The sequence below is a fragment of the Toxorhynchites rutilus genome, chromosome 3, assembly GCF_029784135.1.
Source record: "Toxorhynchites rutilus septentrionalis strain SRP chromosome 3, ASM2978413v1, whole genome shotgun sequence".
In the NCBI taxonomy this organism is placed as follows: domain Eukaryota; kingdom Metazoa; phylum Arthropoda; class Insecta; order Diptera; family Culicidae; genus Toxorhynchites; species Toxorhynchites rutilus.
Genome location: NC_073746.1, coordinates 121,325,544 through 121,469,722, shown reverse-complemented (window position 1 = coordinate 121,469,722; position 144,179 = coordinate 121,325,544). Strand labels below are relative to the sequence as shown.

Here is a 144,179-nt window from a genome sequence, read left to right as displayed (position 1 = left end):
CACGTCGCATCAAATGTAATTTACTGAACAACATGTCACAAGCTGGATGGGAAGAAATTTTCCAACTGTGAAAGCTGTGGCGAGTGGCAAACGCAATAGCTAAACAGGAAGGTTTAACCGAACAAGATGGGAATATCGAGTGATAACAAAAACACAACACCAAAGGTTCTTTTCAGAACCATCAACATATTCATGAAGAGTAAACAGTAAACTAATCCATTTTTAAGGTAGATAGGTAGGTATTCACGTAGGAGAAGAAAATAAAACAATATATTTAAAATATATATTTAACAAAAGCTGTCCTCTTTGTATAGTCCTACGTCACTCCGGTTATGTCCCCGACATTACCCACCCGTCTTTTTAAGAGGCTTTAAACTTTGAAGTTCATTCGCCTCTAGCATATCATTCTATCAATGGAAAATATAAAGAATATGAAAACGAAGACACCATATGAATATTGGGTTCGCTCTAGTTCCCAGCCTCATTTCCGCAACAGCTAGCGAGTAGACTTTGCTAATGCTAATTGTGCGGATTTCCGGTATAGCTTTTTGCGGTAGTTTTGTTGGCAACAACTGAAAACTATAACTAGTTCACGATTGGTGATTTGAGGCGATCTTCATCGAGTTCAGAGGGGCGTGTCATCGATGTCAAAGTGGCCATTTTCAAACTTTGCAAACCATTTCCATGCTGTAGACCTTCTCCATTCACGTCGCGAATGCCCAGGTTGCTTCGATAGCTTTTTGGCATCGAGGAAAAAAACAATGAAGAGTAAGTGTCGAAAATGTTGATTTTTGCCTCCTGAGTATTCCATTTCTAAGCCATAAAATTATTTAAAAATTGAATAGCTTGAAAATACAATTATCATAGTTTTATAGAGCTTATCCTTTGCCAAACAGCAAACAAATCGTTGTAATACGACGGAAATATAAAAATGTTATGAGCCCAATATATTAGGTTGGGAAAAAAGTAATCCAGTATTTTTGAGTGAAACTCAAACTTTTTTTAATATGTTTCGGATTGTCCGATTTGGGACCATTTTGTTGCAAAATTTGTTGCTATTCTAAAGGTAGCTTCATAATGTCTCTATCATAGAGGTCTTAATCCTTATTGGCGATAAACTATAGCAATAGATTTTTAGAATTCTTACTTCACCCCTATTTTTTATCACTCAAACACAAAACCTCTTCTGTTAGCCGGTTTTGAACGTTTCTGGTCAATCGCTAGCTTCAAACGGTCCGTTTGTTGACAGTAGAGATCTCAATTTACTATATTGCACTAAAATAAAAAAATTTAAAAAAGAAAGAAAAAAAAATTAAAAATAATTTAAGTTGATCGTATTTTACTGTTGCAGTATCGACACCATACACACCAATCGCAATTTCAGTGACCTGGCTTGCAATTTCGCATTTATAAAAGCAAAAGTGTAAAATTTACCGAATTTTTCCTTTGTTGACCTTCATTGTTAACATCCTGTAACTCACAACTGAATGGAACAAACAAAAAAATATCTCAATTTTTTTTTTAGTGTGAAATGTCACCTTTACAACTTTATACCTTAAATTGTACGATCGATATTACGCGAGATATTGATCACTAAAGCCAACTATCGAGAAAATAATGAATAACTTTTTCCCCAACCTAATATTAATTTAAATTTATTCAAAGTTGGATCCACCGTCGCAGTTTGGCATTGAAAACACAACAACCAATCATCGAAAACAAAATAACCTGTTTCCGCCCGGGATCGAACCGGGGGCCTTCCGCGTGTTAGGCGGATGTGATAACCACTACACCACGGAAACCGATGTATAGCGATGGTTAGTCCGTCGTGAGCATGCTCATAATAATATGGACCAAAATCTAACCAGTTCATGTTCACAACACCAAGGGATTGCTAAGATGGCCGCCTTTCAGTAGCCAGCATAGAAAATCATGAGCATAGAAATCATAACCTAAAATTCAAAATGAAGTGCTCCGCGCGATTCTTCGGCTGTGATTTGAATTGCAAATCGTCAAGAAAGCTTCCGGATGGGTATCCAAACATCGCTTGCCAAAAAAAAACTATCCAACGTAATCAAATATTAACATATATGACTCCAAACATTAAACAATACGTGAGCCCCCTAAGCGCGAGCCCTGTTTTATGCTGCCTACGCTCAATTTGCATTGGATGGGATAGGGTTGCCAGAGCCCCGCACAACACCGCCAACAACACTGAACCAGTTCTCTGAAACTGAAACGAAAAGCAAAAGGCGAAAAGTGCTTTCAAACTTTCACTACTGGCAGGTCTCAGTAGCAATTGAAATGTGGTCTGTTTTCAAACTGTCTCGCGGTACTGCTTTCATCATCACCCAATAGCCGTGATCGTCTAGTGGTTAGGACCCTACGTTGTGGCCGTAGTAACCCAGGTTCGAATCCTGGTCACGGCAATGTTTCCGACCGAGGAACATTGTCACGGAGGGTGAGATTTTTTATTGCTGTTTTTAACCAATAATGACGAAAAGTAAATTTGTATTGACAACAAATTATTGAAAAAACTGTGGATATTTGCCCTAAGTTTTATCATTCTAACAATTCTTAATCAAGTCTAAAAAATTACGTAAAACTAATGGATCCCTTTTCCCTCAACCTAATATTATCGCAACTCAATATTGCCTCAATCTTCTTATATCCCCTGTCCTTCTTGAATCCTTCCTTAATCGGTTTTCAATTCTGTCAATCTAATTGTTCATTTTCTATTGATTTCATCCAAATTACGATACTAGGAAAGTTTAACTACTGACTAGTTAAACGGATCGAGACGATCGCGCTAGGTACAATTGCAAGCGGATCGTGACGACCGCGCTAAGTTGAATTGGAATTTATTTGTAAATGTGACGTAATAAACGAAAATGATAAAGATACTAGATTACCATATCTTCCATGGGAAATAAGTGCGCTCTCGAATTTCAAAGTGACTCAAACAAAAAATCAATGAGGTTTTATCGATCGGATTGTACGACGAAGGAACAGAAAAGAGACGGTGCGATTTGGGATGCAGTGAGAATGACAGCTGCGGTATCCAGCGTGATGAAAAAGAGGAAACCACCTCTGAAAATGGCGGTAACGAAGGATTAAGCACATATAAGAGTGTGAAGATATCGGCGATGCGAAACGATTATCGCGAATAATACGAGTGAGTGAAGCAAATGGAAACCATCATAAACCGGGTCGTTGAAGCTTTGAATTGAAACCAGCCATTAAAAGGACCCAAAAAAGGACCCAGCGGAGTTGATCTGGCTGTAGCATCGGTAATGTAATTCCAGGACTATCATCTAGCACGGGTAATGTCCGCTGGAAGAAATTTCAACCGTTCCTTGATACTATTACTGCCAATAGTATATGGGAACATTGGCATCGATTCGTAGATACAAATTATTGACGAAGACAGCGGAGAAGACTGAAGAATGTTTGAAGATGTGGAAGGTAGCAATATTTGTATTTGGCGTATATAACGGTGGCTGGGTGGACGGGTGCACTGGTACTAACGCGCCTAGCTACCCTTGCGGAGCAATTGTCGAATACAACTACGGCGAACTGCGAACAACACGGTTCGAGCGAGATTTTGCCTTTCCCTTCACTTTTCCTCCTTTGCCATGTCCAGACATGGCTGCTTGTATTTGTTTGTTGATCTGATGTGATGCGAAACGATGTGGTGTACGGTTTGGATGAGAATGATCGTTACGGCAGCGGAGCGGGGGTTTTTAAGCTGACTGGCTGGCTCGAGAATTACGCATGTGTGAGACTGCGACCAATGTTTCGTTCATTTTTTTCTTTTTCCTTTCCAATCGTGCTTCATTGTATTTCGCTGCTGGTCTGGTTGCCCGTTTTGGTCGGTACGATTTGAGGAGCACAAAATGGACCAATCAAAAATGGGCACATAGTACATTTGGACAATGCTTGATATTTCACAATTATTCAATTGTTTTTCTCAAGAAAAATGAAATGTTATTTATTGTGATAGATGCGTAGATATATTTCCTATCAATTGATGCAAACACCTTTGCGATCTATTGAGAAATGCTCGAGTTAGAAGCGTTCCAAATCTTGCATTTTTTCCTACTTGTTTAGTGCATAGATTCTCATTTCACCCCCTATATCTTCCGGTTAGACGTAGTCCTACGTCAAAACAACAAACCGAAAGAAAATTAAATAGAACGTTGCACTTAAGACAGGAGCAATCCTGAAGGATATTAGGATATCAAACACTGAAACAATAACTCAAGATAAAACAACGAAGAAAAAAAAAGAAATCAGGACTCAGAGATTTTTGTGGGAACATTGGCATTGACTCGTGGATCACTTCAAAATCATTATGTCTCTTGGCAAAATAAAAAAAACCAGTAGAGTTCACCCAGAATTTTTCATATCGATGGGATAGAAGCCACAAGGAATCTAAATTACGGACAAAAAAGGCGAGAAGATTGCAGACCATGGGCTCGTTTGAATCGTGTTGGACCTAGAGATCCGGTGACTCTTGTACGTCAGGTTCGGGTGAAAGCAGAATCATGGTTCGACCCTCGTAAGTATACGGTGATGAAACAGCGAAGTGGTATTTTGAAACCAGCTAATTTAGAAATATTACGTCCATGTTATGCGTAAAGCTTCGGCAGCTTTTTGACCTCGAGGAAAAACAATGAAGAGCAAGTGTCGAAAATGTTGATTTTTGCCTCCTGGGTATCCATTTCCAAGCCACAAAACTAATATAAAATTAAATAGCTTAAAAATACAATTGAGGGGCTTAGAATGAAAGGGGTGTAAGTGGTTTGATCGATTTCTCTACATCGACTCTCTTTTCTGGTCATAACTTAGCTGCAAATACATTCCCAGTTGTATTTGACAATGTGGAAGATAGGTCAGAACCTCATCTATCGGATTCTATAGCGAACTTAAACTGGAACTTTTTTGCAGTTGAGTTATTAACTAAAGAAAAAGTTGATGAAGAGAAATCGATCAAGCCACTTACACCCATTGCATTCCATGGCCCTCAATTGTCATTGTTTTGTAGAGCTTATCCTTTGCTAAACAGCAAACAAATCGTTATAAAATGACGGAAATATAAAAACGCTTTGAATCCAATATATTAGGTTGGGGAAAAAGTAATTCATTATTTTTGGGTGAAATCCAAAACTATTTTTAATATACTTCGGATTGTCCTATTTGGGTCAAATAAAGGGTGTGTCACATCAAATTGCATCACGGAAAAAACGCTGTAGAAATTTAATTTTTAGGAATTATATCTTCTGCTTTCGCTTATAATCACATAAGAGTGTATAGATCACGTTGGCCATGCTTCACTGTCAATTTTTCGTAAATTTGGAAAAATGTCGTCGAACGAAAAAGAGCGTCGTGAATTAATCCTGTGCACTCATTTCGAGAATCCGGAGTTGTCACATCGGGACATCGGTAAGATGCTGGAAATCGTCCAATCCACGGTCAGCAGAGTACTAAAACGATACTTCGAGAATCTAACCATCGACCGGAAGGTGAAGAACGGCAAAAATGGATGCTCCGTCAGTGAAAAAGATCACAAGCGCGTAGTTAAGCAGTTTAGACGTAATCCGAGAAGTTCGGGCCGGGATGTCGCCAATGAGCTGAATTTGTCAAGTTCATTCGTCCAGCGGACCAAGCAGCGGGAGGGCCTGCGTACATACAAGGTTCAGAAGGCTCCTAACCGCGACAAAAGGCAAAACATGGTGGGGAAGACGCGAACCCGGAAGCTGTAACCGAAATGCTGACGAAGCCGCATTGCCTGGTAATGGACCTACGTCAAAGCGGACTTTCGTCAGCTGCCAGGCCTGTTGTTCTTCTCCGCAGAGGACAAATTCAGCGTTCCGGAGGAGATTCGCAAGCAGAAACTATCCAAGTTTGCCAAAAAGTACATGGTGTGGCAAGCGATCTGCTCTTGCGGAAAGCGGAGCGCCCCCTTCGTGATGACCGGCACGGTAAACGGGCAGGTTTACCTTAAGGAGTGCCTACAGAAGCGCTTACTACCACTATTGAAGCAGCACGAGGGCCCGACCATCTTCTGGCCGGATCTCGCTTCGTGCCACTATTCAAAGGACGTGTTGGAGTGGTACGAAGCCAACGGGGTCACCTTCGTGCCAAAGGAAATGAACCCGCCCAACGCGCCGGAGCTTCGCCCAATAGAGAAATATTGGGCGATTATGAAGCAGGCTCTCCGGAAGAACCCAAAAGTTGTCAAATCGGAGGTGGACTTCAAGAGAAAATGGATTTCTGTTCAAAAAAAACTACAACCTGACGTTGTACAGAACCTTATGGACGGGGTAAAGAGGAAGGTGCGAGCATACGGGCTTGGGCTCGAAGTATGAATAAAAAGAAAATGCCAAAAGTTGTTTAATAGTTTTTATTTTATTGTCTAAAATTTTCAAAAGGATCGGTCTACTGGGCGAATTTCTACAGCGTTTTTTCCGTGATGTAATTTGATGTGACACATCCTTTATGCACCGTTTTGTTGAATTTTTTTTGCTATTCTAAAGGTAGCTTCATAATGTCTATCATGCTGGTCTTGATCCTTATTGGTGATAAACTATATCAATGAACCACCCTTGATTCATTTATTGCTACCGCGTACGTCGAACTGACCTAATTTAATTTTAATTATTTGCCAAATTCCCGAGGGGCAGTTCAATAACTCGCGGTTTACTGTTTATGCCTAGGACAACCTTTTTTTTCCTCACTTTGTTCGGCAATTAACCAAGCGCGTGCAGTGCCAGCAGCGAGGAGCGTGCGCGTGTAATTTGAGCCCAAGATTTGAAGGGCATAAGTTAGCAAGTAAGCAAAAACCATTATGTTAATGTAACCAATGAAGTTAATAAAAAGTACCGAGCCAGTCGGGCTCGGGAGCAGTATGTTCCGAGAAAGGAAAACGTTCGCGTCGTCTCATGATTTCAGGAGAAAGTCGAACCTGCCCAGTAATAGATTTTTACAATCCTTACTTCATCCCAATTTCTTATCACTCTGGAAATTTTGCAATGCGTTGAAAAGGTGGTAATCGCTTGGTGCCGGGTTCGGACTATATGGTGGATCTGTGGCCTTGCGTTATCTTGATGGAACACAAAATCTCTTCTGTTAGCCGGTCTTGAACGTTTCTGGTCAATCGCTAGCTTCAATTGGTCCATTTGTTGACAGTAGAGATCTCAATTTAGTATATTGCACTAAAATAAAAATTAACAAAAAAGTTTAAAATTTTTTTGGACGTAGAACTACGTCTTTTATTAGGGGTGCCAAATCAGAAAACACATTTTCATGAAATAAAGTTAACGTTTATAACTATTTTTGCCGCGAACGGATTTTGGCAAATCGTAAATTCCCTAAGATTTGTCTGATATGCTATACATTATAGTCTGTATATGGTTTGAATGAATGAAAATTGGAAGCATTCCCATTTCCTCATACATTTGTTCTGTCCATTTGTGTGCTTTCCCGAACAGAGCTGTCAAACAAAGCAAACAAAGGAAAAGAAGAAGAACGAAGGGGAATATTTGCCTAGAGTATAAATCTCGCTGCATCTGGTGCATCTCGCTGAGGTAAATTTTCATTCTTCGTGAGGAAATCGACTGAACAACATCGTTGCTGGGCGAGCTGGACGGCGAGGGATCGAATGCCTTTCTCAAGGCAATGGGGGTGGAGGAGTAATATTATGGATAAAGTGAAGTTTTCTAAGGGCCTTTTTGAAGGTAAGGAAGGAAGACAAACTTTCAGTAATGTTCTGTATTCGAAGCAATGAATATCGCTTGTTCTTCCTTGTTTTGCGTCATCACATGTCTTCGTTTCGGATTGAGCTGTGGACGCGACCGAATTACTCACTCGCTGATGTCTCTGGCATTACAATCATTGCATCAAACTGACACCATTGCATTATAGTTCCGAGCTACACAATTGTGTGGGTAATCATCAAGCTAGGCTATCGTCAGCTCACCAAGAAAATAAATGTTTTAGAATTTTGTCAGTGATTTGACATGACAGCTAAGCTAATCTAGACAGACAATATTAACGGGAAGGGCTTCTGTTAAGAAGAGCGCAAAACGGAGATAAGTGTGTGTATATTTAGTTACGTCAAGCCTAGATATATAGATATTTGTGTGCGTACGTGCGTGCTTCATAACCCGTACGTAAAAATAATGCATCTTCGCTACGCTAAGCCCTCATTTGTATCTGCTCCCGTGTGCATTGGCCCTGTAACGATGCAACAATCGACTGTTTTTTTATGCTATGATTGATGATTGTTTGGTGTTGCAAATTATGCAGTCGTAATAATAAATATAATCAAGAAGGGGAGATAGCGGTAAGGAAATATTTACTCTAGGGTATTGGTAATAAATCTCTGCTGAGGCAAATATTCAGCCTTTTTCCAAGCAGTTACCATTGTTTCTTTTTTATCATCAATGCATTGAACTGACGCTATGGCAAAGCAGGTGTTAAAGTTGTGCACCAAAAATTTATTATTTTATTTGGGTTCGCGTGCCAGTCGCAAAACTGCTTTCAACTAGGATTGTATTTGCGCTAATCTTGATCATAATGAAGCAGTGCTACTCTTTTCGAGGTTGTTGAGATTAACAGATAGAGTTTATTTCGTTTATTTAGTCACCAAGAGAGTAAATTTCGTTCTGAAATGTTGTATGTGATTTAGTTTCGCTTGCCAGTAACAAAACTTTCTCCACTAAGGATGACAGTCGCGCCTATCTCGAGCATGTATTGTTCTGCGAGCACAATAATGAATCATCAAACAATTTTCGTCAAATGATTCTACAATTACAAAAAAAAACATTTCAGGGCGACCAAACTGGTAGAATGGTTATTTCAAAATTTTGGTAGCATTAAACAAAAATATCCGCAGTTATACACAAGCGACTTGAATTAAACTACAGCGTAGATCTACGTCAACAATGCGGTCGTGTCTTGAACACATCCTCCTATATTTTTTTAAATAAAAAAAAATTGAAAAATAAATTAAGTTGCACGTATTTTACTGTTGCAGTATCGACACCATACACCCATACAATTTTCCCTTTGTTGACCTTCATTGTTCACATCCTGTAACTCACAACTGAATGGAACAAACAAAAAAATATCAAAGAATTTTTTTTAGTGTGAAATGTCACCTTTACAACGAGAGCCTATAGCTTAAATTGTACGATCGATATTTCGCGAGATATTGATCATTAAAGCCAGCTATCGAGAAAATAATGGATAACTTTTTCCCCAACCTAATATTAATTTAAATTTATTCAAAGTTGGATCCACCGTCGCAGTTTGGTATTGAAAACACAACAACCAATTATCGAAAACAAAATAACCCTGTTTCCGCCCGGGATCGAACCGGGGGCCTTCCGCGTGTTAGGCGGATGTGATAACCACTACACCACGGAAACCGATGTGTATCGTTGGTTATTCCGTTGTGAGCATGCTTCATAATAATATGGACCAAAATCTAACCAGTTCATGTTCACAACACCGCCAACACCACAATGACCACGGAAACCGATGTGTATCGTTGGTTATTCCGTTGTGAGCATGCTTCATAATAATATGGACCAAAATCTAACCAGTTCATGTTCACAACACCGCCAACACCACAATGACCACGGAAACCGATGTGTATCGTTGGTTATTCCGTTGTGAGCATGCTTCATAATAATATGGACCAAAATCTAACCAGTTCATGTTCACAACACCGCCAACACCACAATGACGATACATATGATCAAGTTAGTCGAGAAATTAGCCTCGCTGCTTAATGCTGCTGAACCAGTTCTCTGAAACTGAAACGAAAAGCAAAAGGCGAAAAGTGTTGAAGAATTGCTTTCAAACTTTCACTACTGGCAGGTCTCAGTAGCAATTGAAATGTGGTCTGTTTTCAAACTGTCTCGCGGTACTGCTTTCATCATCACCCAATAGCCGTGATCGTCTAGTGGTTAGGACCCTACGTTGTGGCCGTAGTAACCCAGGTTCGAATCCTGGTCACGGCAATGTTTCCGACCGAGGAACATTGTCACGGAGGGTGAGATTTTTTATTGCTATTTTTAACCAATAATGACGAAAGGTAAATTTGTATTGGTAACAAATTATTGAAAAAACTGTGGATATTTGCCCTAAGTCTGATCATTCTTACAATTCTTAATGAAGTCTAAAAATTTACATAAAACTAATGGATCATTTTTCCGTCAACCTAATATTATCGCAACTCAATATTGTCTCAATCTTCTTACATCCCCTGTCCTTCCTGAATCCTTCCTAAATCGGTTTTCAATTCTGTCAATCTAATTGTTCATTTTCTATTGATTTCATCCAAATTACGATACTTTGACTAGGAAAGTTTAACTACTGACTACTTTAAGACTAAAGAAATTTGTTGTTTTTGATAACCGCTAAATTAGAAAAAAACAGTTGAACAGGCCACAGAACACTGGAAATCAAAATGAAACATAACGCAGCAATAACGTTATAAATAATAATAAAAATTTGGCATCGAGAAGTGTTATACCATACCCGTCCTGGGATCTGAGTGCGTCAGTTATCAATGGGAACCGCTGCTACGTGGGTGGCAACCAATAAAAATGTTATTGTCACGTGCGATGAAACTCGATACTAAATCCTAATTGATGTTTCAGCAGCTAAATTGATGACGTTGTGTAAACTGTTTTTGTTTCGTATTTTTTTTCGGTCATATGAGTTTGCGTATTTTGCGGTAATGTATATCTAATATTGATAATGGCAGAAGAAAGAGGAATAGGAAATCCGTCGTTTCGCTTTTCAGTTCGATGTTTTGGTCGACATAGAAAAATGAATCATTATTCTTAGGATGCTTCAACTGCGAATTTATTGAGTGCCTTCTTTTACATTTCACATCCGCTTCGCGCTCGTCTATCGTGAAGTTTCACCGAATCGAACGTTCATTAATATCAGCCGGTTTAATTAAGAGTTATATTCGTTTCTTCGGCAGATACCGGATAACACAATAAGCCAGTTGGGGAGCGATATGAGCTACAACGAGCGGGAATCAAGCTACCCTTTTACCCCGATGCGAGCGCCGATATTTATCACGCTCGAACGCTCCTGCCTACAGCTCAAAAACATGATTTTTACTCAAGCAAGAGTACCAACAGTTCTCGTCGTCATGGTATTTTCCACCGGATTCCGGGTAGATAGGAAAAATCGGAGATAATTCAACTGGGAAAGCTACAGTATTTCTCTTCTCGCCTCTTTCGCTTTCGTTCGCAGCTCAGCTCTCGCATTTGAATGATCCCAATTCTTGGTGCAGGGTTGAATCAGGAGCGCTAGGATCGTGGGGCTGGGATGACAAGTAGTTTAACCAGCAGCTACTAATTTTCTCGAATTCTATCAGTTCAATACATTAAATCAAACGATATTTTAATGCAATGGCTGAAATGCTCTCGAGGTCCCTGTAATACTTTTTCGAGTTTAGTGGAGTAATTTAAGGCTATTCAGAGAGGTCCGCTACTGACAAAAAAGAACTGAGTTCGTTTGTCCACATGAAGAACGTGATTCAACCACGATGTTTTTTAATGTTATTCAATGAAAACTGTTTACTGTTAAAACATTAGCATCGGGGGCTAGAATTAACGCACAATCGCCATTATGATTCTTGTCAGTGCCTCTCGAGAACAAATTGACACCAAAGATTTTCTGTATAAAATATGTTCAATCACCAGTAAATCGCCATGAAAAAAACCAGTTTTTCTTTCATATTAACTCAACTTTCGATAAACTTTCAACGTAGGATTATGTCTTTCGGGACCATATTGGGGGTGTGAATAGGAAAACGGAAAATTGGTTGCATCGCTTGTTCAATGTCGAACGCTTATTGCTCAGTCATTCCCTGATGGATTTGCAAAATTTTTTGCATAACATTAGATTGTTTGGGCACTCCCCAACGATCTAATCAATCTACAATCTTATGAAGAAAACTATATGTTTCATGAAAGTAACTCTCGAACAATCGAACAAGCTCTCTCAGTTGATGTAACGTTTTCTTTGCGTCTACATTCTGAACTAAGGAAATGGGACAGTGCATAGCAATATGTCAAAATATTTGGTCGCGCGATCCCGTAAGCTTGCATCGTAGCTGAAACGAGTACACTGAAGTCGCTTTTTACGCGGTTTTTTTGTACACGGTTTTATTTTACGCGGCTTTTTTTACGCGGTTTATTTTTTCGCGGATTTCCGAATTTATGCGGTTTTTTAACGCAGCACGTATCAACCGCGTACAAATTCAATGTGCTTATTGGTGTGGCTTTTCACGAAATAACTTTGTATTGTATCATTGATCAGTAGCTGAAAAATAAAAGAATATACAGATATCATGATTGCAGTATAAAAAAAAAAGTAAATCAATTGTTAGAATATGGGTCGCATTTTCAATTTATAATTTACTTTTTGTTAGATTTTTATACGGATTTTGCAATTTACCCGGTTTATTTTGACGCGGATTTTGGAATTTACGTGGTTTTCTTTTACTCAGTTTTTGTTTACGCGGCACATATCTCCGCGTAAAAAGCGACTCCAGTGTATACATAATATGATTCGACATATTGGTTGCTTCGCGTTATTCCGTTACAATAACCGATCATGCATTCTCAGTGGCGTAGCGTGCGACACCCGGGATGGGTGTCTTGCATGTCACCCCTTCCATTCAAACTTTGTTTACAAATATTTTGGCGTAGAAATTCGCATGTTAGAGTATCGACTTTTTAGTTCGCTGTCAAATACTTCAAAAATTTCTTCTTCTTCCTTAGACGAAATCGACCGCCTTTGTAATTTCCGATGTGAAAATCTTATTTTTCTCCTCCATTGTTATCCTGGGTCCGGGAGGTCTTTAGTAAAGTCTTTTTAATGGCTTTCGTTTTTTGTTCCTTTCAACAGCAAGAAAAATTACCAGTGAATTCAGTCTGGTCACGACCTCACCCAGAGATAATCCCTTAGTTTGCACATATTTGTGCACCAGACTTTCTTCACGTAGTACCAGAAGTATTGGTTTTGAACCATACTGACAGTTGCGTCAGCTGAGATGATCCGAGGATTTTTTTTTGATGTTGGCATCATACGAGCACATAGGAAGAAATAAGCAGTAGCTGGGCCCTGGAGTCAGCCTTTTGTGGGTGACACCCGCCCCCCATACACTACGCCACTGTGCATTATCTAACGTTTGGTATAAATAAAAGTTTAATGTAGCAGTTTTGCTGGAAATAGCTTCAAAGCCGCACCGACGTGGCATGCACCAGTGGCCGAGTGGTTAGCGTCTCACATTATTATGCAGGGTGTTCGGGTTCGATTCCCGTTCTGGCCGGGGGATTTTTCGTCAAAGAAATCTCCTTCGACTTGCACTGTGGTCACGCGCATTCTAGAGCTTGCCTCTCGGAATACATTCAAGGCGTGTTATTTGGCTTAAGAAATCTCAACTAAGTATTAATAAATGACGCTAGGTAATGCATACGCTGAGACGGCAAAAGTTCCATAGGGAACGCTAACGCCATTTAAGAAGCTTTAAAGCTGAGAGAAATAATTTGAGTCTCCGAATTATAAAATCAATCGCCACAAATGTTTATTCGCGCATCATTTGAGAACGGAACGTTCGATTTGAGCTATCTGTTTTGTTGTTATTCGTCCAATTCAGATTCACGTTGACGCATTCAGCTTCGTGTTCCGTTGGTTGGAAACAAAAATGGCAATGGAGAAACTAATCACTCTTCATTATTTTATCCATACAAAACGCAGAAGCTATCTCGTCTAAGCGTTTTCCCCATAACGGCTTAAAAGTAGCAATTAAGCAAAAGCATAAGATCTTAATTTTTCTGAAAAATTCAGTCAATTCAGTCAAATTATACAAAAGTCCCCCAGAGAACACATTTTCGTAGGAATTAACATTTTTGAGTAGTATCTTTTTATAAAAAAGTGAAAAAAGTAAAAAAATTGAGAAACTATTTTCCTCAATTTTCTAATGTTTTGGACGATTTGTAGACGGTTTTATGATTTCATGAACCACTTCATACACTTCATATTGAATGCAAAAAAAACTGACATCATATTTTGTTTTCCAATTAAAATATATTTCGCTATTTAATCCTTGTATGTATCACACTGGTGTTCTTGGGTAAATGATTCCTTCATTCTGATTTTGAAGTTTGTTCTTCAGTTCTAAAAATGGTGATGCAAGTGGGCCCACGCTTCAAAAAATCCAACCTTATCGTATGGGAACAAGTCGAAATCGGACTTCAAGAGGTTTCCAGAAAATGGCAACAGGAAAAGAAGGAAAGGTGGTAGAGATCTCCGAGACCATGAAACTTCTGTACAATGCAGCGAATATGACAGACCTGTTCTGTTTCGATTGGATTTGGTATTCAGCCATTATGGAAAAAAAGAGATGAAATGCTATGTCGAGAAAAATGTGATGGTGGTGCCCAAAGATTACAATCCTCCTGACACCCCAGACCTCCGAACCATAGAGAGATATAAAAAAAAATATTGATTCTGATTTTCCCTGATTTTTATATTTACATTCTCGTAAACGGCCACTGTCAAAATTTCAGCCCAATCGGTCTCGTAGTTTTGTTTTGACCGTGTGTGGAAACGGGCGTGTCCGCGGATTTTAGGAAAACGCCACGGCCAAATTGGTCAAACTGCACTACGAACTGCTGCCCCATCCATCGTATTTTTCACATTTGATCTCGTGCTACTTTTTTTGTTCCCAATCTTGAAAAAGTCACTCGCCGGATAGAAATCGAATGAGGAGGTCATCGCCGCCACGAAGGCCTACTTTGTAGACCTCGAGAAAACGTATTATTTAGATGGATTAAAGAAGTTGGAGCATCGCTGGTCAAGTGTAACATTATAGAAATGTAAGAATCAACGCTTTAGTATAACAAATTTGCACATTCCGTTTCCTAACGAAGGACACAGCTCTCACCGTTGGAAAATATCTTCTACACGGCCGGCTTGAAGTGTGCTACATTTTGAAGACCCTTGAAACCCGGCAACAATGCAACATGCAAAACTTCGGAAATTGAAAGAAGGATCGAAAAAAGTTACTAATAAGTCCGACCACTCTCCTAAATTCACAAGCTGTCTCCCGGCCAAAAATTATAGGAATCAATTCGTTTTTTATTGCTTTGGATATTAGTTTACAGGAAAAATGCGTCCTCATTTTTAGTAGATGCCTCGTGTTTATGTTTTAAAGACAAAACGGTAAAGCCGGACTGATATTTAGATGGAAACACCCAGCACCAACGTTGAGTAGGGTATTAAAGAAGCTCCAACTTCTTTAATACCCAACAAAAAAGGCTGCTAGAGCACATGGTATCCCTTGATCAACGTTCATCGAGCACATTTCCGGTGGATGCCCACCCAAGCTGGTATCAAAACTACCGCAAGAGTTTGTCCTTCACCTGCTTGATCTCAAGAATCGTTTTGATGAGCCCCATATTACCGATATCCGTCGTCAGGATTTTGGATTGGCAAAAAACAACTTGAAACACTCTTTCAAAACGAAAAAGATAATTGCTGGCAGAGATTTTGAGACCGGAATCCGAATTTGTTTGTTTTGAAACATTTAAATTGCGTATCATTTGCAAATATACATCTCCTCCCACTCACCGCCCAATTTTCAAGTGTCCATATATTATGTAGATAGCTTCTACTACTTTGAAATAAATGTGAAAAGTTTGCATACGTCTAACCGGAATATATATATATACTTGTCGAAGCTTTCGGTAAACATGTTCTTGAAAAATCACAGTGCTTTGAGAGGTTCGAAAAATTTAAAAATTGAAATTTTAATTCGTGTTACCGATCAATGATTTATTATCAGTTAAGATGAGATATCTATGTTTAATGTTTCCTGCTACTGGCAGAGAAAAGTTGACTGAAGTAGAGTGAAGTAGAAAATCGCTTGAGAGCAGCCGAGTGGAACAAGAAGAGATTTGTTCCAGCTTTACTTACGTCCTTTTTATTAATAGTACTTAGTTGAGATTTCTTATGTCATAAAATTCCCATAATGGGCCTTGGAATCTAGTCTAAGTGGCAAGCTCTAGAATACGCGTGACAACAATACCAGTCGGAAGATGTTTCCTTGACGAAAAATCCTAGAACTTCTATGGTCCCCAATGGCACGATACCTTCACTAACCCCAATAAAAACTTGTGGAAGTATACAAAACTATTTGGAAACTAACTTCTCACTCGATTTCACACTATCCCCAAAGCCAGTCCTTCATTCCATAGACAATTATTCGTGTGCGCTTCACGCTGTCCGCTATACAGTGATTGAAAGTTTGCAGAAGTTAGGGCCGACCCTGAGAGATTCAATAAAACGAGAAATGTGGAAAACTTTTGAAAAAGCTAGTGAATTGTAAGCACTTTTGGTGGAAATGACACTCAAATGCAACAACCACTTGCGGATCGATTCAATGTGATTCAAGAAGCCATCTCCATACGTTTGAAGGCTATGGGAAAGATTCAAAGGTCGGAAATTAGGCAAGAGCTGAACGAAAGACAGCAGGAAAACTGAAAGATCATATGTGAGAAGCTGTTCGCTTGTTGTAAATGAAAGTCATTTCTTTTCCGGATTGTGACTGGGAATGTATAGTAGATTTATTCCGATAATCCTAAGTGTCAATGATCTTGGGTAAGTATAGGGGAACCATCAACATCGGTTGCACGGCTAAATTGCTATAGACGGAAGACAATGCTCTGTGTTTTGTGGGATCAGAACGGTTTGATCTACTATGAGCTGCTCAAACTTGGCGAAATATGAATATTGAACGCTACCGATAACAAATGATCAATTTGAATCAACCGTTGGGTGGAAAACACCCAGTTTACCAAAACGAAAGGAAACAGAAAGATTTTGCAGGATACTGCTCCATCGCACGCTGCGAAACCGGTCACGGAAAATATTGAGTCATTTGGTTGGGAAGTTCCTTCACATGCGGCTTACACAGCCGACAGGCTATGCAAAGTTTAGTAACAAAATTTGAGTCTATATTTTTTACTTTATTGGGCAATAAATTTGATTTGAAGCAAGTATGTCTGGAAGGCGTTTTTAATTTTATTTGAAAAACCCAATACAATAGTAAAATATAACTTTTTAACAGCATTACTACAATAAAGGAACACACTTTTTGATTGAGGGCAAAAATCATTCGATCCTACAGGAAAATAACAGTCGGGGAAATTGAATGTTCGAAAAATATAACGTTGGCCATAACGAACTATTTTTTTGCTGAATCAATACCAACACATCTAACCTCTGCAGCGTATTCTGGTTTGTTCACTATGGAATATGGAAGGTTGAATTTTTAATTTTTGCATTCTCAATTGTGAATGTTTGTAATTATCGATTAATTGAACAAATATTGTCGGAAAGTTACATTTTTGTCCTTAATAACCTTAGGTGATGGCGATCTGTGGATTATTTAAAGTTTATACTTAGAGACTTTCATCCACCTATGCATGTTCGTCCCGAAATATAAAATTAATGTATTTTTCAACGCCGTATATTTGCTAATTAATGTGACATTTAGTTCGCAGTGTGTTTGTACTTACAATAAAAGTGCGGGTTTCGGCCAATGTTCGATTTTTCCCAGACACCTTGGTTTTGAAGTCTGTTTTAGGCAAACACATTTCAGTCGGAAAAAAAATACCCTCGACTTGCATGAATTTGCAATGCCAATTCCTCCAGACACCTTGGTTCTGAAATCTGTGTTGGGGAAACATATTTCAGTCGAAACAAAAATGCTTCTGACTTGCATGAATTTTCAATGCAAATTTCCCCACGCTCCATGGATTTGAAGTCTGTGTTGGGGAAACATATTTCTGTCGGAACAAATATATCCCCGACTTACATGTATTTGCAATGCCAATTTCCCCACGCTCCATGGATTTGAAGTCTGTGTTGAGGAAACACATTTCAATCGGAACAAAAATACCTACGACTTGCATGAATTTGCAATGCCAATTTCCCCGAAGCTGCTTGGTTATGATGGCTGTGTTGGGGAAACTGTAAATCGGACCAATCAAAACAAAGTAGTTAGGGCGTTTAGATAACGCTTAACATTTCACAGTTATTCAATTGTTTATCTAATGATAAATAATATTTTAATAATTATGATGGATGCGTAGAAATATTCCAGATCAATTGATGCAAACATCTTTCCGATACAGTGAGAAATGTTCGAGTTATAAGCATTTGGAATCTTTCATTTTTTCCTGCATGTTCTGCGTTTAGGTTTTCATTTTACCCCCCATATACTCCGGTTAGACGTAGTCCCACGTCAAAACATTTTTTACGGTTTGATCGTCAATGGGTTGATTGAAAATAAAATAAGAAATGACGAATGATGTCAAAAATAGCTAATAAATAATGGATCAAGTCAAGAAACGTAATTAACTGCTGTAATAGATTCAACTTTGGCTCCAAATATGTGTTGTTGAATAATCATGACAAAATTAAAAATTAAAACATTTTTTTAACACGTAGAAAAAATATATATACGGCAACAATAATAAATAAGGGGGTCTCCGTAGCCACATTGGTTGCGCGTTCGCTTAGTAAAGCGATCGATCGTGAGTTCAAAACTCATTGACCATCTTTGTGTTGTTACAGAATAGCTACGTCCACGCAACAATCATCAGCGATGGATATCGATCCACGGTCGAAATAAGATCGATTCATCCATACAACTGCTCTGCTCTGCAATACACATCGGGCTGTTGTTCTATAAATAACTCAACAATGATCCTATGAACTGTCTCCGCTGTCCGGTGTTTTAACTGGTTAATGGAAGAACAGAAGGATAACTTTTACGCCTAAATGGCTACTGTGTAAATGTACCATATGCAATGGTATAGAAGGGAATACGCCGGAAAATGGCAACTGTGTAATGTGCTAATTATAGATATGATAAACTGACAAGACGTCCCGCATTTCAACAAAATGTCGTCCCGCGTTAGATTCCGTCCCGCATTTGGCAAAAGAAACGAAAATGTCCCGCGATATCAATATATTTCAATATCACAATTTGATCATGTTGTTTTCATTAGATGAATGAACCTCAAAAAAACTTTTATTTGGCAGACTGTTCTAAGCGCTTCTAATGCATCCAAAGATTAATACGTTGAGCTTGTTTCATCGCACCGACATTGGGCTTTTTGTTTAGAGAGTGTCAACTGGAAGCGACAGCAACAAAATAGAAAATATGTTTTTTATAAAAGTCCCCTATTGATCCGCAGGGACCAACATGAGTAAGACGAAAAGTTCATCTTTGGTCCCCTAGCTCGGTCAGGGCTTAACGTTTTAAATAAGCCGGAAGAACTAGTGTATACTCGACAGGAAGAGTTGTTTTATGAAGTATCGTAAATGAAGCGCTGGGTGGTCTTACGAAAATTGGTCGGAACCTGAAACATGGCCAATGAAAAGACCTTTTCGTGGCTTTGGTGGTCGTCTGTCTCTCTATTTTGGCCATTCGCCCAAAAGTTTTCTATCGGGCGCAGCTGGGGAATGTTGGTGGTCTTCGCGACAATGTTTATCTCCAGCCGATCCATCCTCCAGTGATCTTTTGGCATAATGGGCTGATCCCAGGTTCGGCATAAAGACCACATCCCAACTCCGGCAAGCACTTCGTACTATATATCTCCCCGTTCACCATATGACTCGAAAAAGAGCGGCTTTGACATTCCCTTCCGTCTGTCAGAGAAGGACCTTCTTCGAGAACTTGATGTGAATGATATATTCGACGTCATCGCTTACCTGGGGAACGTAAAGTATCCGGTCCCCTGTCATTCGTTGAATTCTAGCATCAAGTACGTCTCGTCTTTCATTATGAGTACGAAAAGAAGTTTTTCACTTCTTTCGCCGGAAAGAAGTTTTTCACCAGCACGTCAAGCTACTCTTTCTGGGTGATTGCCTGCTGCTCAGATACGGCCGGTCTCGTCTGACAATGTCTAAAAATGTCCATTTTGGCAAGATTTTTCTGCACCTTTTGGCCGGATGCTTCGATCTCCCGGCTTAAGGAGCGGCAAAGAGATGATATTCTAAATACCAGATCGGCTATATCTGGCGGACACAAAGTGCCTCAGGATGTCCAACTCTTTCGCTGTGGGGTGGAGCTTGCAGTATGGAAAAATCATCAAGTTGTTTGACAGTGCTGCTGCAGCAAATCAACAGCCTTGAATCATTTTCGTTGTAGACTTAATAAACGTAAGATTTGAATAAAATATGTTCCTATAAATGATCTTTCATCGCCATCCGAAATGAGTTAATTTTTTTGAATACATACGTTAACACTAAAATCTATGAAAAATGAATGGGAATTTTCGAGCATTCCATTCGATAATTTGAAGAAAATTGTAGAGTTTGAAACGTGCTTGCCAGGCGTAAATGCTCTGATTGAGCGAGCCGATTGAACTCAGAAACAAATAATACTGATCAGTTTAGACTCGCTGAACTATGGTTTATGTTCACATAACGTATATACATAACGTTTTGTTGTTTTGTGATAAACATGTGACATGTACACGAATAAAATTCGGCTCTGTTACAGCTAAAATGCTATTGAGCCTAAAATAAACAAAAGGGATAAAAAACAATAAAAAATAGAAGCGTAATATACAATTGCTGTTATTTTTTTCAAAAATCTTACTGCAAAAGGTACAAGTTTCTGTCGGTTCTGTGAAATTTGGACTCATATTATTCATATCCTTGTTATCTTTTTTCCATCTCACTTGTTGAAGTGGGAAGAACCAACGACAGCTGTTCTTGCCCCGAGTAACAACATAAATCCACCAAACTTACTTCTCCTAAACGTTTTCTCTTGCGCTAGCTTCCCCAAAGAATTCCATAACATTCTGGATAGTTTCCAAAAATTCTTCAAACGCAAATTAGACCAAACTTTTTCCTTTGGGAAAAACACACACGCTAATACACACGCTGCCTCCGCTAGACTCTAGATTTCCATTCTCGTCCCTGGCAAAGCCGAAAATCAGTCAGAAGAGTGAGAGCGTGAGAGAGCCTGAGAAAATCATCTGAGAGGACCAGGCTGAGGCAGCAGCAGCAGCAGCCAAGCATCAACATGAAAACTGTAGCTTTTCCTCTTTCTGTTGCTGTTGCCGTTTCTGGTCATCAGAACGCGACCCACCGAGTTAGTTTAGCTTAGAACGCCGCCGAGTGAACACCGCGCTCGCCGGGAGTCCTAGCTCTAGGAGTGTGTCTCCGGTGGTCACTTTAGGAAGCTAGCTAGCTTCCTTCCGGTTTGACCCCCGCTGTTTCCGGTCGTACGTTCCCTTCGCTTAGTTTACACAACCTTTCCGCTATTAGTGTTGTGCTATCTTTCTGTGCTTTCCCTGAACGAATGAATTAAACAAAAAAAAAAAACTGAAGTGTGCTAAAGACGCCAGGCGCCACCAAGAAGCTGTACTGTGGCCGAACCACTCAAGTGAACTAAATTTATTTGCCGTTTTTTATGTGCGTCGTCCTCCCGCTACTTTTCCACTGCTGCAGCTGCTGACCGATTCGTTGGTGTGTGGGCGCGGAAGGGGCCTTTGTAAGGTTTTCCCTTCGGGCCCATCAACCATTGAGTCGATCACCAACTGGACTGAACTTCTCTGCAAGTTCTGGCGGAATTGACACGGTGTTCCAGCTGACACGGAATTTCCGTTTTCCTTTGATTTCTTCCCTTGTAGTTTCTATTAATGGATTTCCAGTGGTGAACAAGTGACAAAAAGTCGGATAAAATGAATAAATTTTATGCGATTTTTATGCTAATCATTCTGATCGCCTCCGCAGTCGAGCCGGGTTTGTGAACTTTCAACTTTCCAATCTATATTCTATCCTTTTATAATACGAAAGCAGGAGCAATAGGCGCACTGTAATATTGCTGCTGTTTGGTGTGCTTTTTTTCTGGTGCTCACTCGATACCCACCGATATGGTCCTTGGAGCATACCGAAAAAGAACTGTTCTATGATACGAACAATAAAAAAAAAATTACAGAGTAAAAATTCGATTTCGTGTTACATAAACGGTACGGATGTAAACTTTACACCGGCGGATGGACTGGATCGAGCAGAACTGGATTGGGCGGCTCGTTCCGTACTGCTGCCATTGCGTTCCCAGCTTTATTGCAAAGTGACAGATTGCCGCTCGCTTTCTTTTGTTTTATGGTACATCGGGGATTTGTGTTTGTTCGCGTTCGTGGGAATTTCGACGACGGCAATTGTTGGGCTCGCCGTGAGATGAGATGAGACTGATGCAATAATGGTGTGGATAGAGAAGACATTGAAGACGTGGAAAGAATTTATGGGATGTGTGTTGGCCTTTGGAGCCTCGGGAATGGAGTGAGCGCCGTACGTCATGCGGTTATGAAGTAGTTATGGAGGAATTAGGATAATTGATTGTGTGATTCGAAATAATGCCGGGAATTAGATTTGATACGATAGGTTGGCACCGGATGTCAGCCGGGCATCGTTTGATAAGAAAGTGAAACAATTCATAAGTATTTTCTATAACGATTTGAAAGACTGTGTGAGCATCTTCATCTGTGTTGATCTATTAATCCATTCATAGACTTTGGAAGGGTTAGCGTGTAGATTGAAATATTAATATTAGTATTCGATAGCACTTTGTATCAGCTGTCAAATGTGGTATGTGACATACGTTTGAAGCATAAACAACGAGTATTTCTATTGAACATGTAGAATTTTATTTCAAATTGTTTGGGGAAGTTATTTCGTTATCAGAAGCGGAAGGGTCTCGTACTATTTTACTGCAAGGAGAAGTGCAGCGGAAACTTATTGTTTTCTACACGGTGAGTATGTTCCATCAAATAAAACTCGCGAAAAATGATTTTGAGAACAAAAGACATGGAATACCCCAAATAAATTAAAGACACCGAACTTGAAAAATTATTGGCTCAAGATTCAACATGAGCTTATGTGGACTGTACACTTCGTTTTACTTTCGGTAAAATCAAAAATCTAACTTTCTTATCTTTATAGATAGAGGCAACATAGCTCGACAATATTGTAGCTCCAGTTATTTTAAGCAACTTTATTCTATATTTCAATACAACCGATTTAGCGCATTTGTTCTAAGTCACAATAAGGTCATCATAAAGAAACGGATTTTTAACTTCTATATTGAAAATTCTTCTTGTATAATGTCTACATAATGTGAGATTGTAAAAACTAAGTCATTTTCTTTGTGTTCCAGTAAACTAAATTTGAAATCATGAGTTTTTGGGTAAAACCATCAATAACTTTGAATAGGACTAAGATATTGACAGGTTCTGCATTGAAATTGTTTTGTCTTGATAAGTTCTAAAAGTAGGCTGACCAAACGTACAGTTTTTTCGACCATTTTTTAATGTCCCTTCTTTTTATCAATCTGTACCGCATTTTGAATGGAAAAATTGTGAAAAAATTCACTAAATTGCTATCGAATGAAAATAGTCAACATGATATCGAGTGTTTAGCAATCAATATTGAAAGCTTCGCTGTGGATATTCAGACATATTTTCATTTCTACCTAGTAGGGGAAATCAGGGTAAAATCGACACTCTAGAGATTTGCCCATATTTCCTGGATCTTCCATGTTTCCTTGACTCCGTTACTTGCAATCGTAACAGAATCTCACTTAAACTTTTCATAAACCATTTAACAGATCTCTGTTGAACATTTATTGAGTAGAACTTGAATTTTGATAGAATTCAAAAATGTGTGTTTTTAGGTGAAATAAATGAGAGTGTGAGACCGACATCTTGAGAAAAAATTGTAACAATAATTTAAAATTACCAAGGGAATATCCATATACTATGTGGACACTTAAAAAGTAGGAAGACTAGTTTTGACTGCAAACTGCTAAACCCCATAGCTCTCGCTACTGATGTAGGATTCCGGTCTAGAAATATCAGCCAACAATTTACTATTTTTTTTTTTTTTGAAAGGGTGTTTAACACTAGGTTTACGGGACGCGTCATTTTGACGCATTTCGAATTTTATAAGGAAAACTACAAAAACCGTTTGCAGTTTTTATGCAAACTCTTGTCTCTTGTAATGACTTTCAATCATTGATCGAGGTAAATATATGTTGAATTTTATTTTCTTCAAAAGTGTTGAAATATCTAAATTCTCTATGTGGTATACTGCCGGTCTACGCATAGTTGTCCCATGTTACTTTTTGACAACCTTCACTTCTCTTCATAAAACGATGTTTTTATGCCTAGTCTTCCGGAAAAACACAGAAAAAGTTATAGTTTTTTCCCAGCTTCTAAGAAAACTTGATGAAACTCACTTGTCTCATGTTGATATTCTATTCCTAACTGTCCAACCATATATTTTTTTCGATCCATATCAAATAAATTGGTTCAAGTACAAACATTTAATGTCACGCTTTCAGCAGGGCTAATGTACTCATTTCTGGTTTGGGGGAACGAACTAATTCTCAAATAAAAAAAATAGTTTAACAAAACACGTGTACACCTTGTTAGCGAATGCCTGATAACAGCGAAATTTATGTTCTGTGAAGTATTGCAGATCACTAGCTTCTTCATAAAACGATGTTTTCATGCATAATCTTTCGGAAAAACACAAAAAAAACTTAATGTTTGTTCTAAGTATATCAACAAACAACATCAAGCAACATTTTAAGCCTGTAACCAAGACTGATTGATTCAAATGAGGGGATTATTTCGCATTTGATTAAAAACTAGTTCTGTGCTTATAAAAAAAACCCAGTGTATTGCTGAACCGAAATACTCAAAGCTTCTAGTAGACAAATAAGCTAGAAAACTTTGAATGTGTTTTTCTCAGTTGCTGGTTTTGGAAAATGGGACAACCATGCGTAGAACGACAGTATACCTATCTCTAGGGATATGCGTCAATTTGACGTGATGGTAATGTAGACAGAATTTTGAGTAAACATGCAAACACCAACGGTGTATGAATAATATTAGGCTGTCAAAAAAGTCCTGCGGTATTTCCGCGAGGTGTCGTTGTAAGCGCGTAGTTCTAGTTGTATTCATTGTATCGAGTCATACTATAGCTTGTTGGAAAGGTATTTTTGCGCGTTATAATATAGTCCTTGACAGTGTTTTGGTTGGTTAAGTCGTTCGTGAGTTATACTGTCGCAAATATGGAGCAAAATAAAGAGAAAATCCGACATATTTTACAGTACTACTATGACAAAGGCAAAAATGCATCTCAAGCTGCCAATAAAATTTGTGCAGTTTATGGACCCGATACAGTTTCCATTTCCACCGCACAACGATGGTTTCAACGTTTTCGTTCTGGTGTAGAGGTCGTCGAAGATGCGCCACGCTCCGGAAGGCCTGTCGTCGAAAATTGCAACAAAATCGCTGAATTAGCCGAGAAAGACCGGCATAGTAGCAGCCGTAGCATCGGCCAAGAGCTGGGGATAAGTCATCAAACCGTTATTAACCATTTGAAGAAGCTTGGATTCACAAAGAAGCTCGATGTATGGGTGCCACACACGTTGACGCAAAAAAACATCTTTGACCGTATCGACGCATGTGAATCGCTGCTGAATCGCAACAAAATCGACCCGTTTCTGAAGCGGATGGTGACTGGCGATGAAATGTGGGTCACTTACGACAACGTGAAGCGCAAACGGTCGTGGTCGAAGTCCGCTGAAGCGACTCAGACTCAGAAGCCCTCATTAACGGCCAAGAAGGTTCTGCTGTGTGTTTGGTGGGATTGTCAAGGAATAATCTATTATGAGCTGCTTCCCTATGGCCAAACGCTCAATTCGGAACTGTACTGCCAACAACTGGACCGCTTGAAGGCAGCACTCATGAAGAAGAGGCCATCTTTGATAAACAGAGGCCGCATTGTCTTCCATCAGGACAACGCCAGGCCACACACTTCTTTGGTGACGCGCCAGAAGCTCCGGGAGCTCGGATGGGAGGTTCTTTTGCATCCGCCGTATAGTCCGGACCTTGCACCAAGTGACCACCACCTGTTTTTGTCCATGGCGAACGAACTAGGTAGTCAGAAGTTAGCCACAAAAGAGGCCTGTGAAAATTGGCTATCCGAGTTTTATGCCAATAAGGAAGCGAGCTTCTATAACAGGGGTATTATGAAGTTGGCATCTCGTTGGTAACAAGTCATCGAACAAAACGGCGCATATTTGACTTAAAACAGATGATTGTAACTAATTTTATGAACAAAAGAAAATTCAAAAAAAATACCGCAGGACTTTTTTGACAGCCTAATATATAGGAATGTGTCGACACTTCGATCAGCTATCTCCGTTACCCGATATCCTCATCTCAAATGAAACAAACGATAAAGAACTGTTGCCGAAAAGCAACAATTAAAAAAAATGAAACGCATAATCTCGGAGAGCGAAGAGATTTTGAAAGTTCCAGTTGCTTAGTTCGAGAATTGAAAAATGAAATACTAAAATATTTTTTGAGTTAGTATTATTGTGAACCCCAATTTTACATATTTCAATTTTTTACTTATAGTTTATAATTGAATTGCTTTCTAAGGGTTGTTATACACTCTGTCCCACTTCTATAAGACCACCCTGATTCTATTTCATTACAACACAAACAGTTAGCAATTCAACAAGATACATTGATACATTGTACATTGTACATACATTAAGTATGTGTATTTATTTTGCTTATATATGATAATTTCAGCTGTCCAGTTTCAATAAGACCATTTTAAAACTCATAATTGAAAATCAAAACAATCGGCTGAATTTAATGTCAATAATTGGAAACCTTGCCATTTCGGCTAATAACCTGGAAAATTCGTGTTAGAATACTATTTACCAAATTCTGCTGAACGGATTTCTCGATATTTTCCCATTTCTCCGATATTGCGGCATTGTGTTCATCCAATGGTGGTGTACCGCTTCCCCTCAGTGTAGGTTCTGCGTACAAGGATCCCCCTGAGATTTTCAGCGGGATTCAAGTCTGCAGAGTGAGCCGACCAGTCCAAAAAAATAAGTTTTTGGTCCTTAATCCATTTCTTAGTTTGCTTGCGGGTATGAATAGTAACATTGTTTTGCTGGAATGTGAATTTTTGTGACGATATCCACGCAAAAACGGTAGGAGAGAGGATTCTAGAACATGTATGTAATCCTTGAATGATGTGAAAGCTGTCTTGAGCTTTCCGGTTGCACAGAATCCCACCCAAACTATGCACGAGCCTCAACCAAAATTCCTGGTTCAAAAATACTGTTCCTTCTTCAATAAATCACGCCAGTACCCGTTGAATCAATCAAGACCATCCAAATTTTTTTTTTGTTTTCGTTATGGCGTGTAGCAAAATGTATTCTTTTGGAAACACTCTTTGTCATAACATACCATGCCCCACTTCCGATGTGAGATGGTATTTGATGAGAAGTTTTAACCTTTTAAGTTCTCTTTATGGGAGGATTTTTACCAAAACTTGACGAATTGTCACCCGAGTATTATTAAATTGAAATATTGCTCTATTTGCATAAGCGATTTGAGGTATTCGGAGCTGTTCCAGCTATTCCCCGCTTATCTCGGTCAGTGAGCTTCGATTTACGTGGAGCTTTCTCCTTTTTACTGCATCCTTGAGGATTCGCCAAATAATTAAGCACTACTTGATGAGATCGTCCAATCTGATGAGCAATTTCTCTGATACCAATATTTTCTTGGTAAAATGCATCGACCTGTCTTTCTTCTCTCTCCGCGAGCACTTTTCCCTTCGGCATTTTCCAGATTTATTGATCAAAACCACTAAAACAACGGAAGATGTAACTGGGCTTATAGAAACTTGACACTTGAAAAATACAAAAACGTTCATTTACGCTCAGCACTTGCACACACACACATATGGAAATCATGCAATGTATGGTAGTCACCAATACCTATACACTAGAATATAAATTGAAGCATTGTTTGTTTACAATGCCATTACCTGGTCTTATAGAATTTGGACAGAGTGTATGTGTGTTGCTTCAAAATGACGCGTGTGCGTAGAGATAGGTATATAAGAAACGTCCGTAAACGTAGTGTTAAGGTTTTTCTGCCAATTCTAAAACATATTGCTTAAGATCAAGCAATTTAAACACAAACTCCTGCTCCTGGTCAGGTGTAAACAGGGTAGTTTTGATTCAAGCTTGGGTGAGGATCCATCGGATATGTGGCCGATAAGCGTTGATCGGGGGATACCAACCTTTTTGGTTGATGTGTCCTACTCAACAATATCAGTCCGGCTGTACTGTTTCGTCTTTATAACATAAACATGAGGCATCTACAAAAAATATGGACGCATATTTCCTGTTAGTGAGGCACAAACCGGGTGTCGATTTTACCCTGACTTAAGGTGTCGGTTTCACCCCGAATGGACACAACTTTTGAGCATTTAAACCAACAAAACCACCCGCTGTCTCACAGAATACACTGCACAATGATTGAGGATGAATTAGAATCACAAAAACTATCAAATTTGACAAAATTTTCCGACTAATACACTTGAATCCTACTAGCGAAATCTTACACGGATTGTTGCAAGTGAAAGTTTGCGGGTTGCCATCCCAATTGAATTCTTCAACCATTGCAAATTCCGATAGGAACGTGCACAGAACCGCTCCTCTAACCTTAAGATCTCTTAACCCTCTACAGCTCAAGCCCGCCTTTAGACGGGCTTTGCGGATTCTCTTTTCAAACTATTCAGACATTATTTTCAATATTCACCCCCACTAGAACGTCTTTAGAATATTTTCATCTATCACACATACACATCGGTTTTATGCTGGTAGCTTTCTGCTAGGAGTATTTTATGTTGAAAGTCGGAAATTCCAGATAAAAGTAGAGTAGGTTTTTTTTAGATAAATAAAAGACTTGGGCGGTAGAGGGTTAAGATCTAGGCTACTGGACGAACAATCATTTGCGGAGATTTGCTGCTAGCCACGTTTTAGAAGTTTTTTTTTCTTCAAATTGCGCTGTTGGCAGCAGTCGCTATTTCTGACAGAACTTATGATTATACAGGGTGCAGCAGCATAACTTCATTTTTTAAAATGCGCGTCACTCAGTTAGTTGATGTCATAGCGGAGCGCTAGTGGTCTCGTTCAAGAGGGGATACTGTAAAGTTTTGTCCCGACATGGTTCAGTCGCCATCATGCGTTGGAATAGTGAGGAGCGTGTCTTTGCCGTTGAGGTTTACTTTTCAAGCGAATGTTCGGTTATTGCAACACAGCGTGCATTTCGGAATCGCTTTAATTTAGCCCCGTTGGCTCCCGTCCCAGACCGCAAATCAATTGTTACATGGGTCACTACATTCTGCAAGTGCGACAAAAGAAAGAACTGGAGTCCCTCGGCCCGTTAGATCACCTGAGAACATTGAAGCAGTGAGAGCGTCAATGTTGCGATCGCCACGGCGTTCTGCGCGCAATCACGCATCTGCCCTTGGACTGTCCGATCGTTCTGTGAGAAGAGTTCTTCGTGATGATCTTCATTTTCATCCCTATAAGATGGCGATAGTGCAGGAACTTTCAGAACGTGACTTCAATTCTCGGATGAGCGCGTGTGAGCTTCTTCTTGATGTCGTTCCCGAGGGTGATATTGTTTTTTTTAGCGATTTAGCGGTTAACAAACAAAACATGCGCTACTGGGCTGATACCAACCCTCTAGAATTGCATCAAAAGCCTTTGCATTCACCCAGTCACAGCGGGGTGTGCAATTTCCTCAGCTGGAATTATTGGTCCCTGGTTTTTTGAGGAAAATGAGGTTACAGTGACAGTGAATTCAGACCGGTATGTAAACATGCTTCAAATTTTTTTTCCCACGGCTTGAAAATTTCGATTTGGGGGACACTTGGTTCCAACAAGACGGTGCAACAGCACACACTTCAAGATCATCGATGGCTGTTTTGAGGGAACACTTTCCAGAGCGCCTTATCTCAATTAGAGGCGATTTGGAATGGCCGGCACGCTCTCCCGATCTGTCCCCTTGTGATTTTTTTCTATGGGGTTTTTTGAAATCCCGTGTTTATGTGAACCGTCCAAGAACCCTACAAGATTTGAAGACCAACATCCAAGAAGAAATTGCCAACATAACACCTGCTCTGCTAACAAGAGTCATGACAAACGCCAGAAATCGGTTTACGCAATGTATGGAGAATGGGGGACGTCACCTAACAGATTTTATCTTCAAACCAGTGTAAATAAAAACTTTAGACATGTACCTACATTATAAAAAATAAATAAATATTTTCCGATGCATACAATAGTTTTTATTGAGTTTTGAAAAAAGGAAGTTATGCTGCCGCACCCTGTACTAGGCAGTGGCGTCGAGTGAAGTTTTCGTACCCGGGGCGGAATAGTTGATTTGAAGATAATTGAAGTATGATTGAAGAGATTTTGTGATTTCTTCGGTGAACATTATGTTAAATTGCTTTTGCATGGTAACAAAAATGTCCCGTTTACTATTCCATTTTTTGGAGCACCATGCTTCAAGCTATGGCTTTTTGCTAGAGATCACTTTATTGTCCTTCCAAACATTTATCTGTCTTGTTGAGAAATACGATATATTAGGCTGTCAAAAAAGTCCTGCGGTATTTTTTTTGAATTTTCTTTTGTTCATAAAATTAGTTACAATCATCTGTTTTAAGTCAAATATGCGCCGTTTTGTTCGATGACTTGTTCCCAACGAGATGCCAACTTCATAATACCCCTGTTATAGAAGCTCGCTTCCTTATTGGCAAAAAACTCGGATAGCCAATTTTCACAGGCCTCTTTTGTGGCTAACTTCTGACTACCTAGCTCGTTCGCCATGGACAAAAACAGGTGGTAGTCACTTGGTGCAAGGTCCGGACTATACGGCGGATGCAAAAGAACCTCCCATCCGAACTCTCGGAGCTTTTGGCGCGTTACCAAAGAAGTGTGTGGCCTGGCGTTGTCCTGATGGAAGACAATGCGGCCTCTGTTTATCAAAGATGGCCTCTTCTTCATGAGTGCTACCTTCAAGCGGTCCAGTTGTTGGCAGTATAGGTCCGAATTGAGCGTTTGGCCATAGGGAAGCAGCTCATAATAGATTATTCCTTGACAATCCCACCAAACACACAGCAGAACCTTCTTGGCCGTTAATGAGGGCTTGGCCACCGTCTGAGCCGCTTCAGCGGGCTTCGACCACGACCGTTTGCGCTTCACGTTGTCGTAAGTGACCCACTTTTCATCGCCAGTCACCATCCGCTTCAGAAACGAGTCGATTTTGTTGCGATTCAGCAGCGATTCACATGCGTCGATACGGTCAAAGATGTTTTTTTTTTGCGTCAACGTGTGTGGCACCCATACATCAAGCTTCTTTGTGAATCCAAGCTTCTTCAAATGGTTAATAACGGTTTGATGACTTATCCCCAGCTGACTTATCCCAGATTTTGTCGCAATTTTCGACAACAGGCCTTCCGGAGCGTGGCGCATCTTCGACGACCTCTACACCAGAACGAAAACGTTGAAACCATCGTTGTGCGGTGGAAATGGAAACTGTATCGGGTCCATAAACTGCACAAATTTTATTGGCAGCTTGAGATGCATTTTTGCCTTTGTCATAGTAGTACTGTAAAATATGTCGGATTTTCTCTTTATTTTGCTCCATATTTGCGACACTATAACTCACGAACGACTTAACCAAACAAAACACTGTCAAGGACTATATTATAAATACCTTTCCAAAAAGCTATAGTATGACTCGATACAATGAATACAACTAGAACTACGCGCTTACAACGACACCTCGCGGAAATACCGCAGGACTTTTTTGACAGCCTAATATATACTACTGAAGTTGCTAATAATTTTGATGTTTTTATTAGAGTTCTTCAAGCTTACTGATGATATTTCATGTCTGCTTGGTAGTATCGCAGGACTCCAAATATGACAAATTTTATGATCAAATTTATAAAAATTATAATCAATGAAACGTTCCACGGTTGTAGTAAAAAGCAGGTACATATAAGAATATAGGATTGTAGAATGTAGAATGTAGGACTTTTGGAGCAAATCAAGACTTTCCTCCACCTATAAAGATATGAAATCAGATTTTTTTACCTAAAATTTTAGACACTCTATTCCTGACAACATAAAATGAGCGCTCCATCATATGTGACAACAACTGCAACTGCAACTGATGCATTTCACAGTAGCTAGAGGAAAAATGACAGATTGTGTGAATATTCATAGTAGCTGATTTTTTATGTTAATTTAGCAATACAACTGGAACAGAGCCGAGTTTTATTCGTGTACATTTTCATTTTAAGATATTTTTTGTTGTATATTATACAGTAGCCATTTTTAGGCGTATCGATATTTAGGCGTATCGATCGATAAATATTTGTTTTATCTATTACACAGTAGCCATTTAGGCGTAAGAGTCTTCCTATTCTATCGATACACATGTCTCCTTTTTTGGCGTAAGAATATTTCTATTGCTCGAATGTTTACAGTTGGACTGTTCGCAGCAGGACTGTTGGTATGAGGCTTCCGTTGTTGTGTTATTAATAGTACCAATTACCGATGCAGCAGACCGTTATATGGACGGTAAGGGACTGGGGTTATTATATTTTTGTCTTGAAGTAGAAAATCAAATAAAGACAATTAATATTAATTTTGTTCAAATCCGGTCTCGTTATTAAAAAAAAGGTTTTCTGAATCAACAGCCAAATTCATGACTTTTGGGTCCCGTTCATGAAGTGTGAAACCAAAGATATGAAAGACAACTTCATTGGTGCTGATATACCGGCCAATTTGTTGGCGCATTATTTCGTTGTTGTCATTCATTCGAGAAGTAGTCACATAGATATCAGCTGAGGCGAATATGGTTCTACCCAATGATTTCCAGTCCGTTAACGTCTGCGTTACTGATATTTGTCAATGGTTGTCCGTTTCTTCGTTTTTATATTGGATTACCACCTACCCTTATGATCGTGTTTTCCATCTGCAACGCAATGCGTTAAAAGCTTTACATCGCCGCATGGGCCGTGAATCATTTTTGTGGAAACAATATCAAATACTAACCCTGAATCCGATCGAATTCCACGTTTCGAACGAAATCGACTTTTGCATTCTGAAATTTGTTCGAATCAAATTTAATCGATCTATGGAAAAGGGGCAACCTGGGCTTGATGAAAAATAGAAGTTGTGGAGTAATTTACTCTCTATCAGATTAGCAGACCGAAAGCAATTTTACATTGTTAACATTTGAATTACGATTATTAGTTCATGTTATTTGAATACTTAGATGCCATAATCCTGACCCTAACTCAACTTTTTTTTCCATATTTTTTACCTACATTTCCGCTGAAACTTTATCCATTATATAAAAACATTATCAGCCATAATCTTCGTGCACGATTATTGCCTACTTGCAGAAAATGTGTTACTGTTACAGAAAAAACATATTTGAAAGGGTTTAGCAAATTCCCATTAATTTTTTTCGTTTCAGAAGCGTATTTATTCCACCCGAAAATCCGTTTCTATTTCTATAGAAATAGTACACGAAAAATAGAACACAAAGCTCAATGTCGTCTATGTCAAATTGCTATGCATTATCACATTATCACAACTTGATTGGACTTGAGTCGAATTAATTACAGAATGATAAATGCGATCCGTTCGAGTTATTCTGACTCGATTGTATTTCAGAAAACGGGTGTGTAGCTAATTAGTAGACGGATCTGGAATTTCCGAGGCAATTACACTATCGATTTCCATAACAATGCATTGCGTTTTAGCCTGGCAATAGCAAAGGCTGTGTCGGCGTTGCTTTTGATAGCTTCTCGCAGGTGAATTTATTCGTCTTCATGCTGCTTCTGTTGATTGTGTCGTAGGAATCGCAGTCGTTCGCGTACATGCCGACCATGAATTGTTGGCACGACTCACGACATCGTAGAATGACGTTGCCCTAGCTGCGTTCAATCATCGTTCGATAATAGAAATCCATCGAGTTCTCTTGTTTGTTTCGTCTCCTGTACCTACATATTCATAAGCATTAACTCGAATCATTGAATCAATACACGTGTTCTCCAGCTGATAACTTACCTGGATTGATGACAATAGCGTAATTAACACTTTTCTATCCGAGCATGTGTGATCAGAAGGATTTCAATAATTCATTGTGTTTATTCGATAAGGTTTTCAGTACCCCGTCGATGCCTCTAGCTTTAGACGAATTGAGATTACTTCCGCATTTGTGTGTGAAAGTGCAATGAAGCGTAAAATGGGATGGGGTTAACAGGATGAAAATTTGGGTTCTGATGTTTTTTTTCTGAAACCAAATTTTCAAAAAAAAACACAACAAAATTTATTCAATTTATTCAGAAAAATTTATTTTTCTGCATAGTGTGACCCTAATCGGTATTAAATATACAGTAATCGGTATGTAATATAGTTTACGACCTATTCTCATGCCCAACAAATGTGTTGTGCATAATTACATTAATAATGGTCGAGCCGTTTCGGAGGGCCACGAACATCGTGACACGTGATTTTTATATATATAGAGATAGTCAGACATAATTCTCGTTCAAGATTCTTTAATCTTTTGTAAATAACATGTTTCTCCGTTACATGGAATACATGTTTGATGCAAAAACGTAAATTCGCAATTCACATTCGCAAATTTCAAAGCACGTTCTTCCACCTGTGAATCCACTGCCATTTTCCTTTCACACCAACAGAACAATTTCCGCCATCGCGAAATCCATTCGAACTAACAACGCTGACATTGTAGAACATATGGTCGGTGTTAAGTCAGAGCGGACCAAGTCACAAAATAGAAAATTTTGAGTTATTGATTACATTAGGTTAAGTATTTTGTAAACTACATTCCACATTAATTAGATCTGAAAAATGACGCGTACAGCAGGAATAAATTAATAAAATTGTTTTGAACGCTAAATGAAAACCCCTCATAGAACCAAACTTCAAACTCGTTTTTCTCGAAATCATGATAATGTCACATGGTCCGGTCTGACTTAACACCGACCATATAAAAATTAATTTTATTCAAAACTTCCTTCAAAGTTTTTTTCACCATTACATCGATCTACGGGCAGAAACGAGAACAACAAAATAGAGACGGCTTAAATCGGACATTTTTTTCCTCGAATTTTACGCTTAGCTATTTATTGATCCATTTTTATTTACATAGATAGAAGATATAGGAGTGCGCTATCTAACCTGAAAACCCATTATCAGTTTGAAACAAAAATCAATTTCGTTAGCGCAAATTTCGAATGGACTAATGGATTCGTTTGAAATGAATAGTGTGTGAATTATGCTTCTGGACTGAGAGTAAAAAGGAACTTCTAAACAAGTTATTTTAATATTTGTTAATATTATTATTCATCCTAGTTTAACTCAACTCCAATACACTTCTGGCATAGTTATTCAAAAGAGAAATCACGATCAACACTTTGTTTGCAAACGTTCGAATGACTCTGATGTCGTTATCACCATAAACAATGGGGCAAAGCTCAAAATTTTGAGTTTTTCTCCTGTTTGGTATCAGAACGGATGCTTTCGGATACGCAGAGTTCATTTTTCAACTTGGTTTCACCAAATTACAAAAAAAAATAAGAGGAAAAAATTGATTTTTCGAACTATCGGTTAACTTTGAAAAATCATAACTCAAAAACGAAAAAAACACCTCTCTGGTTTCGACATATATTATGTAAAAATTTCTCAGCTTTTCAGATAAAATATGGAAAAATATAGCACCCTCGGTCCCGAGACTATGATAACAATAAAAAAACGAATACAATCTATAATAACGAGAATAGATTTCGAATTTTCTGCAAGTGTAGTATTTTTTCAAAAACTACCATGGTTGGCTTTAATTTGATATGTCGATTATCTGAATCGGTTTAGTAGTTCAAAAGTTATAAATTTTTGAAAAAGTCATTTTTGGAGAAAATAGGAAAAAGTTGATTTTTCGAACAACCCTAAAATGGAAATGGTCACCCTACTGAAAAAATAAAAAAAATACGGGTCTTATTTTTTGCGATAAAGAACAAAACTACCACTTTTCACGAAAATCTAAAAACCACTATATCGGTTTGGCATGGCATGGCTGATTTCTGGTTAATATTGAAAAAAATCTAAAAGGGGAGATTTCGGGTGATAAAAGACACTTTGAGGAACACTTTCATTAAAAAAGTTTTGCGGGGAAATGCTGGGCAAGTTTTATAAGTCCATCCGAAGCAAAATTAAACTTCCAAAATAGTACTTACTTTGTGTGGAGTTAAAACATACTACAACCAACCGAATTTTGAAACTGACAACACATTCAAATTCTTTTTTGAATTTGAATTTGTTGTGAAACATAATGAGCCAAAAAAAAATTCGTTTGAAAACTTCACCAAAACACATGAAAAACACTCGCGAAATAGTGGCACCGTTGCCAGAGCAATGATGAGAGCACGGAATAGGGTGAAACACGTGATCCTAGATGCCTTGAACATCCTAGAATAAGGGACTGTAGGATTTTTGTGTTTTTGTGCAACTTAATGTTTTGGGTTTTGGTCGCCTAAATTTTATCAGAAACCACTGTGTGCCTGGGCTACGTTTAGGGGATTGTGTTATGGGCGGTCAATGTTATGTGTAATGGTCAATGAAAAATGACCTTTGCGTCGTAATGGCACGAAACTAGGGCCGTCCAGTACACAATATATTCATCCTTATGGTGCTTTTTCTACAAAAGTAACTATTTTTGGAAAATAGTTCTTCGTTTAGACCCCCCCGATTTTGGATGCTGTCTAAGCACATTTAGAACGAACAACACCCACAAAGAGGAGAATAAAACCACAATTCTGCTCCTTCCAACACTGAGGCGATTTTTTCACCAGTAGAATCATTCGACATAAACAGGGGATTCCAGATTATAAGGCTGATACATAAGATCCTCCCAACCAAGCTTCCAGAGCTTCTTGCAATACTTTTTGTGAACGGAATAGAAGTACAAAGAAAAAATATTGTACTTAAACAATATATTCTTATGGCTAAACATAAATATTAGCACACATTATCGAGTTAAATTGATCGCATCCGGTACATGACTTGTGAAAGCGCCCACATGGTTAACCCACGTTAGTCGTCAAATTCCCATTATCACGTTTTCGTAACCACTAGAGCAGCTGTCGTTTTAGGTTCACTGAAAGGAAAATCGGGGTCGTATGTGTCCAAACTTTTTCACCTGTTTTCAGCTATGTACATTCCTTCCAGATCTCAGTTTTGTACTGCGGCTGTGGGTTTGTAAAACGAAGACTCACCAGAACCTAGCCAAGTAGAGATAATTGTCGCGATTTTTTTACGATTATTAGAGGACGTGATTTCATTCCGGACCAGAGAGGACGAAACGAGAAAACACTCGAAATAGTGCCACCCACCCACTTAGTGGTGTCCATGGATTGGTGAAATTTTCTGTGCAGAATGAGTTAGATTCAATTTCGAGGAATAAAATGTAGAAACATTTACGATAAAAGTAAGAGAAATATTTGCATTTCTGTAATAGAGTTATCCGGTTCTTGGCATTACGAATGTCAATCCGATTCCTGATTGAGAGATTGTGACATTAAATTTACACTGCATCATCCAGTCACGCTTTCGAAATCTGGCTTCTCGATTGGTATACTACGGGATTTTAGGATCCTCTATTAATCAACATTCCAAACTCGTTCGTATACATAATTCTTTATCACGTTCAATGAAATTCACAGCCACGAAGCGAGGGCAACGCTAGAAGTGGTGTCTCTCATAAGCGTGAGATTAATGCGTCGACATGTGCATCATTGACACTGTCGCACCGTTGAGTTTGATGCTTGGCTATCTACCTGCTTCAGCCACATGGTATACGACATCGACGGTTTCCACTAATTGGGCAACTAACGACACACACACATCCCATAGTTTCTCGTTCAGCATACGGTCACAGTGTGTGTGGGAGTATGCAAATTTGATTACGCTCAAGCCAAAAGGATGCATCGACTGCATCGTGACTTCTATGCTCTAATTTTTCCGTCCTGTTGCCGAGATGGAGATGGATCACGCTATGGGAAAATTGCAGAAAGCGTTGCTTAGTTCACTAATGGCTCCGAAAATAACACCCGCGCATTCCCGCTGTGCTCGTGTTAGATCTTTCCATATTAAAACTGTCGTAAAATATTGTCGCAAGACGTGTAAAGCGGACTGTAAACATCTCTAGCGGCGAATGTTTTTGTTTGTAATTTTCTATTTTTGTGAAATGTCAGCGCAGCGGTTTGAGAGATTTGCGTGTTTTCAGACAGGGAGTTTATTCAAAGATTTATTGCAACAAAAGCTGATACTTTTGACTTTTTTTGTTTACTCGGTTTGTGCCATGTAAGTTTCGTGTCACGGCTGCACAAGTCCGTTTGGTTATGTCTACAATGGTAGTTAAATTGACCAACTTCCAGCTATTATCTACCTGATGGGGCTAAAATGATGTATTATCAATTTATTTTTAACTGCATGGATTTATGTGTGATGATAGCACATCTGTAGAATAGTACGACTAGCTGAAACCTGAATGTCAGTTTATACCCTTTCGCCGAAGCGCAAACAACTTTTTTTACAGTGTAAAATATGTCGAGTTGTACTGGAAGAAGAGTATTTGCTGCATTACTCTATTAAAAAACACTTGCAGCTAAAGCACACATAATTCTAGATGAAACTTACGACCTTGCTCTATCACAAGTAATATGAGACTAGTAGAAACGATTCCAAAATACTAATTTAGTTGTTGAAATAACAAAAAAGACATCGTTTTTCTGACGCGCAATTCAAATTCGGCCAAACTATAACAAAAAATATTGCCTTTGTTCAATGCACAATTTTTCAAAACAAACAAGCAATTCAAGGTCCCAGAAAGTTCATTAATCATTATGATCTAAGATTTAGCACCTTTCTATACAGCATTCGATTGATCAGAGTATCTACCACTATTTTATGAACATTAAATTTTTGTTGTGTTCCATAGAACAGTCTCCGGTTCTATTGAAACTTCGTATTTAAGGTGTTGGGAAAACTGTTTAAGAAAAGAGTTAGACTTAGGATAAAAACTTCCTTAACGTAAATACGCAGAATTGTGTATAGAACTCTATTTTGTACCGAAATTACTTATACTCGGAAAATATTTTAAACAAAATGTAAGTAAAAATAAGTCGTTGTTTGTGTTATTTGTCGCTTTTATAGAAACAAATAAATTGTCATTATTTTTACGATAACACGATCTTATTTTCAAGGCTCACAATGTCGGTTTATTTGACATTTGACTGTTTTCTGGAAAAAATAATTCCCATATGTTCTACAATGACATCGTTGTTAGTCAAATTGTATTTCGCGTTAATCTTCGTGTTCCGTTTGTGTGAAGCGAAAATGGCAATAGGTTTTTAGGTGGAATAGGGCACTTTTCAAATTCATTTATAATATTGATATACTTTCTGTTTATCAAAAAAATCCGGAGGAATTTGAGACAATTCATCAATTGGGTAAACAAATAACCATCTAGTGGGAAAGCAAATTGAAATAATAAATTTTCATTGCTTTCAATGCATTGTTAGGCTTATTGTGTATACGTGTTATAGTGTTAACAATTACCGGATTATTTTTGAAAATTGAAAAATGTCGTTACGGGATTTTTCTCTTTGTTGAGCCATTATTACATATGATTTTTGGTGGAATCTGGGTTTAGTCCCAATAGAAACTCAACAAGAAATATGGTATACATTTATGATCATCTATACAAGAAAACCAGTGTTAACTATTGAAAACATATGTTATTAATAATTAATGATTCCGGATTATTTCTACCACTACAACTCTTACAACACGTCTGAAGTTCAGTTCAGTTCATGTATCAAACGGGATTTCTAGAGCTATCTTTTGGAATATTGAATGTTTTGAATTTACGGATTTCTGAGCAATTACAAGAATACAATTCAAAAGCAGTTGTTCTAAGTCCTACGTCAAGTTTCCGCCCGTGCCTGTAGGCTTATGAAACTTTATATGAAAATTGTCAATTGTCATGACTTTATATGAAAATTGTGTAAGCGGGCAACGAGGTACATGCAAGGGTGGATTGAAGTCATAGTGAATGAAGAGGCAAATTTATATTCATTCGTCACGTCAATTAGAATAACCATTTGCTAGAATCAATTTGATTAGAAATGAATTTACGAGTGTTAAGAGCGAGGATGACTGATGAACTAGTCATGTTGACGGCGAATGCCGAAATAGTCCCAATCGAAGTGAAGCGACTGAGAGGAGAGTCGATTGTCATGTTTCGGCCTCGAAAATATTAGACCCTTATAAGCAGTACACGGGGCGTACGCAGGGAAATCTCTGTAGAAACCCGAAGCGCCTTTACCATTACTTTGTAAAATTATAACTGTAGTCCAAAGCCATGTAAACAATAAAAATCAAATACAAATCCGTTTTTTGTAATTCTAGTTCAACATGTCAAAAGGGTCTATCTTCTTTGATCGATTCTCTTCACCGTCTTTCTCTTTCGATAACCACGGCCTTTTAGACAGATTTTGCTCCAGTTTTGCCATGTAGTTTGATAAACGAGGTCCTCTTTCACACTCCTTGTCATCGAACACATCAGGAAATCCTGTTACTGCTGAGTTATTAATGAAAGAGAATGTAGATGAAGAGAATCGATCAAAGAAGATAGACCCTTTTGGCATGTTTATCTAAAATTATATTAATTTTTAAAAAAGAATAGCTAAATAGCTTTGATTTGATATATCGATCGTACCTGAATCGGTCCAGGAACTTTTTAAAAAGTTATGATTTTTTGAAAAAAGACAAAAAATTGATTTTTCTGACCATCTTAAAATTAAATATAAAAAATCGATCAAGCTAACCATAATCATAAGGAATTCTATTCAGATAAGTATGGAACAATAACTCGTTCCTACGTTTGTATCTGTTATTGCAGGCAAGGTGTGCGTACTAGTGTATTGACCTTACATACCGTTTTGGGAGTGAACTGATTGATGGCATAGGAAGCCACGGAGGTGAAAATCTCGACCGTTGATTCGACACTCAAATCCTGCAACACGTTATCCCAATCTACAGAAGATAAGAACAGATTCATCTACATGAAGTTCGTTTTCCTGCAGTTGTAACGAGTTGCTTCTGAGACGGGGATGTATTTTTTTTATCTCTTTTGGTTTATTTTAGGCTCATTAGCCTTTTAGCTGTAACAGAGCCAAATTTTAATCGTGTACATGTCACATGTTTGTCATATCTATAATTAGCACATTGCAATTTTTCGGCTTTAGAGTATTCCCTTCTATACCATTGCATATGGTACACATTTACAAAGTAGCCACTAAGGCGTAAGAGTTTCCCTTCTGTTCTTCCAGTTAGACCGGACAGCGGAAACAGTTAATTGATCATTGTTGAGTTATTCATATGTGTCTTGCAGGACAGAGCAGTTGTATGAATGAATCGATCTTATTTCGATCGTGGATCGATTTCCATCGCTGATGATTGTTGCGTTAAAACTACGTCCACAACACGTCTGTAACAACACAAAGATGGTCAATGAGGGCCCTGAGTTTTGAACTCACGATCGATCGCTCACTAAGCAAACGCGCAACCAATGTGGCTACGGAGACCCCCTACCGGGATGTATTGACAAGGAGAGAAATTCTTGATGAACCACTGAAGAGGCGGATAATGACGACACTCCTTAGCTGGTGGGATTGGAGCATCAGAGATCATCGTATCCCAGTTGAGCTCTAGATTTACAAAACATAGATCTAACAAACGGTTGTTGGTGTTGCAAACAGAGTAGATTCGAGTGAGTCCCGCTGTACTGTAGTCATCCAGGAGTTGTTTTTGAACTAAGTTCATCGACAAGTGAACTATGTTCGGATATAAATGTACCTAGCGTCCAACTTACAGAGGGTATGTCAAAATCGCTTGTCTTTCATAGACATGCGTGAGATGATCCAATCTAGTGATTCGCCGTGTTAGGAGTTACTGGATCTCCGGTCTAAAAAGAAACAATATAAACTTCGTTGGACCCACTGGTTTATTAACCAGATGCGAGTTGTATCGAGGTGACGGTAGCGCAGAGCGTTTTATGGAGGCGACGGAAGTAGTGTAGTTCAGTTTACCTACGGCAGAGTATGGAGGTGGGTTTCGAGCGGCACGTTTGTGACATATTGCTGAATGATGCTGTTTGAGTACATTGATCTGAGGTGCGATGGGTACAGAGGAAGCTGCGGTAGTGCTTGATATGGTGGTGTTGTTAAGAATGTTGGCGGCGGTGTTGGCGTTTGACGTAGTTGCGGATGGAGCGCTGGCGGCATTAAAGGGTGCGATGGTAGTCGTAGTGCTTGGATTGTTGCAACCGTTTGTGGTTGCACTGATACAGTTTGACGAGGTGGTGGTAGAAGAGGAAGCGGTGTAGGCGGTGTTAACGTGTGTGTATGACAAAGTGCACTGGGGCTTGTTGATGCAGTATTCGATTGTGTTGATTTCTGCGTTGGTAAATACTACGCAACTGACAGGGATACTCAATGAAGCATCACCTGGAATAGAAGGCATTGACGTCATTCGGAGCATGGCAAAGTGTACGAGTGACATCGATTTGGCTCCCAATAGAACGTAGAATTGACGAATGTTCGAGATCGAACGGCGAATTCCGACATCCTGTGCAGAACTATTAAGCTCCTGGAAATTCCCGCATCGTTTTATAATGCGAAGCTGACAGCAGTTGGCGACTGAATGCAAACGACGCGCAAAGCTATAAGCCGTATACTAGCGATAAAATATATAATTATCTAAACGTTTTGAACGACCGTAATGGGAAAAAATTAAGCGGAAAGAAATGAAAGCGATTTGTTGTTGTTTTGATGTGTCTAATGTAGGTCATGGTCATTCACCGCTCCCAGAAACAATAAAACTCTACTAACGTGGATTCATGTCAGCATCTTGTAGATTGCTTAGGATTTTGTAGGATTCAGACGCAGACCCTGCCCGTAAATAAGGTTTTCGATCTTGTGTTGTCAGTACCAGCACTTTTCGTTTTAATGGTGAAGCTAAACTCATGAGTTCGACGAAGGATGGTTTGGAGATTGCGTAATGTGCTTCGTCGACTCCACCAGCGAGAATCCATTGTCGAGATATCCAAGCGTGCAGTTAAGTCCAGCACTCGTATCTAAGAGCTCCTGGTGGAAGTCTGTTGTACCAATATTGCGTTTGAATGACGCATGACGCTTTTTCCTCTCGATCACAACTGTGCAGGACCATTCAAAATCCAGTTTCATTGACTTGCCAAGTTTGTTGCAGCATGGGCTGTTGCTAAACTTGTTGTTGGTCTGCTCGGAAAAGACGCTGATATCCGATGCAGTTTCGAATTAGATTCCATTTATTCCAGCATTAGAAAATTCACTTCATTTCTGGACGTTCTTCACCTACACCTTCTGATGCCTCTTTTCTCTTTCATGACAGTACGGGTCTAATATTTTTCTGCAAAGAAAAAATATGCAATGTTTGACCATAATTGGAGCAAAATAATCTACCGGTTTTTTTCATGGAATTTCTGCACGAAAATTGCGTATATAGAAACTATTGTTAGTAATTCTTACCTTGAAAGCTGTAATTTTCCAAATTATTGAAATTTAATCAATTGAAGAAAATTATATCTTCTTCTTCATTAGTCCGACGTGGCACTACTAGCCATCAAACAGATGAAGCCGGTCTATGTGTTATAGGAATAGTATAATACTATCACTAGCGGTGCTTTACGACGGTAACTAATATGTTTGAAGGTAGTTACAGAAGAAACATAACTAAAATAGAGGAATAGTCATAGTAATCTACACTTTCAGCAACACAATATCAGACTGGAAACGTATGTTTTGCGACATATTCAACCCGTTGATCCTCGCTCCGTTGCCTAGGGTCTTCCACCGAATTTTTCGTCTGATTCGCACCGGTCTCATCGGTCCGACACTAGACTTTTCGTCTAAAGAGCATTGGATACTGGGAACGACTGTAACAAAGTTATAAAATGATTTTTAGAAATGTCCACTATCGATCCGCAGGAACCAATGCACAATGGTCCACGAGATGCATTTAAGTGGAAATAAGCATTTAGAGCTTGACAGTTATTCTCTAGACAAAAACTGTCTTGGACAAAGTTGCTACTCATGATAGAGCACATATTGTCAGAAATAGGGTGACCAAAATTGTCAATGAAATAAAAAATATAACTTTCTTATCTTTATAGATAGAGGTAAACATGGATCGACAATGTTGTAACTCCAATTATTTGAGACAACTTTGTAGAACAAAGTTTTTCTCTATCTCTTGAAATAACCGATACAGCGCCTTTTTTCTAAGTTACGTTAAGGTCTCCATGAAAGAAACAGTTTTTTTTTGCTCTAACTTTTATATTTCAAATTTTACACGCAAACTGTCTTCGAAAGACTTTTAGAGCTTACTGATACAAACATTGTTCGATGCAGAACTTATCAATATCTCAACTTTACTTTAAGTCATTCATATTTCTTCCCAAAAAACACGCTCTATTTATTTGTTTGTCATTTTTTCTGGGGCAAACATAAAAAATGTTTGTTGACGGAATTTGAAAGAACAGATTTCACTCTATGTAATATGTGATTTTCAAAACTATGTTATATTTTTTGTTTGAGTAAATTAAATTGAAATCATGAGTTTTTGGATGAAAACCCATCAACAACTTTAAGCAGGATTAAGATATTGACATGTTCTGCATCGAAAAATATTGGTATTGATAAGCTCTAAAAGTCGTACGAGACCATTTTGATGTATAATTTTGAATATAAAAGTTGGTGTAAAAAAACCCGTTTTTTCATAGTTACCCTAATGCAACTCAGATAGAAAGCGCTAAAAACAACTTTGTGGGAGATATTTATTGTTTAGACAAAAACTGTCTTAGACAAAGTTATTACATATGATAGATCGCTCGTTTTTATGTTATCAAAAATAGGGTGACCAAAATTGTCGATGAAATGAAAAATCTAACTTTCTTATCTTTATAGATAGAGGTAAACATAGTTCAACAATGTTGTAGCCCCAGTTATTTTCAACAACTTTGTAGAACAAAGCTTTTTTCCATCTTTTAAAATAATCAATTTAGCGCTTTTTTCTAAGTTGCATTAGGGTGACCATGAAAAAACGTGTTTTTTTCTGCTTTAACTTTCATATTTCAAATTGTGCATCAAAACTGTGTTCGTACGACTTTTAGAGCTTATTGATACCAACATCTTGCGATGCAGAACTTGTCTATATCTTAATCCTACTCAAAGTTATTGATGGTTTTTTACCAAAAAACTCATGATTTCAATTTTAATTTACTCAAACACGAAAAATAACATAGTTTTGAAAATCACACATCATGTAGAGTGAAATATGCTCTTTCAAATGCCGCCAATATACCTTGCTTACGTTTGCCCCAGAAAGAGTAACAAACAATTGAAGAGAGCGTATTTTTTTTGGAAAGAATAATCAATAACTTTGAGTGAAGTTGAGATATCGACAAGTTCGGCATCGAAAAATGTTTGTATTAGTAAGCTCTAAAAGTCTTTCGAAGACAGTTTGCATGTAGAATTTGAAATATAAAAGTTAGAGCGAAAAATAGTTTTTTTCATGGTAACCCTAACGTAACATAGAAAAAAGGTGCTATATCGATTAATTTAAGAGATTTAAGAAAAAAAAAAAATTAAGAGAAAACACTTTGTTCTACAAATAACTGGGACTACAACAGTGTCGAACTATGTATGCCTCTATCTCTCAAGATAAGAAGGTTATATTTATTATTTCATCGACAATTTTGGTCCCCCTATTTTTGATAATATAAAAATAAGCGCTCTATCATATGTAACAACTTTGTCCAAGACAGTTTTCTCTAGAGAATAACTGTCGAGTTCTAAATGCTAATTTCCACTTAAATACATCTCCTGGACCATTGTGCAATGTGGGCCAGAAAAAATACTAAATTGCATAGAGGAAAGACGATGGTAATAATTGCAGATGGAGCATATTTGAAACATTTTTTCAAATTCGCTAAACAGTCATATTCACCCACCGTATGTTACGTAGTTCTTCACGGTGAGAACATTTGGAACGTCTATTCAATCCCTTTTTGATATAAAAACATTGATAAAAACAGTATTTTCAATCGATCCGACTTGTACGAAGGCTGTAATTCGAATCCATATTGCGAAGGTCACCTTGGAATCCCTTTATTGTTCTTCTCTCTCGTGCTTCTAACACTTTCTTTGCAGTTCAGTTTAATTTACGGTAAGCACAAAAAAACATGAGCTATTGGAAACACCGCACCTCGGATCGTCGGATCCCAGGTGTGTACTGTGTTGTGCCAGTTTCGATCCGATATTGTAACACTGGGCGACTGGGCGATACATTTCAAGGCATTACAGGTATTTTCGCGTGATTTATATTATTTGCATATTAAACAATCGTAACAGAAGCGGTAATGAATTAAACACCACCACCACTCGCTCGCCTCAAAATATGCTGTTCGAGGAACGAAAGAATGTTCGGCAAAGGTAGAACAGGGCTCGATTAGATACGACTTCCGTACCGGCTTAGCACATCCGTTCACATTCCTGTAGCCTATACCTTCGTGATCAGGCCATTAACGAGCGTAATCAATGGAAGTAAGTGGTCGGTTCTGCATTTGCATCGCGCTTTGTACACACAGCTAACTATAGGTCCCAGTGGGCGCAGAAACGGTAATAAAAACTTTTCCCGATAACATCACCTCTATTCCTGGCTACAGTAACGAACCGTTCGATGGCTGTCGAAAGAAAATAGAAGCAATTTCCCCTCCTGGTGGGGGCAGCATAAGAAATTGTAGCCCAATCCAACATGTGAGAATTAAAGAAAGCACACCAACAGTAGCACGAACAAAAATAAAAATAAATCCGAAGCCGTTGAAATTAATTTTCCATGTTAACCTTTGTCCTCTGGGCTCGGCCCTCCCATTTTGCCCACTTCCAGGTCATAGTATCAAGTGCTACAACTGTGACTCGACCAGCGAGAAGGAATGCATCGAGATCAAGAAGAACACCGGCCTCGTAGCGGAGGTAAGTAATGACCATGTTGAACAATTTCATGACCATGTTTGTCGACTGCTTTATGATTATCATTGAACGCTATTCAATTATAAGTGGAGAAGCCTGGTGTTTGATTACAAGGATCCGTGAGACTTTCGCGTAACAGACTTGGTTGTATTATGTTCTCACCGGTGTGGGATTCTGCCGAGAATATACCCACCGAGTAAATTAATATGTCCCAGCCATATTTCTACTGGCACACCGCATTTTCCCTCATAAATAACTTCTCCCTCTCCCCGGTATCCTCGAATTACTTGTAAACTGAAAGCTCAAATTAATCTTCGTTCACAGTCCTGTCACGGCAAAGCTTCAAGAGATTGAAATCGCAAACATTTAGGTAGCAACAATGCTCGTCACACCTGTGTTCGTTTGTGTGGAAGATAGCACAGGGAGTGAATGGCGGCGCCATCGGAGTCAGTCGACAGCAGCTGCATGAATGAACACATGAATAGGGTGCAAAAAAAAAAAGAAACAAAATAACAGTAGAGTAGAAGCATCGGGTGACTAGTGCCAGTGGTCTGTACCATAACTCTTGCAGAACGACTTCACAAAAGCAGCCGCAAGGAGCTGGGACCGGCAATGACAAAACGATGGGGAAGTTCTCCCATTTTAATATGTTTTCCCGGGGTCGCCGGCACAGGGGCAAACGGATGAATGTATAATAATCCGTAACGTATGGGTGGGTACGGTGGCACCGACTGCTGCCTGGATGTTCCGAAGCCATACCAGCAGAGACTCCCGAACGGTGTAACATTTTCCCATGCACTTGTATTACAAATTAAGTGCTTAATATTGAAAAAATAAACGTCACAGAGCTGCGAAGCGAGCTCTGGTTCGAGTTGTAAGGTTGTATTATGGAAAGAATAATGGATGAACTACAGCACGAGGACGAAACTGAGATAAATGGTGGTTGGAATGTTGTTTCAAATATCTAAATCAGAAGAGGACTATTTACCAAATATTGTTATAGCTATTCGAGTATATTGCTGACCGTTCTTCTTAGAGTTGCAAGTATTATGAATACAGCAATTCCAAATGAAATCGATTTTAAGCAGATTTTAAAAACTTGTATTTTTGATTCCAATGAAAGTGTGTATTGCGTTTGTGTTGGAGGAAATATGAGTTTTTCACAGCAATTAGGTATTTTTTGACTCAAGTGCAACTTTTGAAAAGGGCGTATTGATTTTAGTAAGAGAAATCTTTGATAATTTATATCTCAAAAACTATGAGTCGTACCGAAATAGTGTCTTAGAAAGAGTTATAGAGTATTGATGGTTGAATATGAAAAAAATGTACACTGAGAAAAAAAATCAGTACTCTTTTTTTTTATTTACAAAATAAAAATTCAATTTGCAATATCCAAAATACATATTTTTTTAATTTTACATATTAATTTCTTTATACAAAATAGAAGCCATGCAGAAAATTAAAAAAATAGGCCCAAGATGGTAGAACTATTTTTGACGAACTTTGTGGAACATCAAATTTTTAGGAATTTTCGAAACTTCGAAACTTCGAATGTTAACAATCATTTTTAGCCACAAATTATGAATCCTGATGTGATTTAAAACAAAAAAATGTTATTATCAATCTCCTTTTAAATGTAGCCATTTTCAAAATATTAAAAAAATATATTTCTAATTTATTGTCTTTTTTATAGTAAATAATCCCTTTTAATATGTTTGTCGTGTTATACCGTCATGTTCATGAAATTTTATGAATTTGCCTATAATTTCCAACAACTTTTCCAAATACATCATCATGGTTAATTTTTTGACTCAAGCGTAACTTTTGAAAAGGGCGTATCGATTTGAGTAAGAGAAATCTTTGATAATTTTTATCTCAAAAAATATGAGTCGTACCGAAATAGTGTGTTAGAAAGAGTTATAGAGTATTGTTGGCTTAATTTGAAAAATATATACACTGAGAAGAAAAATTAGTACTCTTTTTTTTATTTACAAAATAAAATTTTATTTCCGATATCAAGAAATGTGTATTTTTTATTTTTTTCAATTTTTTCATATAAAATAGAAGTCATGTAGAAAATTTAAAAAATGAGCCCAAGATGGTGAAACTATTTTTGACGAACTTAGTGGAACATCGAATTTTTAGGAATTTTCGAAACTTCGATTTTTTGTTTGTTAGCAGTCATTTTTAATCACAAATTATGAATCCTTATATTATTTAAAACAAAAAAGCTTATTATTAATCTCCTTCTAAATATAGCCTTCCTCGAGATATTTAAAAAAATATTTCTAATTTATTGTCTTTTTAATAGTAAATAGGCCCTTTAAATATATTTGTCGTGTTATACCATCATGTTCATGAGATTTTATGAATTCGCTTATAATTTCCAACAACTTTTCCAAATACATCGTTATGGTAAAGACATATGTTTAGGAGTTACGTTACGAAACATTCGAACACATGTTATAAAACACATTAATACAAAACGTAGCGAAATTAAAAAATCTTTTTTATCTTAATACAAACTTCAATCAATCAAAAAAATTGTTGGAAATTACAAGAAAATTCATAAAATTTCATGAACATGACGGTATAACACGACAAACATATTAAAAGAGATAATTCACTATAAAAAAGATTATAAGTTAGAAATATTTTTTTAAATATCTAGAGAATGGTTGCATTTAGAAGGAGATTGATAAGAATCTTTTTTGTTTTAAATCACATCAGAATTCATAATTTGTGGCTAAGAATGATTGTCAACATACAAAAATTCGAAGTTTCGTAAATTCCTAAGATTTCGATGTTCCACAAAGTTCGTCAAAAATAGTTTTACCATCTTGGGCCCATTTTTTAAATTTTCTGCATGACTTCTATTTTGTATGAAAAAATAAAAAAAAATTAAAAAATATGTATTTTGGATATTGCTAATTGAATTTTTATTTTGTAAATAAAAAAAGAGTACTAATTTTTTTTCTCAGTGTACAGTCTTACTCAAAGATCAATCAATTCATTGTTGAAATAGTAAATAAGTTCACATTTCGATAACAACATAGGAAGAAATATGAATTAGACGGATTGTAAAATTAAACAAAAAAATTGCAGAACTCGAAGCTTATTAATAGCTAAATCGGATCACTTCAAGAAATGGTTTAACAGCGAACTTAGAGACGTGGATAGATGCATTATCTAACTGAAAAAGATTGTCCTCGATCGCATCGTTTTCAATGTGACCGACTAAAACGTCTTCTAGGAGCACCAGATACATTCCGGATACATTCCGGAAATTATTAGGGTTGAGATGAAACAAATCGGAAGTTTTGCATGTTGATTAAACTCCCACACATTCGATCGTCAACTGTTGACGAGGGCAGTTGTGTTTTGGTGTCCCATATCAATTTTCCGAGTAACAATAGTGCTATTATTCGGGAAGAGATATTGTTCTAGATTTCACATTCAAGGCCTCCCATTGTAAATAGTGGTGGAGATATCTCCACACGGTGGCGAAGGTATACAAAATGTGGTGCAGGACAGAATGAATTTCCTCATGTTAGGATCCGGTCCTCAACGCAATTGAGGAAGCTTTCTCGTCATCGAACGCACATATAGTGAAGAATCGTTGGAGAAAATATCACCTTTCCTGATAAACAAGGCAATCAGGAATTGCTGCGGAGAGGTTGTGAATATTAAAAGAGTTCGAGATGGAAAAATGTTAGTTCAAACAGAATCCGAAAACCAAGCGCCGCTACTAAAGAAAATGACAATGATTACAAAAGGAATCAACGTGAGTATTAAGGAGTACACAGTACCCTGAATACCTGTCGTGTTGCTGTAACATGCCGTGAATTATATGACGAAGATGACAAAGTAATACTAACAGAACTAGCCGGGTAAAAAGTGATAAAAGTAGATCGAATGAAAAAACGTATCAACAATGTTGTAAGCTTGTAAAAACATCCAGATTCCTCTTGACGCTTGCTCGATTAAGATAGGATTCCTTCGTGTACCAGCACGTCCATACTATCCGAGACCAACGAGATGCTTCAAATGCCTCAATTACGGACATGTGGAAAAGTATTGTCAACTAGAGAAAATATGTGCCAATTGTGGCGGAACATTCCATGATAATGAACCAATCAAACCCTCTGAATCATTAACTCTAACAGCTGAACCTAGTACCAGCAAATCAACAGAGACACGAAAACAAAAACCAGAATCGATACCTAAAGATAAATCCCCATCGATTAGTCCGAAACCCAAACGAATGGAACAGACAAAAGAAGTAATTACCGATGAGACTTCAGATCAAGCAATCGCAATGAAAATAAACGCAGCAACGAAAACTACAGAACCTACAACAACAACAACCGAGCGCCGCTCCGGGAGATCAGAAACGCAACCAATGACGATATCATGTTGCTCCGAACCTGATGAGACAACCGGTGAAATGGAAGTATGAATGAAACCCATCGTCAAAATATGTATAATACAAAACAAATTTTTAAAGAATCTCATATTATGACCTGGAATATTCAGGGACTCCGAACAGGCAGATCAGAATTGAAAATATTAACGAGCGAAAAAGATCTTTTGGTATTATGTCTTCAAGAAACGATGTGTTCCAATGGAAAACAATCAGAAATTATTGGACTTAACGTATACCACCGACAGCGAGACAGCGGAAACCTCGCAGCTGGTGGTGTGATCATCGCTGTGAAATCTGACGTTAACAGTTAAAATATTGATATACAAACGGAACTAGAAGCTGTTGCCGTGAAGGTAGGTCCTCCAATAAGTGCATCCGTCCTTAACATATATCTTCCGCCAGGTAGATTATTCGACAAATCCGAACTCACAAGTCTGCTGGAACATCTAAGTCATGGTCATGGCAAACCTGGTAAATACATTCACAACTCAAACCCCCATAAGAGAAATGTGGAACAATTACAGATGCATCCAAGGTCCGAAGAAATACACTTGAATAAGAGCAATAAAATACGGTGGTGAGAGTTACACAGATACTCCAGGTATTGTTAATGCTTTGGGCAAATCATTCGAAACTGTATCCAGTAACGACAGCTATGATGCTAAATTCAAAGAACACAAAACATGTGATGAAAATACAGCTTTACTCATCCCTTAAACAGAGAATATAATAGACAATTTTCACTGGCCGAACTGAAAGAAGCACTTGAAGGACTAAAAGGATCATCACCTGGGTTAGATGAGGTTTATTACAGTATGATCTCTCATCTTCCACATGATTGTAAGCAAAAGTACTTAGAGTCTCTTAATCGCCTTTGGATCGAATCTAAATATCCAATAATGTGGACTAAATCGATCGTAGTGCCCATTTTTAAAGGAAAAGGTGAGAAATCGAATCCAGCAAACTATCGACCAATATATCTGAACAGTTGGCTTGGGAAAGTTTTCGAACGTATGGTCAACAATCGCCTTATTCACATCTTAGAATCGAATAACTTAATTCATCACCAACAATACGCATTCCGAAAGGGAAGAAGTACTTCGGATCATTTAGCAGCACTTGAGGTACATATAAGAGAAGCAATGAGCAAAAACCAGTACGCCCAAGCAGTTTTCCTAGAAGTGTCAAAAGCCTACGACACAGCATGGAGAAGATTTATTCTAGAAAAGCTATGCTAATGGAAAATTGGTGGACTAATGGTGAAATATCTACAGGCATTCCTATCTCGGCGAACGTTTCGTGTCTTCACAAACGGTGAGTTTTCGGAAGAAAAATCCATGGAAACTGGTCTATGTCAAGGGTCAGTTTTGAGTGTGACACTGTTCCTAATTGCAATGAATCCAATTACGGGGATCATGCCTGATGGAGTAGAAGTTCTTATGTTTGCAGATGATGTGGTACTTATCACGAGCGACAAAATACCAACAAATATTCAAAAACGTTTAGGACGAGCATTACTTGTCATCCAGACCTGGCAAACTCTAACAGGTTTTCGGATCTCAGCCGAAAAGAGTACAACAGTTTTGTTTAGAAACAGCTGCACAAGAAAATCGCAGAATATGAACAGACTCACACTGAATGACATAACTATACTCCTCAAGAACACGCACAAATGTCTTGGCGTAACTTTTGACCAATGTTTATCATTTCGAGATCACGTGGAAGAAACTAAAGCGGCTTGCCAACAGAGAGTTGAATTTCTACGATGTGTAGCTTCAAGAACTTGGGGTGGGGACAGGAATACCCTTATACGACTCTATCGCACTATAATTTTAGAAAAAATGATCTATGCTGCACCAATTATTTCGTCAATTCAATACTGCGTAAATTAGAAGTTGTTCATAATACAGGCCTACGAGTAGTATGCGGGGCTTTTCACACGAGCACTATCATTAGTATACAAGCCGAAACCGGCATACCAAATGTAAAAAGTCTCCTAGAGCAAAGATCTGTTATTTTTGCAGCAAGGAAAGCAACACAGGGATCGAATCGAGAAGTGAATCTAAGCGATTCTGAAACAAGTAGCATCGGTAGTTCAGGAGAAGAATGGAACTGTAGTACACCAAGTGTACCTCATAACGATATATATAGAGGAAATGCTGTTCTGGAAAATTTGGAGATTATATTGCCGCCAACGGATATATTTATTCAACCAAAAACCCTCCCCTGGGATAGAGATATCATATCAAGTGAAATGTATCTGGTGCCACTTGTTCGAAGTGGAGTGTCTTCTAAAGAAATTCAAACTCATTTTTGGAGGATGAAGAATACTAAATATAGTTTGCATCGTGCTATTTATACCGACGGATCCAAACGAACTGGCAGATTCGGCTTCAGCGTGGTCAGTGAGAATTTGGTCATACGCAGAGGACTCCAAGATCTATGCAGTATCTACAATGCAGAATGTCTGGCTGTGAAGGAAGCATTGATTTGGGTTTCAGATCAGAACCGGGTTGGTGCATACCTAATTTGCACAGATTCCTTAAGTGTAACAACCGCACTAGCTAAAAACAAGGTATCAACCAAATGGAGAGACGAGATCGCAAGCCTTCTGAAACATATCGAAAGTAATGGAACAACTATCACATTCTGCTGGGTGCCTAGCCATATTGGAATTGCTGGAAATGAACGAGCTATCTTTACAATATGAAATTGAAATAAACAGAGTTGACTTTCACGAATTAAAAGAGCATATCAAAAAACTTGTTATTTGGAGATGGCAAGCATCCTGGCACAACATTAGAAACAATCACTTACGCGAAATATAAAACATCATACTACCTTTCCGAAACACTTTCATAGGTTCAAGAAAACAAGACGTTGTGTTAGCCAGGTTGCGTATTGGACACACCCAAGTAACCCACAGTTATATCCTGGAAAAGAAGGAAATGCCAAAATGCAAGTGGTGCAACGACCGACTCACGGTCAAGCACATCATCCAGGAGTGTCAAGCGTTGGAAAACATTAGGAAATTGTATAATATCCCCCCGGATCTGCGTGAAGCCTTGGCGAATGACAAACATAGAACAACGAAACTGTTTTTTTTTTTAATTTTTGAAAAAAAAGTATTCATTGATTCTTTATAACATTGTATGGGTGTATTATATATTATAATGTCATATTAACTTTGTGAAAACAATCAGAATGAAAATGTGGACCTGAATGACCAACTTTAAAAGGTCCACTGCAAATAAATAAATACAAAAGAAACTCCCATACCCAGGGTTTCGTTCAGACGAGGCTGGATAGGCCCAATTCGTGGCAGAAGCAACTTAACAGTCCGGTCCGTCTGTTTTTTATCCCTTTTATTATATTTATTTGGGCTTATTAACATTTTAGCTGTAACAGATCCGGGTTCAATCGTGTACATGTTACGTGTTTATGGTTTCTATAAATTACATTTCATACATTTTTCATACATTTCGGAATTTATTCGGGTTGGGATGAAACACATCAGACGTTTTGCATGATAATCAGTCTTCCACCCCCAGGGTTCCGCTTCGATCTCACGACACTGGTTTGGCCCAACTTATGCCAAATCGTGCTTGATATTTTTTCGTATTGTCCTAAACTTTACGGTGGTAGGTTAAACGAATATCTATCATAGTACAGGATATACCGGTAATCAGAATGAATGGGAAATCATTTCAGTTTTGTAATCACATTTGTTGGGTTTTGGGTTGACCATCATTTATTATTCGTTTACATTGATAACCCGGCACTGCTTCATCGAAAAACAAAAAAATGGATATCGATTGTTATAGAATCGAATGAGAATCTTTTTTTTTGTAAACAGCATTTGGATAATTCAATAAAACCATGCAAACCATTGGTCCTCTTCGAGGCCACCAAAACTTTCTACTAAAGAGTTATTTGAAAACTTTTGATGAATTCCATAGTAATGTCCAAAGCAAAAAACATCGAGTTTACTTTCTACGTCTTTGCTGGGGAAAGCTTATGTGAATTTATGTGTGTTTACACTTATTGGTGATCCTTTTTTCGATCGACCATGAAATTCTCGTGAATTCAGATATTGTCTCCATGTGAGAAGCCAGATGTGTAGAAGGTATTTTCCAGTGGTGAGCGCTGTGTTCTTCAGTAGAAAACTGAAGGTGTAAATTAGTTCCGCGGGGGTTCCTGTAGCCACCTCACAACGGACTCAATTCGAATTTTCTGTCATCGTTCCACGAATAGTGATGTGTAATATAGATTGTGGGTTAGTTATTTAGGAAATAGCGTTTTGGGAGCGTAGGCAATGCAATTTCGCTCCTCAGTGCATGCATTCATTCATCGGCTCTTGTCAGTTATTCAGTTAGTAATCGAACACAGAACAAAAATACTTCTAGAAATATTCTCATGGGGAAAAAAATATACACTAGAACTCCGATTATCCGCGAAATAGTCGGGCTAGATCACCGCGTTAAACGAAAATCGCGGAAAACGCAATGAAAGGGTAAAAATGAGGTTCAAACACGAAAAAAAGATATTTTGCCATGAAAACTATGTTTTATCAATACATAAATTATTGAACTATCCATCTGTAAGGTCTTGTGCATCAGTGATCAGATAATGTGAAAGACATGACCAAAACTAAAAAGCCAGACTCTACCACTCACTTACAAATTTCGGGAAGGTTTATAAAATTACTAGGGAACTCGCATTCGCGGATAATAAAGGTTCTATACAGCCATTCCATGTCATACCGATATAGTGATCTCAGATCTCAGATTTTCGTGAAAAGTGGTAGTTTTGTTCTTTATCGCAAAACATTTGACCCGTATTTTTTTATTTTTTCAGTAGGGTGACCATTTCCATTTTAGGGTTGTCCGAAAAATGAAGTTTTTCCTCTTTTTTCCAAAAATGACTTTTTTCAAAAATTCATATCGACATATCAAATTAAAGCTAATCACCTGGGTCTTTTTTTGGAAAATACAACACCTGCATAAAATTCGAATTCTCTTCTCGTTATTATTGATTGTATTCGTTTTTTCTTGTTTTCATAGTCTCGGGACCAAGGGCGCTATATTTTTTTTAATATTTTTTTTCTGGAAAGCTGAGGATTTTCCACATAACATATGTCGAAACCAGAAAGGTGTTTTTTTTCGTTTTTGAGTTATGATTTTTCAAAGTTAACCGATGGTCCAAAAAATCATTCCTCACTTTTTTTTCCAAAAATTACTTTGTTCAAAAATTTATTACTTTTGAACTACTGGACCGATTCAGATATCAAATTAAAGTCAATTATCTTGTCTTTTTTGGAAAAATGACACATTTGTCAATTAATTCAATTCTAGTCGCATACATCCAGTCTCGTTGGAAAAAAGAGGAAAAAAGTGATTTTTCGAACCACCGGTTAATTTTGAAAAATCATAACTCAAAAACGCAAAAACCGCCTTCAGAAAAAGTCGTTCAGTAAAAGACGGTCCAAAATCTTTTCTCGTCTTATCTTCATTTTAGAGGTGTCTTCAGAAAAGTTTTTCAGAATATTGATTCAGATAATCTGGAATTTTCATTTAAACTCTTACTGAGTTACAATAAAAATAAAAAATTTAAATTAACTGTTATACTTACAAGACAGTTGAGTTATGTCTTCAGCAAAACTGTAGAGCTATAAATTTTATGGAACTTTGCTGAAGATACATTATTTCTGTCGATTAGTTCTTAAGAGATATAACTGTTTTACTGAGAAGAGTATCTTAAAACTATTTTTTTAACTTAAGTTCTACCTAAATTGCATTATATCAACTCATCATGTTCCACTAAGTTTTAGAATCACTTTTTGATTCATGCATTGGTAACATACTTATTCTAAGCCTTCAAATTTAAATTTGCAGAGACGTCAGTAATCAGGACATTTTCGTAAGATTGCTTATGACACCCAATCTTCTGATAATCAGCTCGCGAAAGCAAATATCGTAGAAACACCAATTTATTTCATCAACTGCAGTGGAACTACAGCAAAATAACTCAAATTTGAGCTCTGATAGCAAACTAGAAACGAAAATCGAATAGTAAATTGATATACTGTAAATAAACATCGACATTGAATGAATTATGAATTATGAGTAAATAGCGCTACAAAAAATACATTCATGCATTGTTGAATGCTTAGAATAAAGTATATTTAACGTCAATTCCGTTCAAAAAGTTGTTTGTTTATTTATTGTGCTTAAATATGATAATTTCAGCTGTCCAGTTTCTATAAGACCATTTCAAAATTCATAAGTATTACGACAATCGGCTGATTTACATGTCAATAATTGGCAACCTTGCCATTTCGGCTAAAAACCTGGAAAATTCGTGTTGGAATACTATTCACTAAATGCTGCTGAACGATTTTCTCGATATTGTTCCCATGTTTCCGAAATTGCGATTTTGTGCTCTTCAATCGTGGTGTACCGTTTTCCCTCAGTGTAGATTCTGCGTACAAGGATCCCCGAAGATTTTCAACAGGATTCAAGTCTGGAGAGCGAACCGGCCAGTCCAAAAAATTTAGTTTTTGGTCCTTATTCCATTGCTCAGTTTCCTTGCTGGTATGGATAGTAACATTGTTTTGCTGGAATATGATTTTTTGTGACGATATCCACGCAAAAACGGTAGGAGAGAGTATTCCAGAACATGTATGTAATCCTTGAATGATGTGAAAGCTATCTTGAGCTTTGCGGTTGCACAGAATCCCGCCCAAACCAAACCATGCACGAGTCTCCACCAAAATTCCTGGTTGAAAAATACTATTCCTTCTTCTTCCGTAAATCACGCCAGTACCCGTTGAAACCATAAGGACCATCCAAATTGATTTTTTCGTCAGTGAGGATAACCTAAACATTAAAGAACTTTTCGTTATGATATATAGCAGAATGTATTCTTTTGGAAACATTCTTTGTCATGACATACCATGCCCCACTGTCGGTTTATGTGAGCTTTGGCATAACTCAGACGTCTTCCGATGTGAGATGGTGTAAGATGAGGAGTTTTAACCCTTTTAAGCCTTCTTTATGTGAGGATTTTTTACCAAAATTTGACGAATTGTCACCCGAGCAGTTGAGTAGTTGAAATATTGCTTATTTATTATTCGATTTACGTGTAGCTCTCTCCTTCTTACCGTATCCTTGAGGATTCGCCAAATAATTTAGCACTACATGATGGGATCGTCCAATCCGACGAGAAATTCCTCTGATACCAACATTTTCAATCAACTCTGATACCAACATTTTCAATGAAAGTCAACAATTCGATTTGTCTTTCTTCTCTCTCCGTGAGGAGTTTTCCCTTCGGCTTTACCAGATTCAAATGATCAAAACAACTAAAACAACGGAAAATGTAACTGGTCCTAGAGAAACATGAAAGTTGAAAATACGAAAACATTCGTTTACGCTCAGCGCTTGCACACACACATATGAAAATCATGCAGAGTATGGTGGACACCAATACCTACACACTAGAATATAAATTGAAGGATTGTTTGTTTACAATGACACAAAGCAGCAAGATCATCACCTAGTCTTATAGAAGTTGGACAGAGTGTAGAACTGCATCAAAATTACTCAAATTTGAGCTCTGATAGCAAACTAGAAACAAAAATCTAATAGTAAATTGATATATTGTAAATAAACATCGACATTGAATGAATCATGAATTATGAGTAAATAGCGCTACAAAAATCGGCATAAAAAATTATGTTTCCGAAATTTCCAGAGTTCGAAAAGTGGTGTGCTGCATGTTCCAAATACTAACGAGAAAAATGACGTTGAGTATTGATGCACAGACGTGCACAATTTTGAATAATATAGTCAGTAAAATTGACATGTTTTTGCTTGGTAATTACTGTACATCGCGATGGTGTATTTAAAAACTAATATTGTATTCGGAAAAGTTATGCATTTTAATGTCATCTAAAACTTTGTGAAACATGTTGAGTTGATATAAATAAATTTAGATATTACTTAAGTTAAAAAACTAGTTTTAAGATATTCTTCTCAGAAAAACAGTTATATCTCTGAAGCACTAATAGATGGATACTATGTATCTTCAGTAAATTTTCATGAAATTCATAGCTCTTTAATTTTGCTGCATACACAACTCAACTATCGCGTAAGTATTAAATTGTTTTTTTAATTTTTATTGTTACTTAGTAAGAGTTTAAACAAAAATGTCAAACTATCTGAATCTATATTCTGAACAACTTTTCTAAAAACATCTAACCTCTAAAAGGTAAGGTAAAATGAGGAATGATTTTTGACAGCGACCATTGTGCGGCGTTGCGTACTATATTTTTCAAAGTTATGAAAATGGATCACGTTGTAACCCGTGACGGTCGGGTATGAATGAATGGGGGAGTTGCTAGTGAACGGATTAAGCGCCACTCCCGAAGGAGGCCGCTCACCACTGTTTCGGTGCCCAGCTGAGACTCTGCCAAAGGGCAGGTTTTTTCCTTTGAACCCCCAAACACAGATAGGTTTCAGGTTCGACCGTCCCAAGCACTTTGGGAAACGAACTGATTGCTGTGGCAATTGTTGTTAGCAACAATCGACCTCAGATCGACAAAATAGATCCCACTTTTGTCTGTGTTATCATCACCGGTAAAGTCTCAAACAATGCACGTTTTCCCTTCACGTTTGGGAAACCAGAACCAACAAAAATCATCAACCGGAAAAAATCAACGAGGAGAGCAAGACTTGCTAATCGTGGTCCCTTCACAAAACCAGTTTTAGAATTCTCATCCAAACAAATAAACTAAATTTGCAAATACTCCAAAGAAAAGGTCTCTATTGATTTCCAATTTTCATTACAGTTCCATAAATTTCGTTACATTTTATTTACACGTTTTAATGAATCTATTTCCCCTATCACTCTAACATTTCCCTCAATTTTCTTTATTCTCTCTTTCTACCTAAACTCCACTACCCTATTCTTCAGTTGGCTCGTTAAACTTTCCTACTAAAGACTTCACTTCTCTCATCATCATATCTTTATCCTCACAATCACATAATTTCTCGGGTGTTTTCATTCAAATAACCGTGCTTGTTCCGTGATCATTCATAATCTCCCCTCTCTTTCCATCCCTATTTTCGGCAACAGTAAATTTTATTCATCGTGTCACTTCTTCATGTGTTCCCCCATAGGGAGCGGTGGGGGTGTGCTTATTCGCTCAACTTAATTTAGCCATTCAAACCAAATAATCGCAACCAGCGGAAAAATTAGCGTCGCTGGGACCTAGGATTTTTGTATATTTGTTTCGATTCGTGAAATTCATTACGTACGTGGAAATTTAATTGGTTTGTTCGAATATGATCATATATGTTGTTAACTTGGGATTCGAACCGGGTACCCTTAACATGGGGGACCGGTCGACCAACTCGCTCGGCTACGATCGCTACTTGTATGCTTTCACGACCGTACCGGCTGAAATATCGTCATGCGCATGGAATAATAGTTTTTGTGTTACTCACGACCTTTTGAGTGCGATGTCCTAATTTTGATTGCGATGCTGCTTATGTTGCTTAGATCAGCGGGCCACCTCCCGCTTGTTAATGGTTATTTGATCGCTTGGATTAGCGGGTCTCCCCTCGTTTAAGCCAATCTTCGATGCTCCTGATGCTTGGTTCAGCGGGACTTCCTCCGCTTGAGTCGGTCGTTGATATTAAGGCTGCTGGGACCAGCGCTTAAACCGGTCGTCGTCGTTGCTCAAACCCTGCCAGCGCTTCGCGCTCTTCAGCTTGTGGTTGGCTGGCTCCTTCTCGCTGCACCGTGGGGTCTGGAGCGGCTCTAACTTCAAAACGGTGTTTCGGGAATTTGTTGCTGTTGGATTAATGCATATATTTTCACCCACGTGGAATATTAGGACATGTTTAATCACGCAATCAATCAAGCACGTTTTACCTTTCGATTTGACCACGCCAAGCACGATATTTCCTTCCTATCTCTAGCTTTTGAGCCACTATATAAAAAAACTATCTACCCGGGAAAAGGAATCCTAAAACTGGTTTGTAACAAAAAAAAACCACGTTTAACTAACCTAAACTTTTACACCGAGGCTCTTGGCGATGTCCGCCGGGTCCAGCCTCTTCCACGATCCAGGATAAAGTGACCGAGAAGAATTTCAAAAATCCTCAGATCACCCAGGCGCGAAATAAGTTTTGTCTCCGCTATGTAATTGCCACAAAAGTGCGCAAGTACATAACATTTCTAAGAGTCGGTTATCGCGGGCAACAATTGCCTCAATCATTAAGGCCATCCACCTTTAATCCCAAGTTCTTGATCTTGTCAGACCCTCCGTCCAACCCATATTTGGGCACAAAGCACCTGCTCTTTTGCAGAGTTTCAAACCCGAAACAGGAACAGCTCTTTCACTCCCCCTTTGAGTGAGGATGCAGCTCAACGTTCCCATAAAAGACATCCAAAACAAAGAAGAAAATACTGAGTGCCGCGTCGCTAGAATGAAATGATTTTTGTCATCCCAGTTCTATCGACGTCTAAGCACTCATTGGAACCCTACAAATGCCTCTTGTAGAAAGTTGCCCGAAAGATGCTATTCTGAAGCTTTGCAAAATCAGGGGGTCGGCATATCTGCATTTGTGTACCATGCTACAACGTAGCCCGTACACGTAGAAGAAAGTTTTAGAATTTTTCCATTTTCCTTCAAAATTTTCCAATCTTCTCGCCTCAGCATCTACGGGCAGAAACAAACTCAACATAATGAAACAACTTAAATCAGACAAACCGTTCTGAAGTTTTGAACTTATTTGGTGATTAGTTTTCATTTTTATAAATATAGAAGAGCGTTATTCCACCTGAAAAACCATTGCCATTTCCACACCAATGGAACATGAAGTTCAATTCCGTGCAATTGGGTTAACAACGCCCTCAATGATATCACTGCAGAACAATCATTCAATTGCTTCGAATTTTTCCATTTCTTTCAAAAATAATCTAAATCAGTTCCTATTTTTCTCGTCGCAACATTTACAGTGCATCTCTATTCTCGAGTTTTGCACTAAGCAACACATTTGGCGATTCTTTTTTATGTGTATTGATTATAATTTTTTTTTTGAGAATTTTATTGAGTGAATGATACCAAGAATTAAATCCAAACAATCAAACATTCCTTCGATGACGAAGCGACTTTGCAAAGAAGATTATGATTTTTTGAAATTCTATCATAAAATTTGTCACATTTAAGATCCATGTTCTGTTTGAAAATTATCATAGCTTTAACGTTACTTTACTTTTTCGTTGGGTACATATTGCTCGTCGTAGAAAAAATCCTTTCGACTTGTGCGGTATTCCCAGACAGACACAAAATATAATCAATCATATTCACGCATATTACGACAATACATTAATCTTGTGAATAAAAAATGAAAAGCAATCCGTCAAAAATATTAAGCCTCTTGATAGCTGAAGAAAAAACAAAAAAATCTATTCTTCTACATGAATACGAAAACACTGAGCATAATTTAAAATCTAAATTCCAACCATATGTTCATTCGAATAAATGTGTTCAAAATAATGACATTGAAATAAATATTTTTTTATTCTATACTTCATACTCAAAATACGGTACAGATTGGTAAAAAGACGGGACAATCAAAATAGGTCGAAAATACGGTACTGTCTCGTTGAAAACGGTACGTTTGGTCAGCCTACATAAAATGTATAGAATAAGATATAAGATATAAGATGTTGAAAAAAAACAGATAATGCGTTGGAAAGAGATAAAAGAACAGTATTATAACACAACGAGATTCTAGAGCGTTTACGAGAAACAAGGTCATTTCAACTCTAATGATTGAAACGGATTCCCAGTAAAAACATACCAGCTTCTACCTGAAATTCAATTTACAACGTAACACATTGTTCAATCATAAATCACATTTGTAACCATCGGAATGGAATTGCATGGCTGATTGCATTTCTTTGCCACGCTTCCACCATGATATGACTCCCGTACGATGCAGCATACCGTCCTACTCATCGCCTGACGCACATAAACTTCCTCCCGTCTGTTGAGCAATTTTTCACAAACCCAAGTAAGCTCCCACGCCTTTCCAACCATCATCATCCATCGTACCGAAGGTTGAATAATTGACGTGCGATGAAATCACCTTTCAGGCAACATGTCGAAGTCGATGATTGAACACCTGTTTCTATCAAATTTGCCCAGCGCTTCCACCAACGCTTCCACATATAGCACTTGCTCGTCACAATGTTAAGAGTTCGCTAGACTTCATCGTTTCATTTTTTTTTCTTGCTTCTTTTTTCTCTATTTTAGACATGCACTCCCAGCAAAATGTCATCGAGAACCGGCAATTGGCTTGCGGATCTGACCAAGATTGAGTACCTTGAGGGGCCAGCGGAAATTAGCGTACCGATGGTATGCCAGAAGATTGTCGCTACAAATGGTAGGTGATCTGATTGATGAATCTGCAAATCCAATTTCAATTTAAGTTATAAAATTGCCAGAATACATTTTTTTTTCTCATGTTCCGTTAACAGAAAATGGTGACCTAATGACCTTCCGCGGTTGCCAGCTGGACGGCGGCAAAACCGATCCATGCCAAATCACGTTCAGCAAGGCAAGCACTCAGCCCGGCGTTAGTATCGATCACTGTTCGATCTGCAAGGAAGACGAATGTAACGGCGCCGTGAGCCTACTCGGGATGCGTACATCTCTGACCATAGCCACAGGGGTGTCCCTGGTGGCTATGGGTCTAACTAAAAAAATACTTTTCTAAGGTTGTGTGAGCTTGTGGTAGAGATAGTTTCATGCATAGTGGATGATAGATCGGTTTTTATATGACATACAATGATATCCAAATAAATCGAATGAAGCAGAGAAGAAGAAGAAAAAAACAAACGCAATGAACACCTACAATTGTACATAAGCTATCTTGTATCGTAGTCTTGCTGAATCTTAGAATCTAATCGAAGTTGTTATCAGAATGTTCTTAAATGTGTTTAGAGTTTCATCAATACTAACATGCTTTATATAATGAAGGAAGAATAAACAAGTCAATCAATTAAGAAAACATCGTATCGGATGTTACCGGAAACACGTCCACGTGAAATATAGTATCTTATATTAATATATTCACGCATATGCCTTTATCGTAAATCCGCTGGGAAATGTATATTTTTTCATATTTTTAAGTAAACTCGTTTGGTACATGGTGTCTATTGTCAACAAGACGTTGAATATGTGACTAAAGGTAACTGTAAACAAATATAATCACCTAACGTTAGGATAATGATATTTGAAAACACATGATGATTTAATGAAATACTCAAATATTAGCTTTAAGAACGAGGAAGAAACGTGGACGATATAGTCAACGAAGACAGGATACAATCGTTGACGCATATCTGTCGACCACGGTCAATGTTTATTAAACTATGATGATAATAATACAAACTATTTATTTCGTCTCCAGGCTTGAAGCAAATATGTTATGCTACTGTAATTTCTAATCAACTCTACTGTTATCTCTAACCGAACTACACTTATTCAATTTTAACGTATTTGCACCAGAGCGAAAATCAAGCAATAGTCGATAAGAATTCGTTTGCAAACAGTACTTTTTCTTAATATTTCTAACACTCAAGAATGGATATTAACATTATGCAATACATAGCAACATTTGACAAATAATGGAATAATGGTTAGTGAATCTAGAACGAGGAAAGTAGCAATTTATGTATAATGGAAGTAAGCAACATTTATATTACGATTAAACAATATGTTACAGAAACCAAAAAAAAATTGAAACAGAACTTACACACCAACGCCCCGCTTCCTATAACAAAACACATACAGCAGTAGCAGAACACACATACAACACTAACAACAACAAACTATTCAGAGAAAGTGAAATACTACACAACAATAGAGCCGGTAATGAAGAAGGAAGGAAATAAATCTGCACTTTTACAGAGGCAAGACCACAAGCCAAGCGGACCCTGATTTCGTATCCATCTTATCACCCGCCCTGATTGCCAAACATGACAAATAATATTGCTTCAGGTTGAGCAATACTGTTCTGAGCTTGAGCTTGAGCTTGGGTAGACTGCACAATTCGTAGTTGCTCTCCGTGATTGACCTGAACCAACCAAATTGCACAAAGAACACACAGAATGACGCTTGGGACTAACAAATCATTCTCGTTGTGCAAATTTCGGTGATTCGAGCTTTAAATTGTCAATAAACAGGTTGTGCATTACTGTTCTGGATGAAAAATTCCGACTATCACACAGAGAGTTATTTCAGGAACACTATAGATATTCCGACATCCCTAGGTGTTATACGATGTTGCATATAAACAATATTGCATAAACGTGAAAAGTAAAAAAATTGGAACATGCATGGTTTGACAATTGCTCAAAAAATGATAGTGTTGATTGGTGAATTGGAAATTCGCTTGATATTATTTCAGCACGTATTGAAATTTTAGATATGAATTTTTAGTAGAATGTTTTTGTGGTCTGGAAAAATACCGTTTGTTTGCGTGATTTCGTAAAATCAGCTGAAAATGGTTCATTCAGAATTCATTCTTACCCTCGCTACACAAAAACAACAACAACAACAACAACGTGTGTGTGCAACGCAACAATAGAAAAGCTTTCTCCACCAGACATCATGGAAACCGATACTTTGTACTACTTCTTCGAGCTCCACCTATGTGAAGTTGCGAACATAGTCGCATCGCGATTTCATTTAAGACACATCATCGATCCTCCAAAAAGAATTGGCTCTCGAACTTTGTATCCAGCAAAAACGCTATGATATCAGAATCAACACGTTTGTCGCCCAACGCGCTCCGACTGAGTTTCTTGCGGGGCCCAACTTGCGAATAAAGTGTTAAATAAAGATCAAACTTTGTAGACAACGCTTACACATGTCAATGTCATATAATATGGATTTCGCAAGCAACAGCAGTACACACCATCCATAATATAAATCAATGAAAGTATAGTATAAACGTTATATTTTTATGATTTTGATTTTATTATTATTCTACACTACCTGACCAGGTGTACTTCGTCCCGCCCAAAATTTATTTTTTGATATAAATTCTTTCGAACATCCACATTTTCTTAATATATGAACGTTTGAGGGTTCAATCACAGAACTCTTCATTAATTGATCTTCTAATTGGTCTTTTACAATTTCCTTTTACTATAAATTTTGTTGAACTTCTACCAAAACTATTCATTATAATATAAATTTATTTTCAGACGCCATTTCCGCTCAAGATTCTTGATTCACCTGCAAATAACATGTTTCTTTGTTACATGGAACACATGTTCGGTACAGGAAAGTACAGGGTTTTGCAACTTTCAATTCCGAAAGTAAATTGAAATAAAACACACTTAGAATTCGAATTTGGATGAAACTTTTATTCCAAATTAAAGTTTGGTTTATGCCATTATGTGTGAAATACAACATCATTCAAATGTCCACCTAGGGCTTCCTCGCACACCTTGATCCGGAACAGGTAATTTTCGATGACTTTTCGGCACATATGGGGCGGTATCTCGGTCATAACTTCACGAATGTTGTCTTTTAAATGTTCAAGAGTTAGCGGAGAGTTGGCATAGACACGGTCTTTCGCATAACCCCACAAAAAAAAGTCTAGCGGGGTCAAATCGCATGATCTGGACGGCCAATTGGCATCACCAAAACGCGAAATTATGCATTCCTCAAATTTCGTTCGCAATATGGCCATGTTCGGTCGTGTTATGTGGCACGTGGCGCCGTCCTGCTGAAACCACATGTCATCCGTATCCATATTTTCAATTTGTGGCAAAAAAATCGGTTAACATGCGGCCATAGCGCTCACCATTCACAGTTACCGTCTCGCCGTCCTCATTTTCAAAGAAATACGGCTCGATGACTCCACCAGACCATAATGCGCACCAAACAGTGACTTTTGGCGGATGCAATGGCCTCTCAACAATCACGTGTGGATTTTCTGAGCCCCATATACGGAAATTTTGGGAGTTCACATTGCCACCGAGCTCGAAATGTGCCTCATCGCTGAAGAAAATTTGATGCGAAAATTCAGCATTTTGCTGCTGTTGTTCGTTCACCCAATCGACGTATGCCCGACGCATTCCATGGTCACCACGCTCTAATTTTTGTACCAGTTGGACTTTATATGGATGTAGGTGCAAGTCCAAATGCGAAATTCGCCACAATGATGTGTTTGACAAGCCCAATTGCTGAGCACGCCGTGGAATCGAAACGTTCGGGTCTTCCTCCACACTGGCAGCAACAGCAGCAATATTTTCGGCCGAACGCACATTACGATGATGCACAGGTTTCACAATATCCACTACGGATCCAGTTTGTTCGAATTTACGCACTACATTAGCGATTGTGTGCTCTGTAGGCCAACCATGACGACCAAAATCCGTCCGTAATGCTCGAAAAACATTTGCCGGTTTTTCATCATTTTTATAGTACAATTTTACAAAATTAACACGTTGTCGTCGATCCATATTGTAAAATGGCAGACATTCAACTAACGATATGATGCTTCGGTTGACAGCTATGTCAAACGGTTGTCAGCGCAGGGCTGTATACTTTCGGAATCCCGAAATGGAAAACCCTGTATGTTTTCGTTCATAATATTCATTTTCAAAGCGAGCTATTCCACCTGAGGATCCATTGCCATGTTCACTCCCTCTAACCCGTGTTAATAAGTTGCAATCGGGAGGAACTTGAATAGTAATATTTCCTCTCCTTATAGTGTCCATTCACATGTTGCTGTGCCTGCATTTGCATTTCGAGCGACCGATTTACCCGCAACTGATTTGCAGTGATATATAAAAACAGTTCATTGACAGCACGGGTATGTAAGCATACGAATGTGCAGAACGAATGTACGGGAAAATGAGAATGCTTGAAATTTTCATCAATTAAAACCATTAACACATTGACTGCCACGTCAGTCACCGGTGACTGACCCCGAGTTTTAGATCCTTGTATGAATGACAGTAATCACTTGTGTTACACTAAATGATTAAACCAAGAGAGGAACGGAGACTGTTGATGGCATATCCGAACTGTACCAAACATCGCAAACATTTTCGAAGCCTGTATACAAGTTTGAACCGCATATATCGTCCCGTTCTACCATAGCGAAAACCACTGCACAGACATGTGCAGAGCGAGAAGTGATACAAGAAAAATTACGTCACCATTCAGTCACAATTTGCGGAGAGCAACGAATGGGAAAAGAGCTAAAACGAGAGAGTTTTTGTTTCTCACTGGAGCGCTGTTGCTAGTAAAACTATGCGGTCTATATGAATATATATATTTCAAGGGATAGCAGCGTTAAAAATGAAAAATATAATCTGACTACGCTTCTCTTAGCCTCTATCGAGCTAAATAATCATATAGTTTGCTCACGTGCTAGTGTGTCATGAAGTGCGAATCTATGCAGATTAGTCTCGTTCTCTTTTGTGTTGCCGCTGGGGGGAAATGATTTCTGTAAGATCATATTTGAACGGACGAAAACGATTTTTTCAGTAAATGGATCAATTGGCAAACACTGACGGCCGAGAAGAGATGAACGATTTTCCACGTCAAGGTTGACCATCCACCTTTACAATCAATGAAACCATCGACAAAATAAAAGGAATGGTGCTCGGTAACCGTCATTTAAGTTTGAGAGAGCTAGACCGTGAATACTGTCAAGCTCATTTAATTAGAATAAGTACTTAAAAAATCATGCCTTTAATTTGGCGTTACTATAGCTCCTCATCCGATCTGGGCCATACCCGAACCAGCAGCATCCAGTTAAACAGATTGTATTTTGATTTTTCCGTCCAGAGAACCGTTTTCCAGAACTCTAGGGGCCTATCAGATTATCAGCGATCTACCACTGATCCGAAAGTTTTAAGTTTTGAAATATTTTTCCCAACTACTACCTTGCTGCTACTGAACTTCCTAGCGGCAAGCCGGTTCCAAGTGAGCACCTTGTTTTTGCCACTGATTTTTGACGTAGGATTACGTCTTTCGGGAATATATTGGGGTACAAATTGAAAATCGAAAATCGAGCACATCGTGAAAATTGTCCAATTTCAAACGCTTATTGCTCAGTCATTTCATGATGGATTGATGAAATTTTTGCGTCAATCGATTTCGGCACTCCATAACATTTTTTTATATTAAAGAAAATAATATATGTCATGAAACTAACTATCGAACAATTGAAAAATCTCAACCCACTTCTACCCACTTCTGATTGGTCAAAATTGACGAAACATGCGGCGGGTCCCTAACAGAGACATCAAAACCAAGCTGCCTGGGGGAAATCGGCATAGCAAATACATGAAAGTAGGGGAAACTTTTGTCCCTACCGAAATGTATTCTCTAACAGAGACATCAAAACCAAGCTGCCTGGGGGAAATGGGCATTGCAAATACATGAATGTAGGGGGGACTTTTGTTCCTACCGAAATGTGTTCCCTAACAGATACATCAAAACCAAGCTGCCTGGGTGAAATCGGCATTGCAAGTACATGAAAGTAGGGGAAGCTTTTGTTCCTACCGAAATGCGTTCCCTAACAGAGACATCAAAACTAAGCTGCCTGAGGGAAATCGGCATTACAAATACATGAAAGTAGGGGGAACTTTTGTTCCTACCGAAATGTGTTCCCTAACAGAGGCATTCAAACCAAATCATTATCAAAGAGTTTAACGATGTAATTCTTCAAACATATCCAAAATCAACAGATAGTCTAATCCTACGTCAACTAAGCGGTCGTGTCTCGGACACAATTTGTATTGAACTTTTTTTTCCAATACAAATATATTTTTTTGTTTCTTTAAGTAAAATTTTTAATTTCAGTATCATATAAGTGATATCAAATAAGATAACAATTTATTCACTCTAATTTAACCCTTTGCGGTCATATTGAATTTGAGCATGGGTATCGTACTGGTCGGAATTATTTTCCTTGCAGTGATGCATGCAAGACTACGAAAAATAAACATTTTTTAATTTATTTTGTGCGAAATCTTTCCAAATAGTCTTCAAGAGTAAATCATATGAAGTATAATTAATACATAATTTTATTTTTATTATGCATTGAATATGAGACACTTTTGCCATTAATGCAATAAATGTATAATTAATGCCAGCAATGTATATCCGAAAAGATGAGCACTTTTCAATTTTAACAAAGTTTATTTTACAGATTATTCAGGTCACATAAGACACTTATGCAAACATTTATTCTGCTCTTTCAAAACAACTACTTCAGCATAATTCAAACCAGTTACTCAAATAATGATTTCAGCGTATCCGAAATGATTAAAAGTTTTCACATGAAATGAACAAAGATTTTATCGCTTGAGACACTTATACGATTATTCAAATAACATGAGACATTTATGCAAAAAGTAGTTCTGATATTTATGAACAATCTTTTCCATCACCCCAAAGTGTTACAATGGCTAAATTCTGCTGTTATGATTTTTTGCCACACATTCTTATGCATTCAACGCACTGTGCGTTATTTTGTGTGGGTGACCACTTTGTTTGATACTTAGTACCGTTATCTAATACTCGTAGGAGCGCCGTATTGATTCGTGAACAGGTTCATTAGACATCAAGTTTCGTTTAGGAAAAACAAAAACTGATACTTGGTCGCGTAAAATATAAGATTAGCATGGTTTCTTGCTGTGGTGGCTGAGAGCAGACAAACGACCAGAACGGTAAAAAAGGTATGGTGGCTGAGGGCAGACAAACGACCACAAAGAGTTAAGTTGACCAAATATACTCGACAAAAAAATTAGAGGAACAGAGTGCGAGGTCGGAAATTTTAAGTGATTTTTTGGCATGCTGTATCTTCGTGAAAATCAACGCATATTGTTCATTCATTCATATCGAAATCGATGCAAAAAATTAAAATATTTTTTTTTCGTCAAAGTAACAAATTGTCCTTGTGCAGAATTTTTTGGAGTTTTCAAAACTGCCTTTTGATTTGCGGTGCGATGGCTGTTTATTGAATTATTCATCATCAGAGACGAAGGGGTAATTTTTCATTCAAACCGAAATATTTCTGTGTGGGAAGGTCCTAAAGAACGTTTTTGGAATCAAATTAAAGCTGGTTAACAAGGTTAATTGGATTTGCTATTGAGTTGGTTAGCCAAAAATTGTTTTAGTCCGGAATATTCTTGAAAAAACAAAGAGAATCGATTTTTCATTTTTCCCGATATTGTTGCCCACTACAACTACACACACCAAGATAAAAATATGTACGTAAAATTTTCTAATACCTGAAAGTTGTAGCTTCGAAAAGATGTGCATCCCATCGATAATTTTTTAATTTTTCACGGAATTACAGCATGTCAAAAATCACTTAAAATTTCCGACTGTGCACTATGTTCCTCTATTTTTTTTTGTTTTTTTTTTCAGGAATGAAAACGGAACACGGAAGCCCAAAAAATATGAATGAGTCATATTTTTTGGTTTATAAATAGTTCAAACATTGAGCCGCGACAATATTGTGTCCGAATATTAATCATTGAGAAAAATCCTTTCAACAGATGTGGTTCTACTAGGCAAACACGAAATATAATCAGTAAGCTTTACAAATTTCTTACATTTTATCTCATTAATTATAATTCCTGTTCCTGGAAGTTTTTTTTTACTAATGCCACTTTGAATCTCTGGCCATTCAGGAATGGATTTTAACTCGTCAACCTATAACTTCGAACCACACCCGTGATGTTTAGACTGTGCCAATACCTACAACATCGAACCTGGCGCTCGCACTGCATAGTGGAACGACTCGATGTACTCGTGTTTGGTCCATGCTGTTTGAAATTAAATCGTAGGACAAGTGGTTAATATAATAATTTTATGTTTATCCTAAACTACCCTTCCATTTTCAATTCACCCCAATGCAGCATCGTAAAAATATTCCATTGTCATATCATGTCAAAGTTTTTATGAAATATTTTTGCTGCGAATCAATCGAATTAGAAAATCTCTAAGAATGGTTTGATACGTTATACATTACGATTCTCTTATTGATAAACGTTTTAAATTAACAAAAATTGGAAACACCATTTTCCCATTTATTTGACCTGTATATTTCTGTTCTTACTCGTCCTCTCTATTCTAAGAAATTGGTGTAGCCGTGAAACATAATTTTTATATACCACGTGCGTAAATCGCTCGCTAGAAATGTAAATGCAACGTTCATTCGTACTGACACTGTGGAGAGAGGAGATATTGCAAATCAACACCGCTCGTTTATAACCTTTTGTTTATAAACAAACAGATAAATTGATCAAAGCAAACAAAATTTATCCAATTTTGCTTCAAAACAAATCATTTTTTAAAAAATCACTGGTACAATTCAACCTGTTCGCCCTTGAGTTTAACCACTCGCCGCAGACGATCGAGGAACGCAACGTAAGAGGCCCGCAGATGCTCTTGTGGTATTTTATCCCAGGCTGCTGTCAGATGTCTTCAGGGCTTCCAAACTTTCATGTTTATTAGAGCAGACTTCGGCCTCCAACATACTCCAGACAGCGAAGTTCATAGGGTTCAGGTCCGGCGAACTCGCCGGCCACTCCGAACTCGCAATGAACCCTAGAAAATGCTCTGCAATCCAAAGTTGGGTTTTCTTCGCTTTGTGTGCCGGTGCCGAGTCTTGCTGGAAAACCCAACCTCTGGAACCAAAATGACGACGTGCCCACGATTCGACGACATTCTGTAGAACTAGTTCCCGATACGTATTTTGGTCGATCTTAACTCCTTCAGGGACAAAAACCAGCGGAGTCCGGCCATCACGGGTGATTCCGGCCCAAACCATCACCGATGCAGGTTTCTGTCGCCTGGTCGCCGTCAGTACGTCAGCATGGGTTCGCGATCTTTCTGGCAACCAAACTCTGTCGTTCTGCTTATTCACGAACTGCGCTACGGTGAAGAGTTTCTCGTCGGTGAACACGATATTCTCCGACCTTCCTTCCGCGGCCCTCTTCGGCAGCGCTTTCGCTCTTTTTACTCGTTCTTGTTTTTGCTTCATCGAAAGGTCTTGAACCTTTTGGATCTTGTAAGGTTTGGTCTGTAGTTTATCTTTCAGGATCCGACGGAGACTTCGATCCGAATTTTAAGATCCTTCGCCAATTTAGTGGCACTACGTCGAGGATTTCTCTTAAGGCGCTTCTTGACAATCTTCACCATGGCAGGTAGTGAACACAGTAGCTTGACGTCCCCCACGATATCGTTTTTTGGTACTTCCGGTCTCCAGGTATCTTTTAACTGTACGGTGTACAAAACTTCTGCACACAGGTATAGCGGACAGCTCACGAACTATGTCTTTCTGACATTTCTCAGCTAGGAACAAGGCAATTACAGCACTACGTTTCTGGTCGATATCCATATTTGCGGATAACACTCGATCTCAAAAGTAACACATTCATCCACTTGCAGCTAAGACACAATGTAAACAAACTGACGAGGGGTCGTCAAATACAATTTTCTGTGCAACGTAATAATTACTGTTGAAGTAATGTAACAGTTCAATTGCCGGACCCTGTAAGTAAGCCACGGACGATTGGTTACTCAGTCTCGATCCAACTAGCAAGCCGTCAGCAGTCTTACCTAATGCTGTTGCCACACACAACGGCTTTTCTAGACAGAAGTGGTCCCTGATTCTCAAACGTTGAAAATCTGTATACTGTAACCTTTGGAGAGTGTAAATATATTACATTGGGATCCCTTGAATTGGCTTGTTTGAAACCCCCCTTCAGGTGGAAGCAATCTTCATAATTGTTTATGAAAACGCGTGTAAAGGGGCTGTCTGAAGTATTTCTTCACAAAGATTTTTGCGACTAGAATGATTATGTCCATTTAATTCTTGAGTTAATACGATTTTGTAGAGATGGAACATATTTGCGCACAGACCGTCTCAATGACTGCTTAATGTGTGTTCTTCAACTCCTATGCCTTTAAATTGTGTCGTCAGAAGTGTGCTTCCTGTAGCAATCACGCAGTTTAATCCCATTCGAATTGCTTCAAGAATTGGGGACCGGTTCTGAGCGGGGAATGTCACAATGTCGACTAAAGCTTCTTCGTCTCGCAATCACTGACTGTTACCATAAAAGGTGGGTATGACGAAGCTCGATGTTCACCCGACCAATCTACTATAGGACTTGAAAGAAGACGAAGTGGTAAACACACGGATTGAATTAAATAATTCCGTAGTCCTGTGTCATCGACGCGGCATTTTCTTGGATACGACACTCTGTATTTCTTAAGAACACCCTTTTATGTTGAGGAATTCTAATAAAATCATCAAAATTAACAGCAACTTTAATGGTAGATACATAATTTATTTTAATAAGGCGAATAAATATTCGACAGGTTACTAACTAATTTCTAGTGAAAAGCGATATAAAGCATGGGTTTCCAAATAAGTCGTAGTACAGACCATTATTACAAATTATCGCAGTTCTGGTTGATTATATAACAGATGGGTGTTGAGAGAATTGCCAGATTTGCATCAGTCTCTGTTTTGCTGAGAAAATTACATGTACAGTTCTATCCTATCAACAGGACACCATCCTCTCTTAACGTGGAAAGCATTAACCTCCGTTGTTCTGAGCGGTCTATCTTGAGAGATAAATAGCGCTTTGATATTTAATGTTAGCCACCACCGAACACCAGAGTCTATGCTAACTACTGGATTCGTTAGTGATACAGTTTTAAAGATGAGTCTTCATATAAACTACGTAGCGGTTTGAGGTTAAAACATTCGATGAGGGTCGAACTGCCGAGCCCTTTCGAGAGTTTCATCATTGATATAATTTAGGCATATTCATCCCATGAATGAATGACGATTTTCAAGATGTTTCGACCACCATCAAACTGAAATGATTGCAAATTCCATTAATAAACAGCTTCGAAAATTTCGACATCTACGAGCATCAACAACCAGAACTTTTACAAATGAAGAACTATTAAATGTTAGATGGGGTTCGCTTAGGCTGCTTGTTTTTTCAAGAAACATAAACATACTTGTCCGAACACAATGGTTTACGTATCTTACAACGAAAACGTTATCATCATACCCACATCATGTTTATCATGCTCATCGCGTTTTGCACCGAACGAAAAGTGTCTGTCTGTCATCGATCGCGTAAGATAAGATTAGGTGAAATTGATGTTTTATTATTATACAAAATCTAACAGGCCCATAAATATCTTACACAGGTTCACGGTATGTAATGGACAAGATAAGAACTGGAACCTACTAAAACAGTTCGTTAAACAAGATGGATCAATCAATCAAAAGAATGCCACACTTCCATGAAACGGATTTGAGGATTATGTGACAAGCAGATAATTGACTAGCCTAAACTAATGTGCTTAGTAATTAATCAATGTACTTGGGTCTAAGGTATTTCCTCTCCGGATTACCCGCTCTTTTTACGACGCGCAGCTGGATTTCCTCTTCGTGTCCATTGAGTATGAGTAATCGAGTAGTTCGATTCGATGGTACTTTCTTGTTTGATCAAGTATCAAGAGATTATAACAACAAAAAGTGAGATGGCTGTAGAAATCACAAAAATTTGATCGTAACCAGCAGTGCCGTTAGCAGGGCAGCAATTGAAAGCTTTAATCCACCAGCAGTATTGCATCCTGACCAATCGCAGATACGGCAATCGGACGATGGCTGAATTCCATTGTTTGCATTCCGGCAGGTTTCCATTTGATCATTCACGTGGATAACGCAGCCACGACGCGTGACTCCATCTGTGGAGAGGAAATTAATTCCCGTTGTAAATATACAAAAACATAGATTACAGTAGAACTATCCGTACTGTGAACGATTAAAAAGCAACGATGGGAAATCTGATTCCCAGACTGTCTCTTCCAACGCCCCACAGGGTTAGGTGCAGATAACACCGAATCATGTTCCTCGGATTGTGCTCTCTGAGGACCGCTCGTTGTAACGACTGGTGGCGGGGTGAGAATGGGAGTCTCTGGATCTGGAGACGTTTGCGGAGTGACTGGTGTGGTGGTCGTTCCTTCTCCTGGTGGTGTCACGGGTGGTGTAGGAGGTTCAGCGCACGATATTTGACGATTTGAACTGGTATCGAAAGGATCCGGACAGTTTTCACACACAAAACAGGTCAACTGGGCGCGAGCTACGTTAGATGAAATGAAATCGTTGTTTCGATCACAAACATTAGGTATTAGAATTATTCTGTAATTTTCACACCTTGAGTCGTCAACCCGAACAACAGTATTGCAACGATAAATCTGGTCATGGTTAGGCCCGCACTAGGGTTAAACAACAATTCCGGATGAGTAAATTTAGACTGATTCTCGAGCTCTCCGGTCAGCCGATTTATATACTGACGACAACTAGTAATTTCGGCTTGCATGGACATTGTATGTTGCACCAGGCGGATATAAATATTATATTTTTCGTGTGGTAGTTGGCGTTTTGATCGTACGTACGATAAAATGTGATAACAGGTGATATCAGCTGCTAATTTAGCTGTGTATGATACTTAAATCACTCACGATGAACCGAAGAGATACCCTATGGCGATAAACATCGGTAAACGTGAAGTGATATTCGGGATATGGAAATCAGTGCTGAACATCGATTTGCTGATAACGGTAATCGATGTGGTAATGATGAATCATGTCCAAATATCCACGTCATTTAGTCACAGTAACTAAAACAAACTGGTTAAAGGATTAGAACTAACTGAAAAATGTTTTTGCGATTCACACGAAAAATAAGCTCATCTTGTGAAATAGGTTACATCGATTTTTATGTACATTGTCTTAGTGCTCTAAAGGGTGTTACTATCGAAATGTGTTAAACAAGTATGAGTGTAAATTGAATAAATTTGTTTTGAAAGAATCAAATTATTTTCTTTTCAATTAGTATGAAATACAAAAAATCGAGCTAAGCTTCTGGTTGATATGAATTGTCGGGCTTTTCGTTATCATAAGATTCTGTGCAGCTACTTCATCTTTTTGTTCACTTCAGAACCCCAGTTTGCTTTGAACTGCATTTCACTTTCAACAGGTTTTTGAGTCTTCTTCGGGTTCTGTTTGAAGATGATCTTATACATCTCCACTGGGCGGATCTCTGGCATTTTGGGAGGATTATTGTTGGCGGCATACCACTACATGGCCTTTGATCCGTAATAGACGAATTTCATGCCGCACTATCTCAGATAGTAGTGAAACGTAGTGGGTGTAAAGACATGGGTCATTTAAGCAACTTTGCATACATATAATATTCGCAAAATAATAAGACTACTTTTTGGAAAAAAAACATTTTTTTTTCTTAATTTTTAACGATTAATCATTTCTTCTGAGTGTGCATTTATAAAGCCGAGCACCCCTCATTTTGTAGATATGTCCGGGTTAATGATCCAAATTCCGCTAAAAATACCTGGTACGGCAGGCCATATGTTCCTGCGGCAGGAAAAGCGGAATTCCATCAGCCAGCACATATACCCCGAGGAATGCCTGGAGAAACATTTGAAGTTTTTAACACTTTCGTCACCCAAAGCGACTTTTCTGAGTTTCTTGCGGAGTCCAATTTACGGATAAAATATTAAATGAAGATCGAACTTAGTTTGTAGACAACTTCTACACTCAGTCCAACTTCTATAAGACTTGCTGCTTTGTGTCATTGTGAACAAACAATGCTTCAATTTATATTCTTGTGTGTAGGTATTGGTGACTACCATACACTGCATGATTTTCATATGGGTGTGCAAGCGCTGAACGTAAACGAATGTTTTCGTATTTTCAACTGTCATGTTTCTATAAGATCAGTTACATTTTCCGTTGTTTTAGTTATTTTGATCAATTAAATCTGGAAAATGCCGAAGGGAAAAGTCCTCACGGAGAGAGAAGAAATCTTCAATGTATAGATTATATTCACTGACAAAAAAAAGTTCAATTTGGATTGTCCTCATGGTTTCAACGGGCACTGGCGTGATTTACGGAAGAAGGAACAGTATTTATCAACCAGTAATTTTGGTGGAGGATCGTGCATGATTTGGGCGGGATTCTGTGCAACCGGAAAGCTCAAGATAGCTTTCACATCATTCAAGGATTACATGCATGTTCTGGAATACTCTCTCCTACCGTTTTTGCGTGGATATCGTCACAAAAAATTCACATTCCAGCAAAATAACGCTACTATTCATACCAGCAAGTAAACTAACCAATGGATTAAGGACCAAAAACCAATTTTTTTGGACTGGCCGGATCGCTCACCAGACTGTTGAAAATCTTAGGGGGGATCTGAGCGAAAACGGTGCACCCCGATTGAAAACCTCAAGGTCGCAATTTCGGAAAAATGAAAAAATATCTAGAAATCTGTTCAGCAGAATTTGGTAAATAGTATGCCAACATGAATTTTCAAGGTTATTAGTCGAAATGGCAAGGTTACAAATTATTGACATGTAAATCAGCCGATCGTCTTGAATTTTTCATTGATAATACTTATGAATTTTGAAGTTGACTTATAGAAACTGGACAGCTTAAATTATCATATTTAAACACAATAAATAAACAAACAACTCTTTTGAACGAAATTGACGTTAAATTTACTTTATTCTAAACATTCAACAATGTATGAATGTATCTTGTTGATTCTAACTGTTTATGTTGCAACGAAATAGAATCAGGGGGGGTCTTATAGAAGTTGGACAGAGTGTACATGATCTAGCAATATTTTATTCAATTTGAAGATGAATTGACAACAATAACCCATTCCAAAGTCATATTATATGGGTTTCGCAAAAAGCTGCAGTACAAACCAGCCGCACTATAATTTAATAAAAAGTATAGTATAAACATCATATTGATATGGTTATAATTTTATTATTTTTCTACATATCCTATAGTTCCACTCAGGTGCCTATTCTATCGAATTCTTTTCAAAAATCCTATTCAATTTTGGAAGGTGTCACCCATAGCTTGGTGACGGGACGACGAAGGTGTTAAAGAGATATTGTCATGCGGAACCGGAAAATAACACAAAAAGTGATGGAAAGCAAGATATAGTTCAAAGCAAATTGTCGTTCTGCATCGAACAAAGTTAACGAGATCGCTGTGCAACATTGCATGAAAGAAAAGGCTGTTCAAAGAAATTAATATTGTTTCTTTGTGTACTATTGATTGAACTACTACATGGGCTGAAAAATCCCGGAATTTTTCAACAAGTGGCGCCACTAAAATTTCAAACAAGATTCATTTCGAAAAGTTCATCTGTTACTAGCTTATGTGTGAATTTCGATAACATTTCATTTGTTTGTGTACAAACTACAGTTGTTTAAGTGTCACTACTTGAGCATTCGTATAGAAAATGGAAACAGAGGAATATCGTATTTTAATCAAATGATTTTTGATGAGAAAAGCTCTTGAACAATCAATGCAGTGGTTGACGAAACGTTATTCCACTTCTGCTCCTTCGAGAACAACAGTTTATCGGTAGTTTAATGAATTTAAAACGGGCCGTATAAGCACCGCAGATGCATCTCGCTCTGGAAGGCCAAAAGAGACTACGAATCCAGAAATCGTAAAACAAGGGCATCGACTCGTTTTGAACGATCGTACAGTGAAGTTCCGCGAGTTAGCTGAGGCCGTAGGCATTTCAGAAGAACGAGTGGGATACAATTTGCACGACATTTTGGACATGGAAAAGCTATTCGCACGATGGGTGCCGCGTTTGTTGACTGTCGACCAAAAACAGCGGCGCGTTGATGATTCAACAGCCGGTTGGGCGATGTTGAAGCGTAATCGAGTGTACTTCTTTCGACGTTTTGTGACAATGGATGAAACGTGGATCGATTACCACACTCCTGAGTTCAACAAGCAGTCTGCAGAGTGGCACTGAGGCATATTTCGAAGACTTAGACGTTTCGTACTACAGAAAGGGAAGTGAAATATTGGAAACTCGCTATACCAAGTGTATCACTCTCGAAGGAAGCTGTGTTAAGGAATAAATTCAGCTTTGCCTAAAAAACGATTGCTTTAATTAAAAATCCCGGGACATTTGAGACCATCCAGTACTAAAGAAAAATGAAATGATTTTCTAAATAAAAAAATTAACCAAACTACATGTATTTTTCGACCAGATTTTTATCGTTCCACCGTTTACCATGTTTTGCAGTTTCTTCACGTGTTGAATATTCACGATTATTATGCTCAAATTGTTCCATTAATGATTTGCGATCACCTCGAGCAAGTCGCAGTCTGCTTACGGCTGCATCGTAGCTGTCTCCACCTTGTGACTATCTATCTGTCACCCAATTCATGTTGGGTAAGTGGGGGTAATTTGGACCCCCTAAGCAAATCGCCTAATATTTCCGAACCAATACGGTCTAAATGAAAAAAGTCACATTGCACACTGAGCTACACTTGTTTTCTCTCAATCAATCATGTTTAATCATAATATCAAGCTTCGCACTACCAAATATGTAGGAGGTTCGTTCAAAAAATAAGTTTCAGTGCCTCAGAAATCGCGAAAAAATAAAGTAAGGTTAAAAAACAAGGTGATTTTCGTAATCTACGTTTTATTTTCTTTTTTTTTCTACATAATCGCCGTAACGTTCGAGGCATTTTTCATAGCGTGACACGAGTTTTTCTATCCCGAGCGCGAAGTGCGTAGCGTCCAACTTTTTGAAGTACGATGTAACTGCGTCACGAATTTCTTCAGTGTTATCGAATCGTTGACCGCCCACAATCTCTCCTGTGTGGATTCTCTCTTCTTTCTATGTATTGGTTGTATGGCAACGAGTGCCGCTCCTCTTTTTAGATTTGAGCAACTTGGCTGGATTGGATTCGGCGGCTGTGTTTTAGCCAAGACACCCACGAACCAACACACCCGAGAGACTCATGCTTTCCTTTTTTTTTATAGGAACGTTGGATCTGAATTTAAAAATTACGAAACGATTCCACACCAGTACCATGCTACACGGGGTACCGTTTTTTGAACGCGCACACTTCTGAACGGATTAGCTTCACTGTTCTCGCCTTTACGGTTAGAGCTCGACTGATAGAGTTGCCAATTTTTTCTCCTGACTTATGGGTTACTATAATTGATGCTGCATGGGTATTTTCGTCAGTGCATGTGAAGGTAAACCCATGAAAAATAGGCAATTTTTGTCCATTTTTTTAATGCAAACGTTATGCATGTCTGAATATTTTTTGGAAGCTAGAATTCCTCGCACAGTTTTTGCCCGTGTTATTTTCCTTAGTTTCTATTCTGAAAATAACCGTTTAACGGTTGCTGAGGAATGCGACAGAATCATAATAGTTGTGATTTTTAAATTAAATTATTGTTCATTTTTGGTAATAAAATTTTATCCCAGCACATCCTTGTTTTCGTTTACAATGAAGTGAGTGAAATCCAGGTTTCGGATCTACCTAAATTCATTATCGATATTCTGAATATCGTTTCGATCGCAAATATTTGGAAGACGTTTTAGAAAAGTCATGATCGCCATCTAGAATGAACGAATGTCAATAAAAGGGAGGCAAGTTAGTGAGAGAACGCCACACGGTACTTCTATGTGCTTGTGGCAGATAAAATACAGATATATGCAGACGATAAAGGTCATAGAGGTATTCGATGTGAGTGGAGCAAAGTAGGATTCTCATAGCTGGGAGAATATAATTTTTGCGGAGTAAAAACACGAAAATAACGAAAAAATAAGTTGGATAAAATAAAAAAAAACTGAAGATTTTTTGTCTTTGACTGTTTCGCTAGCTAAACGTGTTTATAAACATACAGCTACAGTTTTCCGAGGAAAAAGAAAATATGTGCCACTTTTGAAAAACTCACAAGCAGGACTCTGCATAGTCATAGTCAACTGGGGATAGTCAGCTGACTATCTGACTGACCAATTCCGTATTCAGTTAGTAATGACTTTTGGCTTCTTCACGCAGTTTCTCCGCCAATACGACTAAACAGTCAGTCGGCCGTTTAGTCGCTATCTCACTCTACCGACTCGACTATATCATTTCATTCTTTCCAGTCAAATTGTCCCCATTGCATTTTGAAGTGACTTCCCCCCAAAACGAATTCGTTCCTCTCTTTCTCTCTTTCCCATGTACGTGTACATGCATCGATGTTTGAGTTCAACGTGGTTTGACATACGCTACAGGTGAGCTAGATTCTTTTGTATCGTACACGAAATTTACTCACACGTATAAAATAGCGTCAGTGTGTGTACGCTGTTTTGAACGCTAATACCAACACGAGGACCTTTATAGCATACTTGATAAATATCTAAGTTCGTTGGTTTGAATTCACGATGGGTAGACAATAAACCGTCCATTGGTGGGGTAACTTCTTTTTTGCATCAGAAATCATGTTTTCGTTCCTCTTTATATGGACGTAAAAATAAGATTGCGTACGCGGGTATAAATTTCGTTCCTAGGGGAGTAGAAATGTGGATTGAAGTCAGTTGAATGAAGAGGCAGATTTGTATTATATATGTATATATATATTTGTATTATTTGTATTATGTATTAATCGAGTCAGTTAAAATAACCACTGACTGGACTAGTTCACCAGTCATCCTCGCTAGTCAATTCATTTTCTAGTCAAGTCACTTTTTATTGGCGGCGACTGCCGAAGCAGTTCTAATCGAAGCGAAGCTACGGAGAGTAGAGTCGGTCTTCGTTTTTCACCTTCGAAGATTTCGGGCCCCGCTCATAAGTATGGAAAGAGCCGTAATGTTGATGATGATGATGGTCCCACCTCATACCCCTACAATAGTTTGAGGTGGATAATTTATCATTAAGAAATATAAAGAAAATTGAAAAAAAAATCATCCCAAGGCATGTCAAGGAAATTTCCAACCCGGGAAGATCCTTGACCGATAGCGAATTGAACCCAATGTCTTGAAGTTTCCACTAGAGGCTTTCTCTGAGATCTGCCACAGCACAGAAAAAACCTCATCATAACCATCTAACGTCGGAACTCTGCCATGATTCTATTTATTATTGATATCATATCACAACGAGTGGACTCAGAAGAAATATTAGGAAACCTGAATTTTTACGCACCGATTAGGAACCTGAGAAACCCTAACATTTTTTACATAGATTATCGAAGAACGAATTATGCCAAATATAGTCCTATTAATCGTATGATGAGCCTCTGTAACGAACACAGTGAAACAATTGATGTAACCATGTCAAGATCAATGCTCAAAGACTATCTGAATAGCATAAGATATCGTTAAATTTCACTGTAATATTTGGGCAGCATATTTAGTCTACGCTGGATTGACGAAATAAATAAATAAAAAAAATTGATTCTGTAACTTGTTAAAATCGTCTTTAAAATTAAACGAATAAATTATCCAGCCAGCTCTCTTTAGATTTTTAGTTTTAAGTAAGTAGTTTAAAGTAGTATTAAGAATGTATCGGTCTACAATTTAGATTGACGACAATAAAAATAAAAAATACGATAGCTTACGAGTATTCTGTCGGGGCTATCCCAAATTCGAATCTGGTTTCCACTGTAGACCCTATAAACTTTCATTGTATGTCGGTTTTCGCCAATGTCCAAAATCTAGGTTGTTTATGTCTACTAAAACGCGCGCGTGGCTCAAACGTTTGTAGACTACTCATGTATATATCTTTTTTAAATCTAATTTAAAAGCAAAATTAATGCAAAAAATCCATCATCATTAATTAAACAAAAATTAAACATAGTAGCTTATGGACACGCAAATAATTCATGACACAGATTTCACATGTACGATACACAACTTTTTGAACTCAGCCATTGTTGCCGCTTGCTTAATCTTTCTGGGCATCGAATTAAAGAAATTAACTCCTTTATATAATAGTGAGTTTTGCTATCTACTAAATAAAAAGTTCGGTGTTCTTGCATCATTCGCGTTTCTTGTATTATATCTATGCAAATCACTTCCTCGTTCTATTCGATCACACAAGTATCGAGGCAACATATAATTCAAAATTATAAAGATGAACACCATTGTCAAGTAATAAATTCTTTGCTTAACAGATAACTGTAGCGCGTCCAACATTAAATTAGAGGAAGTGTATCTATGTCATCTTAATATCAACCGCATGATCTTATTTTGTAATCGCTGCAATCTCAATACTTGTGTGCTATTTTTTTTTTATCCCATTTATTTATTTCTTAGGCTCATTAACATTTTATCTGTAACAGAGCCGGGTTTTTATCGTGCACATGTACATATGTTTATGTTTCTATAAATTGTAAATTACACAGTAGTAGTAGAGCCATTTAGGCGTTAGGTTTTTCTGTTCCATTACATTATGGTAAATTACACTGTAGTAGCCATTTAGGCGTAAGGTTTTTCTATCTGTTCTTCCATTGTTCAGCAGACCGGACAGCGGAGACAGTTGATATTGATCATTGTTGGGTTATTTATAGAACAGCAGCCCGATGTTTCTTGCGGAGCAGAGCAGTTGTATGGATGAATCGATCTTATTTCGACCGTAGATCGTTCTCCATCGCTGATGATGGTTGCGTGGACGTAGTTATTCTATAACAACACATAGATGGTCAATTGAGGGCCCTGAGTTTGAACTCACGATCGATCGCTTAGTAAGCGAACGCGTAACCAAGTGGCTACGAAGACCCCCTACTTGTGTGCTATTCGCAAGGAACAAAATGGATGAACAGAAGTCTATGTGAGGTGAAACGAGTGATTTATATAACCTGATTTTACTAGTTATAGTTAACTCATTTTTCAATTGGCATATGATGCTATACTTTTTAGCAATCTTTTTGATGACATTATCAATGTGAGACTTGAAGGCTAATTTGTCATCAATAACTACTCCTAGATATTTGATTTCTGTAACCCGTTCAATTGTCTCACCATCAATTTCAAAATGACTATCGAATCTGGAGTTTGATGAAGAAATGAGCATGTATTTAGTTTTACTAACATTCAATTTCAATTGTTTAAATTTCAACCACCGAGCGAGAGAATGAAGATCTTCGTTTAAATGTGCCGCGGTTTCATCTAACTCCTTAGATGCGATGAACAGAACAGTATCATCCGCGAACAAATTAACATCACAAAAACGTAAGACTCGTCGCATATCATTGATATACAAAATGAATAAAATGGGCCCTAACACACTCCCCTGTGGTACACCAAGTGTGTTACCGATAGGAGCAGAAATAAAATCGTTGAAACGAGTCCTTTGAGTTCGATCACACAGATAGCTTTCAAACCATTTGTATGAAGTCCCTACAATTCCATTGCACTTCAATGTTTGTAACAATATGGCCCTAGAAATTGTTTCGAAGGCGCGTTCCAAATCCAGTTTCTTTAGCCTCGATATTCTCTTTCCACTTTGCTAACACCAAATTCAGAGCGGTCTCACAAGAGTGAGTCCCTCTCGATATCCCGACTGTTCTGGTATTAGCAAGTTATTGTTGTTAATAAATTTCATCAGCTGGCCTTTTACTACAAGTTCTAAATTTTTTTCTGTTGTGTGCAACATGTTAATAGGACGGTACTCTTCGCCTTTATCCGTCCCATTAACTTTGGGGATAGGAATCACAAAAGATTCCTTCCAAACTTTAGGCACGTGCCCATGCTGCAATGATTCATTTATCAGGCTCAGCAACTCGTGTCCAATAACATGAAAGCAATTTTGAATCACTTTTGCGTTGACATTGTCGATACCAGCCGATTTCTGCAAGGAAAAACAAATATCTTTCAACTCTGCAAATGTGATGGGTAGAGAACGTTCTTTTCTACAATTGTTATTCATCGGCTGTATTATTTCGTGAGGTGCACTGACCAATTCAATACTTTGATTAATCAGCTGAACACTGTTCACAAAATAACTGTTGAATTTTTCCGCTATTATTTGTTCTGAATGTTTTTCTGAACCATCGAAAGTTATGGACCGCGATAAACTACTCTTAGTGTTAAGTAAACTTTTCAATATTTTCCATAACTCCTTGCTGTTATTCTGGTATTGTTCGATTTTCCTCTGAATATATTCACAACTAGTCTTTTTCAAGGCTTGTGAATACATGTTCCGCAAAGCAGTGTACCTATTCCAGTCGTTTTCTAAATTACTTCTCCGAAACTTTACGTACTGTTTATCTCGTTTACGCTTGAGACTTGAGATTTCCCCACTTATGTGTAAAATATCATCACAGGAGAACGGCTGATCAGATCAGCACGGTCAATATATTTTTTGAGTTTGTCTTCACCCAAATTAGAATGATAGAGTACTTTGGAAAATATTTGAGATTAGAAAAATTCGAAAAAATTGGCTATGCATATCTTTATATATATAAGAAGGATATTTAAAATAAAAAGGGAAAATTCGAAAATAAGAGGTACGCATATATATGTTTCGATGTGAAAATCATCATTTAGATAATTTTTACAGATCTGAACGATAACATACAAACTCTCTCGAAATTCGTTATTTTCACAAACCAAACTATTCTCTATAAATAAATAATATGGCAGAACAACGTTTGCGGGTCAGCAGCTGTATATAATCGAGTCAAAAAAATTGTTTTTATTCGTTTTTTGTACATATATTTTTCATTTTTTGAATAAAAAAAGAAAATTTAATTTGGATTCATCCTCTCAAAGTCATAAAATACCTTTCTTATATAAAAATCCGAATTCTTCCAGTAGGTGATAGGGGATCATATTTGATAAAAGAATCCTTTTACGAATGTGTTCGAATTTCAACAATGACACTTTTTGAACTTGAACTTTGAACTTTTTTTTCCTGTCTCGGGCTTTGTTTGCCTTAAACTGACTCTAAATGAAAAATTACGCAATTACATAAAACAATTCAATTGCTTTCATTCGAAAGATGAGAAAATTCTCTAAGGATACAGTTGTGTAACTTCCAAATCAGTGGATTTAAGTAACATTTTAAAAGTGAAAAAGTTAAGAGTTAGTGGTTTTTAAGGTATTTTTCCTAGTTTTATCCGAAAAATACGTAATAAACATGAATGTTTCTATCAATCAAAGATTTTCCCTCCACTGTAATAATAATAGCTAATAAACTTTCTTTCAGGGGGGTCTTCGTAGCCACTTGGTTACGCGTTCGCTTACCAAGCGATCGATCGTGAGTTTCAAACTCAGGGCCCTCAATTGACCATCTTTGTGTTGTTATAGAATAACTACGTCCACGCAACCATCATCAGCGATGGAGATCGATTCACGGTCGAAATAAGATCGATGCATCCATACAACTGCTCTGCTCTGCAAGAAACATCGGGCTACTGTTCTATAAATAACCCAACAATGATCAATATCAACTGTCTCCGCTGTCCGATCTGCTGAATAATGGAAGAACAAATAGAATACCCTTACGCCTAAATGGCTACTACTAACTACTGTGTAATTTACAATTTATAGAAACATAAACATATGAACATATACACGATTAAAACCCGGCTCTGTTACAGCTAAAATGCTAATGAGTCTAATAAATAAATAAATAGGATAAAAAAAATATAGGAGGTTGTGTTCAAGACACGACCGCATTGTTGACGTAGAACTACGCTGTGGTTTAATTTAAATTGCTTGTTTATAACTGCAGATATTATTTTATAATGCAACGAAATTTTAAAATAACTATTCTACTGGTTTGGTCGCCCTGAAATGTTTTTTTCAATGTAGAATCATTTGACGATAATTGTTTGTTGATTCATTCTTGTGCTCGCAGAACAATACATGGTCGATATAAGCGCAGCTGTCATCCTTAGTGGACATAGTTTCGCTACTGGCAAGCAAAACCAAATCACATACAACGACATTTATTTTCTTGGTGACTAGATAAACGAAATAAACTCTATCTGTTAATCTCAACAACCTCGAAAAGAGTAGCACTGCTTAATTATGATCAAGCGCAAATGCAATCCTAGTTGAAAGCAGTTTTGCGACTGGCACGCGAGCCCAAATCAATTAATAACTTAATATAACTTATTGAATAACTTAGTATTCCCCATATATTTTTTTGGTGCACAACCTTAACACCTGCTTCACCATAGCGTCAGTTCAATGCATTGATGACAGAAAACAAACAATGATAACTGCTTGGAAAAAGGCTAAATATTTGCTTCAGCAGAGATTCATTACCAATACCCAAGCGTAAATATTTCCCTCCCGCTATCTCCCCTCCTTCTTTATATTTATCATTACGACTGCATAATTTGCAACACAAAACAATCGTCAATCATAGCAGTTTGCCTTCCTTCCTTGCTTGAGACTTTAAACTTCTTCAGTTCATTCGGCTCTAACCTTCAAAAAGCCCATGGAAACTTTACTTTATCCATCATATTACTCCTCCACCACCATTGTCTTGAGAAAGGCATTCGATCCCTCGCCGTCCAGCTCGCCAGGCAACGATATTGTTCAGTCGATTTCCCCACGAAGAATGAAAGTTTGCCTCAGCGAGATCCACTGTTTATACTCTAGGCAAATATTCCCCTTCGTTCTTCTTATTTTCCTTTGTTCACGGAGCTTTACTCTTACGGTTTCCCCTTCGTTGCTCGTGGATAAGTTGCTCTTTATTGACAGCTCTGTTCGGGAAAGCACACAAATGGACAGAACAAATGTATGAGAACATGCGAATGCTTCCAATTTTCATCAATTTAAACCATATACAGACTATGGGATTGTAATTGTAAAGCATATCAAACAAATCTTAGGGAATTCCCGATTCGTTTGGTATGTAAATCGCCAAAATCCGTTAGCGGCAAAAAGAGTTATTAACGTTAACTTTATTTCATAAAAACGTGACCTGTTTTCTGATTTGGCACCCTTAATGAAAGACGTAGTTCTACGTCAAAAACTTTCTTTTTAACGTTGAAATATTTCATTTTCGCTTGAAATAAGTCATATTTGAAATATAAAAAAATGTATATAATCGAGTCCGACCTGTACCTCCCTGGGCAGAGAGTTAGAAACCGCTGACGAAACAGTTTCGTCAGCTCTTCCTAACCCAAAGCAACGGATGTACAAGATTGTTAAATACTTTTTCAATGCTAAGAAAGACATTATTGTGATAACTATTAAATATCTCGTAGAATACCTTCAACCGACAAAGTGAGGCTCGTTGCATATTTCTAGTTCCCCCAATTGTCATACTGTGACCATCAACTAGTGAGAAAGGACGAAACCAGCCTGACGGTCAAAGCCGAAACCTACAGTTGCAATTGTATACCAAAAGTTGTCCGTTTCATTTCGAAGTACCATGCGAATAGCAATGTAACCGTTTGGCCTGACCTTGCAACATCTTTCGATATCAGTTGATACCTAAGCATTCAAGGAGCTTAAACATTCTAACATCTTATTTTCCAAATGCCATGTTTAAAGTGTCGACAAATTTTGTAAGTTAGCCAATAAGTAATGCTTGAGAATATAACAAACTTTTGACGTAGGACTACGTCTTTGATTTCTATATAGGGGGGTCACTCTACGAAAAATGTAACATTTATCAAGAGTTTTCAAATGCATATTACGCAGAATCCTTCTTACGATATATGTTATAATCTATACCATTAAACGGCAAATTTATCCAGCATTTTTTTCGCCTGAGACATCAACAGTGGAAACAATAAAACAATTGAGCAATTTAACAAATAAAAGAGGTATGTTTTGCGAGTGGATGCGAAGGTAAATCATGTATTATGTATTCTTTCTTTCAACTTCGTTCCCATGAATGTTATATGTAACACAAAATTGCGTGAAATAATTCGTTCTATCTAACAAATTAGCAAGATGTTAAAGTAATCATATGCAAGATTTCATGCATCACTCAAATTTCATGCAAGATTTTATCAAAGCAACGAGGAAAGTGTCACCCATACAGTGATATTTCGTTAATTAGGAGGAGGCAGCGATTATCATGCGAAGACTTATTGAGATCGGCATTACATCGCATCACAAAAATGAAACGAAATGAAATATTAATATTCTTCATGACTCATATTCATAATTCTCAATGACTCAATTCCTCCTATGATAAATTGAGCAGTAGAACCAATACAACTTAATTGTGATAGTCTGCAAACGAACATTATTTCACCGAAAAAGCTACTGCTCCTGATGCCTAATAATAAGAATAAGACAATGGAAATAAATCACAATACCATAGCTATCCATTAAAAATAAAGCAACTTCGTCTACCATTTCACCCTGTTATGTGTCCCACTGATATTCATTAATCATTTTCAGTTAGACAGTTGAACTTCCTGCCAGAAGCTTATTGTCTTTCTTTGTTCGTTACAAACCGTTTGAAGGTTATGAGTACATACAACGAACGGCCCTTTTCAGGGCTACTATTTAGAGTTCAAAAGAGTTAAACTAACAGATTTCTGAACAATGAAAAGAACTACATTTAAAATGACCAAGTGTTCTGAACAATCACAGTCCTACGTCAAACTTCCGTCCGTGCCCCTAGGCTCAGACCCTTCTACTTTTTCTGGAATTTTTTTTACAAATTATATTCTTAAGGTTGAAATTAATTCAGTATATAAGCATGTTACGTTAAAGTATGGAAAGAAATAACTTTGTTTCAGGATTATGATTCCAATATTTTGTTCTTAACAAACATGCTCTGACCACCGTGCAATCTCTCAATAATTCCTCAAGCTCTTTAGTAATCATTTTTCACACTCTCAAGAAGTCTAATTTTATTCACAAAAGCCTTTTTTTCCTGCAACGCTCGAAATAACTAGGGGAGCTTTTCACCTCAGGAACATTAGCTTGCGATAACAAGCTCTTGCTCTATCGAATAGCTTTTATTATCGCCGAACCAGAAGCTTTAGGCAATGTTTGAAAAAATAATCGTGAAGCTATTGAACTGAGAATGTGATGGGCGGTGTTTAGATAACATTGGATGTTTTCGTGAAATGTTGCAAGTGTACGAATAACTGAGAGCAAAACAGATGAAAAAATGTATCTGATGTTTCATTGCGAAAACGTTTATCATGGTTTCGTTCCGTAAAGATGAATTGATGAAACTTGATAACACCGATATCAGCGAAGCCAATATTATGGTAAAGATTTCCTGAACTTGACAATTTTATTTTTATTTTGCATCGAGCATTCATTGCTTATCCTGAAATAATATTATAGTGACTACAGGTTATTAAAAATAGTAAAAGAAATAGAGCATTATAGATAGTTTATTCAAAACTTTTTGAACATCTTAATTTGTTGATATTTGGATGAAAACCAATTTTGCCAGACAAGCTTTTTAGAACCTATCAGCGTATTCGCAAAGATGGTGGGTGTGTCAAAACTCCTAAACATTGATAGAAGTAGAAGGTCTCACATTTAGTTTCATAACATACATTGATAAAACTTCAAATTGTCCAATTTGACCCACTGGAGATTTGCCAATATTCATGAACATGTTGAATCACTTTTTTTCATCACTTTGGGCATCGATTTCTAAACAACAGCGAATAAATTAAAGATTTCAATGTCGTAGTGTAGATAACATAGGATACTGTCCAATCAAATTTTCAATTATCATGACGTTGGAATTATTACTAAGAATTTATTATGAGTCAGACATACACCTCTTCAAGCATTTCTATCCTTTACACGCCCTGTCTGCTCTTCTTATATTTGCATGGAAATAAGCAATCTATCAACGAGATGCTTTTCTCGTCACTCTGATAAGGCATTGATAGGGAAATGCCCAAACAATATATTGAAGATACTTTGCAATCAGCGAACCATTTGTTCTGTTTTATTCGATGCGTCCGGTGTATAAAATTCGAATCGCAGATAGTGAATGGTGGCCATGTGGTTTCAAGTCACGTTGCTAATCTGTGCAGTGATTTTTCAGACAGGTACATCAAAACTACAATTCTTTTTTATTATTAATTTTTCGAGGATTGTGATTAAATGGAAAATTTGTCATTTTTTAGTGAATACACAGCTCTTGTGCTATGAATGTAGGGATTGCGACATAAATCCATCGACTCTCGTAGTGTGCGGAGATGATTTCATATCAACATTACCCACGCTCCCGACAGGTACTACTTTCACACTTATACCAATTCCGCCAACAAGTTCAAAATCAACCCTGTCATCAACTGTACAAAGTCATTCACCAATGTCTGATTATACGCCTGTTATTTGTAACCTAGAAATAAGTTTCACTCTTACGACGTTGTTTCCCACAAGTGTAGATCTAACACCAGCTTTAACAACAAATTCGGATCCAACCACGGAATCGGCCTCACCTACGTTGCCGACGTGGCCGACAACTCCGGATTCAACATGTGCAACATGTGAACTGGAGACCAGTCCAACGCCAACATTGCCTACAAGCCCGGATCCATCTACGGAATCGACTTCCCCTACTTCGCCAACGAGTCCAGATCCATCTACGGAGTCTACCTCACCCACATTACCTACATGGCCAACAACCCCGGATCCAACATGTGCAACCTGTGAACCAGAGACCAATCCAACTCCAACGCCAACTTTGCCAACAAGCCCGGATCCAACAACAGAATCGTCCTCACCTACTTTGCCAACGAGTCCAGATCCGTCTACGGAATCGACCTCACCTACTTTGCCAACGAGTACAGAGTCAACCATAGAATCAACCTCACCTACATTACCTACATGGCCAACAACTCCGGATCCAACCTGTGCAACATGTGAACCGGAGACCAGTCCAACTCCAACGCCAACCTTGCCAACAAGTCCAGAGCCAACTACGGAAACGACTTCACCAACTTTACCAACGTGGTCAACAACTCCGGATCCAACCTGTGCAACATGTGAACCGGAGACCAGTCCAACTCCAACGCTAACCTTGCCAACAAGTCCAGAGCCAACTACGGAATCGACTTCAGCAACTTTACCAACGTGGCCAACAACTCCGGATCCAACCTGCGCAACCTGTGAACCAGAGACCAGTCCAACTCCAACGCCAACTTTACCAACAAGCCCGGCTCCAACAACAGAATCGTCCTCACCTACTTTGCCAACGAGTCCAGATGCGTCTACGGTATCGACCTCATCTACTTTGCCAACGAGCACAGAGTCAACCGTAGAATCAACCTCACCTATATTACCTACATGGCCAACAACTTCGGATCCAACCTGTGCAACATGTGAACCGGAGACCAGTCCAACTCCAACGTCAACCTTGCCAACAAGTCCAGAGCCAACTACGGAAACGACTTCACCAACTTTACCAACGTGGCCAACAACTCCGGATCCAACCTGTGCAACATGTGAACCGGAGACCAGTCCAACTCCAACGCTAACCTTGCCAACAAGTCCAGAGCCAACTACGGAATCGACTTCACCAACTTTACCAACTTGGCCAACAACTCCGGATCCAACCTGCGCAACCTGTGAATCAGAGACCAGTCCAACTCCAACGCCAACTTTACCAACAAGCTCTAATCCAACAACAGAATCGTCCTCACCTACTTTGCCAACGAGTCCAGATGCGTCTACGGAATCGACCTCATCTACTTTGCCAACGAGCACAGAGTCGACCGTAGAATCAACCTCACCTACATTACCTACATGGCCAACAACTCCGGATCCAACCTGTGCCACATGTGAACCGGAGACCAATCCAACTCCAACGCCAACCTTGCCAACAAGTCCAGAGCCAACTACAGAATCGACTTTACCAACTTTACCAACGTGGCCAACAACTCCGGATCCAACCTGCGCCACTTGTGAACCAGAGACCAGTCCAGCTCCAACGCCAACTTTACCAACAAGTTTGGATCCAACAACAGAATCGTCCTCACCTACTTTGCCAACGAGTCCAGATGCGTCTACGGAATCGACCTCATCTACTTTGCTAACGAGCACAGAGTCAACCGTAGAATCAACCTCACCTACATTACCTACATGGCCAACAACTTCGGATCCAACCTGTGCAGCATGTGAACCGGAGACCAGTCCAACTCCAACGTCAACCTTGCCAACAAGTCCAGAGCCAACTACGGAAACGACTTCACCAACTTTACCAACGTGGCCAACAACTCCGGATCCAACCTGCGCAACCTGTGAACCAGAGACCAGTCCAACTCCAACGCCAACTTTACCAACAAGCCCGGATCCAACAACAGAATCGTCCTCACCTACTTTGCCGACGAGTCCAGATGCGTCTACGGAATCGACCTCATCTACTTTGCCAACGAGCACAGAGTCAACCGTAGAATCAACCTCACCTACATTACCTACATGGACAACAACTTCGGATCCAACCTGTGCAACATGTGAACCGGAGACCAGTCCAACTCCAACGTCAACCTTGCCAACAAGTCCAGAGCCAACTACGGAAACGACTTCACCAACTTTACCAACGTGGCCAACAACTCCGGATCCAACCTGTGCAACATGTGAACCGGAGACCAGTCCAACTCCAACGCTAACCTTGCCAACAAGTCCAGAGCCAACTACGGAATCGACTTCACCTACTTTACCAACGTGGCCAACAACTCCGGATCCAACCTGCGCAACCTGTGAACCAGAGACCAGTCCAACTCCAACGCCAACTTTACCAACAAGCCCGGATCCAACAACAGAATCGTCCTCACCTACTTTGCCAACGAGTCCAGATGCGTCTACGGAATCGACCACATCTACTTTGCCAACGAACACAGAGTCAACCGTAGAATCAACCTCACCTACATTATCTACATGGCCAACAACTTCGGATCCAACCTGTGCAACATGTGAGCCGGAGATCAGTCCAACTCCAGCGCCAACTTTGCCAACAAGTCCGGACCCATCTACGCCGTCGACCTCACCTACTTTGCCTACTTGGCCCACAACTCCAGATCCGACATGTCCAACATGTGAACCGGAAACTAGTCGAACTTACGCGCCAACTCTGCCGACAAATCCATTGCCAACACTACCAACATGGCCTTCAATCCCGGACACAACTTGTCCAACATGTGGTCCTGAAATAAGCCCAACTCTTACGCCCATTTGGCCGACATGGCCAACAAGTCCAGATCCGACCACTAAACCGACAGTACCAACATTGCCAACATGGCCTACTATTCCAGACACTAACTGTCCAACATGTGGTCCTGATACAAGTCCAACTTTTACTCCGACTCTGCCGACAAGTCCGGATCCAACCACGCAACCTACAATACCAACATTACCAACGTGGCCAGATACTACATGTCCAACATGTGGTCCTGAAACAAGTCCAACTTTTACTCCGACTCTGCCGACAAGTCCGGATCCAACCACGCAACCTACAATACCAACATTACCAACGTGGCCAGATACTACATGTCCAACATGTGGTCCTGAAACAAGTCCAACTTTTACTCCGACTCTGCCGACAAGTCCTGAACCTACCACGCAATCAACAGTTCCAACATTACCAACGTGGCCAGATACTACATGTCCAACATGTGGTCCTGAAACTAGTCCAACTTTTACTCCGACTCTGCCGACAAGTCCTGAACCAACCACGCAATCAACAGTACCAACATTACCAACGTGGCCAGATACTACATGTCCAACATGTGGTCCTGAAACGAGTCCAACTTTCACTCCGACTCTGCCGACAAGTCCTGAACCAACCACGCAATCAACAGTACCAACACTACCAACGTGGCCAGATACAACATGTCCAACATGTGGTCCTGACACAAGTCCAACTTTTACTCCGACTCTGCCGACAAGTCCTGAACCAACCACGCAATCAACAGTACCAACATTACCAACGTGGCCAGATACTACATGTCCAACATGTGGTCCTGAAACAAGTCCAACTTTTACTCCGACTCTGCCGACAAGTCCTGAACCAACCACGCAATCAACAGTACCAACACTACCAACGTGGCCAGATACAACATGTCCAACATGTGGTCCTGAAACAAGTCCAACTTTTACTCCGACTCTGCCGACAAGTCCTGAACCAACCACGCAATCAACAGTACCAACATTACCAACGTGGCCAGATACTACATGTCCAACATGTGGTCCTGAAACAAGTCCAACTTTTACTCCGACTCTGCCGACAAGTCCTGAACCAACCACGCAATCAACAGCACCAACACTACCAACGTGGCCAGATACTACATGTCCAACATGTGGTCCTGAAACAAGTCCAACTTTTACTCCGACTCTGCCGACAAGTCCTGAACTAACCACGCAATCAACAGTACCAACACTACCAACGTGGCCAGATACTACATGTCCAACATGTGGCCCTGAAACCAATCCAACTATTACACAAACTTGGCCGACTCTACCGACAAGTCCAGATCCAACTACGCAACCGACAGTTCCAACATTGCCAACTTGGCCCACAATCCCAGATACAACATGTCCCACGTGCGGACCAGAGACCCCAACATTCACGCCTACATTGCCGACGAGTCCAGACCCAACATGTGCCACTTGTGGTCCTGAAACAGGTATAGCAACGATATGTACAATATGTCCCCAACAATTAAGGAACAGTTAGCTATCGATACATTTCCAAACATATGTAAACTGTGTTCATCTTGCATAGCTTGTTCATCTTTGCTACATCGTGGTAAAACTAGAATAGTGACTATTTTTCCTTCTTCAATCGATACTGTTTCCTTCTCCCCGTCTCCAGTTCACACTCCAGCCTCTCCAATCGTCACATTTCTGAAAAGCGATGACGGAAACTCTCCAATAATAACACCTCCTATAATCGGCCCATCGTCCATAGTTACTCCCCCGATAACCGGTCCAACAAGTGGGCCTATAATTACACCCCCGTTAACAACACCCTCGAACTCACCTATCATCACGCCACCAATTACAGCCCCTCCTATCACGACAATTTGGCCCACCTGGTGGCCGACGCCTTCACTAACCACGACACAGTCTACTTGGCCCACCTGGTGGCCAACACCTTCATTGACCACAGCACAGCCTACTTGGCCGACGCCCTCTCTGACCACAGCGGTGCCGACCGGACCTACACTACCTACCTGGCCATCGACGCCAATTACAACAGCTCCGCCGATCTGGCCAACCTGGCCAACGGTGACACCTACCGTCACCAATCCAACGCTGACACCACCAACATGGTGGCCACAGGTACAATCGACTATCATACCTTCTGTTCAAAAGCATCTTCCCGTACCAGTCTACATCTGTTATTCCACTGAACGAATAGGTAAGAGTAGTTTTTCAATACTATATACTTCAAATGTTTTATGACAGTATATGTTTTTCTCCATGTTCCAGTGAATAATCGGCGTATAACGGATCGAGGATGCACTAAGCGTGATCAAACCGTATCAACAACATGTGCAAACATAACCAGCAATCAACCGTATGAGCGATGCTCGCTTTGCGCATGGAGTCTTTGTAATCTATAGTGATATTTGGGTAATTTGTAGGAACTGTAAATTCTGTTGTTAGATAGTTATATGATAATAAATTTTGTATCGCTTTAATATTCAAAACTCTATACACAGTGACTGTCATCATTCAAAATGGTGATTTTGATGTGAGGAACGAGGATTGTGTAAAATCATCAAAAGTGTTTGAAGACGCCGAATTAAATTAAAATTAAAGAAATTTAAGAAAAATAAAAGGAACGAAATTTTTAGGTGATTTTCGACATGTTGTAACATTTCATTTTCGACAGAAAACATGCCATTTCGTGCCTTGAAATGTCAAACAGGCAAATAATGTCATCTGTCCCCCAACGCTTTCAAATGTTTGTATGTATGCAAGCAGTCATCTCTTTCTTTTTTCTTTTTTCATCTTTTTTGAGATTGCACCCAAAAAAAAAATAAAAGGAGGTTATAACTTATTGAATAACTTGGTATTCCTCAAATAATTTTTAGGTACAAAACCTTAACACCTGCTTCACCATAGCGTCAATTCAATGCATTGATGCAATGTCAAAGGCACCAACGAAGCCTTTATGATGACAGAAAACAAACAAACAAACAAACAAACTGCTTGGAAAAAGGCTGAATATTTGCCTCAGCAGAGATTCATTACTAATACCGTAGCGTAAATATTTCCCTTCCGCTATCTCCCTTCCTTGTTGGGTTTTCAGCGTAGCGAATATGCACTATTTTTACGTACGGGTTATGAAGCACGCACATACGCACACAAATATCCATATATCGATGACTTGAAGCAACTAAATATACACACACTTATCTCTGTTTTGCGCTTTTCTCAACAAAAGCCCTTTCTGTTAGTATTGCCAGTCTAGATTAGCTTTACTGTCATCCTTTGTGAAGACAGTTTTCCTACTGTCATGTGAAACCAAATCTCGCGTAACTTTTGAAAAGGTCCTATGTAACATTCACATCAAATCGAGAAAAACGAAGTTAAAGACCGGAACTTCGTTTTGTTTTGATTGCTTTGTTACTTCGGACGTATTGAGCGTCAGAGGAGAGTGGCGTCCGAAGTAACAGTTGAGTGCTTAAAATTAGAATCTGTACATTGGACATATTTTGTATCGGTGATAAAAAGGTGAAAAGGATAGATACTTGAACGGTTGTTTTCGCAATGCGTTCAATGATTGAGAGCTAATCGTGTGCATCCATTAACTCGATTTGTTTACATTTGTTACATAGGACCTTTTCAAAAGTTACGCGAGAAATCACTGACAAAATTCCAGAACATTTATTTTCTTGGTGAGCTGACGATTACCTAGCTTGATGATTCGCAATTGTGTAGCTCAAAACATTAATGCAATGGCGTCAGTTTGATGCAATGATTGCAATGCCAAAGACATCAGCGAGTGAGTAATTTGGTCGCGTCCACAGCTCAGTCGAAACGATAATGATTTGGTGGCCCTGAAAGGGGCCGTTTTGTTTGGTTGTTGGGTATTGTTTTTCTAATATTTCTTCATTTTCCAATTTTTCTCACCGTATAAAGTTTCCTTGGGTGAAAATGAACACAACAAAACAGACAGCATGAACCAAACGACCCGTTCTTGAGCGGGAACACACCTTGGTTTTTTTTATGAAAATTGGAATACATCGCTTCATATATCAAGTCATTTTTAACACAACTGCTTCCATATACAATTTTACACTTACACTTGTGCTAAATTTTTCATAATACACGATCGGTCATTAATATGATATTTCACGAAACAGCCAACATTAAAGTTCCAAATTTGAATTTTATTTGCTAAAATTATTCGTATCACTCACCTTACTTGCAATACAAAAATGCCCCTTACTTTCATGTATTTGCAATGCCGATTTCCCCCAGGTAGCTTGGTTTTGATGTCTCTGTTCTTCTTCTTCTTCAATGGCACTAACGTTCCTAGAGGAACTTCGCCGTCTCAACGTAGTATTACTTGCGTCATTTTTATTTGTACTTAGTTGAGATTTCTATGCCAAATAACACGCCTTGAATGCATTCTGAGTGGCAAGCTCTAGAATACGCGTGATCACAGTGCAAGTCGGAGGAAATTTCTTTGACGAAAAATTCCCCCGACCAGAACGGGAATCGAACCCGAACACCCGGCATGTTAGTTATGACGCTAACCACTCGGCCAAGGGAGCACATATGTCTCTGTTAGGGAACACATTTTGGTGGGAGCAAAAGCTCCCCCTACTTTTATGTATTTGCAATGCTAATTCCCCCCAGGCAGCTTGGTTTTGATGTCTCTGTTAGGGATCCGCCGCATGTGTCGTCAATTTTGACCAATCAGAAATGGGTATTTCCGTTAGGATAGGGGTTGAGATTTTTCAATTGTTCGACAATTAATTTCATGATAAATATTATTTTATTCAATATAAATATAAAATATAAAAGTTATTGAGTGCCGAAATCGATTGACGCAAAAATTTCATCAATCCATCATGAAACGACTGAGCAACAAGCGTTTGAAATTGGACAATTTTCACGATGTACTCGATTTTCGATTTTCAATTTGTACCCCAATATGTTCCCGAAAGACGTAATCCTACGTCAAAAGTAACAAGTATATAACGCGTAGACATTTTGTCTTTCGAATTAAGTGTTTATCATTCCATTTCGTTCAGTTGTTTAGGAGCTATTAAGGTTCAAAATCTCGGTCTCCGGCGTAACGCTTTCGTTTTCGAAACTTTGATTTTACACCCCGGTATAGAAATGAAAGACGTAGTCCTACGCCAAAAGGAGCGCATGAAGGAGAGAAATATCTATCTCGGTCTGGATCGTGCATGTGGCAAAGTTTGCGGAAAACTTATTTGTCTTTTGTTTTGCTCGCTGTATTGCTTTTGTTAATTATATTGCTGTACCATGTATATTATACAAATGCTTACCAGTATTTGAGAGTCATGACATTTCCTGTCTTATTTAATGTAATAAATCAGGATGACAAAACATGAGCTAAAAATCAATTTTGGGTGTGTCGACCAACAGTTAATACGCTGCTCTCGAGAACGACGATGAACCGAAGGTAGAAAAGAAGAAAAAACTGTCGCCGATCTATGTGGAAGGCTTCCCGGATGGACTCATTGCTTATTGTTTTCTTCATCGAGAAGGGTCTGAAGTGCACCATCTGCAATAGTGTAAAGATCTTGATGAGCCTGTCACGAGCTATACACGTCGTCGTATTAGAGGTGCGAAAAACAGCGGAACTGTGAGTATTTCTTACACAACATCGAGGTCGATAAACCACTCAATGTGGTGCTGCACATCTTCCACGATATGCACATCATTTACCTATCGGCCAAAATCGAGAAGAACGGACTCATTCCGGTTCATGTCTACGAAATGAAGTGGTACGATCAGCTCCATACGTACTGTAACTCAATCTCGTCCGTCTAGCCAAGAACACGTCCTGCCTGAAGAATCTCCAAAAGTTCCGTGTGGAACTCCATCAGGTCCATCAGAAGAATAAAAATTGTTTGAATCGCAGTACTTGCCTTGAGTAGGCGGATGGGTCCACATTGTGGTTGAATGGGACCGCTACAAACGGATCCACAGGAACGTTACCCAATGCTCGAAATATTTAATCTTCGGGCACGACACACGAAACTGCCACATGGCACATGGCTGCCCACGTCTCTAAGCATGGACCGTAACATCACACGAATAGCACACTGGAATGCTTGCTCTCTCAAGCAGGGTTGCCAACATGGGTTGTCCGAAAAGTTAATGTCGATTTTTGGGAAAACACAAAATTAATTTCCATCAAAGTATTATAATTTAATTTTATATCCATAGTGCTGTTTCACAATCTTCCGCCATCTTTCACGCAGCTTAGATATTCTATCCTCCCAGAACATGTTTGCTTCCTCGTCGAAAACTGCTGCGAGCTATACATGTGAGAAACAGGAAGCTTGGTAGTAGCTCATAATACAGAATCCATTCCAAATCCCACCAGAAACAGAGTATATCTTTCTTCGGGCGAAGACCGGATATGCAAAAGAATTAAGAAGCATGGTATAAATCCTCGCATAAGCGGAAACGCTAATGTTTCACCTAACCTTTTGATCGTTTATAATTTTTCCGAAAAACCTACAGGATCACTACAGTCAATTGAAGAGAAATCAATATTCAAATTTTCACTGAATTCATCGTTCATGCTTTGGAATGAATCTTTACTCAACAAATGAGGAAAGCATATCAGCAGTGGAAGACTTGTTGAATTATTCCTAATTTTTATGGTATTAAGTACGGGGGTCTCCGTAGCCACATTGGTTGCGCGTTCGCTTAGTAAGCGATCGATCGTAAGTTCAAAACTCAGGGCCCTCATTGACCATCTTTGTGTTGTTACAGAATAGCTACGTCCAGGCAACAATCATCAGCGATGGAGATCCGATCCACGGTCGAAATAATACAACTGCTCTGCTCTGCAAGAAACATCGGACTGCTGTTCTATAAATAACTCAACAATGATCAATCTACTGTCTCCGCTGTCCGGTGGTCTAACTGGATAATGGAAGAACTGGCGAATGGCAACTGTGTAATGTGTTAATTATAGATATGATAACCATGTGACATGTACACGATTAAAATTCGGCTCTGTTACAGCTAAAATTCTAATGAGCCTTCAATAAATAAATGGAATAAAAAAAATGATATTAAGTACGATTATATATTTACCATAGTCCCATAATTGAAGTTGATTCTACTTTGAATCAGACGAACAAATTAAATATGAAATTTTTTTATATTGACTGTGGATATAAATTTGTTTCCTTGAGTAACTCTATACTCCAAAACGTATTCCTACATTAACACGTTAAACCTCGATTTTTTCTTGCTGCGCTTTCCAGTCAGCCCGCATCAAGAGCGTTTGCACAACATCAGTGTGGGTCCCAGTTCCCAAAGACACTTTTTGTATAAATAGAAAATAGTTCGAAATTCGACTAGAAAGTAATTACATTTCGTAAAACAACCGAAAACAAACCGTATATATTTTCATTTTATTATTTTGTGAGTGTCAGTCCCAGTCAGTCAGCGCTTTCCTACCAAAAGGCTCACCGTCGCTGTGCTTAACGTGTTGATAACTCTGGGAATACATCTACCTACACATTATCCTCAATAAGACAATGTTGTTCTTCAAACTTAATCTCTTTGTAATTTCATAAATTCGTCAGACAATCTGGCTTCATGAAATTTTCTAGCACTGTTTTGGACAGCCACGAAACAATTGAGGGTAGAGATAAAAAAATAGATACAGCTTTGCGTCTAGAGAATTTATCTTAATGTTAGATATATACAAGTGTGAACCGGAGAACTATCATGACAGAAAACTTTGACATGCAAACCAGAGTATTTATTACGAATAATGTAAAGAGTACAAAAATCAGGAAAAATCAGGATCATTCCGGAAAAATTAGGCTAAATTGAGTGTTCGTCAGGGTATCAGGGAACGCGCTAAAAGGTCTGGGAAATCCTGAAAAATCAGGAAGGTTGGCATCTCTGCTCTCAAGAGTAAAGCCATCGAGCTCGTGTCTTTCTCAACGAGCTCGAAATCGAAGTTGCAACCATCACGAAGACGCACCTCAGCACCGAAATAAACTTTTTCCTTTTACAGTTTGTATGTAGAATTTTAAATCTAAAAGTTAGAGCAAAAAACAGTTTTTTCATGGTAACCTTAACGTAACTTAGAAAAGAAGCGCTATATCAGTTAGTTTAAGAGATAGAAAAAAACTTTGTTCTACAAAGATGTCTCAAATAACTGGGACTACAACATTGTTGAACTATATTTACCTCTATCTATAAAGATAAGAAAGTTAGATTTTTTATTTCATCGACAATTTTGGTCACCCTATTTTTGATTACAGAAAAAATAGGATGAATTTTAATGAATAAATGTTACGTAGAGTAGAAGTAGATAAGAAAACTCTCTATGTTAACTGGTTCTGACGGTATAGACTGAAAACCGACAAATCGATCTACTTTAAGGTAGGTCACGAGTCCGAGGTTGGAACTTCTCTTCTATTGTCAAAAGCATTTCAACCCTCGCTTCCCGCGCTATATCAGTAAGTAAATATTTCGGAAATTGTGCATTGGAAGTTGTACCTTCAACGCCTTTCCGATCAGATCTTGCTCCTTCTGACAACCAACTATTTCGATCGACGCAATGCGGCCTCGACCAGAGGATCTCAGAACCAATTCAAAAATTGAATGAATCTCTAATAATTCTAACGCTTGAAAATCCACAGAAAATAAGAACATCCTATTGGAGGAGCGCTTGAAATCGATTATTCGTAATAATGTTATCCATCACACGGTTTACGATGACAATGGGGATGAGCATATCAATAACGTAACGTGTGTCACTTTTATGTTGCATAATTGAAACCTGCCAATACGTGTAACGAGCCCAACTGCGAGATAGATAGATAGGTGCCAGGCAGAGCGGAACGCTGGGTTTGGCTGTCTGATAAGAGATATATTATAATTTCTTGCAACAAATCAGCTACGGTCAGTATGAATTGAGTATCAATAGTGAAACAATCGAACCTTGAGTGTGGCGAGCGGTGATACTGCAGTGTAGGAATGGCGTTGAGAATAATTACGGCGTTGTCTATGTTGCTAATAGCAGGTAAGCATTCAAGTGTTAACCATGCATCGACAAGACGAAAATTTGAATGAAGACTCACAAAGGCACCTCTCAATTATTACCCATGTAACATTTGCTTCTTCCATCCAGGCGCCAGTTCTCAACTTCTATGTTATCATTGCGACGACTGTAACCTTGGCCCTGTCGTTGTGCAACCATGCGGCTTCGATCAACCGATGATACCTGGGTCTAGTAGTCCAACTGGAACATGGCCCGAATCGCCGATCATTACACCTCCAAGCGGTAGTGATATCACGGCTGCTCCAGAGTTTCCCACTGGTCAACCAATACTAACACCACCACCACCGAATCTACCCGGAGGATCCGCAGATGTGGCTCCTGTTCAACCATGGGAACCAAATTTAACCCCGCCAAATCACCCTGGCACCGATTATCCATTCTTAACGAGTACATCGAACGGAGGTGCTTTGATAACTCCCCCAGTTACACCTTTCGAGAGGATTAATGAGGTAGATCCCCAGTGGAACAATCAATTTGTCTGTATGACGGTTGAAACAGTTGGTATGTAAATATGTTGGAAGGATCAACTTTGTTTATAGACAATTATTTTTCTTCACCAGTAAATAATCGCCAGATTGTTCGACGTGGGTGTGCTCGACAAGAGATAAATAATGATGCCACATGCAGTAGTGCAGCCGGTGCGAACAGCCAGCGCTGTACCATTTGCGCAACTAACCTGTGCAACTGGGAGTCATGAGTTGTTACTAAATCCGAATAGTTATCGATGTGTTCAACTTAATAAATATTATCAAATTCATTTCGAATGAACTGTAAGAACTATAAGAAATATAATCTTTATTTCGAAAGAACTTTGGTGTATGCGTCGTATACGACGTATTGGTGGCACATATACCAAGCCAATAGTTTACAGAGAGCGAGCTACTGTCCGCATCGATTGGGAACAAATGCTAATCGATTAATTGTTTCTTCTTTTCTCTACCGGTCTGACTGTCAGATCAGTCAATCGCACGGTGTTAAAAGGCTCAAATATTTGCACAGTGCGATGGATCACGAAATAACTTGATGGTTAAATACTTGGTCTGCCAAGAATCTAACAAGGTTTACCGATGGCTCGCCATCTTCTCATCCACACCGAAGGAAACGATCTCATTCATAGAATCCGAACAAAAAAAGCTTAGAAGTTTGCCCCAAAACGTGCGGTCCAAGGCGTATATCGTACAGCTTTCTTTGCGGTCCCTGAAGTGTTATTATCTAAGTCGTGTTATTATCTAAGTCGATTCGGATGCTAGCTTGCACTGTGTAAACTGGGTATTAGACATGCGTTCAGTGGAATGCTGTGACCATATCTCGTTATGTAGAAAGAAAACGTAATTGTTTGGATACTCCTCAGCATTCTATGTAGGATGCTCAGATGAATTTTCTGCGGGAGATCAGGACGCTTGATGTTGTCTTCCAACAAATTAAGAATGAACAATTGTTGAAGAAACGGACATCTTACCGCTAGCATGTAGCGGTTTAGAAGCTTGCAGTGCGCTAGATAATCTGGATGGTCCACGAGATCGTTTCTTGACAATTTGCGTAACGCGTATTTGGTTTTCTATTTCTATCTCATCTAAAACTCAATTTACGAAATCGATGGTCATGCTGCCTTTCTGTATCAGAATTTCATATTTTTTTGTAAGTTTGAACAGTTTCCAAACGCTGTGGAAGCGTGAGATTATTCGTGGACCAATGCCAGGCCTGACTGATGACAAATGACTGCAAATATCCGATTCACGAAATCCAACTTGGCCGCTCTGAGCTATTGTCAATATTCTGTCTTCTTCAGTTCCCATTTGATTACTATCCGATATAGTGCTTCTGAGGCCAGTAGTTTGTCTCACACATTATCATGCCAGGGGTTCCGGTTCTATTCCCGTTCTGGCCGGGGAATTTCTTCCGATCTGGAAAGACAAAAAGAGAAGAAAGAGACGGCGAATTGGAGGTTCTTTGCATCACTAACTTTTAATTGTGCGTTTTGCCTCCACTAGAAGCTTCGTTCCATCAGTACGATTATTTAAATTATTCAATATTTTTCAATTACAAATGAATTTACATATCTTCTATATATAAAAAAAAATCTCGTGCACCGGTATTTGTGGTCGAACTCCTCCGAAACGGCTTGACTGATTTTGATGAAATTATCCACAAAAAAAAACTTGGTAGGCATGAGAATAGGTCGTAAACTATATATGATACGACTAGGGTACCGATTATTATATATTAAATAGGGTAGGGCGGGGCTAGTTGGTCATTTTTGAATAAATTTGGTTATAACTTTGTAGAAAGAAGTTTTGCGTTAGAATCTTATATACCACAATGAAGCTTACCTTTTACCCTATCAATGGAAAATAACCAGAGAATAAATTATTTGACATTTTTCTTTTATTTAACGTCTTTATATTTCAGAATAAGTTGACCAACTAACCCCACACACGGGGCGAATTGGTCAATAGTAGTCATGTTGTTTTTGAGCAAATAATAAGCGTTTTTACATTATAAGTCTCCTTCATTATAAATAAATTAATTAAATCAAAACAAAAACAGTTAACTAATATCATGTAACAAGTAAAAAAACAAATAAATGAAAATCTTCTTCTTTCTTTGTTTTTAAGAGGCTTTAAACTTTTGCAGTTCATTCGCCTCTAAAATGAAAATTTGAAATTCTCATCGTTGAAAATTAGTCAGACAATCTTTTCTAGCGATTTCGTCTCTTTTCCACTTTGTGGCAAGCCAGAGATGCCAGGTTTGAAGACATGTTTTCATTTTGAAGACATTTGATTTTGTGAAGACATTTTGAAGACATTATGAAATATGTGAAGACATTTCAGTATGATAGCATACGAGGATTTTTAAAAGATATTATTCCATGAAATTCTAACTATTGGCCGAAAATAGTCTCAGCGAACGGAGCGGTCTAAATACGTATTGTCTCTAGAAGACATTAGTTCATTTGCGCTCGAAAATTCGAATGATTGTGACATTGAATTTCTATTATTTTTGGCCCTACTATACAATAGATTAACCTAGATCATTCAAACGACCACTTCACAAATCGAAGGTTTTCCGGTTACATATCTTTTCTACAATTAGTTTCATGGATATGGTTTCAGTTACAACCAAAACTTCAAAGTTGAAATGAACAAATAGACAACCGCTTGCATTCTTGCTTGCATTTGTTTTGATGACATTTGTACCGTTCGCCCCAAAGTATATAGAAATAGCCTCCAGGTATGCTATATTACTCAATGCATTATTGTGAGTTCTGATATTCAATGTAAGCGTTTATTATATTAAATGAAAATTTCACAGCAAAAAATATAAATATGACAATTTTATTGCAAGTGGTTTGTGTGGTGGTTGTCTCGTTTTAAATACACTGGGTTTAGCAGTAAAACATATGCTTTCTATATTTGTTTACAGCTTGCGTAAAGAAACACGGCATACCTGAAAATTTTATATCCGTTGCTCTCAAACGAGCAATTTGTGCGACTAACTAGCCCCTCTATATATGAAAAAGAATATTCATGAAAATTGAACAAAATAAGTTTGAAAGTGATTTCCATTAACACTTAAAGCTAATACGTACAATAAAGCTTTGTTCTACGTTTGAGACGATGTTTTTAATGGTTATTAACCAGATTTAGAACACATTTTATAATGCGCAAACCGTGAATGATTTTTGGCGAAATCGGAGCCATGTTCGTATTTTTTAACCTACTTAATAAAAAGGTTTTCCGATTTGATTATTTTTTTGTATCAGCAATTCGGTATTTTTCATCCATAGATCGCTAATTTTTTGGACGCTCAGATTCCAAGATATCGTCACTGACCAACTTACCCGTATGACCAACAAGCCCCGCCCTACCCTACTGATTAAGACGGCCCTATGCAAAAAAAAAAAAATTCTCAATATTTTTTTTCAATTTTGGTTTCATAACCCCAAATTTTATCCCCCATTCCCTATCTTTAATCGTGATTCTAATATGTTTGTATAAAAAATATTGAAATAATTTAACCGTCGTTCGTTTTTCGAACAGAACGAATTTATTTGCTTATAAATGACAGATGGCGCTACGTCAGTGGTTTCATCGTACTTTCATCCAACATGCGCAAGTAACCTCAATACGTCTAGAGGCGCAATTATTGAAATTCGTCAAAAAACATTTGCTCGGATTACAAAACGACAATCACGCTATTGTTATTAATCCTGATAAAACACATTCAATGCGCAAGCGTTGCTGGAACAATATTAGGCGTCTGCACAATATGCGAGAATTTGTGATTCGAAGAAAACACAATCATCTGGGATTCATCGTTGGCACACACCGTTCATACGACTCTCTCCATGTCCTTCTTCAGTGGCACTAACGTTCCAAACGTTCGCTTTCTCAACGTAGTGTTACTTGCGTCATTATTATTAGTACTTAGTTGAGATTTCAATGTCAAGCAATACGCCTTGAATGTATTCTGAATGACAAGGTCTACAATAAAGTACACCGAGGCAAGTTGAAAGGAAAGCCATAACTTTCACTAGGAATGATAGATCGACTTGATCTATTTTTTCACTAAAAAAAAACTTTGAACCTACCTTATAACAGTCAAAACCGGAATGCAACAGTTCGATGCATTCTAAAGTAATATCCATAATAATAAAAAAAAAAATGATTCTCATAATTTGTTTGCCGGGGGAGAGCTTGTGTGAATTTAGGATGTGTTTTCGGGCTTATTTGATGGTGATTTACCGATCCATCATTCAATTTTCGCGAAATCCTAAATTGTTCACGGATTAAAAACTACGTCAAATGACAACACTTTGCTAGCCGAATGGGAAGAAGGTATTTTCCAGTAGAGAGAGCTGTGATTTTCGTTTGAAAACTGAAATTCATCGCACTGCAGTTTGCTACAGCCGCCGCCACTATAACACAATCGATTTCGGATTTTCTTTTGCCGTTTTGTGATCGGTGCTGCATAGTATAATCTGTGGATTCTTCTTTTGGGAATGGTGTTTCGGCAGTATTGGATATGTAACTTTGATAAGATATACTGAAAAGCTACTTGGGCATTCAATAAGTTCAGTGTTTCAGTGTCGCTCTAGACAATGATCAATCAACAGTACAAATTAATGTTGATGCTGAGAGCTAATTTGAAAATTCTATTGCTTCGCTGCTTTATGAACAGGTTGAGCCACTCAGTGCAAGCATATAGTTTGTTCACATTACATCTTCAATGTTACAAAAAATGTAGGAGGGGTAATCATCCACGTAAATATGAAATTCAATAGTTCAATAAAATATTCAAATCAACCTCATATGTTCCCATAATTCTTCGAGTCTAGTCCACTAGAAGCATTAACATAACGTTCTGTTCTTTTCGTCACATCTCGGAAAGCCCACAGGAGTAACGATCGTCTTCAACTGAAAAATCACGGAACCAAGGAAAACATTTCTAGGAATGGCGCTTTTTCAATTAAAAACATCTCGTTAAATTTTGTTCAATTATGCGTTTTATTCTCTACTTCTCAATGTATCGGGTAAAAATTACTTTGTTTTATGATTCTCGGACCAATATGATTAATATATAATTAATATAAGATAATACTATTAATATAATTAATATTAGATTAGATAATATATAGCAATTGATCCTGGTAAAGGAGGTAAATGTCAACAAATATTAATATATAGAGCTACACTAATCGTCCTTTTTTCAGTTGCGACTAAAGGTCCTCGATTACAGATTCAATACGTTGAGAGTGCTTTTGTTATAGTGTTTATGTCAATAAAGTGTTTTCAAACGATTGTGTATTTACTCCTAGGTTGGCCTTGGCAAAGGTTCTAGCTGATGTTGGATTGGCGGTCCATAGACGTTCAACATTATTGATCAATAATATAGAATATTTTGGTTTGTTCAATATACTTGATCGTCTAGGGGCAATATTGAAGTGCCATAATATTGAACATCTATGGGTCGCTTAACGCTCAATTCGGATGGCGTCTCCAATGATCAACTATTGCCATTGATCAATTTGTTAATCATCGCGCATTTTAAAACTCTCCCACGGAAAAATAACACTATTACCAGAAACTACTTTCATTAATTGAAGCGTTTCGGTAGAAATTTGAAACAGTATTTTATGTTTTGTTATATTTTAACAAATTAACTGAATATATTTCATCCCTCTATCAGAATAAATTGATTTTCCATGTGATTATAATTGAGGGATTCTACTAATTGGACATGAACCATTCAGCTTAGAAATGAGAACCACGAGGAGGGCTTTATCTTTACAACTCTCGAAAATATAGTAGATAAACCTAAATCGGGCATCAATAAATTGATGGCTCAGACGACACGATTCCAGTTGTAATTGAAATTCGGATCGGATAACCCACTGGAAACATCACAGAAGTCGTTATAGTGAGAAAATCCGTTAGTGTAAAATTATAGGCGTGCAAATATGTGGTGCGCTTTGGTAACATTTTTTGTGGTGGTGATTGTAAGCACAAGTGTGACATTGGAAAACGATTCTCATCTAACAAATCTAGCTGAAGCTGGGAAGTTGCTGCTCAATGACGCACGGAACGGGAATAACATTGAATTGATTTGTCAACGGTGCACTGGCATTGCCGACTGTGAACCTATAATCTGCGATCCGGGAGACAATTGTTACGCCAATAAACTTGGTACGTTCTTCTTCAGAAGTAAACAACCTCATTAATTTTTTGTGAACGACAATAAAACATATTTAGATAAGATTAATGATACTCATTGCTCATCCAGATAGTCGGAACTATTGCTTCAATATGTAGAGGAAAAATTACTGAGGTATTTCAAAGCTTTTAACTTCAGAATGTGCATGTTATAAGCAAATTGTACCTGGGTATCGTTAAAAACACGTGTTAAGAAGCTAAGAAAATATTAATCCATTTAACCTCGCTATTTTTGTCCGGTTGCTTGTTGGAATTTAACGACATACTACTTGGTTAAAGCATAATATTCAATTATATTCCGATTCCCCAGACACAACACATGAATTTTTTTTCCGTGAAGATAGAATAGAACTCTAGGCAAAAATCGAAGCCAATTTCTCAGATTAGATATACCAACTAGAATAATTTAACTTCATCATGAATGGAATAAAATATTTACATTGAAACTTCATTTCCGTATCAATAAAATTGACTGCCATTTCGATAAACAGATGACAGAAGAGGCTGTACATCCGACGGCATTTATCAAGAGAATCAAGATGAGTTCGAAGTGTGTAGCACGAGCAACTGCAACCGACTTCCAAAATGCATAGTTTGTAGTTCTGACAAGCCGGGACAGACCGATTGCCTAGAGAGTCCCGAAAAATTCTCTCAAACGTGTGAACGACACGGTATTACCACAACGGAGAACTGCTTCCGCGATGAAGGTACGGTATGCTCACAAACTTAATGCAATGATTGAAATAAATTCGTTTTAATGTCTGTTTAGCTAGTGACGACAACTTTCGATTGGGTTGCACAAGTGAAGAAAACCTACCGGTTTGTGATACATACAACTGTAAAACATGTGAACAGGACAATTGCAACTCGAAAGGTATTGCCACATTGACATGTATATTTTTTATATTTTTTCGAATCACAAGGACTTTCATGAATCTGAGTAAACTTCTGTTTGATAGTTATAGAATGTAAAATGGGAATCTGAAATAATTAATAATGAATTTTGAACGCTTAGAACTCGACCTTTTATTGATAGATCTAGAGATGGGCAAACCGTTCACGAACTGGGGGAAGCTGGGGCGATTCATGAATTACGTAAACATAAAATATTATAGTGAGGACATGTTGAGAAAAAAGTTTTTTCGTTGCTTTCAATTCATTGTTTGGCCTATTGCGTGTACTTGTTATCGAGATTGTTTGTATGATTGATTGTTAGTGAAAATCGCTGCTGATTTTTTTGCCTGAATGAAAATTATAAAATATGATCTTACATGGAACCCGTGTGTTGTCCAAAAAGAGAATATGAAAAATTGCACATATTTTGTGCGCATCAAATTATTACATAAACTTTTGTCGATCGATAAACATATTTTCACATACAGTTTGCGACTTTTAAAGAAGCAGCTTATCTTTCCCCACTAAATTTTAAAAATATAAATCCCATACGTACACTATCCAATCCAACGATATCAATTAATAGCTGTCTATTGATGTTGGGTTCCTGTTAACATTCTATGTTGTTCTTAATACCGCTGAACGAAAGAGCGAAAGAACGGTTCAAAAGAACTGATTCACTTAGATGAACGGTTAGTGAGTGAACCGTTCATCAAAGTGAACTGTTTTGCCCATCTCTAGATAGATCGCAAAGATGTTTGTATCAATCGATTAGATATGTTTCCACACTTGTGATAGATGAATGAAAATTACAGTTTTGCTGAAACCACCAAACCATTGCTATTGAACAATTCGACAAAGGAAATTGCACGTTATGATTGGTCTATTGGCACAAATAATTTGTGCTTCCTCAGAATTTCCGTCGAAAATGAGCAAGTAACATAGCGCCAGACATAATTCACCGGGCAAGAAAGTTATGATTTCTTGGAAAAAAGCCATTTTTGAAAAAAAGGAAAAAAAATGGAAAATGACAAAAAATAAAATAAAAATCGGGTCTAATATCTTGCGATAAGATCATAACTACCAATTTTCACAAAAAAAATGAGAACCTCTATGTCGTTTTGGCAGCATGGAATGGCTGATATGCCGGGTCAATTTCCACCTGTCGGAAGGAATATTCATCCATTTTTTTATCAAGTGGTTTTTAAAATCGTTATTTTTGGAGATTTGATGGTTTCTAAAATTCCTACACAGAAAACTTCCTTAGTTTTTTTTATTGGGATTGATGTCGGGAGATGCAACCATATGCGAACTTTATATTATTACGAATTACTCTGGTGGGGCTGCCAAAGCCCCTTGGCCTTATCTATGAACGTGCAGGGGTGGGCTCCAGAGGCCTCTTTTGGGTTCTCGGGTATCAGGGTCGTTGTGTTTCGGATTTGGTTAGCGTTTCAGGTTTGGTTTCAGATTAACAATTTTTATTTGATTACGACGATTTGATCACCCAAAAGACCTCCACTCCTATCCGACTTAATTCTCGAAACTCCTTCTTTCCTTCTTCCCGAATTCTTCCTTCCAATCATTCCACCTTCCTATCATTTTAACCTGACATCCAGTCCTAAATGATGATGGTCCCACCTCATTCCCCTAAAAAGGTTTGAGCGGAACGGGTTATCTCATTGATAATAATTATATTACGGCATTTAAATTATTCATCAACTAACCAGTAAGCAAATTAAAATGAAATAAAAACGGACTGGTTATTTCGCAGACACAGATTACTAATCGAAAGAACAATATAAGCCATTATCTGATCGTATTTATTCCATGGCATGTCGAGAGAATTTCCAACCCGGGAAGACCCTAGACCGATCGGGAATTGAACCCAATACCTATGTCAGTATTAGCCAAGAATTTACAAGGGAATTCCCGCTTTATCAGATCCCCGGCCACGATGCTATCGTTTCCGAGTTCAAGCAGCTGAGCAAACCCAAGCCTAATTCTAGCCGATACTTCAGGCCCATTACTTATCCCAAGGCATGTCAAGAAAGTTTCCAACCCGAAAAAATCCTTGACCGATCAGGGATTGAACCCAATACCTATGTCAGTATTAGCCTCGAATTTACAAAGGAATTCCCGCTTCATTGGATACCCGTCAACGGTCTGTTAACCGTTTCCGAGACCAGACAGCTGAGCAAACCTAAGCCTAATCCCAGCCGATACTTCAGGTCCTACATTCAACCTGGAGTATAAACGTATCAACCTGAATCTGCAATGAGATCTGCCACAACACAGAAAAATCTCGTTATAACTATCTGTTGAAAAGATGAAATTACGAGTATTCCGGTTGAGCTATCCCTAGCTTCACTCCGGTTTCCACATTGAACCCCTTGGAACGCTTTTATTTGATTCGAGAGAAATTTGATTATGTTCAGTCTCATGCCTCTCTATGTGCGTTTACACACACACGCGGACTCAAAGTATTGTTCAAAGTCAAATTTGTATGTACGACTAAAGAGATAAAAGGTACGACTAAAGTTCCGCAAACGAATAACATACCATCATCATCATAGTCATAAGATAAGAAACACAAATATCCGTTATAACGTCATCTTACATGCTAACATTGATTAACATTGATTCCATACTGGGTTGGAAATCCAAATCATACCTCAAAAACTCTTTACAGATACTACGGAACATTCGAAGACTTGTTGCTGTCTTTGCTTCATTTGGTAATGTATTGTAAAGCCGATATCCTTTGTAAAAAAGTGAATTTTGGGTACAGGACAATCGAAAGTTCTTGGTTCTGAGGTCACTTACTTGTCTTGTGTTATATCGATGCATATCGCTCCCAAGTCCTATACATCGTGGCTACCTAGTTGTTATTTCCACCCAACAACCCATCATGGCGAAGATTCAAAATCTAATAGGGTTTTCTCGTTCGTTTGGAGATCCACGTCTTTTGCTGTCGTCGATAATTGTTTGTCACCTTTGACCACGTCTCCCGTAAACCAAATTGTAAAAACCAAATTTTTTTTTGTTTATTTGAGATTGCGAATTATAACTACACCCATACCTCGCTATACAGCCGCTCTTTATACGGCTTTTCGTTGAACAAGCTTGGAATCGATCCGATAGAGTTTGTATGAATTTGTATTGGAATAGTTGATTCGTTATACGGCTTTTTTCTTAGCGGCCTAGGAACGTAACTAGCTGTAAAGCGAGGTATGGGTGTATTATGGTTACAATATGACTTGCGCTATGGGTTGCTTCATATCTTCCTTCATTATGATCAAGTAAACATTCTGATCCAATACACCATCGATGAAAACCAAATTGCCAATGTATGCGCCCACATACCATCCCTCTACCACCACCCTGTTTAAACGTTTTTTTCAGATTTTTAAAAATTTAATTCATCGTTTCCTCCATACGAAACGGTAACCATCGGAGCCATAGATGATAAATTTGGACTCGTCTACGGAAGTAACGTCTTCCCAGTAAAACATTGATGTGTTTCATGTTTGGAAAAATCAAATTATAGCAACTGTTTTTTTTTTGCTTTCACAAATGTTGACAAATGTTTTTTTTTGCTCAATTTGATTTTTATCGATGGTGTAACGGAAGAGAATGTTCAATTGAACATCCTGAAGAAAAATATGAAGCAAAGTGTCAACAAAATGGTATGGAATCTAGGGTTCATTCGCCATTCTTACAGAAATAAAAACAATTATTCTGAAAACAGATAGCAAACCATTCTACTCTCATATGACACTGTGGCTTTATCTAAATAAAATGATCAGAAAGCTTGTTTTCAACTTTCAAAAGAAGCATGGTGGGGTATGATTACGAATATGTGTCACTGTATATTTTGTTTTCCATTGGGATCGTTTTGCGATCTATTTATATGTGTACAAAATAATATTCTTTCACTTGTGTACAATATATTTGTAGTGATTAATAATTAACAATAGTAGTGTCCGAGAAAAGCATAAAGTTTGTAATGCATGAATAAAATATAAAATAACAGCCATTCCATGCCAAACCGATATAGTGGTTCTCAGATTTTCGTGATAAGTGGTAGATTTGTACTTTATCGCAAACAATTAGATCCGTATTTTTTAATTTTTTCATTAGGGTGACCAATTCCGTTTAAGGGTGGTATTGGCTGATAAATAAACTGGGAGCAGGTCTCTTTTTGACACTTAAATCCTCCAGACGTGTTTATTCAATCCACCGTACACCCTAAATTTCTTTCACGTGATATAAAAAATAATCACGGGAACACCTAGCTTACTGTCAAAATGGGTGCGAAATGATATTCTACCCCTAGGTGCATTCACAAGCAAACGATTTTGCATGTCTGTTCATCACGAATGCAAATGGAAACTGACAGAGGTTGACTAGCCAACGTATTTTGCATCATGCATCAACCGCAAACCAATCGAGACTAACATGGAATTTCAAGCAGCGATCTACATTTCTAATTATTTAAATAGTTCGTTTTCGAAGCAGTTTGAGCCCCTCGTTTCCGGGACTTTGATTTCGCCGCATGTTCCGAATGAATAATCGAGATAACTATTTTTATTGGTATCCAAAACCATACGTTTCGTATTCCGAAAAAAAACTAAGTATCAGAGTGTCGATTTTTGACAAAAATTTTCTTTTCGAGATGACACTAGTTCTCGACGTTTCACGCAATTTTAAGACATTTGGCATCAAACAAAAATTTGGGAAACCCCGATTTCCTTTACTCCTCTCTTGGATGATTTTTCGATTTTCAAAAAACCCAAACTTTGACCGCTTTGCGCCACTCTCCCTTAACACGTTAAGCCTCGATTTTTTTTTGCTCCGCTTTCCATTCAGCGCGCATCAGGAGCGTTAGCACAATATCAGTGTCGTTCCCAGTTCACAAAGATACTTATTGTATTAATAGAAAATAGTCAAATTTTGTAAAACATCCGAAAACAAACCATATATATTTTTATTTTATTATTTTATAACTGTCAGTTCCAGTCAGTCAGCAATTTACCAAAAACCTACCTACTACCTACCAAAAAGCTCAACGTCGGCCCCTAGGGACCGACGCTGGGCTCAACGTGTTAAGTCCGATTGAGCTAATATTTGGCATAGGGTGTTTTTTCGAGATGGTGAACATTTTTTATGAGGTATCATTTTGAAATTAGAGATGACCATTTTCATTGGCACCCTAATGTATACGTATGTATAATAGCATGTATAAGGTCAAATGAATTCAAATCGAGAGATGATATGCTAATGAAACATGGCAAATATTCCTTTGAAAAGTTAGATACCAATGTCGTTTATGATTATTTTATGCATGGAATTATTTCAGGCACCATTTCAAATTTTCACGTGCCATATCAAATTAAAGTCAATGATATGACGATCATTTAAATCGTTTCAGTGGTTCAAAAGTTATTAATTTAAAAAAAAAATATGTTTGCGAGAAAGTGAAAAAAAAATATTCGGACCACCCTAAAACGGAAATGAGCACCCTCATAAAAAGATTAAAAATACGGGTCTAGTGTTTTGCGATAAAAAACAAAATTACCACTATCGACGAAAATCTGAAAATCACTAGATCAGTTTGACATGGAATGGCTGTATAATCATGTGTCGTGGTCAAAACAAACACTGCTCGAATATTTGTATCATTCTCACGGTGACACACTGTATATGCATACGTTTGTCTCATAACTGACGTATAACAACCCTTTAACCCTCTTGTACTCGCGCGCAAAATCACAACTCGTGAACATTATATTTAGCGAGTGTATGAAAGTCAAACATTTATGTTTTGAACGTATGAAACTAACGACGTCATTAATTTTTTTCCGTTCAATCCGGTGACAAAGAGGACTCAAATGAAATAAGAATAGTCCTGTACTAATGTTATGCATTCTATTCAATTAATATCGTACACCGCTAACATTAACCTTATACATTTCTTTGAACAATATTCTAGAACAGGAAAAAATCACTTGTCCTGAAAAAGTTACTTACGGTGCCACAGGCCGATTATAATAAAAAAGTGACATACATCCCCTTCTTGGTCTCGATCGGACAGTCGTCGGGTAACAAAACTTACGATGCGCTAAACAATCAAGAACAATGAATACGGAAACTAGAGATAATCGTAAAATCGTAGTGTTGATGTTTTCTAAGAAGCCAACCAATTATAGAGTTATCGGTCTGTGAGACCAGTGCGCGAGTATGGAAGGGTTAAGGTGAAGGTGGAAGCTAGCTATTGTAGTAGTATAGGTAAAAGCACTTGTAAAAATGGGATAATAGTTTTGAGAAGAGCAATTTGTTTTGCATGTTTTGACTTTGTACTTAAATAGATCAATTCTCGCATAACATTTGAAAAGGTCCTAAGTAACAAACCACTCATTTCGAGAAAAACGAAGGCAAAGTTTTCAGAATGTTTTTTGAATTTGTTTCAAACACAAATATTTTTTCCACGTTCTGTGGACTGTATAGGTGAGAAGTATTAATAAACTTTTTATAATACAAACCATACAGCCAATATATATTTAAAAAAAAGGTTAAAACGCGTAAAATACCACATTGGACATTTTGATTAACCAAGCTGTACATTGGTCATTTTACTTTTTTATTATTACACGTTTGGAACGGAACATTCCAGCATAATTCTGTTTGCATTCAGAAGTCATTATCCTACCAAACATAACGTCATACATTAGGTTTCTTATTATGAGTGTTTCACTGTTCTAGTCAGACGCTTCACCTTGATGGCCAAAACTATAGTCCAATGTGTCAAAAAATATTAAAACAAAACATATCTGTACATTGGTCCTTTTGTTGTTTGGATTCTCATCACTTGCCACAGTGTGTAAATTTTTTTTTTATCTTCGCTTATTTTTCGTCGGCCTATTTCCGCCACTTTAGTGCCAATCACCGACATCAGGGAGGCGACTCCACCTGTTCCTACCTATCAGACTCAACAACTCATGAGCCGGGCCAACTTCTTTTACTTCCGCTCCGAAGGAAGACGTAACCAGAGATTTTTCGCCTCAGAAAATCCCAACGACGCCAGCTGGGATTGAACCCAGGCCGATCGGATTGTGAGGCTGTTACGCTAACCATACAACCACTGGCGCCGTCGGTGTGTAAATAATTTTACTTTTAATGTTTACTGTATTATTTAATTAGTTTTTGAGTAAAATTTCTGACTTACTGGTAAGCGCCTTGAGTGTTGTACAACGATAATGCTTAAAAGTCTTAAAAGTCTTTGTAGATAAACAGTGGTACTGAGAGTGAAGAAGGATTAAATTGAACATCGTTTCTGCTACCGGAATTGGAGAATTACCCGGCGCAGAAGCATGTTTCTAAAAGTGCTGGTTATGGACAAAAATTCCTCTATTTAGCATCACCAGTGACAATGTTTGCTAAATTTTGGAGAGATGAACTGGCGGACAGTTAATCTTCCAGCAATAGTGAAACGCTCGCAAGTATCCTCATCGTGAATAAGAGTTTGACCACTTACTTTAATGGCAGCTTCGATCTTCAATCGTTTTGAAGTGGGGAAAACGTAGGAATGAGGTCATGAAAACTAGTTAAAGTAGCTGTACGGTGGCCTAAGTGAGGCAGGGATGAGGAAGTGGAATATTGCCTTCAACGCGCAGTGACAGCGAAAATGTATTCTAGTGTCTCACAAATGTTTTATAGATGTCAACCAAAAAAACATAGAACCAAATTTCCCATATCCAAATGCATTGAAAACCATATCCTACTTACCCTATCGCACGTTATCAAAATTGCGTTTAACAAAAAGTTCAAAACAACTATTCATCGACAAATAATAATAAATAATAATATATTAGGCATACTATGTTATACTTATTTGATCATCAGTTCACTAAAATGGTTCATGATTATAAAACTCAATCTTCCTCATTCTGTGAGTCGAATAAAATCCTTCTTTTTCCATAACATTCTGCTCTCTTCCTCGATCGAGAGAAAAAAAAGCCATCAGATGAGTTATTAACGAAAGAGCAGTCATTAAGTCACTATCATCCTTTAACCCCTTAGCGTCTGAGATCTAATGAATATTAATTTTCATCATAAAATTTATTGATACTAAAATAATCTGGAATCACTCAAAAATTACGTTTAGTTTTAGAATGTCGCCAAGAGCATGAAATATGAATATTTACTTACCCTTGGTCGTACTGTGCTGATAATGATCTATAGTGTTGATGCTAACCAGACAAAGCCAGTTTTAGAAGGTTTTCTAGGAACTGCTTTCGGACAGGTTCAGGAAACTTTACGTAGCATCGCATTTTCCAATGACAAGGTCTTTTCACACGCCTTGTTGGGACAACAATTCCTTTTCTTGTTTTGGGTTAACGTCCTTTCACCTTTGCAATATCCGCATTTTCAATTTCGTTTTTATTACTGAGGTTCTCCATCTTCTTCTTCTAACTATGTTTCTTCATCTTCGTCTTCATTATCGTGCTTAAATCCGTCGTCTACATCTTCGTATTCCTGCTGTGATTTCATTATTTTCGGCTGAGATTCTCCATCTGTTCTTGGGTCTATCACCCAATATTCGTAATCGTTGTAATGCTAAGATTCTTCGTCATCATCTTCGTAATCCTGCTCTGTTTCTGCATTTTCCGCATCCGTGTCAGCATTTATTTTGAATTCTTCAAAATATTCATAGATTGCTAAATTATTTAATTTGTTGTATTGCCATCAGGTATCCAGTCTGGGTCGTTGACATCATTCGTATAATCGTCTTCATACAATTCGATGAATCTTTCAGAACGACGGTTGCAACCTAATTAAAGAGTATGGCACAACTGACAATATTAGTATTCTCTGGTTTATCTTCTTTACTGTGGTTAAACTGCCTTTCTGCCTGTGGATCCATAATGTTTGCATCATCCCAGTCGTCTGTGGAGCTGCTGTAGCTGCTGAACTGCCATTAACGAAAACTCCCTCAAAGCATCCTGGAACAAAACTATGAGGAGCTATAGCGGAAACTAAGGAAGCAGCTCCCTTTAGGCTCAATTATTCAGCTGCGGATAGAATAATATATATAGGAATAGTAATGTTTGATTAGCTTTATATACAGCTTGTTGGACGAGAACAAATTATGTTTAATGTCAAAAACATCAACATTACACACTTCTCTTAAAACTTACTATGAATCAAATCGACTGCATCCTCAGACACCGCGGAAACGGTATAAATAATCAAATTTAATTCCAAAAAATAATAGCACAAATCAACTTAGACGTGACCAATGTACACATTCACATTGTTTTTGTTTATTTACACACTTATGATGTCTGCTGGAAGACATCTTTGAAACGTCCAAAGTACATAATTGAGATGTTGCGTTTGTTTTGTCATTTCAGACGGTTAACGAAACCAAACGTCTTATATAACAGTGAAACCTCCGTAACACGAAATGTTACATTGGACGTTTTATTAGTTTAAAATTTTCATCGTTCAATGGATATTAATCACAATGCGTGTTTTTGCATGATGTTAATGGGTATAAAAGCAATCATTTGTATAGTAAAACTCGATTTGTTTACTTTTGTTACTAAGGACCTTTTCAAAAGTTACGCGAGAATTCACTTATCAGACTGTGTGGCGCTTGACACATTGACACGAGTCTTAGAATACATTTGAAAAAAAATAACAATTCAATATTAAAGTAAAATGAATGAACGATGTGTTCCGATGAACAATTGCAAATATAAATATATATAGAAGGTGTATTTGCATATGAAGTAAAATTCTGATTATACGCGAGTGTTACATGAGCAAATTTATTACACATGCGAATAGGGGCTCTTTAGGTATTAACAAGTTCTTCCGCACAGTAACTCGATGTTGATATTTCCTTAATATTTTCCTTCGTTGATCGTATTGCTTTCACATATTCACGTTGGAGAGCCTTAACTCTTCTCTTCGTTGGCCGAGGCTTTTTGATTGAATGTAATGTAATGTCTCTTCCGTTTACTATTTTTGAAGGCATAGGCAGCCGTGGCAGTGTTCCGAGCTTTGCAACACAATTTTCTTTACCAATGTTAAAGTTGCTAAAACTTACATTATAGACCCATTAAGCGTAAAAATAATAATTGTATTGATTATTATTATTATTTATTTCCTTGTTCATCTAACAAATGTCTTAATGAATATAAACATAAAAAAACAAATTCAAAAATACAAACACATTAAAAAACACACAATTTTATTTTATTGATTTTCATGACATGAAACGCTATGACTCAGGAATAACATTTTATTGAGTGGCTTTTATAGCTATTTCGATGATGTTGTCTGGCATCAGTGTCGAAAAACGATGCAAACAAAACCATTGCGGAAAATTGAAAAATGAAAATTAAATTTCAGAGCACCAGCTCGAGTTTTCCAATGTTTTTCACTATACAGTGCGACGCCAGATGAAAACTTAATATCCTGTGAGTAATCGATTAGAGTTTGGTTTATAGTACTTGATGGGAAGTGCGCGAAGACGATCATTTTCTTCACACTGTTTCGCAAAATTATTGATTTTCTAGCGAGGGGTGAGGGAGGGAAATGAAAGAAATGACCACCTTTGTAGCAACCATTTTTGGCTTCCTTCCACTTTCACCTTAATGAATAGTTTTATGTTTGTGCATGATGGGTTGCAAATGTTTTGTTCATATTGTGGCCCTTCATGCGAAATGTTTGCAGAGAAAGATTGTTAACAATAATGAATTATTTCAGAACGTACGAAATCGAACATTTGAATTTGAAAGCGAGGAACCCTAAATTACAATGGCTAAATGGTAGAAATATGCTTAGTTTATCAAAATTTTATTACTCATCTCACCAGAATTCAGCAGATGTTTCTTATGTGGTAATTCAGAGTGTCGATCCATAGATCCTGAAAGACAAACCGTCGACACTTGTCAAGATTATGATAGTTTATGCTACTCTGGATACACACGTAAGTATATCTAGATTACATATTATTATCAATCCGCAGCAAATGTATTAATGTAATGTAAATGTGTCAGGAGCAGGCAAGGTGACGTTTCGCGGATGTACCGACGGACTGGATCCAGCAGATCTTTTCGATATTGCTGAAGCCTGTGCCAAACCGAGATGTAACCACAAGGACTTCCCTACGCACCGCCAGTGTCATCAATGCGAAACCTGTGGAGGCGACTGGTTGAGCGATTACTGCCCCGATGTCGCTGCCAAGCAATGTTTCACGCTGGAGTTGAACGACGGAACTATTCGGCGTGGATGCGATACGGATAGCCAATTCGGTGAATGCGTTGAGTACAACAACTGTCTCGTTTGTGATTCTGATTACTGCAATGTCGATGAGACCAATCCCGAGTGTGTTATCTGCGGAAATGCTGAAGAATGCAGGACTGGCGTTTTGAAAACATGTCCAGGATCAAAATTTTATGACGGCTGCTATTTGTATCAAGATGGTTCTAAGGTTAAAAAAGGTTGTTTGAATGAACTGACGGATCCCTCCTCGGAAGAGTATCTCGCTTGTGAAGGAGGGGCGGAGTCATGCACAAGGTGTACCGGAATTGGATGTAATGTTTTACACTGTGTGTCGTGTAGTTCGCAACACGACGGAAGTTGTATTGTAGGCGTAGAAACCTTGCGTTATGAACTGTGTTCGATCGATGACACGTGTTTGGTGCACAAGGATGGTGAGTGACAATGTTTCGTTGAATTTTTCGTTGATTACTTACAAGAAACATTCCCTAAAGTCGACGGTTTCACAGTGCGAGGGTGTTCAAAAACGTTCCCAGAGATACCTTGCGAGGAAGATTGCATAAAAAGCAGCGGTCCGGCGAGCAATGTCGGACTGTTCCCAGTAGATGCGAAGCAGTGCTACCAATGCAAGGGAAATTGTGACAGAATTAAACCCGAGCAAGTATCATATTGTAAGCGAAATAATGGAATGGGATGTTATTTCAAATTATCTGGTATGTATGTTTACACAGCATATGATAAAGGTTATGCAAAGCATTGAATATTGTCAGATAATTCGGTTTATGAGCGTGGTTGTGTTTCCGACGAGGATTATGAGTGTAGCGATGAGGACAACTGTATGGAATGCACTCAAGGGAATAACTGTAACTCAGATGAGTTCTGGAGTTGTCTATCCTGCTCAGGACATACCTGTTTTGACAGTCCCGCTGAAACTTGCCGCACTTCTGTGGGGTGTATGGTATATCTGGAAGGTTTGTTCCTGATTTGTATTCCAAAAAATATTCTGTAGTTTACCGTTATATATTACTCAAGATACCGGTGCTATTGTACGAGGATGCGTTAGTGATACAAACATCTGCGATAAAAATCCCAATCTCTGTCAGAATTTGTGCAACACTGACAACTGCAATGACAACGACGTGTGTGCCGTTGGTGAATCTGATGCCGGAGTTTGCCGCAATCATCAACCGGGGAACAAATGCTTTCGCTATCAGAAGCAGGGTGAACTCATTCTCGGTTGTATTGATGACATCGTATCCGAGTGCAACGATGATCCGGAATACTGCTTGAAGTGCGAAACAAATCTGTGCAATACTGAAGGTAGTTATCATTATCATTAGATTTTTGTGTGATATCTGTTGAGGAACTGTTAGTAGCGATCTGAAGCTCGATCTAAGTAAAATATGGACGCAAAAATCAAATACACCTAGGGATAGTTCCGATGAGATGAAAATGTTGTGATGGTACGGCTTGATATAAATAAATATTCTGATTTTGTTCTGATGAGGTTGCGAACTTTGCTCGGAATATTTCTTATCAGTTTTCGGACACTCAGTTGGCCAACCTGAGCGGCCAATTTACTTTATTTAATTTTACAACATTATATTTATTCTTTAATTGCTGAGACGAACATAAATGAGAAGCCCAAAATGAAAGGGGTGTAAGTGACATAATCGATTTCTCTACATCGAATCTCTCTCTCGGTCATAATTAGCTGCGACCACATTCCCAGCTGTATTTGACTATGTAGAAGATAGGTCAGAGCCTCATCCATAGGATTCTATAGCAAAATCATATTGGAACGATTATGCATTTGAGTTATTAACTAAAGAAAAAGTTAATGAAGAGAAATCGATCAAGTTACTTACACCCCAAGTCCTTCAAGTCCTTCTGAGCTCCTCAAATTATATGAGAGAAAAAACGACGAAGGTGATCTAGATTCATTTTGAACTAACGCATGAACGAAGGATGCTTAGAGAGAACACTAATCAAGGAGTCTAAATTGAAAAATAATTCTCAAAAATTTTGGTTTTGATTTCTTTTATTTATTTATTCAAAAGGAGCAAGTTTATGAGAATTTTAAGCTATGTTTACCATCGATGGTGTTCCCGTGGCAGCCGAGTGGTTAACGTCAAACCTAACATGCCGGGGGTTCGGGTTCGATTGCCATTCTGGTCGGGGGAATTTTTCTTCAAAGAAATTTCATCAGACTTGCACTGTGGCCACGCGTATTCTAGAGCTTGCCACTCAGAATGCATTCAAGGCGTGTTATTTGGCATAAAAATCTCGACTAAGTACTAACGCAAGTAATACTACGTTGAGTGCTATTAAGTAATACTACGTTGAGTGCTATTTAAGAAGAAGAAGAACCATCGATCGAGTTTCTACTTACTGCAATTATGTAACTCATGGATGCGGTTGGTACTCGACACTCGACCTCTTTCAGCAATCTTCCTTTACGATCTTCTGTGCCATAAAGTCGCTGATCCAGTGTTCCTTTGCCCTTTCCATGGTGATCGAAATGTCTTCTTGCGACATTTGGACAAATCAGGAATACGCTGCCACTTCGTCATGGTACAACTGTCAAACTAAAGAAATCAGCTTTTTTCACTCGCAGCCTATTATGATATGAGTTATAGCTTCCGTGCATGCAAAAAAATTGTAATGGGTTGTATACGTAATTGTACGGAATTATATTATTCAATCCACTTGTTTATCACTATTATTTTAAAATACATCGCATTTTAGCATCGCAATGCATTTTTTAAATAACTTTCTAGCTATTTTGTGTTTTATTACTGCAGTAGACTCGACTCATACATGCGCATACAGAATCTGATGGATTTCGCGTCAACTCGACCAGATGTTGACATGACCTTCTCAGAACTTAATGAAACTTTCAGGGCGTGAAGACCTTATCTAATTAAGCAACTTGGCATATTTAGTTTTCGAAAATTTATCTAGACTAACATATGGAAAGGGCTAAATATTTTTGATCATTTTTTTATATTTTTTTTACTCGAGAATAGTTAGTCCTACAAAAAAGTGATCTATGGAAGAGTTCTAGGAAAATAATTGAATTTTCAGAAAAAAATACTGAAAAAGAATTTTTGAAATCACACACTGAAAAAAATCGATTTCAAAAACTAAAAGTCGATTTTCTCAAAAAGGTCATCTCAGATTTTGATGAAATGGTAGATAAATATGTGCCCTACAACTCTTCCATACATCGCAACATGTGTGTATTTAAGGCAAAAAAGTATTTCTAAAAAAAACTTTTTCAAGTTTTTTTCTCGATAATTCTCAATTTTTGTTTTTTGTGTACAGTTATAGAAAAATCAATAACCGGTAGAAAATGGATTCATGGTTACCCTTGCGTGGTAAAGTTTCAGTTTTCAGCTTGTTTTGTAGTCAAATACGATATGTTTCAATTCAGAGAGCAACGACAGCTCTCAAACAATAGCCATCTGCCAAAAATCTCTTAATCGGTCGGTCAGGTATCGAATAGTTGTTGTAAATTTAGGTATCTATTCAGAGTCACTGTAGAGGTGATAATAATAAATGGATTGTATAGATATCTAAAGGTTGAGTAAAATGGTTCTGCAGTTGTTTGAAAAACTTATCTCCTAATTCTCAACCAATTTTCGTTTGTGACGTCACTCTGTTATGTGTGGTTACCTAAACTGGAGTTTTTGTACTAATACAGTGTGGTGTCCCTACTAATTTGTGTGGTGTTCTGTGTAACGGTGGTGGTGGTCCGTGCTATCACGTATTGGTTTTTCAAGGTATTCATGAATTTTGTATTTCTATACCGTATGGTCTTGCAGCAACGGTGGGGCATCCAAAAGGTGACAAATCACTGCCAAACAAGATTCACAAATTCGCATTGTATCATCCAACGGATGGGTATATGCCAGTAAACGTATTTTCTCTATTACTGTTTATGGTAACCGATGCAGTTTATTACAATTACACTTGGGGTTGTGAAAACCAGCACTGCATTTGTAATCCTTGAAAATCCTGGAGATCACGACTCATGTTGCTAAACAATGTCATACTTTTCTTTGTTGAATTTTGATGATCACACAGAAACAAAATAATGCTATTTTTTCCGCCACTTAACATTTGCTACCGTTCACGACTGGTAATTTTCAAACAACTGCAGAGCTATTTTATTCATGCTTTAGGTATCTATACAATCCACTCATTATTATCATATCTACAGTGCCTCTTAATAGAAACCTAAATTTACAACAACTTCATCGAAATTAGAGATGACCATTTTGAGAAAATCAATTTTTAGTTTTTGAATTCAATTTTTTTCCGTGTAGGATTACAAAAAATATTTATCAGTAAAAAAATTATCAAAAATATTTAGCCCTTTCCATATGTTAGTCTGGATAAATTTTCGGAAAACTAAGTATGCCAAGCTGCTTAATTAGGTAAGGTCTTCACGACCATAAAATTTCATTAGGTTTGAGGTGGTCATGCCAATCCCATAGACGAGTTGGCGCGAAATCCGTCTCTTATATTCTTGATGTGTGATCGAACTCCACAACATGCAACAATAGGATTTCCCTGCTGGAATTTAAAAGCATACTTCCATGAAAGATACGTTGCATAAAAGCAGTGTATTTCTATATTCCAAAATCCTGGATACACTTCCATATCCACACTAGCACAAAAATTTCCAGTATGTTATTGGCATCCTTTTGTCGAAGCACATCTTGCTACACAGGGCTTCCTTTTTTTTTGTATCGAGCTGTGTGTGAAATCAGCATTAGGCATTCCAATTTTGTTTTTCGCCTCTAGCCCTGAGAAGGGCTCTTGTGGAAAGAAACTCTAATCCATACTCCTCCTTCACCTGTCCTGAGAAACACTATCCTCTCCCGCTCGACGCTCTCCGGCAACGATGTTGCTTCGATGACCACCACACGAGAAGTGGATGGCTTATTTATACCAAATAAGCTGAAAACTGGTAGAAACTAATGTATTAGTTGCTCGTTGCACACGAATCGACCGATCAAATGTATGGGAAAAAGGAAACACTTCCAGTTTTCATGAATTTAAACCGTTTAGAGATTAGCGAATTGTAATGTATAGCATGTACAGCATGTACAAATCATAGATAATTCCCGATTCGATTGGTATGCAAATCACGAGAATTCGTTCGTTGTGAAAATAGTTATTAACGTTAACTTTATTTCATGAAAACGTGACCTGTTTTTTGATTTGGCACCCTTCCTGGAAGACGTAGTTCTACGTCAAAAAAGTTGTAAAATCGGTTCAGTAAAACTAGATAAATATCGTGTACGCCAGTTTGAAAAAAACTAGTTTCGAGAAAAACGCGTTTGAAGTTAATTGTTATGGCCGTTCTAAATTAGATACCGCATCAATAAAGTGGATATAACACAGTAAATAATGGGCTTTTCGAAAAGTTCTGTCTAGGGTATATTCTTAAATGTCATAAATATGAAGAAAAAAGCTAGAAGTGGGTTATATCTGTGATATAACCGCAAGGTAGACGTAGCACTACCGCTAGCTCTGTAATCATTTGTTCGGAATTGCATCTGAATCAATTCTCAATTAATGAATGAATAATTATTTCTAAAGATTGCTGAAAGTTTTCCTTGTTAGTGTGTGAGTGGATGAGTACGAGTATGAAATTGTTATTAACATGAAATTCAACTATTTTGAACTTGTCGGTGGTCTAGAAAAGAACCGATGGGTTTGTGTTGTTTTGCAAAAGCATCTGATGACGTTTGATACATAATTCTATTTTGTTCTCGTGAGAATAATACAAGGTAGAGTTTTCATGACCACTCCACGCGTAAGCAGAATTGAAACTGATGCTCTTGGGTACGATTGCATCACGGGAACCGAATGTGCAAATCTTCCTTTGTTCGAGCGCATTTGCAAGCGAGTAAAAGAAATCTCAGCCTGCATGTATTCGCGATGACGGTTTCTCCAGGTGCCTTGATTTTGCGTTCGTGTTCGGGAACATATTCCAATCACCACAAAAGCAATCATCATCAATGAGCTAGATTGTTATGATTTCAAAGCAATTTTCAAGATATTGAAACGAATTTTTGAACCGATTAGTGACAATCAAATAACTCTTTGGCATTTTGTGTTTCGAATGAAGTGATTATTACACCACTCCATTCAGCCGGTAAAAAGGTGTTAACGTTTAAGACGTTGCATTCCACCGTCACTCTGTCTGTGAAATTGTATTGTATCGTATCCCGCATTCAAGAAGCAAATGAAAATTTTAGAGCTTACTAAATATTGTATTACAATTATTACAATAGATGTCCGCATCATTGTGGATACAGACTTTAGAAGCGCAACTGTGCATCCAGATTTTAATTGAATTGAGCTTTGATCGCAACTAATGCGAAATCCTAACTATTAAAAAAATATTTCAGAATTAGCTGAATGCTTCATATGTTCCGATTGTCCCACTGTCGATGACCAACCCACAAAGCATTGTACAAACAGGAATGATCAATGTTTCACGGGGGTTCTCGAGGACGGCAAGGTCATCCGAGGATGTCATGCTGAGCAAGATTCTTCAGAAGAACTACTCTACAGTCTTGAATGTAGGGGAGCTTGTTGCAATACGGATTCCATGACACAAATCAGTACTTGCTATCAGTGCGATGGATGTCCATCTACTGACGAGCACCTGCCTGAAATCTGCAGAAATCATGAGTTCGGTGGATGTTATACACAGCATAGCACCGCAGACAGATCGATAAGTCGAGGATGCGTGAATGATGAAAAATATGGGCTCTGCCAGGAAGGAATCAACTGTCGGGTTTGTTCACAGGCTGATTGTAACGTTGATGAAGCGCTAGATACACCACTTCTGTGCGTTTCATGTTCTGGACCAGAGTGTTCGGGCTATAGACCAGCGTTGCCATGCCATAGCGAAGGGCTGCTAATGGATCGTTGTGTCACCTTTGCTGACCAAGGTGTAGCAACGTTCAAAGGTTGTCTTAGCGATGGTATCCCGCGTGAAATGGAAGACGATTGCTACTCAACCAAAACATTTTGTAGTCTGTGTGACTACGATTACTGCAACGCGTCTCCTTTATCTTGCTACAACTGCTCGACAATCGACGAGGGAATTGGCTGTATTACTAATCCGCAAAGAATGGCGATAATTGACTGTGCACCGGATGAGGTTTGTGTGACATTTGTAGACCGTAAGTACATGTTTGCTACCACGAAATTTCCATGATATAGCTTTTTTTTCCTAGACAACGGTCATCTTCACCGAGGATGCTTGAACGACGACGAAAAAGAGTGCACTGAGAATACGCTATGCAAAACATGTCAGAACTCAAATTGCAACGTAAAAATTATTCCAGAGGATCGACAGTATTGCTACCAATGCACTGATGAAGACTGTGTAGAGATTGATCCTTCAAAAATCGAGTCGATACCGTGCGCGATATACGATCCAGAGGAATCGTGCTATACATACGTTGAAAACAAATCCTCCGTATATCGTGGCTGTTCGTCGGATGGATTCCCCTTATGTGAAGATAACTCGCTGTGTATTAAATGCAATCACACCACTGGATGCAATTTACAAGGACCATTTGTTCCCAATAATTTATCATGCGTCAAATGCATCGGTAACGGAAACTGCGACGAGGCTGATTCTGGTTCAGTCTGCGATGAACAGCTACTGCTTGGTCGAGAGGACGCTTGTTATACAAAATACTGGAATGAGTTAGTTATTGGGAAAGAGTGTCTCTCTGACCTGGAAGAGACACATCCCTGGTACAATGACTGTTCATTGAATAACACCAAATGTGAAACCTGTGTCTACTCCGATTGTAATCAACGTAATCCATCCTGTTATGACTGTAATTCTGCCGATGATGATGATTGTGTGGAACTCCACTCAACAAAGCACTTGAGACAGTGTAAAAAAGAATGTGTGGTTTTCTTGACGGATGAAGGATACACAGTGCGGGGTTGTACCGAGGATTTCCCAAACCTCGATCCGAACGAATGTAACGATTCTCCATCGTGTAACATTTGTGATTCCACAGGATGCAATACAGAAACACTTCCGAGCACCCGGCTTAAGTGTTACCAATGCGAAGGCTTTGAATACGACTGCTTGAGTCCAGAAACGTCTCAGGCAAAGTGGTGCGCACGGTTCCTGGCGGATGACAGTTGCTACACGTATTTCGAAAACGCAACGTGGGTCGCCAGAGGTTGTGTATCCAATATTGACAACGAAATTTGCACGGAAAATTGTGTGCAATGTGGACAAACAGGATGCAACAGGCAGGAAGCTTTTCAGCAGAATCTCCTCTCATGTACTCAATGTGAGGATTCCAACTGTGACGAACTTACAACGGGTGAATTGTGCTCGAAAGAAATTTTGCTCGGCCGTCAAGATTTGTGCTACACGTATCATAATGGTGAAATCACACGCAAGGGTTGTTTGAGTGATCTGGATCCTAGCAGTTTGTTGGGGGAATCTTGCGAGGATGCTGATAACGATTGGTGCGTTTTTTGTGATTACGATAATTGCAATGGAAACATGCATGTGTGTATTACATGCGACTCAGCCCATGATGTGGAGTGCAATGACTGGTTTAAGGTTATTCGCTCTAACTTTGGAGAATACTGCCCTGAAGAAAAATGTATTTCATACGTTGGAGGTAAGAGATGATTTAAAAATGGATGTATAGTTTATACTGATCAATCAAAGTGCAAACGTTTTGGTTGACCAGCTCTGCCAATTCATTACGCAATAATTTTATAAAATGGCATACATGCTGTCGAAAATGTATCGGGATTTAATCATTTCGATGAAGCAACAATGCAACAAGCAACAATAGGAATTGTCATCATTATCCTTATCGCTATGTTTACATCAATAACAGTCGCGGTGTTTGCCGATTGAATACCTCACTGAATAACCCACTTTCATTTGTACTTTATATTGCAAAAGCCATTTACCCCTGCAAATGATATGATCTTGCAGAAGCCATTTACCCCAGTAGCATTTGTTTGTCGTAATATATAAACATTAACCGAACATCTCAGTTGGAAGTTTGGCGAATGGAAAATTCTTCTCAGTGTCATTTGATTATTTTTTTCACAGTGTCTCATATACATTTTTATCTACTAAATCAACGGTTCATTACAATTTTCATTTCTTTGTGTATGTATTTTCTTAAAAACTTCACAATGGGCTGCTGCGCTGAAGATGTACCGAGTACCCAGCCTTGATCGCTAAACTGTCGATGCCCTTGTCGAACTGGCCATGTCATCTTCTCTTTCTCCGAAAAAAAAGAATTGAATACAAAAAAGACGAAAAAAACAAATACATGCTAATTTTGTTTCAATGTATTTCCCTTCACATAAACCATTTGCACCATCTTTGGAATGTATGAGCTAATTAATGACATTTAACTAACAAAATATCGAATCAAGTTCTGTTCCTCATACGGTCGTCTCGAGCCCGTACTTGTTCTGCGTGATTATTCCGATCCGCAAACAATTTAACTTCCATTTTTATACAACACGGTCTCTTATCATTTTCATTTTTTCAAATGGTCGTCTCGATTCGCAAGTATTTCTACTTCCATTTTTACACAGCACGGTCGTCCCGATCCGCAAATAATTTTACTTCCATTTTTACACAGCACTGTCGTTCCGATCCGCATTCTAATTATTTTCATTTTTTATACGGCCGCCCTGAGCTGTACTTGTTCTGCGCGGTCGTCCCAATCCGCTAATAATTTCACTTCTATTTTTACACAGCATGGACGTCCCGATTCGCACTCTTATCATTATCATTTTTTCATATGGTCGTCCCGATTCGCAAATATTTTTATTTCCATTTTCTTTTGTACCCAAGCGGTCATTCCGAGCCGTACCCATTTGTGCGATCGTCTCAATCCGCGTTTATCCACTTTTATTCTACAGATTCATCGAACGGTCGTCGCAATCCGTACTTATAATAAAACATTTATCTATTTTTACCTTGTCATATTTAAAAAAGTGGAACATATCGATATTAATAATTTGTTCGTCTTGCTTGTGCATCTTTAGAGTAACGCTCATTATTAATATATCACCCGTATTTTTTTTTTCAATAACGCCTACTAAACATAGAAACATGATTAAAATTTGTTTTATTACCCTATAGCAACCAAAGTATTGAGCTGCATTAATTGAAAAATAAATCGTTTTTTCAGGCAACAAGTTTCAATTTTGCTTTCATTCAAGTCGACCATCAGTTTAATATGGAGCATTAGAATTTCTGCCAACCATGCTGTTTAATTTATACTTTTTTCTTACATTTACTTACTGAAAATCTTCATGCCTCCTATGGTAGGATAGTTCTGCTCCTTGTAGTCTTCCGCTAACGGAGTAGTCTCCGGCTGACCACTCATGTCTTCATGTAATTTCAAGTTGTTCCCCCAAAAGGTTCCACCTGCCCTTTTTTTTTGAAAAAAAAAACAAACAGATTTTTCTAATTTCTGCACACGATGGGAATCACATCAAATGCACTTCGGAAACGTACAACTTTAGTGTTACTTAATTCCCACTGAAAATATTTCGGTTCAAGGCGGCCTCCGACCACTCCGTTTAATTCTCGCTCCTGGCAGGATCACCAAATTGTGTGTCCCTGAGCGTCCGTGGGACAATCGGAGACCGCCCGAAGCCGAACGATGACTACCTGCTGATAAGACCAGCTAAACTGACGATGCCCGTGTTGACAGAAGTGGGCTTGCCACACAGGAGTGAAGTGTGATTTTGTCACAATCACGGAAACAGTTGATAAGAATGTAATTGTTTTACAACAACAATGCAATGTCTGCATTTGAAATATTTGGTTTTCTTAAAGAAAAAAGTTTCTTCTTGTTTAAAAATCAATTTGTAAGTTAACCCCTTAGACTACGATTCAATTTTAAAAAGAGCGATCCAAATTCAATCGCTTTAGTTTAGTTTGGTGTTTCAAATTGGTCTTTTTCAAGGCTAGATGCCAATATACTGAGAAAGCTTAAACCTTCTGCAATTCAAAAGTTTGCTTCCGAAGCTGTTTTGAGATTTTGAAACAATTTTTTGGGTCAATTAGTAAACAGCATTTCTCATACACGAATGAAGTGATTGATATACCACTTTGTACAACTGACAAAGAGGTGTTAACGCTCGAAACTTTATACCCCAAACGTAACGCTCTTTTTCAGAAATTTTAAACTTACACCCCAATACAGATTCAAATATGATGTGATGAAAAAATACAGAGGCACTCTTCACCAGACGGCATGTAAATCGACGTGGTGCCCAAACCGAACAAAATTGCACCTTACAGTGCAATATCTATCATTCATTCTTCCTCAGAATCGAGCAAAACCATTGTGTGTGATATCAGCATTGAGGAAGACTGCTGTTTGATAGCCGGAGTGAGACACATACACATACAAAATGATAACGAGACAGACGGGCCAACCAAAAGAGTTTGGTGGACTGCACGCGGCTCGCAGGCCGCAGGTTGAGTATTGCAAGTCTAGTGGTTCAGACTTTAAGTTGTGGCCGGAATAACCCAGGCTTGAACTCATTGAATAAATAATAGTTCTGAAAAATTTATTTTGAATTTTGACGTAGGACTACGTCTTTCATTTCTATACCGGGGTGTAAAATCAAAGTTTCGAAAACGAAAGGGTTACGCCGGAGACCGAGATTTTGAGCGTTAATAGCTCCTAAATAACTGAACGAAATGGTATGATAAACACTTCATTCGAAAGATAAAATGTCTACGCGTTCTATACTTGTTACTTTCTGATCCAAAAACTTGTTTCAATAGTCTTAAATTTGCTTTCAAAATAGGCTATTGAAATCACCAATCGGTATATAAGCGAGCGCCGCTCGGAAAACTACTCAGTTCTAATTGAACAGCGATTGGAGCATGTTGTCGCTGTTGTGGTGAAGCTCTTCATTTATCATGAAAGCGCGGATGAACGGTGTCACCAAGAGCCTATTTGTGCACCTTAGGCCAGAAGGGAATCCATCAGGAGGAGAGTGATGCTACAAACGGTTCCCCGGGAAAATCTCGAAGCAGCCGCTACACACACACACATACACGCACGGAATTCTTTCCGTTTGGGTCGAGAAAGATCCGGAAAATAATCTGCCAGTTCCTCTAGGAATTTAAAAATACATTCATGTGAAAGAGTTTATTTGAATGTTTTCTATCCATGTAACACTGTGACCAAATATGTTTCAATCAAGTGCTATTAACAGATGGTTATCGAATTAGCATTAACCACTGGTGGGCTTCCAGTATCGAGGAAAATGTAGAAATATCTAATCGTTACTGAAAATAATCTGCCAGTTCCTCTGGGAATTTAAAAATACATTCATGTGAAAGAGTTTATTTTAATGTTTTCTATCCATGTAACACTGTGACCAAATATTTTTCAATCAAGTAAAGGGTGTGTCACATCAAATTGCATCACGGAAAAAACGCTGTAGAAATTCGCCCAGTAGACCGATCGTTTTAAAAATTTTAGACAGTAAAATAAAAACTATTAAACAACTTTTGGCATTTTCTTTTTATTCATACTTCGAGCCCAAGCCCGTATGCTCGCACCTTCCTCTTTACCCCGTCCATAAGGTTCTGTACAACATCAGGTTGTAGTTTTTTTTGAACAGAAATCCATTTTCTCTTGAAGTCCGCCTCCGATTTGACAACTTTTTGGTTCTTCCGGAGGGCCTGCTTCATAATCGCCCAATATTTCTCTATTGGGCGAAGCTCCGGCGCGTTGGGCGGGTTCATTTCCTTTGGCACGAAGGTGACCCCGTTGGCTTCGTACCACTCCAACACGTGCTTTGAATAGTGGCACGAAGCGAGATCCGGCCAGAAGATGGTCGGGCCCTCGTGCTGCTTCAATAGTGGTAGTAAGCGCTTCTGTAGGCACTCCTTAAGGTAAACCTGCCCGTTTACCGTGCCGGTCATCACGAAGGGGGCGCTCCGCTTTCCGCAAGAGCAGATCGCTTGCCACACCATGTACTTTTTGGCCAACTTGGATAGTTTCTGCTTGCGAATCTCCTCCGGAACGCTGAATTTGTCCTCTGCGGAGAAGAACAACAGGCCCGGCAGCTGACGAAAGTCCACTTTGACGTAGGTTTCGTCGTCCATTACCAGGCAATGCGGCTTCATCAGCATTTCGGTGTACAGCTTCCGGGCTCGCGTCTTCCCCACCATGTTTTGCCTTTCGTCGCGGTTAGGAGCCTTCTGAACCTTGTATGTACGCAGGCCCTCCCGCTGCTTGGCCCGCTGGACGAATGAACTCGACAAATTCAGCTTATTGGCGACATCCCGGACAGAACTTCTCGGATCACGTCTAAACTGCTTAACTACGTGCTTGTGATCTTTTTCACTGACGGAGCATCCATTTTTGCCGTTCTTCACCTTCCGGTCGATGGTTAGGTTCTCGAAGTATCGTTTTAGTACTCTGATGACCGTGGATTGGACGATTCCCAGCATCTTACCGATGTCCCGATGTGACAACTCCGGATTCTCGAAATGAGTGTACAAGATTAATTCACGACGCTCTTTTTCGTTCGACGACATTTTTCCAAATTTACGAAAAATTGACAGTGAAGCATGGCCAACGTGATCTATACACTCTTATCTGATTATAAGCGAAAGCTGAAGATATAATTCCTAAAAATTAAATTTCTACAGCGTTTTATCCGTGATGCAATTTGATGTGACACACCCTTTACTATTAACAGGTGGTTATCGAGTTAGTATTAACCACTGGTGGGCTTCCAGTATCGAGGAAAATGTGGAAATATCTAATCGTTGCTGGAAAATAATCTGCCAGTTCCCCTTGGAATTGAAAATTACATTCAAGCGAAAGAGTTTATTTTAATGTTTTCTATTCATAAAATATCCATATAATACATTTGGGTTTGTGATTTGTCAATCAAGTACAGTTAGCAGGTTAGCTTCTGAAGATTATTCTTCAGAACAAGGTTTTTCGTATCCTATATTGGATGCATAAAACCTTGTGCCTCCAACGTAACGCTCTCGTTTTCGAAGTCCCCCAAATATTCATTTATTCATTCATTCAGAATGGATTTAGATTCAACTTCGAACAAATGATCTCTAAATCAACGATAGTCCTATGTCACCCTTGCGGTTATACCATAGATATAACCCACTTCCTGTTTTTTATTTTGTTTCCGGATCACAAAATAAATCCAAAATAGTGTTTGTTTCCGCCCGGGATCGAACCGGGGGCCTTCCGCGTGTTAGGCGGATGTGATAACCACTACACCACGGAAACAGTTGAAAAGAAAGTCATTGTTTCATGACAACGATTCAGTGTTTATATTTTAAAACAGTTGTTTCTCTCGAAAAGATTTACTCGAAATTAAATAATAAATTTACCAGCTCTCTCAACAGCCGTGATCGTCTATTGGTTAGTACCTTACGTTGTGACCGTAGTAGCCCAACTTCGAATCCTGGTCACGGCAGAATTCATTGAATAAACAATAATTCTCAGAAATTTATTTTCAATTTATTATTATGGTTGGTGAATCAAAATACACAAAAGAATATATGTTTCCGCCCGGGATCGAACCGGGGACCTTCCGCGTGTGAAGCGGACGTGATAACCACTACACTACGGAAACAGTTGATTTGAAAGTCATTGTTTCACGACAACAATCCAATGTCTACATTTTGAGATAGTTGTTTTTCACAAATACAGTTGTTCGAAATCTGTTTGTAAATTAAACAACTCTCTCAACAGCCGTGATCGTCTAGTGGTTAGGACCGGTATTGCCACATTTTAATCTGTACCAGAGAGATTAAAAATCTTTCCCATCTGGACTTTTTCTTCCAAAAATCTATACCAAAAACCTGTACCATTGAAAATATATGTTGCATAGAAAAATCTATTTTATTAGCATGAACAAAATACTTATTTATTCACTACAAACACTACATTTACATTTGCAAGTAATCCGTGTGTTTGATGATGCTTATATATAGTTTTTCGGAATCTAGATTGCTAGATTGCGATACTGCGGCGTAAAAGTCGTCTTGTACCTTAATGTTGCTTTGTACGAATGTAAGAAATTTCACACGCGGAAAAAAATTGTACTTTTTGACGAACATCTGTACTCTGTACCGTACAGAATCTGTACCAAAAAAACGAAAAAATCTGTACCTTTCCAGATAAATATGTACGTGTGGCAACGTAAGTTAGGACCTTACGTTGTGGCCGTAGTAACCCAGATTCGAATCCTGGTCACGGCCGAATTCATTGAATAAACAATAGTTCTGAAAAAATTATTTTCAATTTATTATTATGGTTGGTGAATCGAAATACACAAAAAGAATATGTTTCCGCCCGGGATCGAACCGGGGGCCTTCCGCGTGTTAGGCGGATGTGATAACCACTACACCACGGAAACAGTTGAAAAGAAACTTACGACAACAATCCAGTATCTACATTTCAAAACAGATGTTTCTCTCGAAAAGATTTACTCGGAATAAATTGATAAATTTAACAACTCTCTCGTCTAGTGCAACGGTACTCAATCTTTTTTTTTCATAGGTACCACGATCACGTGTTAGTCACGGTGTCGCAGGCCTCAAAAAAAAAGAGTGATGTTCACGACTCGACCGCACTGTCAACATAGAACTACGAAATTATTGCCGGCGAATACAAACATTGAAGAAATTTAATAATAAAACTCTTTGATACTACAAATATTTGATAGCAATGACACGGGCAAAATGAATGCTTTCGCTGAGTGAGGAGCGCGAACGCTTCGAGTAGATTGTCAAATTAATTTTAAGGCGGGTTGTTTAGTTTGCTTTTTCAAATTGGTCTTTTTCATGGCTAGAGGAGAATGAAAAAGAAAGCTTGAAGCCTCTATCATTCAAGACAACATCATTATACCAATGAATTAAAATTCACCTTCAGTCAAAACCAAATATAAAATAGATTTTTAGAATGCATCGAAATTTCAAGAATAGCTCTAGTCGAATGTTTTGATGGCCTTGAGAAGAACCGATGGGTTTGCGCTGTTTTGTAGACGCAGCTGAAGATGGTTGATTCATTATTCATTCTTGTTCTAGCGAGAAATATACACGTAACGCACTCAGTATGCATCGCGGCATTCTCGTACTACACACACACAGTGTAGGCTCCAGACGATCATATATTTGTCCCCCACTTCCATTATCTCTTCTGTTTTGATTCTGCTTTACACTATGTTTGTTTCTTGCATATTCTTGATTCATTCTGTGGCAAAAAAAACTGAGGTTAGTCAGGGAGAGCACAATTTTTAGAGAACATTCACTGACAGCCAACGACATCCATCGATAAATCTTGACTAAGATGGACTTTCAAGCAACTACTCATATTCAGCCATTCCATGCCAAACCGATATAGTGGTTCTCGGATTTTCGTGAAAAGTGGTAGTTATGTTCTTTATCGCAAAACATTAGACCCGTATTTTTTTATCTTCTCAGTAGGGTAACCACTTCCGGGTGGTCCGAAAAATCTACTTTTTCCTCTTTTTTCCAAAAATGCCTTTTTTTCAATCATTCATAACTTTTCAACTACTAGACCGATTCAGCTGATCGACATATCAAATTAAAGTCAATCACCTGGTCTTTTTTGATAGTTTACATGTTTTCGGGACCAAGGATGCTATATTTTTTTATATTTTCTTGAAAGCTGAAGTTTTTTCCACACAACATATTCAAAAATCAGAGATGTGTTATTTTTCGTTTTAAGTTAAGTTAACATGTTTTCAGTCTTCGTTTAATATTTCTATGTGACTAGACTGGATGTGTGCGACTAGAATTCAATTAATTGGCGAATGTATCTTTTTTTTTTTAAAAAAAGGCTAATGTTTGGTAAATCAAAATACACAAGAATTTATTTCCGCCCGGGATCGAACCGGGGGCCTTCCGCGTATTAGGCGGATGTGATCACCACTACACCGCGGAATAGGAACTTCATTGTTTTACGACAACAATCCCGTATCTACATTTTAAACCAGATGTTTCTCTCGAAGAGGTTTTCTCCAAATCAATTGATAACATTTTACACCTTTTACTATTATTCTTCACAGATGGAAATTTCGTCAAAAAAGGATGTGCCGATGAGAACCAACATTGCGAAGAGGGCGACCCGCTATGTCGTGAATGCACCGGATCACTGTGCAATAATGAGAGATTTCCCACCGAACGAATGGCCTGCCACCAATGCGTAGACTGTGGCGAGCTTCCCTCAACTCATCTGTCCACAATTTGTCCAAAGTATTACGAGGGGGAAGCATGTTTTATTTTCGTCATTGGTGTGGCGTTTTAAACATATTTTTCAAAGACGCCATTCACATCTTAGCTATTCTTTTGCAGATGACATCACTCACCGAGGATGTCTTTCACAAACTAATTTAGTATGCAACGAATCGATCCACACTTGTTGGTCCTGTAGAGGCAATGGTTGCAATGATCTACCATCAGAAATTAACAGCACGTTAAGCTGCATACACTGTCGCGGAAGTAGATCATGTTTGGAATCTGAAGACCCAATACCCTGCAATGGATCAATCGCATTGGGATACAATGATGCGTGCTACAGTTTTCGACTCAACGATGAAATATTGGCCAAAGGTTGCTTGAGAAATGAACCAGCAATATGTGAACATCCTGAAGAATGCGAAATATGCTCTTGTAATGGATGCAATTCCGTCACGCGAGACTCACCAACTGTTGAATGCCACGTGTGCAATGGTGAGAAATGTTCGATAGGTCCATTTGAAGGTGAAACTTGCACCGGTGCCGCCTGCATTTCGTACGTTTCTCAAGAAGGTATAGTATCTCGTGGATGTCTGCAAAGTTTTGAAGAAAAATGTCCAATCTATGGTACAAAACATGATATCTGTTTTGAGGACTTTTGCAATGAGGAAATATATCCACCGGATAGAATCAAATGTTATCGCTGTACTGACTGCCCCTTAGCTTCGGGAGATACTGAAACGTGTCCAACATACAGAGAAAACGATGGTTGTTTTACTCAGAAATCAATTGACGAAACGACTGCAACACGAGGATGCATATCCGAACTAGCGAAAGGTTGTGATGGACCAAACTGTTTTACATGCTATCATGATGGTTGCAACAGTGAAAACGTGATAGAAACATCCACTGGTGGTAGTTCAACGACTTCTACTTCAACAACTGATTCTGATCCCAGCTCATCTATTATTCCGTCTCAATTATGTATACGGTGTGTACAAAGCTCATCGAACCCCAGTTGTGCTTGGGGTTACCCCTCCGAATCCGCTGAATTATGCCCTTCAGAAGATGAAACCGGATGCTTTACCTGTGTCAGCGGAAACAACACGATACGTGGATGCTCATCGGAAATCGCGGAAAGCTCCTGCCAACAAGAAACTATTGAGATCTGCTCTGGAAATGGATGTAACAATCAGAACCAACGAGTACAGTCTTGTGTAATTTGTACCAATAATTGCGATATTACAGAAAATAAGTTTGAGGTACAGCAGTGTTCCGAATTGACCGAGTATGCCAAACGAGGATGTTACATACTTAAGAACGTTCTAAGGATCACCGTCGAGCGTGGCTGTGTGGCGACGCTTTCAACAACTGTTTTGAATGCATGCCATAACACACCGGATGCATGCGCAATTTGTTATGAGGATGGTTGTAATGGGGCAGGACGGTTCGGGGTATCGCACCTATTGGTCAGTTGTTTGCTGTCCGTTGTATTGTTTTTGGTAAAATATTAATGGGCCATTAGTTGAATACGAGGATAATAAAAAAAATTAATTAGGGACAATTTGAACATGGTTCATAATTTCGTTTTATTTTGTATGATAAGGAATATATTCAATTCAATGAATGAAATGGTATTGAAATAATGTTAAGGATTATCTTTAATGTTCAACGAAAGCTTGAAGATTCCTGATATATCATATGTATCAAATGGTTCCATTACGCTTGAAAAATTCCCAACATGATGAATTTTGATTAATAGAATTAACATCTAATTGGAACTTCTTTGGCTCTAAAATTGGAACGTATATTATCTTCAACAAGATTAAGCTTTCCACTATCATGTTCATTTTTCTCCTACTTTGTCCACTATATTGAGGAGTCACTCTACGAAAAATGTAACGATTCATTAAGAGTTTTCAAACGCATATTACTCAAAATTTTTATTGTGACACATGTTGTGTTATAACCATTAGAAATTTATCCAGTAATTTTTTGCTTGAAACACGAACAGAAAATATAGTAAAATAGTTAAACAATTTGACGATTAAATGGGTATGTTCTCCGATTGCACTAACAACTCGTTTTCCTCCCCGACGCAACGAGCAATCTTTTTGCCTAAAATTCGGCGTTAGCTCACATTATGAGGCGATGTCTATTTTCCCCAAAGTTCAATCAATTCGGGTTCAATTCACGTTTTCATCGTGTAGGTCCCGCTACTAACCATTTATGTGATTATGAATTTGAATGAATTAATGAATTTAACTGGCTACTATTCGAAAGGGTATACTCATTCATATCAGATTATAATAGCCCGAGTAATTGCGACCTTAATAGTATGTTCTTCATATATGTCATCCTTAGAAGCCTGCTTCACCTCCTCGAATGCACTTGCATATTCTCATTTCCCTTTCCTATACATACGCAGAATCGAGGCACCCAATGAGTTTAGCTCACTACGATGGCTACAAGAACTTGCTAAGAGAACACTCATAGGATACTCAATATACATCACCTGGCTATAAAGTTATTACTAACCCTACAAAAAATGTTCCGGACAATGTGGCAACGAAGGAGGAAATGTTATTTTTATCTTTAATATATTTCTGTAGTTATAAATTTATTTGACTTAGGCTTATATCTATGTAGGTCTTAACTATTTACACTTGTGTTAAAATATGATGAATGATTAGTAATATTTTTGTGTACATTTTTGAACAGAATGTGGTTCCGGATTCTACCACGTTATCTCATCTAACCCGTTTAAAGAATACAATCTCATTCAGGAAACGGGTTTTTCAGGGCTTCCATTTGATGTACCAAAAGAGAAAAAATACAGATTTAGAACATTGAAAAAACTCAATTCAAATGCAATTACTACACACAATCACAGTCCTATGTCGAAATCCCGATCGTCCCGTCCGATCGTGCATTGTGAAAAATTTAGCACAAGTGTAAGTGTAAAATTGTATACGATAGCCGTTAACCCTTCCCCGCACAACATCGAGTCTCACTCGTGGTGTACTTGCATAACATAGGGCACCAGAACAGAGCAGAGTATTGAGATCAATTGATTTGTGACGTATTAAATAATACGGGAAGGGGTTAAAAATGACTTGATATTGTAGAGTCCTGGAAATAGCACTGGTTATTTGATTCAGTGTTTGTTTACAGAATCCATCTACAGCGGATGAC

The 144,179-nt window shown here is 38.3% G+C and overlaps 5 protein-coding genes and 4 non-coding genes across 12 annotated transcripts; 6 read left to right on the top strand and 3 right to left on the bottom strand.

Moving 5' to 3' along the window:
• The first annotated feature begins 2,357 nt into the window (after positions 1-2,357).
• On the top strand, positions 2,358-2,429 carry Trnah-gug (transfer RNA histidin (anticodon GUG)). Its single transcript has one exon. It is a non-coding gene; the product is annotated as a tRNA-His (tRNA).
• A 7,530-nt stretch (positions 2,430-9,959) lies between these two features.
• On the top strand, positions 9,960-10,031 carry Trnah-gug (transfer RNA histidin (anticodon GUG)). The gene has a single exon. It is a non-coding gene; the product is annotated as a tRNA-His (tRNA).
• An 11,168-nt stretch (positions 10,032-21,199) lies between these two features.
• LOC129776634 (uncharacterized) lies at positions 21,200-65,623 on the top strand. 3 transcript variants are annotated; one of them, XM_055782381.1, is made up of 5 exons: positions 21,200-21,508; positions 21,756-21,867; positions 47,111-47,196; positions 63,951-64,080; positions 64,175-65,623. In XM_055782381.1, exons 2-5 carry the CDS (start codon positions 21,807-21,809, stop codon positions 64,411-64,413), a joined length of 516 nt encoding a protein of 171 aa, XP_055638356.1. In that variant the 5' UTR covers positions 21,200-21,508; positions 21,756-21,806; the 3' UTR covers positions 64,414-65,623. The 3 variants fall into 3 exon arrangements, with proteins under 3 accessions (XP_055638356.1, XP_055638355.1, XP_055638357.1); XM_055782380.1 differs by having other exon boundaries at positions 21,202-21,537; XM_055782382.1 differs by having other exon boundaries at positions 21,214-21,347.
• Positions 65,624-75,989: 10,366 nt separating this feature from the next.
• Positions 75,990-77,017, bottom strand: LOC129776633 (uncharacterized). The gene is made up of 3 exons (XM_055782379.1): positions 76,927-77,017; positions 76,526-76,852; positions 75,990-76,457 (listed from the first exon to the last, which is right to left on the bottom strand). The coding sequence occupies exons 1-3, from the start codon at positions 76,973-76,975 to the stop codon at positions 76,264-76,266; spliced, it is 570 nt and encodes a 189-aa protein (XP_055638354.1). The 5' UTR covers positions 76,976-77,017; the 3' UTR covers positions 75,990-76,263.
• Positions 77,018-92,456: 15,439 nt separating this feature from the next.
• LOC129776622 (mucin-2-like) lies at positions 92,457-98,174 on the top strand. 2 transcript variants are annotated; one of them, XM_055782356.1, is made up of 5 exons: positions 92,457-92,562; positions 92,641-92,748; positions 92,905-97,140; positions 97,521-97,877; positions 97,949-98,174. In XM_055782356.1, exons 1-5 carry the CDS (start codon positions 92,505-92,507, stop codon positions 98,080-98,082), a joined length of 4,893 nt encoding a protein of 1,630 aa, XP_055638331.1. In that variant the 5' UTR covers positions 92,457-92,504; the 3' UTR covers positions 98,083-98,174. The 2 variants fall into 2 exon arrangements, with proteins under 2 accessions (XP_055638331.1, XP_055638330.1); XM_055782355.1 differs by having other exon boundaries at positions 97,329-97,877.
• A 6,337-nt stretch (positions 98,175-104,511) lies between these two features.
• LOC129776632 (uncharacterized) lies at positions 104,512-105,490 on the top strand. Its single transcript, XM_055782377.1, has 3 exons — positions 104,512-104,729; positions 104,838-105,269; positions 105,329-105,490. The coding sequence occupies exons 1-3, from the start codon at positions 104,684-104,686 to the stop codon at positions 105,463-105,465; spliced, it is 615 nt and encodes a 204-aa protein (XP_055638352.1). The 5' UTR covers positions 104,512-104,683; the 3' UTR covers positions 105,466-105,490.
• Positions 105,491-111,228: 5,738 nt separating this feature from the next.
• LOC129773463 (extracellular matrix protein A-like) lies at positions 111,229-142,498 on the top strand. Its single transcript, XM_055777074.1, is given in 11 exon segments — positions 111,229-111,454; positions 111,973-112,188; positions 112,251-112,355; positions 123,261-123,374; positions 123,445-124,101; positions 124,162-124,328; positions 124,399-124,638; positions 124,771-124,987; positions 130,096-132,357; positions 140,816-141,040; positions 141,102-142,498. Coding segments are annotated over 11 exon segments (5,826 nt in total).
• Positions 138,283-138,355, bottom strand: Trnav-cac (transfer RNA valine (anticodon CAC)). The gene has a single exon. It is a non-coding gene; the product is annotated as a tRNA-Val (tRNA).
• Positions 140,620-140,693, bottom strand: Trnai-aau (transfer RNA isoleucine (anticodon AAU)). Its single transcript has one exon. It is a non-coding gene; the product is annotated as a tRNA-Ile (tRNA).
• Positions 142,499-144,179: the final 1,681 nt, after the last annotated feature.

Bases quoted from the DNA above. Each gene is read 5' to 3' on its own strand.
- LOC129776634 (XM_055782381.1), top strand. From the start codon at position 21,807: ATGAATAAATTTTATGCGATTTTTATGCTAATCATTCTGATCGCCTCC. The intron at 21,868-47,110 runs GTTTGTGAACTT...GCCCACTTCCAG, and splicing joins CGCCTCCGCAGTCGAGCCGG to GTCATAGTATCAAGTGCTAC. The intron at 47,197-63,950 runs GTAAGTAATGAC...TCTCTATTTTAG, and splicing joins ACACCGGCCTCGTAGCGGAG to ACATGCACTCCCAGCAAAAT.
- LOC129776633 (XM_055782379.1), bottom strand. From the start codon at position 76,975: ATGACCAGATTTATCGTTGCAATACTGTTGTTCGGGTTGACGACTCAA. The intron at 76,853-76,926 runs GTGTGAAAATTA...CATCTAACGTAG, and splicing joins GTTCGGGTTGACGACTCAAG to CTCGCGCCCAGTTGACCTGT. The intron at 76,458-76,525 runs GTACGGATAGTT...TCCTCTCCACAG, and splicing joins TTGCTTTTTAATCGTTCACA to ATGGAGTCACGCGTCGTGGC.
- LOC129776622 (XM_055782355.1), top strand. From the start codon at position 92,505: ATGGTGGCCATGTGGTTTCAAGTCACGTTGCTAATCTGTGCAGTGATT. The intron at 92,563-92,640 runs GTACATCAAAAC...GTCATTTTTTAG, and splicing joins TGCAGTGATTTTTCAGACAG to TGAATACACAGCTCTTGTGC. The intron at 97,141-97,328 runs GTATAGCAACGA...CCCCGTCTCCAG, and splicing joins CACTTGTGGTCCTGAAACAG to TTCACACTCCAGCCTCTCCA.
- LOC129776632 (XM_055782377.1), top strand. From the start codon at position 104,684: ATGGCGTTGAGAATAATTACGGCGTTGTCTATGTTGCTAATAGCAG. The intron at 104,730-104,837 runs GTAAGCATTCAA...TCTTCCATCCAG, and splicing joins GTCTATGTTGCTAATAGCAG to GCGCCAGTTCTCAACTTCTA. The intron at 105,270-105,328 runs GTATGTAAATAT...TTTCTTCACCAG, and splicing joins TATGACGGTTGAAACAGTTG to TAAATAATCGCCAGATTGTT.